Here is a 144179-nt window from a genome sequence, read left to right on the forward strand (position 1 = left end):
TCCCCAAGCCTGGCATAACAAAGTGACCGTGTCCTTGATGTGTGGGAGTGTGTATTTGGATTTGGTCCTATACACACACAGATGTGCTGAAATAATTGCCGTGTCATTTTAGCTACAGGTCAGGGCAGGTTAAAAGAAACGCCTTTGTAAATGTTTTCTATTAAATGTCATGGTAAGCAAATGTGCAATTACCACGGTAAAAGAATTTCAACACTGGGGGAAAAAAAAGAGCAGAAAATAAAGTTTACTTGACACGCTTGTAGTCTGAGAGTGGTTTTTGGGGCAGGCAATAAACCTTTATGTGAAATGTATTTTTGTAGTATGCTTTAAGAAATCATTAAGGCAAAATAGTTCATAAATGAAGCTCTAACGTCAGGAAAATAACAGCATATTGTTACAGGAAAATCATCAACAACAGGGTGGTGTGATGCGTCACCAGCATGTCCCGGAGTCTTGCGAATACCACAGTAATTTCGCCAGTGTTTAATTTATTAAAGAATGATGCATCATACTTAAAAAAAAAAATCTATCTACAGTTACACTGAATGTTGTGGAGTTTCCTCAAAGCAAGTTAGGTCCTGTAGATCACTTACTTTATAGCAGCTATAAAAACAGCCTCTCTTTTTTTTTCCTCTAGCATTTGAAGTTAATTACACACAAAAAAGCAGCTTGTTACAGAGAAACCGCAGAGTGCACACTAGTCCATCCTGAAGATTATCCACGTATTGGAAAACCCAACGGAACAGCGTTACCTTTGAGTGTTACAAAGCTCTGACACTGGAGACTCCTTCCATAAATGAAAACGATTCTATGTGATTTTCCTGTTTTATTCCCAGTGTTGATGTTGGAAAGTTGAATAAAACTCCATAAAATGACTTTTAATGTTCGAGCAGAGCTATTCAGACTAATGCAGGGTTTGTGTAGGCGACTCGTTTTATAAGTGAAACGTTTCCGCACATCAACAATTACTTGTTTTTGTTTTGTTCTGTTCCAGTGGACCATCCACCCTGAGAATGAGCTGTTACTCTAGAAAGCATAACATATGAGAATGAGTGCATTAATACAAACCTGTGCTTTGGTTTGCAGCTGAATCTAATATCGGAGCTGCTGTTATAGCAAGTGAATCAACAACCTTTGGGGTTGGGGGGTTGCCTTGCACTTCTGTGTGTGTGCAGAGTTTGCATGTTCTCCCCATGCTCTGAGGGTTTCCAACTCCAGTCCAAAGACATGCATTGTAGGCTGATTGGCATTTCCAAATTGTTCGTAGTGTGTGAATGGGTGTGTGTATATGTATATGTGTGTGATTGTGCCCCGCGATGGGTTGGCACCCTGTCCAGGGTGTCCCCCGAGTTCCTTGGGATAGGCTCCTTGCTCCCCCCGCGACCCTACATAGGATAAGCAGTATGGAAAATGGATGGATGCATGGAATCAACATCTGAATGAATCTGACGAATCAGGTTCCTGCCTTCAACAGTGCAGTGGTATCAGTGGCATAGCCAAGAATTAATTTCAGGGGTCGACGTGAGGACTATATGTATGCTAAATAAAATCAGAGTGTGGTCTGTGCTAAGTGTGACACGCTCATACATTTCAGGTGAATGCCATACAGCAATCGATGCATGATTTACCATCAACCAATCTTACCATACCAATAACGACAAGACTTAGAATAGACGTCAAAAATAAAATACCTTTATGAGAGTTCTGCATCGAAAATGCTAGTAATACTTTACCTTACCTTGTAAAACAAGGTCTGCATGTAAAAAGACATGATTCTCTTTGATCTGATTCTGTCTCTTACCATAAAATGTGATTATACTAAGTAAAGGAAGCTTTCATTTGCTGTTGGCCTTTTATGAACATCATTATTACACAATTACTGCGCAAAAATGTGCACATCTGACATGTGTATAATCATCTGCGCTGTAAGTTTGTTATGTAAACCACCTGAATAAACATTTGGAACTGCCATAAAATATTTCAGGGAGATCCAGATCCTGAAAATCCATCCCCCTAGTTATACCTCTGGTCTGCATAATTCATGCTCGGTTATAGATCACAAACATAGTTTAAAGTAAATATGGAAGTACCCTAGTTGTTGACTCCACAAAACCCTTTGAGAAATTCTAAAATACCCAGAACTGATTTTACTTTTTGTTATGATGTTGGAAACTCCATAAATGTATTTTTTTATTTTTAATGTTAGAGCAGAGCTATTCAAACTATGGGAGGGTTTGTGCAGATAAGGGCTGAGATGGAAAATACCAAAAATCAAGATTTATAAAAGACTGTGTTTGATCTTCTTGCATTTTGCGTAAGAGGTCCACATTTTAACTTGAGAGTACGCTGGAGCGTGCTCCACAATACGCCAAAAGACCTTTCTTCATTCATGATTTAACCGGCAGACGAGCAAATCGACATTCACGGAGGTGTTTTGAACTCTATATTAACTGACCTTCTCTGGAAGCCCCGCCCCCTTCCCCATCTCACATTAGGAATGTTTTGGCCTGTGTTTTTGCTGTACTTGAAAGATCAACAATCTCGCTTTCTGTGAGAGTATGAATATGTCTGCGTTATGGTGTAATACCCTGGGGTACAGTTCTAAATTCATGTTATATAGTCACACATTTGAAAAAATGTGATGGGATTTAACAATTGCCCTTAGACGTACAATATCTTGGAAAAGGCTTACACTTTAAAAACGGATAGTTCATCCATCCATCCATATTCTATACTGCTTATCTTTTCAGGATCACGGGGAAACCTGGAGCCTATCCCAGGGAGCATCGGACACACACTCACACACCCATTCATACACTATGGACACTTTGGACATGCCAGTCAACCTACCATGCATGTCTTTGGACTGGGGGAGGAAACCGGAATACCCGGAGGAAACCCCCGCAGCACGGGGAGAACATGCAAACAACCACACACACAGAGCCGCGGGAATCAAACCCCCGACCCTGGCGGTGTGAGGCGAACGTGCTAAACCACTATGCCATCGTGTGCATGGATAGTTCATTTAACTCAAAAAATTACCTCAAAATTTGTAAGTTGATAAATCAATTTCTTTAAGCCAAATACACAAATATAACAAAAATTTAACTCAAACTTTGTAATTTAAAATTAATTTTTGATATATTTAAGTGTATTTGGTTTAAAGAAGTTGGTTTATCAACTTAAAAATTGAGGTAATAATTTCCTCAAATTGTTTGAGTTAAATGAACTTATCCGGTTTTATAGTGTAGGCACATGCCTACACTGTAAAAAATGATGTAAAAAAAAAAATGTTGTAGAGCAAAGATGCCTTCCAAAATAATGAAATTAAATGTTTCTACATTTTAAGAAATACAGTAAAGAGCATTAAACAGTACTACATGAAACAAAGTCGATATTTGGTGTGACGACCCTTTGCTTTAAATAAAATTAGTAGTAGCCTCGGGTACGATTAGTGCAGTTTTATAAGGAAATGAGCTGTAAGTTTTATTGAGCATCTTGCAGAACCAGACATGGTTCTTCTCAAGACTTTGACTGTTGCACTTGCTTCTTATTTTTGCAACAAAACCCAGCAGCCTTCACAGCCTTCATTGTGTTTTTTTTTTTTTTGTCTGAAAAGTGGTCTGTTACATAATACACCGCTTTCTTTACTGACATTCAAATAAACATTTTTCTGTAGCATTTAATTTTGTGCTGGAAAACTAATGTTTGGAAAACCTAAAATGTATTTGTACTGAAGTCATAAAAAAATAGGGTGGCTAAAACGTTTGCACAGTACTGTACATGAATAAACATGTTTTTGGTTCTTCTTCCACTACAGGGAAAGGTGTTGAAATTCTTTTAAGTGTTAATCACATGTACACCACAGAGGTGATGGTTATTAGGTAGCTGTTAAGGATTTGGTTCAGAGAAAAAAAACTCTGGAGTATCACTTTAATCAGAGACAAGCACCTCTCAATCTGCTCTTTCCAACGATCTTGGGTGCTTGCCCACACAGAAGAGAAATATCTCAAGAATCATCAACAGCACTGTTCAGTTTTCACTATTAATCTTTCCACAGTGGTATAAATGACACTTTTGTGATATTCCCAGAAGCAAGCAGGCTCATTAAACACACATGGCCTCATTTGTCTTCCATCTTCGGTGTTGTTCTTTAAAGTCATTAAAAATCCAGCTGTCGACTTTGCCCTTTGAAAGCCAGACGCCGCATCAAGTCTCTGTCTATGTTTGAACGTCTTGCGCTTTTTTTTTGTTGTTGTTTTTTTTAAAAAATTTTTTTTTAAAGGCTGCACGAGATACATTCCCAACCAATCAAAGTGCCACGCATGACTTTGAAGTATGAAATCCACTTTTCTCTCCGGCTGCTGCGCATGGGCTTTATGTCGGTCTGTGTGGTGCATGTGTCTGCGTCTGGGCGACAGCGAGACAGAACCATCCACAGCATTTCGTGCTAAAGCCAGAGGGGGCCACCTACTGATCATCCGAGCAGCTCGAGTGCTCACATGCTCTCGTATAGAGCAAGCAAGTTATGAATCTGCAGTTCCATGATTTCAGTACACTCTTGGAAAGGTGTGTAACGGAGAGATCACGCTCTCAGTCAGAAATTCCTTGTGAAACCTCATACTATAGAATAAAAGCGCTTCCATTTACAGTATAAACAATCATGCACTAAGATCTTCCATTCTAAAGAGATTATTGTGTGTGAGTCAGGCTGTAAGTCAGCGAAGGTTTTCTCTGAAAGTAAACGGTTTGTTTTGTGCCGGCCTGTGGGTTCAAAGTCTCGCACAAGCCGCAGCAGTGGTTTCCCACCCCTTCTTTGTGGAAAGAGAAAAAGGATGTAAACAACCCACTGCACGACTCACGTCACCACACACCTGTTTGCGGTCCCGTGGCTCAGGAGAGTCACTGACTGTGTCGATGTTTGCTACATGACTGATTGATTGACACTCCTATCACAGACTACACATGTATTCAGCCTGTAGCGAGGACCAAAAAAAGATATGTGGAAAAAAAAAAAAAAAAAAAAAAAAATATATATATATATATATATATATATATATATATATATATGGCTTTTTACAGCTTTTACTTGAAATAATTAATTAAATAAATAAAATCTTATTTGTGTTAGGATTTGAGAATCCGTGTCTATCTTTGTGTTAGGATTTGGGAATCCGTGTCTATCTTTGTGTTAGGATTTGAGAATCCGTGTATATCTTTGTGTTAGGATTTGGGAATCTGTGTCTATCTTTGTGTTAGGATTTGAGAATCCGTATATATCTTTGTGTTAGTTGTGTTTGAGAATCCGTGTATATCTTTGTGTTAGGATTTGAGAATCCGTATATATCTTTGTGTTAGTTGTGTTTGAGAATCTGTGTATATCTTTGTGTTAGGATTTGGGAATCCGTGTCTATCTTTGTGTTAGGATTTGAGAATCCGTATATATCTTTGTGTTAGTTGTGTTTGAGAATCCGTGTATATCTTTGTGTTAGTTGTGTTTGAGAATCCGTGTATACCTTTGTGTTAGGATTTGAGAATCCGTGTATATCTTTGTGTTAGTTGTGTTTGAGAATCCGTGTATATCTTTGTGTTAGGATTTGAGAATCCGTGTATATCTTTGTGTTAGTTGTGTTTGAGAATCCATGTATATCTTTGTGTTAGGATTTGAGAATCCGTGTATATCTTTGTGTTAGAATTTGAGAATCTGTATAAATCTTTGTGTTAGGATTTGGGAATCCGTGTCTATCTTTGTGTTAGGATTTGAGAATCCGTATATATCTTTGTGTTAGGATTTGGGAATCTGTATAAATCTTTGTGTTAGGATTTGAGAATCCGTGTATATCTTTGTGTTAGAATTTGAGAATCTGTATAAATCTTTGTGTTAGGATTTGGGAATCCGTGTCTATCTTTGTGTTAGGATTTGAGAATCCGTATATATCTTTGTGTTAGGATTTGGGAATCTGTATAAATCTTTGTGTTAGGATTTGAGAATCCGTATATATCTTTGTGTTAGGATTTGGGAATCCGTGTCTATCTTTGTGTTAGGGTTTGAGAATCTGTGTCTATCTTTGTGTTAGGATTTGAGAATCCGTATATATATCTTTGTGGTAGGATTAGAGAATCCATATATATCTTTGTGTTAGGATTTGAGAATCCGTATAAATCTTTGTGTTAGGATTTGAGAATCCGTATATATATCTTTGTGGTAGGATTAGAGAATCCATATATATCTTTGTGTTAGGATTTGAGAATCCGTATAAATCTTTGTGTTAGGATTTGAGAATCCGTATATATATCTTTGTGGTAGGATTTAAGAATCCGTATATATCTTTGTGTTAGGATTTGAGAATCCGTATAAATCTTTGTGTTAGGATTTGAGAATCCGTATATATATCTTTGTGGTAGGATTTAAGAATCCGAAAATATCTTTGTGTTAGGATTTGAGAATCCGTGTCTATATTTGTGTTAGGATTTGAGAATCCATGTCTATATTTGTGTTAGGATTTGAGAATCCGTGTATATCTTTGTGTTAGGATTTGAGAATCTGTATATGTCTTTGTGTTAGGATTAGAGAATCTGTGTATATCCGTGTGGGGACCAAATATTCTCACAAGATTATGAATATCTGACGATTTTGACTTTGTGGGGACGTCTGTGGGTATGTTGTGTGGTCCGCAAAACACTGCAGCTTGAAAGTAAAAAAAAAAAAAAGATAAAACCTAAAAGAGTAGTTACTGAGCTTAAACTTAGTGTTAGGTTGAGGTGTACGTATAGAATTAATTACATGCATTAAAAATTACGTCAACAGAATGTCCAAACAAGGAGAGACAAACGTGTGTGTTTGTATGTGTGTGTGTGTGTTTGTGAAAGGTGTGGTTAGTCTGACGCTCCTAACTGATTCCAGACGCTGACTCAATCAGACCTCGTTAGATTTAAGGCTCCATATCAAATGACAAACGTCACTGAGGTGCATAAGTTACTCCTACAGTAATGGATTACATCACTGTCCTTCTATTGCAACTTAATTATAGATTTCAGCCTTTCTTTGTTGAAGTCAGTGTGGGAGGTGGTATTACATAAAAGCTATGTCTGTCAGTCCCTTTGCCCTATCTACTGGTATAAGGTATGAGGCCATGTATACATGTGTGTACTCAAGACAGCAGAGTATATATTTGAATGTTTGGGATGGGCTACATGACAATATAATACCCATGTCAGGATGCACAATATTCCATTATATACATTTATAGTGCTATAGAATTCTTGAATCTGATTGGTCAGAATGTGTTGATTCATTCATTTGTAACAGTTCTAACTTGTTCATGGATGTTCTACAATATTAAATGTAACTGTAAACGGTTGAAAAGCATGACATGCTGTCAATTTAAAAAAATTTAAGCTAGTCATTGACAGATTGCTATGGTATAAGAGGAAAAAAACACTTCAGGACTATTGGAAAATATTCTATTCACGGTGGTAACAGTAACTCCGGGCCGCATCACACCACACTGCCGTTGATTATTTTCCCATAACAGCACTTCCTGTCATGTTTTATTAAACAGATGATTTTTGTTCAGAGTATAGCAGGTGTCATTGGTACTTGTATAATTCTGAGGAGCTTTATTATTCCAGTAACAAATAATCGAATGTTGAAATCTGTTTTGCACAAATTACTTCATCTGTTCCTCATTTCCGTTGGTAAGTTTTGTTTTTTTGAAGACGTGGAACAAAAATAGCATTGAAACCATTTTGTCCCTGTTGACACAAAAGGCATATAAATATAAAAATCAGATTATTGAGCAAGATTAGCATGTGATTTCTTCAGTACATTTTCTTTAGTACTCAATACAGAAGCTTTAAAAAAAAAAAAAAACCCCTGTTGAGTGCAAACGTTTGCATATCCTTGGGACAAAATAAGGAAGACAGCAAAATTGAATTTGTCTGGGGTCCTTCATTATCATGTTAAAAAATGTATAAATAGTTGTAAGAAATTACAGACTGCCACTAAACAGATTCCACTGCAAGGTAGTTAATGGAAAAGCTCATCCCTGATAAAGTCTTAATTATCAAATACACCTTAGTCTCAGCAATATGTGTGTAACACCACCTAAAGTGACATTCAATCAGTTATAGCATGGGAGTGGCAGTGGGATATTAAGAACCATCCCTGAACAAAGGGATATGTGACAGTAATTATCATCCAGAAAGGCATTTCTCTAGACAATCCTATCACCTGACCATTTGGGGTCTTACTTACTTACAGTTGCATTTATATAGCGCTTTTCTAGAGCGATTTACATAGTATGGGGGAGGGTGGGGTACGGGGGACTCTTTTCAACCACCACTAGTGTGTAGCATCGACCTGGATGATGCGACGGCAGCCATAGTGCACCAGGATGCCCACCAGACACCAGCTATTCCATTTGAGGGTCACACCTGTAACGACATCAGTACTGCGAGAACGGAAAGTGATCACATCAACTGCTATCCTTAATTTACGTTTCTTATGTAGTGTATTAATAGTGATGTAAGGGTGACAAATTAAAAAGTAGTGTAAAGTTTCTTAGTAAGGTGTTGGACAACTTGGCACATGTCTCTGAAATTGTACTGAGGAGTTCTTCTGAAGATATTCCAACAATTGGTGTTTTGATGATGATGGTGGTGGAGAGCTCTGTTAACACACCGCTGCATAATCTCCCAGACTGTTCAGTTCAGTTGGGTTGAGATCTGGTGATTGTGCGTAAGTCCACAGCATATGATTTACAACATTTTCATCCTCATTAAAGCATTCGTTGAGCTCTCATGTCCTGTGGATGTGGGCGGAGTCATCCAGCAAGCGACCACACTCATCAGGATAAAAATTGTTACATGCAGGATAAAGGTAATCAGCCAGAATCGGTCCATGCAGGATTTCGCTGAGTTTTTTGTGATTGTTGTAGTTAAAAATTTATTTATTTATTTATTTATTTATTTTTTAAATTGCAACGCAACTTATGGAGTTTTTTGTGCTTTTTTTTTTTTTTTTTTTGAGGAACTCTGCTTGAATTGGCAAAATTGCAATTTCACAAAATTGTTTTCGCAGCGATGTTTGTTGGAAAGTGAGAGTTTTTAGCTGTACTCATCTTGGCCAAAATTGACCTAAAATCTGTGTTAATTTTGGAAAAAATTGCATGCTCTTCAGAATATTGCGAAGTTTGCTTGATTGCACGTTCATTTCTGCAATCGCAAAATCGTGAAACCCTGGAGGGACTGCAAAATATTTTTGTATTGATTTGCAGTGATGCTTGGACCCAGAACTTGCCCGTTAAATCACAGAGGCACCATTTTTGGTTTTACTTTAATTTGTTAGACGTCTGTATTATGTAGTGAAAAAATCAAAATGGCATTACTGCAAAAAATATCTGGCATATCTGTTTGGAAAGTTTTTGAAGAAAAAAAATTTCCTTTGTTTCCAGCCCAGCCCTAAAACCCAACTTTTTATTTTCTGTTGGTTTTGTAGTTTTTGGTTTTTATGATTTGTAACTGCTTGGAATTCAATTTGATTAAGATAAAATATATATATATATATATATATATTCTTTTCTTTTTTTCTTTTCTTTTTTTCGTACCCACAAAACAAGACAAATGCAAACTTTTCCACTCAACCGTTGCAACCTGTTACACCAGTCAAGGCATGTCCACCTCTCACCTTTGGCATTGTTTGAGAACCTTTATAAACTTTTTTGATATTAAATTCAAGTGACAGCACTTGAATTTACAGCATGTTCACATAGTCATGTGTTTTTGTTTGCTTCCACCAACATTGTACAAACCAAGCAACTTCCTTTGGCTTGCCACCAGGCTCATTAACATTACTGTCCAAAACAAGATCCTCCAGATTACTGGAAACCGGGTAAACCGTAGCTTTTTTTCATGTAAATAATATTACTGTAAAAGCCCCTCTTTAAACATCACAAGCCAAGCAGAAAAAAACAAAGTTTATCTGCACCCTCTTCCACCATCAAAAACACACGCTCACCGGGACTTGGACCTGAGCCAGGCCATAACTTTCTTTGGTTAAGTGGTTTTGTTTTCTTCTTCTTCTTCAATAGACTGAGTAATGGCTGCTCGTTCTGCTTGGGTGAGAAACACACAGACCTTGTTCTATAATGTCACGCATTGCAGCAATTACCTTTTTCTGGAGTTCAGAGATGTAGCCTTATATTTAGGAGGTTTGGGGATGGCAGAGCGTGATGTTTTCACTCATAAACAGCACTTATAAAGCATTTATTCCAGTAAATGCTCACCCTCCGGTCTCCCCCACCTCATTTCAGCATGTTGCTGGTAAATCAGTGAACTTTAAAGAGCAAGAAATCTGTATGCATTTTAGTACATGAATCACATTACATACATTACTCAACCAGCTGCAGTGAATCATCAGATTCAAATACATGGATACGAAGATGTCCCGTCTGATGAATCAACATACAGATTAAATGTAGTGATCCTAACTGAAAAAATCTCTTAATCACTTCGGCATGCGCTTGTTTTTGTGAACAAACAGATGTTCTTGGCATATTACACCCTGACAAGAGTTAGACTGTTCATTATTTGAGTGATTTGATTGGTTTCTTATAACATTACATCCCAAATGGGTTTATTCCTTTTATATCACAAGTTAATAAGGCACAAAAAAGCTCATCATGATAGTGAGAAACTTTAAAGCCTTCTATCCTGAAGACTTTCCTGTGTCGGAAAATCTGACTGTTACAAAGCACTGACACTGGAGACTCCTTCCACAAATGCCAAATAATCAGTCCGTACAGCAGGTTTTTTTTTGTTTTTTTTGTGATTGTTGCTTTTAGCTGTACTCATGTTCGACACACCTGAATCGAAGAGGGCATTGGCTGAATGCACGTTGTGATGACGTCACGTGACGTGTCTCGGCCCAAATCTGCGGTAATTTTGAAACATTGCAAGCTCCTCCGGATAGTGCGGAGTTCGCTTGATTTTGCGTTCATTTCTGCGATCGCAAAAACACCAAATCCTGGAGGGACTGAATAAATATCACCACACAGAAAAGTTCATCATATCAACAAATTTACCAACAAAGGTTTTTTTTTTTTGGTAATTTTTTTAAAATCCATTTATGTGGCGCATCCGGCATACACGTACGTTTTTGTGTTAACTATTACTATAGAAACAATAATGCATTCAAACATGTGCACTAATATAGACAGTGTAAAACCACTTTACTAGGATGTTCTATACTGTTTCCTTTTTCTTTTCTGACATTGAAGGTTCTGTCTTAAATGTAACAAAATAACAAGAACACAGTGTTGTTTTGACTCTAAACCACATCTGACCACACACTTTTTTCTTGCTTTAAACTCCCTTGTGTATGTATTTTATTAGCCAGACACCTCGACTGCCCAAAGCTGGAGAGACAATACATGGCCACAAGTTCTTTATCGGCTTCGGCGGCAAAGGAGCAAACCAGTGTGTCCAGGCTGCTCGGCTCGGAGCCAAGACTGCGATGGTGTGCAAGGTACAAATCAAGAGATTCATTTCCTGCTGCCAGCATGTCTCAGCCTGAGCCTTTCTGTACCTGCAGAGCCATTTATTTCAGACCCATTTAATTAGATTCACACCACTGAGCTGCTGTTCCCTTTATTGTTCGCTTGTACCTGCCATACCAAGAAGTAATAAAGAAGTGTATTTGTTCGTACAAAGAGCCCGATCGATATTGAAATATGCACGGTACAAAAATAGCCTCCCGTGCTTTCAGAAGCCCTGAAACAGGAGTTGCACTTCAAAGACAGGGGCGTCAGGTACAGAAGAGCCACGGCCTTGGCGTGTCTTTAACAGCGTGGGATAAAAGGAGCCCCGGTGGGCAGAAAGGGACCCCTCCACCCTTTGGAGCACTAAACATCTCTGATAGAGAGAGAGAGAGAGAGAGAGAGAGAGAGAGAGAAAGAGAGAGAGGTGCGGTGGTTTAGAAGTCAACTGGTAGCAAGGTAGGCGTTTGGGTGGGGTGCCTATGTCTGGAAGGCTTGGCTGAATTTAGTAATGCACAGGGAGGAAAGTATTGTTTCAAGTTCCTTGTATTCATCAAACTTATCTGTTCTTGTGTCTAATCCCATATGTCTTCTATTACGATTAGGATTTGCTCCACTATCTTTGCAGACGTTACAGAATAATAAATGCAGTCAAGATGTGGTTTGGGCTTATAGTTCGTGTCCGATTTTGAACTGGAACTTCAAGGCTAAAAATGTAAGGGGAATTCATAGCTTCTAGTTTAGCATCATGCAAAATGCATGCTTAATGAATGCTTAACTCCAAAGGCATCAGGATGCTCTGTGTTACACACTTCTACCTTTAAAAATGGATTTTGCATAGATTATAATAGCCGAAGCAACTGCTTTTGAATCACTTTCTGTGCACACATTAGAAAGATTTTAGATAATGCAACACTACTTAAAAACCACGAAGATGGCTGTGGACAATTGCTATGATAGCTTTAGGACTGCAATTGCCATGAACAGTTTTGCCCTCAAGTCTCCATCAGTGAACAGTTCATAACTTCAACAAAATAGAATTCATGTGAAAACTATAATGGAGTTCCTATTTACACAACTGCACTTTTGGCCATGTAGTACACAGTTATAGATGGGAATTATTTATAATCGTACGATCCAGAGCCACCCAGATGAGTCTGGTTCTTCTCAAGGTTTCTTCCTCATATCGTCTCAGGGGTTTTTTTCTTACCTCTGGCTTGCTTGGGGGTGGGGCTACATTACTGTGTATTTTATATTTGTGAAGAGTTCAGTTCAACTCACCATTATACAGGCTTTTAATCCTCACTCATAGCTACAGGTGCATCTCAAAAAATTAGAATATCGTGGAAAAGCATAAATTAACATACGTTTCAGAAGGTCGACATTTCTGTATTATAAATTCTTTATTCTAATATTTTGATACTGGATTTTTGATTTCCATGAGCCTTAAGCTGTAATCATCAAGATTAAAACAAAAAAGGCTTGAAATATTTCACTTTATGTGTAATGAATCTAGAATATATGAAAGTTCCACTTTTTGAATTAAATTATGGAAAAAAGCTAACTTTTACATGATATTCAAATTTTTTGAGATGCACCCGTACTGTACATACATTTCCGGTCAGTTTCAATGTAGTTACTGAATATTGCTTTAACATGAATAACTGAATACTACGCTTTGAGTTCAGAGGTTATTTCTCTGCCTGTAAGTACAGATTGTGATGTACAGTATGCTGCCACTTTATACATATAGGCACATTTATCACAGGATTAGGAGTCCACGTTGAGGTGAAAACGTCAGATGTGGATTTGTGCAAAAGCTCAGGCCTTAATAACCAACTTTGTCTTCCTCATCAGGTTGGAAAAGATTTTTTCGGGAGCAACTATATTCAGAATTTCAAAGACAACGCCGTATGCACAGGTAATAAATTTTCCGACCTCATACTGTACCTGGCTTTAACCGAGCACTGTGTCACCCTGACATGCACTGTAGACTCATGCATTCTGCACTGTGTTTAGTGTGCTTGCTGATTTCAATTTTTTTCTCCACCCCATTCTATCCCTGTGCAGCTTTTGTGACTCAGACTGCTGAAGCCATGACCGGAGCTGCCTCCATCATCGTAAACGATGCAGGTAGTGTGAAGTTGCTGAGTATGTGGCACCCTGTTGCACCCGCAGCTTCTAAAATAACACAAAGTGCACTTGTGAATGAAGCATAGATGATTGCGCTCCTCTCCACCTGGGGGTGGTTCAGGTCGTCACCCACACCGCATAGTTTATAGCCGCTTGGCTTTATTTAGCACTGCTGGAGGTGGGGTGGCTGACATAACCAGCCTGGTGCTAAATGCACAGCCTGTTGTGCTGTAAATGTCACTAATCACAGCTTTAACAGAGACTCTGACTCTGGTGGAGATCCACAAGCCTCTCAAGGGGGCTTACAAATAACGTCATCGCCATCACCATAACAACCTGCGGGTACCATAGTGTCCCAGCTTCCTGCACTAAAGTCAAAGTGACTCAAGAACAATTATCTTGTAAACTGCTGCTTTTGAAATGCAAAAAAAAACAAAACACACACACACAGACACACACACACTTAGTGAACCTGGACTCTGTAAATTCTTTCATGGATTGTGTGTGCAGGTGAGAACGCCATAGTGATTGTAGCAGGTGCCAACATGCTGCTGGGGGAAGAGGAGCTGGAGCAGGCACGCTCTGCCCTGGCTAAAGCCAAAGTGTTGCTCTGCCAGCTGGAGATCAGCTCACACATCTCGCTACAGGCCCTGCGAATAGCTCGACAAAGCAATGGTCAGTGTGTGTGTGTGTGTGTGTGTGTGCGTGCACTGTAGAAAATAACATCTACACTGCAAAATGACATCTTAGCAAGTTAGGAAATATCTTGAATAATGTCAAATTTATCTAGTATTTCCTTTAATAAGATTACAATAAACCACATATAAGATTATTAATCCTATTTCTAGCCTTTTTAAATACTAATTTCAAGTTTGAAATAGTCTTGTTCTATTGGCAGATAATTTTGCTTATTTTAAGCATTTATTTCTAGAAAGAAGCTAAATTATTTGCCAATAGAATAATAAATAAATAAATAAATAAATAAATAAATAAATCTTTATATATACCTTTTATTTATTTATTTATTTATTTATTTATTTATTTCCAGGCATCATCCAGGAAGTAAAAAAAAAAATCTGGGTGTATCCTGCAAAAAGATAACAAATAGAATCATAGGGTAAAATAACAGAAAAAAGATTTGTCAGCACTCTCTCCATCTACTGACCTGATCTGAAGGAAACAGGGAAAAACTGGCAGAGTTTGAAAAGAAATCTCAAGAAGAATGTGCCGAGAAATCTGCCAGAGACAGAAGAGATATAGCAGAAATAATTGTGATGTGGGATCAGAAAGCTGCTCAGAGGAAACATGAAATATTTTTGAGGCAGTTATAAAAGCCGAAGTTGGAATATGAGTAGAATACATGGCATCCCCAAATACACAGGAGAAATGAACACTTTTTACCCAAATGTCTTCCAAAATTTCTCATACTTAGTTTATATTAATTTATTATTTTATCAGACAGCCTTTAAGAAAGCCTTTGACAAACGAAGAACGTATTAAAATCATTCTCACGGCTGGATCGGGACGCTGTCGCAAGTTTGCGATGAACTTTAACAGGAAACGGGGCGAGCAGATCACACACCACACTGTTGTCAAACTTATTAACAAATTCAGAAAGACTGGCAGTGTTGCGGACCAACCGAGAAGTAGACGTCCACAAACACCCGCTGGTGAATCCACAACTGACGGGGTGCTAGCAAACATAATCCTCTATGTATGGAGACTTTTGAGACACTCTGTATAATATCAATCACATTCCGAAAGGGGGATGCAAACGTTTGAACTGATATTTTGATGTTATTTACTACAAATATTGTAATTGTGACCATTTTACTTACTTCTGACCTAATAAACGTCATGTCATGGTCCTGTTAACCAAGTTCTGCTTACGGATTTTCCCACAGCATGACTGCCATTGATGTAGATGGATAAGATTAGAACAAAATAAAAGAGGAAACAGGAAATCCTACTTAACATGTGCAGACGTTATTAACACCTTATCTAATCAGGTACCTGCTGATTAGAAAACGCCCTCGTCTCGGGTTTTTGGAGATGCACCATGGCATGGCTCGTGCGCAGATGGGCACCGCAGATGGTCTCCCACATCCCCCCGCCATCACACTCCAATAGTCGTCACCTCAGAACCACCCAGAAACGCGCCAATGACAGCGCTGTCGTCTTAGCAGATCATATCAAGTGTTGCGAAATGGGCTATTAGCCTAGATTATGTGAATATCACTTGGGATGAGTTTGTCAGGCAGTGACGTGTGTGAATAGCACTTCTCAAGGCTCGGATTACGCACATGCCACCTCCACAAGCTTGCTCGAGTAAAATTGGTCTTTGTTCTGTTTAAGCACTTGTCATTAATTCATAATGTGGAGTTTTGTGACGATGTAGGATAAAGGATTTAGCACCGATGTTTCTTTCTTTCTCATACGTCTGAAACCCAGAGCAAAAGCTTCTTTTCTCATTCACCGGTTTCCAGCGATGTCATATTAATGAGAAATTCAACGTAGCAGTAACGGAGACAGCAAACGCTGGACTTGGAGTTCCATTAGCATGAACGTCAATGCTTTCGAAGCTGATCTGTTTGAGCAGAGTGGACAGAAGAGGAGCTGAGAGAGCTGGACAGACTACCGGACTAAAGCACTGCTGCATCGCTCCGTTTAGGTAGAGATGAAGCAAGGGATAATTCCTGCTTCGCCTCTATCAAGAGAGTCGAACAGCATTGTGGGAAACCATGTGAAAGTGAAAATACACCATGTCCAAAAAAAAAAAAAAGTCAGGATTTCATTGCCAATAAATCTTGGATGTCATTGAAGATCATACGGTAATTATAAATATTAATATGCAAGTCATTCAGGGTGGATTTTTCCTTTATTTAGAACCACTTAATCTTCACCTAAGTATGTTGTCCTGTTTTGTTTTGTTTAGTTTTTTTCTCCTCATACACACTTCATTCCACATATCGACTTTTCCTTTATTGGTCTCACTTTGTCTCAGTGGGTTGTCTTCATTTCTTGTGACTAAATCATTGTGCCTCTAAGGTGTAGGGAATAAAGGTCTCATAATGAAACCTAACAACAAGGGGAAGTTTATTGATCAAGGAATGTGTGTTAGACTCTGAGCAATTTCAGATCTTAGACATGACTCATTCGCTAAGGTAACTGCCCCCCCACCCCACCACCATCATCACCACCACCAATAATTGTCCCATGCACGTCAGAAACCCAGATGTGTGTACTAACCGTGTGAGGGAAAGATATCAGAGTTGACTTCTGCTCTTTGTGCGCTTTTGTAAGAGATATGTATATTTTTTTTCAAAGCCTCTGTGGTTTTGCTATGTGCAGTGTATCATGCAGCCAAGCCGTGTATGACCTCAGAAAGAGATATGACACGACTGCATTCGAGCTCTGGCGTGAAAAGCTTAAAGGATGACTATGATATGACGCATGCACTTAGATTGAAGTAAAAAGTTTTCAGGCAGTGATAGCTAAGAGATTATATGCATAAGATGAGTGCGATTTACAGGATAAGGAGAACTCTACATTGGCACAGTCATCAATATGTCGATATCTTGACGCATTGTTGATGTGCATCAGGTTTCAGTTTAGAAATGAGACATCCTCTGGTCCATGGGAAGGGTTATGATGTTTTGGTTGGTATCTGGTTCACGAAGCACCGTTAAGTCACAAGGAAGTTATTACTTGGTATTTACATCATTCTGAAACTAGTATTTGCTAAGGGAAGGATCAAGTGAAATCTTATGCGAGTTTCACACTGAGTGCAGTGTGACGTGAATGGGAAGGCTTTGTCTTTGTGTGACCCGCTGTTTCCTCATAAGTCATATCAGTATTAGAGCAGTATCACAGCTAGAGCAGGTCTTTCCTGAAATGAATAAGCAGCAGGACCTTGAATGACCTATTACACACTTTTTCTGTATCATTTACAGTGAAGACCATCTTTAACCCAGCCCCTGCTATTCCAGACCTCCACACTGACTTCTACAGGGAATCCGACATTTTCTGCTGTAATGAGTCTGAGGTGAAAGTACACACACACACACACACACACACACACAGACACACACACTAAAAAGATTACTTTAACTTCTCTCCTCCAGCAGACCTTGTGCAGTCCGGTTCATACACTTCATAGATAGATAGATAGTTTATTTGTCCTCGAAGAGGAAATTTGTTTCCACCATTGGTGCGTAGGAAAAAAACATAAACACAGCAACACCGTACATATTAACCATCAAAAACAATCACAGACATAGAAGGGAGAAGGGGACAAAAAGAAAACATCAGGATCATACAACAAATGCCAGAGCATAAGATGGCATCACAGTGGCTGAGTACCTATGTGTTTAATCCTCGTATAGCCGTAGGAACAAAGCTCCTACCATAACTGGCCTTTCTGCACATGGGTAGTCTATACCTGTGGCCAGAAGGAAGGGGGTTGAAATATTGTTAAAGTGGGTGGTCTGGATCATTTAAAATTTTATGTGCCTTCCGGAGCGTATATGAAATGACACAGTCAGATAAATTAGGGGTGGGAATACCTATCATTTTTCTCGCTAAATTAGTTTTCTTTAAGAGTTTGTTCTTATTGGTAACTGTTAGCATATGGAATAAACAAATGGCACCATACATAAGAACCGGCTCAGTGATACTTCGATACAGAAGAAGAAGAAGACTAGGCTGAACAAACAGATATTTAAGTTTACGATTAACTGTCAGTCTCTGATGACAGCACTTGTAAATACCTAGAGTGTGCTGATTGAAGTTGAGATGTTTATCTAATATAATGCCCAGATATCTGAAATGCTCCACCCTTTCAACCATCTCTCCGTTAATGATAATACTGGAAGGATGGGTCAGTGTTTTGGAAGAGCTAAAAACTAGTTCTTAGTCTTTGCGATATTAAACTGGAGAAAGTTATCATCACACCATGTACTAAAATGTGCTATGGAGCGTTGATAGTCCAAAAAAGAATCATTGTCTTTAGTAAGCAATGCAAGAATGGGTCCTCCTAACTGGGAATCTTGTGAGAAAGATTCACAGGTTATTTAGGTTGAGATTGGAGGTGAACATTAGGCTTGGGATCCCATGGGACACAACAAAAAAGTTGCACAAACTAGAGGTTTTTACTTTAATGTGGGAAGTGAGTGAGCAGTAAAACCCTTCAGCTTTAGGCCACGCCCACTTCTGGTTCTGGTTACTGATATTTGGAGCACTAAATAGATACAGATAGTGCCAGTGTTACACCTCTAATATTTATATGTATGAAATAATAATTTGATCAATGCATTTACATGCCATAATATAATATTTTAATGAATTAATATGATAAGCTCTTTCTCTACATGAGTCATGAGCAATTTTTTATTTAGATACCTGAGTCCTTTTATAGCCATACTGCTATAGATTTATTTGGGATTTTGCAATCATTTACTGCCAACAGGTTTGCTTTTCATCATCTGATTGCAAAATTCAAAAATGAATCTTATAAAATTAAGACAATTTAATTACAAATTAAGACAGGGTTTTAAGCCCTCTTTTTATTGTCTGCATTGACACAGCGTACCTAATGCATATCACCTAATGCATATGTTTTCCCTTTTCATGATACAATTAATGACTTACAGGTTTTTAATATACTGTTTACATGACCACTGGGGGGGGGCGGGGGGGGCACAATGGCTAAGTGATTAGCAGGTTAGCCCAACACCTCCGGGCCTGGGGGTTCAAATCCCGCCTCCGCCCTGTGTGCATGGAGATTGCATTGTCTCCCCGTGCTTTGGGGGTTTCCTCCATGTACTCCAGGTCCCTCCCCCAATACAAAAACATTCATTGTAGGCTGATTGGCATTTGCAAGTTCTCTGGAGTGTGTGAATGTGTGTACGATTGTGCCCTGAGATGTACTGACCCGCCTTGTGCCCAGAGTTCCCTGGGATAGACACAGACTCCCTGCGACCTGTGTAGGATACACTCCCTGTGTAGGATAAGAGGTACAGAAAATGGATGGATGGACATAACTACTTGAATAATTTTAAAGATAAACGCTTACCATAAGTTTTTTATGGTAATGTTTTACTGTACTTTGTAACGTTTGAGAATTTTGAGAAAAGTATATAGAGATTAAGTGAGGAATAAAACTTGGGCGTGTGCTATTATAGAAAAACAATCAATGACAGGCTGGTGTGATGTAGTCTGACAAAATTGCAGTCACTGTTACCGTGCCAAAGCTGATTTTTCTTTATTTATTTATGAATTGATAATTAATATAATCGACACTGAATCTCATTATGGATTAGTTGGGTCTGTGATGTCACTGTGGATACAAACCCCCCGTCATTGATATCACTTCACAATGGTGAAAAACGCATTTCTATGAATAAAACACATCTGAGAAACAGCGGAGGTCACAGAGTGAGCTGCTGCGGGAAAAGTGCACAATCCAGATCGTCCAAAACATGAGAATGTTTTATATTAAGCACTTCAAACAAACTCGTAAGTGTATTAACGTGGCTTGTTGTGTCGGATGCTGCGACAGATGCGTGTGCGGTTTAATGTGTTCCAGACATGTTTTCTTCAGCGCAGAAATTGCATTTTTACCTTTATATCCTTATCTGTAAATGTTATAAATTCACACCAGTATTTCCATTTTACATAAAGACTCGTCCTGACACCGAATGAGTCTTCGTTAAACTTCACTGAAAGAGCTCGAGTCCATGCATACGCACCAATCAAACAGCGCGCAATAGAAAGGAAGCACAATAACTCTGACTAAAATATTCATTTTGATCAAATATGTTGTTTAATGCTATATTTAGCTATATATAGATGTAATGGGGTTATAACATGTAATTGTATATAAATGTAAGAAGTGTCGTACATTTACCGAATGAAGTAACATGTTACTATGTTCAAATGAGTGAATGTGTGTGTTACTGCAGAACATTCAAGAACATTAACACTTAGTTTGTGCTTTTGTTTGTCTTTTGTGGCATTTTTAATATAGTGATTTAACTTCTGCTTGTGGACAATCAGTTGTTGTTTTTTTTGTTTTCAAAATATAATGTTAATATATTTTTTAAATCCTTTGCACAATGTATGGCATAGCCCACATAGATACACTTAATACCTTTTTCATAGTCTTCAATTTGCACAGTGTTTGAAGGACAGCATTGAGCTGAATGTGAAATAGCATTTTTTTTTTTTCGGGAAAAAAATACAGAAAATAAAAATAGGCCTTTTAATCCAACTAATCGATTAATCGAAGAAATAATTGACAGATTAATATATTCTCAAAATAATCGTTAGTTGCAGGACTACACTTGAATACGTGGAGTGGAGACCAGTGAATTAGTTGTTACTATTGATACGATAATGCATTTGAACGTGTTAGAATGATTCTGACAAATCAAAATCGAGAATGTAGTATAAACTTAAAAACTGAATAATTACTATTGCTATAAATGAAGTAAATAAAGTAAATACAACAAGTAGAAGATGATATGACTGTCTATTATAATTTACCTTCAAAGCTTCAAACCATATGTTGAAAGGGACAAGTATAAACACCACGCTCTGCTACCAGGTCATGACCTGCACAGTGGTAACAAATCAAGATGCTGAACAGTTATTTTATTGTCGTCTGAGTGAGAAATGCTTGGGGGGGGGGGTCATTTTCTCCCACTTACAGTAAATCGTGTGTTTGGAGACACCCTCTCTCACACCTTGGCTGGATGAGCTGACAGATGAGGGCATGTATTGATGGGAAACAGTTAAAGAAAAAAAAAAAACACTAGGGAAGACAGATGCGTGGCTTGTGAGTCACACTGTCCTGGGGCTAAAGAGCTGCCACTGCGACCAAGAGTGCTCTATGAGACCTGCTTTGATGTGGCCGAGAGGCTGGAGAGGGGAAAAATGTACAGGTGGGACATGAAAGTGAGAGCTCAGAGTACACTGGCCTCAGTCTCAGCCTTCTTGCTTTCAGTCATGCTTTCATCCGATGCCTATAGTTGGGGTAGTGAAAGATAAATAATTGAGAACACACCGAAGCAGGTAGATCAGCCTAGAAAGACGAGTAATCCGAGTGCTGCTCTGTTCTGGCAGGTGGCCATGGAAGAGTAAGGGCAAGATAAGTAAAATGCACAAATATGAAAGGGTTACTTTCTGCACTCATTTAAACATCTCTGTGGTGCATCTAAAGACATTTAAGAGGTGCTATGGAGAGTCCAGCTGCATAAAAGTGCATGCATCCACAGAAAAGTGAGCATTAATAACTTTGAGCTATTGAGTCCAAATTTCACAAATGCCAGAATGCCACCACTGGGTGCATGACTAAGGGACTTAACCCTTATCTGGGCAAGGCAGTAGTATAATGGTTCCTTTGCAGTTGCACAGATTTATCCCCCCCCCCCCCCCCAATATATGTGCAAAAACTTGTCACATGTCGCTGTGGCTAAAATCTGGAAAACAGCCAAAAATGAAAATAAATCTGCTTTTGACCAACATTTAGTTTTTCTGAAAATAATATACTTTGGCATCTGTAACCTTAAAAAGGACAGATATCAACATCTGAACATAAACAGAACTGAACATAAATATTTTCCAAACCGGCATGGATATGTTTTTATTTAGTCTACATTCTGACCTTGTTTTGACTGTCATCCTGCAAAGTTCATGAGCCAGATTAACCAACACAGCGGTAGTTGCAGTCAGTCCGATTAAAAAATGTCTAAAACCTTGCTAGCTATGTAAGCTACATTCACTGCCTTTCCTCAGGCAGTGAATATCATGATTTGATTCATTTGTGGCATAGCTACGTGAAATAGCGGAATGCACAATAAGCCTAATCAGTTTCATTTGTAATCACATTTCCAGCTGTCAGAATGTCTCCTGTGCCAATAGATCATCATCAAAACACAGAAGAGCGCTTACACACTCAGTAATGATTACATTATAAAACTGTTTGAATGACCTAACAAAAAGTATTAATAAAAAGAAATTTAGCCATCGGAAAATAAATGACTGAAATAATCGTTGATTATTTCCCCACCAATGTTAACGTGAACTGAGATCAATCGAGTGAAGAGACGGCGACGAGGCTCGTGTTTAAATTTCTAGAATGGCTTTTACCTGGTGATGAGACAGAGACTGATGTGGAAGATGCTGATAATCATATTCAAAACTCATTTCCCACTGTAAACCTATAATTCCTTAATTTAGCACTAATGTTGTTGTTCTATAAGTAGATTAGGTTACAAATGGAGAGGTATGTGGGGCGTCTTTCAGTGGAATGAAAGCTTTAAATGCCATTTTCTCCCTTTTAAATCATACTATATACTATATACGAACTATATAGTAGGAAATGTAAAAAAATGAACTATTTGAAGGTTTCCCAGGTCAGACATACTTACATTCATATTGGCGTGTGTGTGTGTGTGTGTTCCTTGCCTTACCTTGAATTGGAGAACTGCTTTTTCTTAGCGTGTTCAATACTTTTTTCCTGTCATTCCACTTTATTACACATAACTTTATTTATGGACTTTAATGTTATGAATTCTTTATATTTCCAGATTTCTTGAGTTATTACTAATGTGAAAATATTTGAATGTATGTATGAAATATTTGATGAATGTATGAACACACACTAAGTGCGCTCCACTAATATTGGCACCCTTGGAAAATATGAGCAAAGAAGGCTGTGAAAAATTGTATATATTGTTGAACCTTTTGATCTTCACAAAAATACTCTGCTCTCATGGATATCAAACAATTGCAAACACAACACAGGTTTCTCCAAAATATATATGATAAATATAGATGTGCAACAATTATAGGCTATGAATTCACGTAAGAAAAATATATTTGAAGTATATTCCCATTGATATTTTACATTTATATCGTCTATAAATCCTCTTTCTCTATTTTTTTTTTTATGTTCACATGCTTGCTTAATATTAGTTATGTGATTTTCCCACATGCATTCTAGCTGACGCAGCACTGTTTTTGCCCCCAGGCTGAGTTGCTAACGGGGACTCGTGTGGCGTCAGTGGATGACGCAGGACATGCAGGTCTGGAGCTGCTGAAACGCGGTTGTGCTGCAGTCATCGTCACTCTGGGTCCACAAGGCTGTGTGGTGCTACAGGCCTCAAACCCAAATCCCAAACATATCCCTACAACTAAGGTCACCCCAGTCGACACTACAGTAAGACTACAATTCCCTATATACATACACTACGGCTTGGCTATAATTAGCATATCATTAGCAGACTGATCAAGACTCATTTATGACACTGACAATGTAGTGGAACTACTAAAACATCAGCAACATCATGCAAGCTGGTGGAAATATAAATGTTACATGAGCCAGCTGAGGTCGTCATGCCCTGTCATGCCCATTCATGCTGAATGATGTCAGATAACATGATGAAGCTGAGAAATATGCTCTAATGGGTTATCAATTATGGCAAATATAGTGCTTGCGGAACATGTTGGGTTAATTATAAGTGAAAAATATCTTTGAGAGGGACTGTTAAGTGTTTACTCACAATCTAAGTAACGCAACGGGACTACAATTGTCTGTAATCAAGTGTTGGTTCCTGAAAAATCATTTAAAACCAAAATCTTACTAATCCAAAATATTACTCAAATGGATTCGTATTTAGCATTTAATTTAATTTTGCATGTGGTTTTCTGGCTTGTCCTTCAATAATTCCTATAAAGAGGCTGACTCATTTCACAGTGTGCTTTGCTGGCTTTGGCGTCACAACAGCTCACATTTCCTGTTCTTCCAGCTTACTACTGATTCTAAACAAAGTTAATAGTGTAAAATAACAATTATAGTAAAACACTAAGAGGTAGCACACTCCAACTAATGCAAATCTGGAGTTTCTTTTGGTGGAATGGGAAAAAAAAATAGATTTGATTTGAATTGATGGTGGGAAGAAACAACTACTCTAGGAGTAAAGGAAAAGTACTTTTGATATAATTTATGAGCTATGAGTAAATGTGGTTTCATCCATAGTGTCAGAATTTGTCATAAATTGCTTAATCCCTGAAGCTGAGATCCATGAAGGTTCACCATGAACCATTCAGAACGCGGAAATTCTTCTAGGAATAGTGGGTATGACTCAATGAAAGCACATTAAATGGTAGTAGAAAGTCTCATGGATGTGTGCTGCGAATTATTTAGAGTTGTACACAGGCAGAAATTTGTGTAAATGGAAGTTAAAGAATAAAAGAAAAAAGGAAGTGTTTAGTCCAGCTGTGTTGTATAGTGAGCATGAAAAATTAGAGGTGTTTGATTTTAAGGTAGCTCCTGGAAGTGCTTGGTGTGGTAAATACAGTTATAAGCCAGTATCTCATATTTAACAATTAATGAAATGAAAACTATGAAAATGTCCTACAACAGTAAATGGTTAGGTGAATTTTAGAGAAATTATAGATATTTCTCCAAGGATCAATTTTGGAGGTTTGAGGATAATGGCAGCATTTTGGGTTCACCAAGTCTTTAAATATACAATTGGATGCCACCTCCATGGCTACAAATTACTTGGAAGGCAAGCCAGAAAAAAAGCTTTTTCTTGGAGTTTGTAAGACACAACTGGAGCTGAAACAAAACTGGAGCTCTGTGGCAAGAAACACTCAAGGTATGTTTGGCATAAATATAGGGATGGTTATACAGAAAAGAACCTAATCCCTATTGTTAAGTATGATGGAGGATCTGTGATGTTGTGGGAACCTTGTTAGAATACATGGCATCATGGACTCTATGTAGTACCAGGAGATTAAATGAAAATCTGGCTACCTCTGCCAAGAAGTTACAACTGGGTCAAGGTTGGATCTTCCAACAGGACATTGATCCACACAGAAAAATGGTTCAATGACCACAGAAGCCAGCTTTTGACATGGCCATCACAGTCCCTTGTCCTAAAGTCCATTGAAAACCTGTGGGGTGAGCTGACAAAGTTCTGGAGGATATGAGGATTCTTTGCTCTTCTCACATCAAGCATTATAAATAGGAGAAGACTAGATGTTGGCAAAAATGACCAATACATGGTTTTGTAAAAAAAAAAAAAAAATAGATTTTGATAAGGGTTTTTAAAAATTGTACTGAATAAATTTACATCAGTTAGATTTCTCTCATATTTTAGAGAAAGCTAATTAAACACAGACATTTTTTTTCAGAACCCTTTTTACTCATCATTATACCCAGGGTGCCAATAATTCTGGAGTTGACGGTCTATACTCATTAATCTGTCTGAACTGCTCTCATCCATATAACCATTCAAACACCCTGTGTTTCTTGTTTCTGTGTGTTTGACTCACGTCTCGGCACTCAGTGGTTTCCACACAATTGCAGCTTTGCTCCTGCACACGTTTATTACTCATAAATCCTGACTTGTTTAACTCTTTTGGATGCCCTGATCCCTCTTCCAGTAAGTCCTCTTTCCCCGCAGCTGTTAAAAAAAACAAAAAAAACAAGTAGGCGAATACCAGATTTTATCTGAATGACGAAACAAGACCGGGGCATGTTTCTATCTGTTTATTTTTAAGACTTTATGACAGAGTGAATTTTTTTTTAGAGAAAATATGGGGGATGTCTGCTTTCCCTCCTCTGTCTTGATAGGTTTTTTTTTTTTTGTTTTGTTTTTTCTTTTTTAAAGAAGAGCTGACTGGAGCTATCATCAGCATTCAGCTATTCTGTTTGTGTTATGTGCTCTGTGTGGGACAGTGTAAAAAAAAAAAAAAAAAAAAAAAAACAATTTAATACGTTAAAGTTTCTCCAGAGTTTCTCAAAGCATTGAGTCACGATCCACTCCGCCGCTCTCCATGCCTTATCCCCCGTCCAGTACCTTTTGCCACGTCAGTAAAGAATGCTACGTGTTCAAATCTCCGAATGCCATACTTCACTGCTGATCTCATCGTTGGTGTTGGTATCGCTTGGACAGCAATATGAACACAATGTATGACTCAGGTTGTGGTGTACTGCAGCACAGCTATTTCTCATCATGGATCCTGAAATATTATCTGTTCACATCACACTAGATTAATCACCGGTCTGCTATTCTCTGCTAACCGTCATGGAATCTGTGTACTGGACACCGAGCAGTCTCAAGTTTAAAAGCATCAGCTGCTTCTCACTTGCTTGACAGCCAAGCTCCCACTGTGCAATCAAAAGCCTTGTGGCATGGCACTAGATGAGAAAAGTAGAACGTGTAAAAGCCCACGCATCTTTTTTACATACAGTGAAAAGTTCAGCGGCCTGTGGAGCACATCAAATATCCTGAACTACATCCAGGATGATGTTTCATTGTATCACCATGAGAACAGACATTATGGACACCTTTTATGTCGTGGCTGGCTGTTAACACTTAATTTTATTTTAAAGCATGCACTCTTGGAATAAAAAGGCTCCACAAAGCTTTCTAAAGGGCTTTGTATTGGAACCTTTTCTGAAAGGGGAACCCTCTGTTTTAGGGGTGTACAAAGAGATTCCCAAAGGCACAAACTGAAGAAAGCTTTGCGATGCTAGATTAAACCCATTTCCCCGAAAGTGTTGCTTAAGTAATGATTAAAACAGGGCATGCATGTTATATCTATATCTATATGTATCTATCTATATATATATATATATATATATATATATATATATATATACACACACATACATATAATCAACAACGGGATGCTGTGATGTCACCCCCCTGAAGTGTTTGCGTTTTATTTCTCTTATACGACAGCAATTTACCAACAATTACCTTTTTCTTATTCATTAAAGGAAGACACGTCATACTTTTTATCCGTTTATAGTTACTTTAAAGTTGTGGAACATCCAAAAAACAAGTTAGTTCCTGTTATCGCTGATGTTACAGCAGTTGCTCCGTCACTTTTTTCTCTCTTGAAGTTAATAAGACACAAAAACGCAGCTTGCCGTGGTACCAAGAAATCGTAACATGCAAAGTGTAAAGTTCTCATCTGAGAAACCTTAAATAACAGTATTACCTCACTTTTACAAAGCGCTGGGACTGGAGACTCCTTCCAAAAGAATCCTAACAGAAAGTTTTCAAAACCTGTTTATGTGGAGCTTCTGATATAATATTAGAACGAGTGCATTACTATAAACATTGCCGCCGGAACTACTGGCCAAGACACATTTTGGCCAAGACGCATCATATCACGTCATCACAACACGCCATGTGACATCATCACAACGCGTATTCTTCAATTCGCATGCGTCGAACATGAGTACCGTTAAAAGGTCTCATTTACCAACAAATATCTACGAAAGACCGTGCCAAACTATTTAGTTTAGAAACAATTCAGCAAAATCAAGCATTTTTGGCCAGAACAATCACAAAAAAACTCTACGAAATCCTGAAAAGACTGATTATTAGACACGGAAGAAAGGAAAAAATACAAAGAGGAAAAAAAAATGTATAAATGATTGCAGATACAAATACAATAATGGATAATACTGGTAAAGCAGTAGTAATATTAATAGTAATAACAATAACAAGCTACTGCACCATCATTTGGTTTGTGTGTGTGCATGTGTGTGTACTGTATGCATATAATTTGTGTATAATGTGCGCGTGTGAATGTTTTAACGAGTCTACAGGTCTGTGGTTGTGGCTATGTGGTGTGGCTGTAGGAGAACAGTCTTGCTGTTGTTGCTTGTTCAAAAGTCTGAGAGCATATTGAAAATCTGAGTTTTAGAATTTTGAAAAAAAGGAGTATTCAGTATTCAAGATTTATCACAATTTCTAGGTCAATATTAAAATTTTAGCAAATTGTGATATTGAACATGTTAACTCCTTTGTACAAAAGGCAGATTTTCCCCAAGTCGTATCCCTTCCATTGAAGCGTGTGTTCAGACGACACACTCAGATGGATTTGATCTAACATGGATCATCAGGTTTTATACAAACTAGTGGAGTCTGTGTCAGCTTGAGTGCACACTGTCATTAAAGCAAAAATGAGACACTAAGTACTAAGAAACTCTGAAATTTATATAAAAAATATATATATTCCTAAGATTCTACTTTTCACTCAGGTTATTGCTGATATTATTATTTCTAATGAAACCCTTTGTGTTCAGTTGAAAAAGAATGTCAAACAGAAGCATTTTCACTAGTGGATCTTACTGTGTAGATGATGAGTGATGTCCAAACAGAGTCAAATTTGGCAGTTTTCTTTTTGATTGTTTTTTCCATTTCTTTGTAGGAGATTATTCTTTTTTTTCCCCGTGGGTGGATAGAGATTGAGTTTCTTGATTTCCAATTAATCCGAATGGCAATCTGTGGTACAATTAATGCATTCATATATTCGGTTTTGGCTGCTTCATGCACCACAATAATGCTCTGGCACATTTGGTCCTGCACAACAATAATACATTTGAAGTGCATTAGTGTCTTCAGGCCCCCTGTGAGCCAATAAAACAGCCTTTTTACTAGAATACAAGGTGCCACTCAGTCCTGAAAATGTTTTGATCTGCGTCCGCACTACAGTCCACCATTTCAACATCTCTTCCTCCAACTTTTATTTACAGTCTCAAATTAAACCCAGGCCTGCATTCATCATTCTACCACCCTGTGGGTGTGAGAGAAAATCATCTGATGTGTATAAACGTCTGCAGACTAAACGTGCCTCTCGTATCCACTGTACACACACACCCAGTTGGACAGTGGGTGGGCTGACCTAGACAGCACAGCTCAAAGTGGGTCCAGACAATCCAAATCAGAAAGGCCTGAGCTCAATGAGGGGGACAGGAGAAGGACCCACCACAGAGCTCCCTACAGGGTCGGGGTTTACTGGAAAAAAAAACAAAAAAAAGCCCGCTCACCTCCTGCTTGTGCGGGGAGAGTGATGTCATCATATAGACAGACGGATTAGACACACAGACCACCAGTGGACATTGGACATCATAAGATTGTCTAGCTACGTGTCACAGCAGTGCACTCAAACTATTTGGGGAGGAGAGGATTTTCCCATTGCTCACTTTCTCTCTTTTTTCCATTTAGTACTGCCCTTCAGAAGCTACATAAGATATTTGCATGTCTCCCAGAAGACAAAATAATATCAATTCACACCAACCATTCTATTCAAAAGTTTACATCCCCCTGGCTCTTAATGTGTCGTGTTGCCTTCTTGAGCATCAGTGAATGTTTGCACCTTATGTAATAGTTGTGTACGAGTCCCTTAATTGTCCTCAGTGTGAAAAGATAGATCTCAAAATCATATAGCCACTGCTGAAAAGAGGTCAAATATGCAGAAGATGCTGGAAAACCATAGAATGTGCAGGACCTGGAGGATTTTTCTGAAGAACAGTGGGCAGTTTAACTACTCATGACAAACAAGGGACTCATGAACAACTCTCACAAAACATAAAAACAGTTGATAATCATCCAGGTAACAACACACAGTATTAAGAATCAAGCATAGGTAAACTTTTTAACTGGTTAATTTGTGGAAATTGTCATTATAGTGTCTTGTGGACTATATGTAAAGATCTGTTATGTGAAACAGTTTATTCAGGGCAGTACTAAATAAAAAGAAAAATGCAGTTTTAAAGATAACTAAACATCTATATATGATCCCCACTGATCCATATTGAGCACTATATATACAGTGCTGTCAAAAAGTATTTCTTCTGGTTTTGTGTACATATTTTTTTTTCAGAATTGGGTCCAGAATTGTTTCAGAAATTAAAACAAAATCTAAGATAAAGCAAAGGCAACCTGAGTAAACACACAATACAGTTTTAAAATAATAATGTTATTTATTGAAGCAAAAAAGTTATCCAATACCAACTGGGCCTGTGTGAAAAAGTATTTCAGTATCAGAATCACCTTTATTGACAAGTACCATGGGTTTACATGTACAAGGAATTTGTCTTGGTGTACTGGTGCTTAACAATAACAGTAAAATACAATAAATACAAATATATTTTTTAAAATAAACATTTGCAAGGTAACATTTGCCCCTGTAGTTACTAATTCTCCAAATCTATGAAAATGCATTTATAATGGGGTTCAGCGGGACTAGACACAACCAGGCCTGATTACTGCAAACCCTGTTCAATCAAATCAACACTTAAATAGAACTTTTTCAACAGCATGAAGTTAGTTACCCAGTACACACAAAATTGAAAGTCCAGAAATGATGAGGAAGAAGGTGATTGAAACACATCAGTCTGGGAAGGGTTACAAAGCTATTTCAAAAGCTCTGGTACTCCAAAGGACCACAGTGAGAGCCGTTATCTCCCAATGGAAAAACTCTGCACAGTAGTGAACCTTCCCAGAAGTGGCCGACCTTCCAAAATTCCTCCAAGAGCACAGCAACGACTCATCCAGGAAGTTACAAAAGAGCCAAGGACAACATCAAAGGACCTACAGGTCTCTCTTACATCAATAAGGCTCACTGTTCATGTCTCCACTATCAGAAAGGCACTGGGCAAAAAAAAAGTGGCGAGACAAAAACCACTGCTAACCCAGAAGAACATTAACCCAGAAGAACATTAAGGTTCGTCTGAATTTTACCAAAACACACCTTGATGATCCTTAAACCATTTGGGAGAATGTTCTGTGAACTAGTGAGTCAAAAGTGTTTGGAAGACAGGGGTCCTGTTACATCTGGCATAAACCAAAAACACAGAATTCCACAAAAAGAACATCATACCTACGGTCAAGCATGGTGGTGGAAGTGTGATGGTGTGGGGATGCTGTGCTGCTTCAGGGCCTGGGCAACTTGCAATAATTGAGGGAAACATGAATTCTGCTCTCTACCAGAAAATCCTAAAGTAGAATGTCCGGTCTTCATTCCGTAAGTTGAAACTCAAGCGTAACTGGATTATTGCATTAAAAATAATTACTCCAAAAGCATTGGTGTAATTTCTAGTCCTAGAAGTAAGTGAAAGACTGATCTCCAGTTATTGCTGCTAAAGGTGGCACAACCAGATTTTAAGTTTAAGGTGGCACTTAGTTTTTCGCATGAGTGATGGGTGTTGGATAACTTCTTTTTTTTTTTTTTTTTTTTTTTTGGCTTCAGTAAAAAAAATTTTTAAATAAATAAAAACTGTATTGTGTGTTTACTCAGGTTGTCTTTGTTTTATGTTGTATTTCATTTGAAGAGCTAACATTATTTAGTATGAGATATACGCAAAACCAGAAGAAATCAGGATGAGGCAAATACTTTTTCACAGCACTGTACTTGTCTTAAAAGGGGACAAGTAAATCAAGCTAACACCTGTTAAAAAAAAGAAAACAAACACTACCAGTCAATGAAAAAAAATATTTTTAGACATTTTGATAATGGCTCATAAATGAAATTTGTTTCTAAAACAAATGTAAATAATGAGGTTAATGCTTATGTGTAAATTTAGTCCAGGATAAATAAATGAATTTATTAATTAGTAGTTAATTAATTCGTGGTTTTTACTACTAAATTGCCTTCTCACCCAAATAGGTTTCATGTAGGGAAAGCAGACGGCAAATGCTTGGTGTCTTTGGGAATTTTAAGAAAGCTCTCAGAGTGAAGCGCCCTTATGGAGCTTAGGGAAAGCTGCCAAGAGTGTGCAAATGTTCAAATCTTCATCAGTATTTCTATTAGTAATTTAAAATGTAAAATAGTTTTGATTTCTTTAACACTACATACAGTAAGTCCATATGTCATAATATCTGCCAATGTTAATGCCATTTCATAATGTTAAAGCTTCATTATTATTCTAACATAGTCAAAAAAAAAAAAAAGCTGTGGGTGGCACAGTGGTGTCAGTGTTAACAGGCTGGATCGGAAGGGTCGTGATGGATCCTGGAGCCTATCCCGGGAATGCAAATTGGTGTATATTAGTAATTGCCATAATTTGTACAGATTGTTTCATTGTTTTCTCAAGCCAGCTTAAACAGCCACTTTGTCTGATATCAGTTATTGATATATTGTAGCTTTTATGTGTTAAGGAATTGCATGACCTTCCACATACTGTGGAAAAGCTTTCTTCATCATTGACCTGTGTGACCCATTCATAGTGACTCATACTGTAGAAAAGCATGACAGTGGAATGTGTCATTCCACTGAATGCATCACATGCCTTACATCTTTCCTCATACCGTATACACACACATCTGTAGCTGAGTTTCCACTCAGGAGGTAGAGGTGGGAAATGAACCATTTTGATGGGATAATACTTTTGTTAGTTGGTGGACAGGTAAATCAATCTAACAATCTGTGCTTTGTGTGTGGGAGGCTAGGAAGGGTCCTGTTATCACACACCAGTCCCAATGTTAATCAGTCTGAAAAGACCATCAGTGTATGTTTATTACAGAAAGAAGGTCATCATGGAACGCTATCATTATCCACCCAAACAACATTGCTGTCAGAGTTTCCTGTGATCTCAAGTGTATAAAAACAATATGATTTATTTGGGATATGTTGGTTTATTTTATTTTGGAGGAGAAATAATTAATATAGTGGGTGGAGGCTGTGAACTACTTCAGTTATTCTGGGTGGAGTAATTACCAGACGAGTGAGAAATTTTCCAGAGCTGTTCCATGACCACAACATAGTTTAGAAGCCAAATGGCTGCTCAACCAAACAGCTTGACGTGAGATTTACAGTAATCTGAAAGACAAGAATTTGAAGTCATGATGTGACTCCGTTTAGCAGTGAATAGCTGATTCCATGATTGGGGTGTCATTTGTGTCCTTTGTGTCCCACAGATATTACATTTCAAGTAAAGTATCCTTCACAGCAACCTACAGTATGTGCATGTTTCAGATAAATAACTTAAAACATTAATAACAAACCTGCCTACAATATTTTTGTCTGTCCAATTCCACTATAACTATACTTTACCATGGCATACTGTATAAATATGAAAATATTCCAAAAAATCTTTTTTTTTTCTTTTTTTCTTTGCATTAATGTGTAAATCCATTTAACATCTCATGCTTGAAACATTCTTTTCCATGAGTCCTCCATTATACATTCTTCATTATAGGTTATATATTTCAGAACATGCCAGAACATGTACTCAACCCTGTTACATGAACCTATTCACCTCCATATTCCAGAAATGTCTGGAATATTCCACAGGACACATTTTTAACAGGAAGTTGCATCATTCAAATTTCCGTAAGACCACAGGAAGAATGTTTTATTTTTTTGCCCATCATTATTTTTAGCTTATTTTCAGTAATATGGTGATATTATCTGAATAGTGAGAAATATATGAACTTCGCCTGAAAATCTCTTTTTACTTACAAAGTGGCATCGTTGGTCAAGAAGATATGCTAAAAGCCACTAAATACTATAACTTCAGGCCTAGAGCAATCATGTCCTCGACCCTCACTAAACACAGAGGGGGGCTGAGGACTGACCCCTCTCCAGTTCAGCCTTGTTCTTTTACTCACGTTGCCCAACAGTGAGCCAGATGAGAAAATATGACTCAACACAATGACATCCAGTCATCATCATGTACTGCCATTCACAGATGGTAATGCTAATTTGCTAATTTTCTTTCACATCCTGTCGTTTAAAAAAAAAAACTGTTTGTTAGGATTAACTTTTAATTGAACAAAACTTTTGTAAGTACAGTTGCAATCAAAATTATTCAACCCCCATTGCAAATCAGGTTTATTGTGAAAATTTACAGACTTTCAACTGTTTGCAGTGAACAAATCAAACAAAAGCAATTGAAATAGTTCAACACAACGAATGCTTCAAGTGGTTTCCCCAAATTCAACTGAAAATGCAATTTATAATGACTTCTTCAGTTTCAAAGTTATTCAACCCCCTGAATAGAATCCCTCTAAACAGCACACATATGCAAAACAGGTGTTGTCTCAAACAGCCATGTTTCTCAAATTATAGATCGAAAGAAACTGAATAATATATCAAATGGATGCTAGTTAAACACAATTTGTGGATTTGTTCATTCTATGCTAATTATGAGGGGGACTCAAATGAAAACATTATTATTATTATTATTATTATTATTATTATTATTACTTTCTTAATTTTGCATTGTTTTATTGAAAATAGGTGTCATGGAGGTTGCCCATCCCCCCCCCCCAACTAAACTCCAGGTGTTCGAGTGTTTGATGAGCGTCTGGACAAAAAAATTTAATTCCAATTTATGTTGCACTTTTGATATTTTCATTTGACTGACACTCATATTTAACTGCAAAATGCAGAAAGAAAGAATGTCAAAATAATATTGTTTTCATAGATGAACTGATTATCCCAGTTTTAATGGATCAATGCATGTTTTCTTAAACGGCACTGCAATGATGGGAAGAGTTTAAGCAGCTATGACTGTGGTGTCACTGCAGTCACATGTCAAGGACGGAGGCGGTGGTAGATGATGCAAGTGTTGAAGGTGTGCAGTAACGCTAGGGGTCTAGGGTAGGCCATTAGTATGAATAATCAGATGAGCTTCTGAGAACTGGTGGTGGAGTCATCTGTGGTTAAAGCTCAGTAAATTACAACATTCCTCATCGCTTTCCCATCTGTACTCCTCCCAATCCATCCCCCATCTGAGTCCTCCAGGCAGAGTTCTATACACAACAGTACACTACTATATTTGATATATTTATAATGAAAGGGCTTGGGTTCGGCTTTTATTGCTTAGTGAATGATAAATAGTTTGACTGTACAGTGCAGCTAATAAATGCCACCTACTGCATTTCTAATGCAAAATAACAAAAGGAGAAGAATGTATGACTGAGATGAGCTGGTGTCCTATCTACGATATATTTCCTGCCTCATGCCCAGTGTTCCTGGGACAGGCTCTGGATCCACCACGATCCTGACCAGAATGAAGCGCTTACTGAAAGTCAATGAGAAATATAAAAACTTTACCTGGAAATCGCTTTCTCCTTACAAAGTGGCATTGTTGGTCAAGAAGATAAGCTAAAATTCACTAAATATTAAAACTTCAGATCTAGAGCAATCATGTCCTCGACCCTCATTAAACACAGAGGGGCTGAACACTGACCTGCGTGACCCCTCTCCTGTTCAGCCTTGTTGTTCTCTTACTCACGTTGCCCAACACTGAGCCAGATGAGAACATATGACTCAACACAATGACATCCAGTCATCATCATGTACTGCCATTCACAGATGGTAATGCTAATTTGCTAATTTTCTTTCACATCATGTCTGTTTAAAAAAAAAAAAAACTGTTGGTCAGGATTAACTTTTGATTGAACAAAACTTTTGTAAGTACATATTTGCTTTTATCAGGTTTGAATATAATACATCCAGTTAAGCCATGTTTATCCAACTTCAGTTTAAATGAAAAAAGTGGACAGTTAACCTGAGATTTTAGTTTAAAGGAAAGCTCAGCAGAAATGTTCAGCAGAAATGTACAGCAGAAATGTTCAATAAAAATGAAACGGAAAAAAAAAGGAAAGCTTTACACACATTAAATACGTTTATATTGAAGTAAATGTGAAGTGTGTTCTGAAGCGATTCTGGTGCTAAGGTTGTTGGTTGATACTGTATTTTTGGCTCTGGTGTCACAGGGGGACATTGCTAGCACAGTTACAATGGTGTTTATTAAGAGAAAACTATCTTTAAGTGATAATTGTCAGGTTTTGCTCCCAGCTCCAAAAAAAACACAAAAGAGCTTCTTTTTTCAAACACCGTTGTCCAGTGACATTCGATGTCATATTAATGAGAAATCCAACAGAGAAGTAGTGCAGACAGTAAACATTGCACTCAAAGCAGCTATATAATGCTGAGTTGTGCTGAGTTATGAGAGAGACTCAGCTCAGCTAATTAGCGATGTACGAGTTGATGAGCGAGTGTACAGATGAGGAAGTGAGAGAGCATTAAGGCACTGCTGCATCGCTATCTTTAAGTAGAGATGGAGCTAAGGACTAAACCCCACTGGCACCGCTATCAGTAGGGAGTCAAATGGTATTCTGGGTAATGCAGGAAACATCCATCCATTTTCTGTACCACTTATCCTACACAGGGTCACGGGGAGCATGGAACCTCCCCCAGGGAATCAACAGGGTGCCAACTCATCGTAGTGCACAACTGCACTACAGACAATTAGAGATGTTAATCAGCCTACAACACATGTCTTTGGACTGGAGGAGGAAACTCGAGTACCTGGAGGAAACCCCCGAAGCACGGAGAGGACATGCAAGTTCCCCGCACCAAGGGCAGAGGCAGGATTCGAACCCCCAACCCCAGAGGTGTGAGGCCACTAAGCCACCGTGCCCCCCATGCAGGAAACAATTAAACAATAATTGTATTATAATTGGGCGCACGTTCGCCTAACACCTCCAGGGTTGGGGGTTCGATTCCCACCGCAGCCCTGCGTGTACGGAGTTTTCGTGTCCTCCCCGTGCTGCGGGGGTTTCCTCCGGGTACTCCGGTTTCCTCCCCCAGTCCAAAGACATCCATTGTAGGCTGATTGGCATGTCCAAAGTGTCCGTAGTGTATGAATGGGTGTGTGAGTGTGTATGTGATTGTGCCCTCTGGCAGCCTGTCCAGGGTGTACCTCGCCTTGTGCCCCATGCTCCCTGGGATTCCAGGTTCCCCGTAACCCTGTAGGATAAACGGTATAGAAAATGGATGGATGGATGGATGTATTATGATTAAATCCTAAAATCATACAATTTTCCTAACAATTGAAATCATCCTAACAATGGATTGTTGCAGTCTGGGAAGCTCTTCCTCTCTCTGAAGTCCAACACAGAGAGAACGAGGAGGAGTTTCTTCCTGTAGGCCATTCGGGCCCTCACACCTTGGACTATTAATACATAAGACATATAAATACAGGCCTTCGATTTCTCTGCATTTCTCTGCGATTTCTCAACACCCACACACCCAACATTCCTGTCAATACAACTTTTATTTGCTGTCTATATTTTAAATCGTTTATATTTTTCTTTTTCTATTTCTATGTAAGTAAACTCTGTTTTATGTTACCAGACAGACATGAAATGCATTTCACTGCACGTCGTACTGTGTATGGTTGTGTGCGTGACCAATAAAATTTGATTTGATTTGATGCTAAAATAAGTCTAAATGCCGGTAAAGATCACATTAATTATGCAGATTGACATGCAAGTTGTTCAGAGTGGATTTTTTGCTTTATTACCAATGACATTAAACTAAATAAACTACTTGTTCAAATGAACATGATGGGTTAGAGCTCACCACGTCTCACTTTTGTGCAGGGTGCTGGTGACAGTTTCATGGGTGCGCTGGCCTTCTACATGGCCCACTATCCGTCGATGCCTCTGGAGGAAATGAGCAGGAGAGCAAACCTGGTAGCTGCAGTGTCTGTGCAGAGCATCGGCACTCAAACATCTTATCCGTTCAAGAAGGACCTGGCAGCAGAACTGTTTTAACCCACCCTTAATATCGTATCTTCTTTCTATAGGAATAAAATCTTACCTCAACCACTGCACTGGCAGAATTGTGTGTCTGATATGTTACAGAATGTTTTTTAGAATGTTAAATACTGCATATAAATTTATACCACAGTGCTGGTGGTGCATTATTTCTGCATGGACAGTAGTTTTAGCTGTAAGATGAATGATAGGACAGGGGAGTTTCCTGATGTTTCCTGTCTCTCAGAGAGAGAGAGAGAGAGACTGACTGGTTAGGGAACGACTGCTTATCACGCCTATAATAATAAGTAATTAACAGGGACTCTTGGGTGTTCCATAACATTACATCTAACTATTAGAGCTGCAACAATTATTCGATAAAAATAGACAATAATCGATTATGAAAATTGTTGTCAACGAATCTCATTATCGATTAGTTGGTCTGTGCGCTGCACGGGGGAGATTTACTCCATTATGTTACTTCTGTTCCGAAAACACGCTTCGGAGAGTAAATACTAAAGTTGTGTCCCAAATGAAGTACTCTACACTTACACTATGCACTATGTACTCTACCATCTAGTGTGTGAATTTTAGAAAGGTAAAATCATCTAAAATGGAACACTAGCGGGTTTTTTTTACTAACCGGAAGTATATGCCGCTTCCTACATGACGTCATAGCACGTAATGTGACGGCGCTAGCTTTAGCCTAATACCCAGAATTACATGACAGACTTTACATGACAGAATTACACTGTACATGACTTTCTTTTCTCCCAATGACCATCAGACGGAGGCAAAATCGTCAAGTGACTGAGGAAGAAAATGTGTGACCTCCAAGTCCTCTAAGGCAGTGGATCATTTTATATTAAACACCGCGGAGAAGATTTATAAACTTTATAAAGCAGAGTTTGTGTAGCACGAGCACGACAGTGATGCTGTCGCGAGTTGCTTAAAAGGTTTAGTTTAATTTAAGTTTGTTGTCATTATATGCTGTATCAGTGTAACTTATGTTCTTTATTATAACGGAAGTGATGTGTTAGTAACGAGGCCGCGTTGCTCCTCACGTGCTGTGTAGACGCGCTGATAGAGGGAGCGTAAGTAAGATCTGTAATGTCTAATTAAGACATTATGATCAAAAGTAAACACAAGTAAAATAATATGTCTAAAGGCCGTGAGTAACAGAAACCACAAGGTGCAGTGAAAGAATTTTTATTATTAATTTAGGACTGTAGTTAAATTCAGTGCTTTTTGTACATCCATTAAAAGTAATGCATATATACTATTATGCTATATATTTTATATATATATATATATATATATATATATATATATATATATATATATATATAAGTATTTACGCATTTTTTATGGCACTGAATTAAACTACAGTCCTAAATGAATAATATATATTCTGGTGTGTGTCTGTGTGTATTGGGTTCTTTTCAGTCTTATATAATCAGACAAACAGTTGTGTAAAGTTTTAGTCTGAAGTTTATATTTGTAACACTCAGTTTGTGGATTTAATTTTAAATAAACGAAAAAAATGGTACCGAAGGTGTGCCCCGTCCCATACAATTAATCGAAAAAATAATTGGCCAACTAATCGATTATGAATATAATCGTTAGTTGCAGCCCTACTAACTATAAACTGGTAAAATGTGTGATGTGTCATTCATTAATATACGCAATATTATAATCTTTGGAAAATCACTGTGGTATAAGTGGAATAACTCTCCAGCTTGATACCACCCGGCGTGGATTATTTTCATATAACTGCACAGTCTGCCTTGTGTTATTCCTTATATATGTGTTAGACCTACAGGTGTTCATATAAGATGAGAAATGGTGACTGTGAAGGCCATAGTATACGATTTACATCAAGCCATTCAGTAAGCCCTCACACACTGCTGACGGGGGCAGAGTCATCCTGGAAGAGACCACTCCCATCCCAATGTTTTATTATAAGATAAAGGTGAGTAGTCAGAACTCTAGCAGTGCATTTACAGTACTCTGAAAAACTCTTGTTTTTTAGTACAAACTTTGTTATAGATTTTTATAATATGACTTACTTTATGACATTATCGAGTCAGTACAAAAACAATTTAGATTTCCAGCACAAAACTAAATGTTACAGTTTTTTTTTGTTGTTGTTGTTTTGTTTTGTTTTTTTACATATCAGTAAAGAAAGCAGCAAATTATATGAGACCACTTTTCAAAAAACAAAAAAAAAATCAACAACAAAAAAACAAACCATAATGAAGGCTGCTGGGTTTTTCTGCAAAAATAAGTGCGAGTGCGACAGTCAAAGTCTCCAGAAGAACCGTGTCTGGTTCTGCAAGATGCTCAATAAAACTTACAGCTCATTTCCTTATAAATCTGCACTAATTGTACCAGAGACTATTTTTAAATGTAAAAACATTTAATTTCATTATTTTTAAAGGCATCATTGTTCTATAGCGTTTCTTTACACGTGCCTACGACTTTTGCACAATGCAGTATATACACCGACTGTTCCCGCTACGGGGTAAAATAAATGACTCCTCCGTGTAACCAGTGTTTTTTTCTACCTTTAATTTGTTGCCCATGAAGTGTTTAGAAAATCATTTAGGAATGTACAAAATCTCAAATCTATTATCTGAAAGTTACTGAGCTGCATATTCAGTGTATAAACTGAATTCATTTTATTTAGGATCTTTAACATAATTTCAAAATGTAATGTTTGCAAACTATGTTTACAGACTAACCACTTATTTAAATAATAAAAAAAAAAGGTCAACCTATTTAACTGTGCGTATGTGTGTAGGCATGTATTTGTCCCAAAATAACAGGAACACATGACTGAAAAATTCACCAAGTCCTATTTATGTGCTTCGCAACCATAAAACAAGCAGTTTGATGGTATTCTGACAACAACATGACGTGTCCACTTCCATATGCTCTCATTTTAACAAGGTCAGCACCTTATTGAGCCTAGTTACAACACAGATCATCTTGGAATTTTCCTGTGATAAATAAACTCTTCACTTAACGTGTAACTAATGAAAGTTATATTACCTTCTGCAATTCCTTATCAGAAGCAAAATACAGTAAATCAGAATGAGGTAATATCAGATAGAAAACTACAATTGACATTTTATAGCTTTTAGAAATGAGGGTTAAATGACCCTTTAAAATATATTTTTGTAAATATATATACATTCATATTTCTAATTATCAACTAAAGTCTATAAGAATGTAATGGGTGTAAACTACACAGTGTCCCAAAAGTCCATACCACACGTTTTAGCCAAATGTAACTTTATTTACAAAACCTCCTCTATATGATTGCCTATTTTTTTTTTTTAAACACACACAGAGTTGTTTCTCCCACTCACGAGGAACCCGTTAACACGCCTGGTGTTATGCACGTAACGCATGTCCATCACAATGTTGCGACAACTTCCCAATCCAGCCATGAGAATAATTTCAATACGGTCTTCTTTTGTCAAAGGCTTTCTTAAAGGCTATCTGGAAAATATATATATATAATATAAACTATGTATGAAACATTTTGGAAAACATTTTGCTAAAAAGTGTTAATATCCCACATGGAGACTAACATGGAGACTTTTGGGACACCCTTACTTGGTACCATGCTGTATTTGATGGGTGACATTTTGAACACTTTGGGCTTAGAGGTCTAGAGCTGACTTTTTAATTTTATTTATTTATTTATTGTTAACACAACCTACTAACAAAAATGACTCACTTGACTAAATTAATAAAAAAAAAAATGTGATGCAGATTGTATAATTTGGAACAAACTGTTCCTTCTTGAGGTGTTAAATACATAACTATCATTCAGACGTAAAGTGCACCATTTTACAATAAACACTATAGTTACAACACACTCCTCTTTGCCATTTCCTGCCTATTACAGGGAAGGTTTGAATGTGTTGAAAGCAGGGCTTTTCATAAAATCAGACTGATAAACAAGGTTTTAAGTGATAACCATCTTATTTTCGGGCAGAATTGTTGTTGCTTACAATATGTAATCGGGTTATTTGGTAGAATATGTTTACGTATTAGGATATTTTATGAAAACATGTTAAGCAAACAAAAACCACCTATAGTTTTCTTTAGCTGTCTTTGAGATAGATTTTTGTTTGTTTGTTTGTTTTTAAATCTTAGATTGATTAAACAGTAAATTATAGACTCTCGTTTTCATTTTAAATACAGTGTGGTACTGTTTCAAGTGTAGTAGCATACGCTCTCTTTTTCAGATTTATTTCTCAGATGCATGCTATTATGTGAATTATGTTACTCCTATCACAATGCACTTAATAAGTAATTTATCCACACACAGGAAATAAAATTAATTGAGCCTTGGAGTGTTCCAGTTAGTAAAAACAACTAGTGGATATATTCATTTAGAATTTGTCTGGTCAGACACACACAGTTTTTAAAAAAAAAAAAAGAAAAAGAAAAAAACCCTGTGCGAAAAGTACACAGTACAAAATACTTTCAGCATCAGCTTATGTTAAGTTTGGGCGTCTCATTTCGTCAACATAAGCACTTGATAATAATCTTGTGTTATTGAGAATGTTATGTTACTAATTATCTGAGAAATGTCAGTAATGTTGTATTACAGTTTTTGGTATTTCATATATTTTTTAAATCATCCAGCTAGTTTAATTTTCAATTTTTTAAAAATCACCCTACTAATTTTATTGATTTTTTTTTTTTGAATCAAAAAAATAATCAATAGATCATTTGATAATCAATTATCAAATATAACTGTTAGGGGCAGCCGTAGTGAATCATTTATAAACTGATTTTAAAATGTATTAATAAGTCATATAAAGTGTCATATCTACAGAACATCACACTAATATCTCATCTGCATTGTTCCTAAACACTGTATCAGTGCCTTTTACACGAAAATTATAATCAATGCTTATGTAATAAATTATATTTAGACTGATGTGATTTTTTTCTCAAGAGTATAAGATCATGAATACAAAATATGAATTTATTAAGAATTACTTGTAATATATTAAGAATCTTTCAATTTTACTGAGATAAAACAATACTGTAAATAGTCACTAATTTTATTTGTTTATATATATTTTTTTTTTCTTTTGAGAATGGAGAATAAAGATAATCCTTCTCAATCAGTTGAAGCTGAGAACTCGAACAGTATTATGTGATTTTATTGTTTTTAATGTCTTTAAACAAAAAAACGAAAATGAATGTTTAATACAACTCTGTGTTGTAATTCAGCCATTTCACCATTAAGATTTTATCTTCAGAAAAAGATATCCAACACTGGCAAACGTATCTAAATGATTAGTCACTGCACTATTGCTTCTCAGTGCATTTCTCAATCCGTCATGTTGTGGAATGATCTCAGGACGTCTGGATGCACTGTGGCATGTCATCATGCTTCATATTATCGTGATCTTTCGGTTAAGCTCGGTGTAGTTGAGTGCTCTTACTCATAGCTGCTTCTTAGCTACGATTTGAAACAGTGCATGCTTAAATACACAAGCCTGAAATTCTTCAAGTGAAATCTCGTGTTTGGTCCATGTTTAAAGAGAGCGGATCTTCTTCTTCTCGATGAACAAGACGTGCTGGTTCACTGTGAATGAAAATGTAATAAATAAATAAATACATTTTTTTATCAAATTACATGAAAGCGATTACATAGAATTAACTATTTATTTTTAAACCATAAACACGTTTTAGATTTGATTCAAGAAAGTGTCGCTGAAAACAAACTCGTTTATCTAAAGCTGAGACGCTGAAACTATACTGAACATCTCAACTTTGCCACAGGTTTTACATTAAAAAAAAGTACAGAAAGCCAAGAAGATCAATCACGTGAGAGGATTTCACATGGGAAAAAAAAAAAAAAAAAACATCAAACAGCATCTTAATATGTCTCACATGTGAAAGAGTTATAAGGTATGAATGAATTTAAGTATTTAAATCACAACTACAAAATGGCCATGCTTATATATTAAAGACACATTTAAGATACTGGGAGCAGATCTGACATAACTAATGAAGACTGATGAAACTTTTATAAAATTATGCAAAAAGAAAAGAAGCACAGTGAAATGATTTCAAATGGTTTGTGTCGTTTGCTTTTTGAACATATGGCGATGATTCACTCAAAAGTACTAATAACTAGACAGGCATTTTCTGCTCAGTATTAACTCCACAAAACAAGTGTAATAAAATACATGAATTTTCACAAGCTACTTCATGCAATCTATATGAGTAATTGTTTTCTTGTGAATCATACAAAAAAAAAATGTTCAAACGGTTCTTAATTAAGAATGTTCTTTTTTATTATTATTTAAAAGCACAGATTTATTTTTAAAATAAAAATAAATGTTTAATCTCAAGTTGCATTTCAGCTACTGCACCATTATTTTTTTAAAAAAGAAAAACAAAAGCAATAGAAAGCTAAATATGCAGTAACAATATAAATCCTTTCCTGATAATATTTACTTGTTTCTCTTTCAGTTACACTACCAGTCAAAAGTTCCTGAACACCCTATATTTTAACAGTTTTTGTTTAAATAACCATCATATTAAAAATACTCTCAAATTTGGCCTAGAAGTCAATTGAAAAAGTATTATTATTAAAGGTTTGGTGAAATGAGAACTGTTACATATGACCATATTTTATTGGAAGTGTATTTATAGTGCAGTGCAAAAGTCTTAGGCACATACAAAGAAATGCTGTAGGGCAAAGATGCCTTCAAAAATAATTAAATTAAATGTTTCTATATTGTTTTATATATATATATATATATATATATATATATATATATATATATATATATATATATACACACACACACACACACACACACACACACACACACTATAAAGAGCGACAAATGATAAACGAACAAAGACAATATTTGGTATGATGACGCTTTGCTTAAAAAAAATTAGCAGTCTCAGGTAGTACTAATTAGTGCAGTTTTATAAGGAAATTAACTGGTAAGTTTTACTGAGCATCTTGCAGAACCAGCCACAGTTCTTCTGGAGACTTTTTTTTTTTAAGTACAATGTTTTACAAAGTGATATTTAGAAAAAATTAGCATTCAAATGATATTAAAATTTAAGAATCTGTATATGTTTTTAAATGATTTATGGATTAAATGTGGCTTGTCTGAATGTGACTTGCAGTAACATTTCAGAATATTAGCACACGAAATCCATCTTCGTTATTTCTAATATTGATTTTAAAAAAAAGAAAGAAAAAAAAAGAAACAAAAACAAGGACATTGTGAGTTACTCTCACAGACCCATTTGTAAAACAAGTGGGTTGAGTTTTACTATCTACAGCCTAGATTAAGCTTTTTTCCCCTCTATGTATGATTACTCATTCCTCTCTTAAAACATCCTTTTCATCTGTAATGGAAAATGTTGCCTTCCATTTTTTATCAGAAATATTTGACATACAAATACAGACTGACTGTTGACATAGTTCAGTTAAAAATCAATAACTAAATGCAGTGTTGTGCAAAGAAATACTGTAAAGCAAAGATGCCTTAAAAATTATTAAATTAAATGTTTCTACATAAAAAATAAAAAATACTATAAAGAGCAGTGAACTGTAATAAACTAAACAAATTCAATATTTGGTGTGACGACCCTTTACTTTTTAAAAAAAAAAATGCATCACTAGTCTGAGGTACTGGACAGTCTGAGATGGGGGTTTTTCCCAGGTGAAAAGCAGTCTCAAACGTAGTATGTTATTTTCTTGACTGACATAAAACCATTTTCCTGGAATGTTTAATTTTTTTGTTCGAAAAGTAATGTTTGGAAATCTAAAATGTCTTTGTACAGACTCACTAATGCAGAAGTCATTAAATACACATCTATAACAAACAGGGTGCCTAAGACAGTTGGACCGTACTGTATAGAAGTTGTTAATAATAATAATAATAATAATAATGTAGAAATAATTAATTATATTTCATTCCTAATATCTCAAATGTATAAACTGCAAACAGCAAAACTTGTGATGTCCACGAAACAATTCTTGCCAAAGTTAACCAGTAAACACATGCAAATATGAAGTTACTAAAAGAAAGTTCTGGCAAAATCTTTATTCTGGTTCCTCGCACAAATGCATAGTGGTCACAGAGTTTCTCGTCACTTTTGTACACTTTTCTGGCAACAAGCTTCAGAATGTTGAAGGCTGCACTCTGACTGGCTCCCTGAGCTTCCATTTATCTACAATGTCACTCACTAGTTTCCAGCTGAGAACCTCATTTTTGAATACGGTGACACAATGAGCGTTTCAGAGCAAGATATATAGTTAAAATTCATAGGATTGTGGCTTTTGGTTTAAATCAGTAAAAAAAATAAACGTTGTCATTTGTAATAGCAGTCAAAAGGCCACTTACTGTGAAGTGATTGCCATGTTTAGTGACAAAAGAGTACCATAGTCTCTAATAAAAAATACTATTACACTAAATTTGTTCACTAAACACAGACCATTTAAAGGAAAAAACAACCCACCTTGAACTACTTCGATGTAATAATAATAATAATAGTAATAATAACAGTTGTCAACAGTTGAATTTGCTGACGTTTTTTGTCATCCTATTAAACGCTATTTTAACCGCGCTAGTAATGTCCCCCTGTGACGTCAGAGCCACCAACAACCGGTAACTTCTCACAGGAATAACAAAAATACTACACCAACCAACAAATCAGCCCCAGAAGCACTAAACACCTCACAAACACTTCAATATAAACATAATGAATGTGTTTCAGGGTGGAGTTTTCCTTTCAATACCTATTATTTGTATCATATCTTTTGTAAAGGTACCTATAGGGTCGTGTTTGCGCAACACCAGTTTTTCTCGGAGTCGTCCTCTCTTGGTGTTGAAACAGTAACCTGTCCCTGCAGCACTCATCATCTGTACCAACACAGTTCTGAAATACAAACACGTCCATAAAATTCAGAGGTTTATATATATATATATATATATATATATATATATATATACACACACACACACACACATATATATATATATATATATATATATATATATATATATATATATATATATATATATACACATATACATACACACACACATACAAAGACACACAGTACTTGCAAAAGTCTTAGGCACATGCAATGAAATGCTGTAGAGCAAAGATGCGTTCAAAAATAATGAAATTAAATGTTTCTCCATTTTAAAAAAATACTATAAAGAGCAGTAAACTGTAATAATTGCAACAAAGGCAACATTTAGTGTAACGACCCTTTGCTTACAAAAAAATAGTAGTCTCGAGTACAATTAGTGCAGTTTTATAAGGAAATAAGCTTGCAGAACCAGACACGATTCTTCTCGAGACTTTGTCTGTCACACTCGCTTATTTTTGCAGCAAAACCCAGCAGCCTTCATTGTGTTTTGTGTCTGAAAAGTGTCTCTTACATAATACGCTGCTTTCTTCACTGACATACAAACACTTTTCTGTAACGTTTAATTCTGTGCTGGAAAACTAATGTTTGGGAATTGAATGTTTTTTGTACTGACTCGATAACGTAGAAGTCATAACATAAAAAAATATATAACAAAGTTTGTACTAAAAAGAACAGGATGCCTAAAACTTTTGCCCAGTACTGTGTGTGTAGATACAATAACCCTGTCTGTCTGTAGCACCATGATGCATAATAGGAAGTCAATAGAACTACATGACAGACACAAGCAGCATTATTGTTGCTTAAGTGTTGGAATTTGTAAAGGAGTGATATGACTTACTTAGATTTGCTCTTGGCGACTAAAAGATTCAGGAAACAAAATAAAAGAGTATCTGTTATTATAACTGGCATCACAATACATCACATCTAGATATTTCATGCACATGAGCAACGTGAGCATATACAAATATAAAGCGGGGCTTAATAGTATATTTAGTTGAGAAGTGGTGACATTCAGAGTGAAATCTCATTATGAATTTTACATTAGAAGAAATATTTATTTTATTGATAATGATATTTTAAAATGAAGCACACTCTGCTCGTCTAGCTTGCTAATCAACTCTGTAACTAGATAACGTACGACTTACATCGCCACATTTATTTATTTTTAAACTTAAGCCATATATTAGCGGCGGTTACATTTCTTTTTACTCACGGTTAACTGCGGTGAGAAACATTTTAACGCAAGGTTTTTCAGTATTGTTTCGATAAAGTCACATTGAGTTCATGTGGAACAACTTCCGCGAGAATTATGTTTGAACTTCCGGGGTATACAGCCCACCCGTATTGTGACGCCTGTTAATGAGTAAATACGGATCTGTGTTTTTCCCCCCCTTACTACCCGTATTGTAAAATCACTTCCTGCTACGCTAGGCGCGGCTAAAGCGTGCACACTGATTGGTCAGTTTGACAGACTGTCAGAATTCTGTTGGCCAATAATTGAGAGGCGGGATTCGGATGATTGATGTAAAAAAAAGAAAAAAAAGAAAAGAAAAAACGAATAAAATTAACGCAATAAGTAGTATTTTACGTTAAACACATGGTTGTAAAATGATCATTATTTTAACGTATTATTTAAATGCTTTTTTTCTGAACATACTACTTTGTTTGATGATGGATAGTAGGATTTCACATTAAGAGTGATTTTATTCCACCCCCCCCCCCCCCAAAAAAAAACCACACACATACACACACACACACACACACACACACACACACACACAAAAAAAAAACGCGCTTTTTTTTTTGGCATTTTAGCATTTTTGCCTTGAACCTCCCTGGTTGGGGGTTCAAATCCTGCTTCCACCTTGTGTGTGCTGAGCTTGCATGTTCTCCCCGTTTTTCAGGGGTTTCCTCCGGGTACTCAGGTTTCCTCCCCAATCCAAAGACATGCATGTAGGTTGATTGGCAGCCTATTGTCATTTTATTTTTTTCCCCCCAAATGTTAATTAGTCTTTATCCAATGAAAAAAATTGTGTGTCTGGCACAAATACCTCACATGAATTTTATGTTTGCTTCCTTCTGAAATTTTATAAAACACCCAAGGAAGTACAGTGCTGTGAAAAGGTATTTGCCCTATCCTGATTTCTTCTGGTTTTGTGTATATCTCATACTAAATAATTTTAGATCTTCAAACGAAATACAACATAAAACAAAGGCCACCTGAGTAAACACACAACACAGTTTTTATTTATTTAATTTTTTATTGAAGCAAAAAAAGTTAGCCAATACCTATCATGCATGTGAAAAACCTAAATTTAAAATCTGGTTGTGCCACCTTTAGCAGCAATAACTGCAACCAAACGCTTCCAATAACTGGAGATCAGTCTTTCACTTACTTCTAGGACTAGGATTTACTCCTATGCTATGGATCATTGTCTTAACGCAATAATCCAGTTACGCTTGAGTGTCAATTTACGGACTGAAGACCAGATATTCTCCTTTAGAATTTTCTGGTAGAGAACAGAATTCATGTTTCTCTCAATAGTTGCAAGTTGCCCAGGCCCTGAAGCAGTAAAGCATCCCCACACCATCACACTTCCACCACCATGCTTGACCATAGGTATTATGTTCTTTTTGTGGAATTCTGTGTTTGGTTAAAGCCAGATGTAACGGGACCCCTGTCTTCCAGACAGTTCCACTTTCGACTCATCAGTCCACAGAACCTTCTCCCAAAAGGTTTGAGGATCATCAAGGTGTGTTTTGGTAAAATTCAGACGAGCCTTAATGTTCTTCTAGGTTAGCAGTGGTTTTCACCTCGCCTCTCTTCCATGGATGCCATTTTTGCCCAGTGTCTTTCTGATAGTGGAGTTATGAACAGTGACCTTTATTGATGCAAGAGAGGCCTGTAGGTCCTTTGATGTTGTCCTTGGCTCTTTTGTGATTTCCTGGATAAGTCGTTGCTGTGCTCTTGGAGGAATTTTGGAAGGTCGGTCACTTCTGGGAAAGTTCACTACTGTGCCGAGTTTTTCCATTTGGAGATAATAGCTCTCACTGTGGTTCTTTGGAGTCCCAGAGCCTTTGAAATAGCTTTGTAACCCTTCCCAGTCTGATGTATTTCAATCACCTTCTTCTTCATGATTTCTGGAATTTCTTTCAATTTCAGCATAGTGTGTTACTGAGTAAGACCTTTTAACCAGATTCATGCTGTTGAAAAAGTTCTATTTAAGTGTTGATTTGATTGAACAGTGTTTGCAGTAATCAGGCCTGGTTGTGTCTAGTCCAGCTGAACCCCATTATCAATGCAGTTTCATAGATTTGGGGAATTAGTAACAATGGGGGCAAATACATTTCACACAGGCCCACTTAGTATTGGATAAGCTTTTTGCTTCAATAAATAACTATCATTTAAAAACTGGATTGTGTGTTTATTCAGGTTGCCTTTGTTTTATCTTAGATTTTGTTTTAATTTCTGAAACCATTTAGTACGAGATACAGTATACACAAAAACAGCACAGTAGATGTATAGTAAACGCACTATGACACAAATATGCATCATCATCATCATCATCATCATCATCATTTTCTTCTTCAGTAACTGCTTTATCCTGGTCAGGGTCATGCTGCATTCCAGTAACACTGTGTGTGAGATGAGAACACACTCTTGATGGAACACCAGTCCATTACAGGGTGCCATGAGCACATGCATTCACACCTAGGGGCAATTTCAAGTCACCAATCCACCTACCAGCATGTTTTTTGGAAGTGGGAGGAAACCCAAATACCCGGAGGAATCCCACGTGCACATGGGGAGAACATACTCCATACAGACCGGGGGCTTGTGGAGATGTGAAGCAGCAACGCTCCCTGATGTGCCAACATGCCATCAAAATGCATTATAGAAGAGGAACGTTTACTCAAACATTTGCCCTCTATTATTATCTATAGATTATTTGTTATTATGAAAGATGTAGTACTGATGTAGACCCTGACTCATAAATAAATTAATAAAGAAAGAAAGAAAGCCTACTCCATTAATATTGGACAAGAAGGAGGTTGGGGAAGAGAGAGGGGAAGTGATACTGCAGAAACATGCACAGCGTGTTCGGGAAATGAATTTGTTGGACGGTGCGCAAGGTGCCACCAGCTGGCAGGAAGTGTGTGAAATAGCCTGCGTCACTGAGGCCGAGACACAACACCCACGGCCTGCACTCTCCCATTCACACTGCTAAATTAGGCCATGTTCACCCTGCCTCTTTCTCTCTGCCACTGACATCAGCAGCACGTCATCAGGACTTGGTGTGATGGAAACCAAAGTGCTGAAAAAGGTCCAAGTATCTGCAAGCAGAATAATTTGTGCAATATCAAATATTCCCTGTCTAGCTTAAAAATAGACAAAAGGAGAAATGGAAAAAAAAACTCACTTTAGTATCCATAATGAGTTTGACATTTTTTTTTTTCTGGAAAGCTATTAAGAAATAAAAACAGGGGAATAAAACCTAGCAAGTTCCTGTTGGTCTTAACTGTCTTAATTTATTTATATGTAATTATATATTTTTTAAAACAAGACAATGGGTGAATAATGGATAAATAGATGTGTTTTTATACTGTTGTCTTGAATAGCTCCAGAACCCTAAGGTCTGTTCTTAATATCAGCTAAATAGAAATGTGTATGAGGAGGCAGGCATCTCTCACACACTTGGTTCTGTAATCCCACTCAGGCTGTTTGTGTGCTCGAGCTGGCCGTGATGTCATATCAAAGTGCATCATGTTGCCATGGAGATGGTAATTCAGAGGGCCAGATGATGATGGTGTCACGGCCTCTCGTTGAGCCCTACACGTGCAACAGGTTTTTAAATTAGAGCTCATTAAATTAGAGCTTATTAAAGACAACTTGACTGCACGATTAGGCCATATTTCAGATACAGTTGACTCAGTCATGACTGCAGTGGCTCTGCTGGTTAAGTCAGGCCAAGTTTACAACAGATGAAATGCAATATTGGGAAATACGACACTACATCATGAATCAGTTCAACTCTATTGCATTTTCTCTCCTCTAGAGTATCCGCACAAGCCAGCCTTCTCCAGTGTGTCAGAAAACCATGGACGTCCTGTTGTTCTCAGGTCTTAAGTGAACATTCATCCATGTGTTTTTGCACAGAAGCGCCTGAATTACAGGCTGTACGAACCCGTGTTTGTCAGTGGCAAATAAAGGAGTGACGCCGCCGCTTGCCCATCTGGCCTCCACTTTGGGAAGCATTTCTGTTCCGTGACGCAAGAAGGAGTGGGAGTGGATTGCCTTGTGTTCCCACAGAGAGGTGAGGAAAGAAAAACGTGTGTGTGTGTGTGTGTGTGTGTGTGAGAGAGAGAGAGAGAGAGAGAGAGAGAGAGAGAGAGAGAGAGAGAGAGAGTGTAAGTGCACTGATCTCTGACATCCACCATGTTGAGGAGGAAAGGAAGGAGAGACATAGAAAAAAAAGGAGTGGAAGAAGAGGAATGGTCAATAGACCTTAAAATGTAGGAGTGCTAGATAAACAAAGCAAGAAAGCAAGGGAAAGGTGAGATTAGCTTAGCTGGATCTAGGCATAGCACACTACTCATCTGCCTATGCTCAAATGATCTTCAAGGGTTCTTTGGATAGTTGAGGGGTCTAAGATTTCTCAAGGTGTTGTATTCTAGGGTTCTCTATAAGACTTCTTTGGTTCCTCCCAGATGGACAAACAGAACCTTTAAAGGTGTTAGCTGGAAGAGAGCCACAAGAGGGCACACAAAATATGAATGGACTTACCACACCTACTAGTATTACTATTAATACTAATGTAATACTACTATGAATACTGCTACTATTACTACAGTGAGGGAAAAAAGTATTTGATCCCCTGCTGATTTTGTACGTTTGCCCACTGACAAAGAAATGATCAGTCTATAATTTTAATGGTAGTTGTATTTGAACAGTGAGAGACAGAATAACAACAAAAAAATCCAGAAAAACGCATGTCAAAAATTTTATAAATTAATTTGCATTTTAATGAGGGAAAAAAGTATTTGACCCCCTCTCAATCAGAAAGATTTCTGGCTCCCAGGTGTCTTTTATACAGGTAACGAGCTGAGATTAGGAGCACACTCTTAAAAGGAGTGCTCCTAATATCAGTTTGTTACCTGTATAAAAGACACCTGTCCACAGAAGCAATCAATCAGTCATATTCCAAACTCTCCACCATGGCCAAGACCAAAGAGCTCTCCAAGGATGTCAGGGACAAGACTGTAGACCTACACAAGTCTGGAATGGGCTACAAGACCATTGCCAAGCATACTGGTGAGAAGGGGACAACAGTTGGTGCGATTATTCGCAAATGGAAGAAGCACAAAAGAACTGTCAATCTCCCTCGGCCTGGGGCTCCATGCAAGATCTCACCTCGTGGAGTTGCATTGATCATGAGAACAGTGAGGAATCAGCCCAGAACTACACGGGAGGATCTTGTCAATGATCTCAAGGCAGCTGGGACCATAGTCACCAAGAAAACAATTGGTAACACACTACGCCGTGAAGGACTGAAATCCTGCAGCGCGCGCAAGGTCCGCTGCTCAAGAAAACACATATACATGCCCGTCTGAAGTTTGCCAATGAACATCTGAATGATTCTGAGGACAACTGGGTGAAAGCGTTGAGGTCAGATGAGACCAAAATGGAGCTCTTTGGCATCAACTCAACTCGCCGTGTTTGGAGGAGGAGGAATGCTGCCTATGACCCCTGGAACACCATCCCCACCGTCAAACATGGAGGTGGAAACATTATGCTTTGGGGTTTTTTTTCTGCTAAGGGGACAGGACAACTTCACCGCATCAAAGGGACGATGGACGGGGCCATGTACCGTCAAATCTTGGGTGAAAACCTCCTTCCCTCAGCCAGGGCATTGAAAATGGGTCGTGGATGGATATTCCAGCATGACAATGACCCAAAACACATGGCCAAGGCAACAAAGGAGTGGCTCGGGAAGAAGCACATTAAGGTCCTGGAGTGACCTAGGCAGTCTCCAGACCTTAATCCCATAGAAAATCTGTGGAGAGAGCTGAAGGTTCGAGTTGCCAAACGTCAGCCTCGAAACCTTAATGATTTGGAGAAGATCTGCAAAGACGAGTGGGACAAAATCCCTCCTGAGATGTGTGCAAACCTGGTGGCCAACTACAAGAAACGTCTGACCTCTGTGATTGCCAACAAGGGTTTTTAAACCAAGTACTAAGTCATGTTTTGCAGAGGGGTCAAATACTTATTTCCCTCATTAAAATGCAAATCAATTTATAACATTTTTGATGTGCGTTTTTCTGGATTTTTTTGTTGTTATTCTGTCTCTCACTGTTCAAATAAATCTACCATTAAAGTTATAGACTGATCATTTCTTTGTCAGTGGGTAAACATACAAAATCAGCAGGGGATCAAATACTTTTTTCCCTCACTGTATGAATAATACTAGTACTATGACTAAAATAAATAAATAAATAAATACAAACTGTATTGTGTGTTTACTCAGGTGGCCTTTGTTTTATGTTGTATTTCGTTTGAAGCTCTAAAACTATTTAGCATGAGATATACACAAAAACCAGGAAGAAATCAGGATGGGGCAAATACTTTTTCACAGCACTGTATCAGTCTATAGAATATATTGTTTCCAATCTGTTGAAATGTAGCTTATAATGGAGACACAAATGAGTAAACAAGCAGCTGAAAGCAGTCTGCCTAGTGTGTGGTGTGTTTTGACCAATTAGCCTGAGCTTTGATGTTAGAAAAAAAGAGAGAAGGAACTACTATTCTGTTTTTAGTGAATATGACTAATTCAGTACATCTCTCTCTCCTCTGTAGTCCTGCCCTCCTTCCATCCCCAATATCTCTCTCTCTCTCTCTCTCTCTCTCTCTCTTTCTCTGTGCTTGACATCCAGTGCTGTCTTTAGAAAGCCCACACTCTCTCCTGATTCAAATCTGTAAATCTGGTGGTAAGGTAACTGGTCACTTCAGTTTGCATCGTGCTGCTTGGTTACCTAGCAGCGGCAGTGGCAGTGTTTTGCAGGAAATTGCACCCCCCCTGCACAATTATCCTCCATTACACCACGTATACATGGTATACATATACGAAAGCAGCTCCATGTCTCTGTTTCTCTGTCATTCTGGCATGAAACAGCTCACAGTAGCATTAGGACCATTTGTAGAAATGAAGTCAGGACATTATTATATTACAGTATATAGTATATTCCTGTTTCTTTTCTACACACTGACACTAACTGTCATACACAATGTAAGTCAGTTTAACTCACAGGATGATACACACCTGTAATTTTGATTGTTTTAAATCACTTACAATAACTCACTCGAGCTTGGCCACGTAAACCCGTGTAAAGTTGGATCCTGAGCTCAGGTTTCTGTCCAGGTGGAGTTTCCGCATGGGTTTCCTCCGGGTTCCTTCAACGGATGGTGAATGGTGAAATGGTGTATGTGAAGATATTAACAGTGATTTTGGATTCGATGTGCATGTCTTCTTTTTAGCAGAAGAGTTTTGTGTGAGGTGTAGGAACAGAAATGATTGAGGTGGAGTTGATTGCTGATTGTTCTGTGTGTGAGCGTTGTTCCTGCTGCTTTCAGGTCGTCCTGCAACTCTTTTCGTGTGACTGCTGGCTTCTCTCTTACCTTCCTTATCGTTATGTTGTAAAATATCTTGCGTGGAGAACCCCTCCAGGGATGATTAGTCGTGGTTCATAAACCTTCCACTTGCATATTAATGAACCAATAGGAAAGTACTGACAGGGATGATTAACTCTTTTTACCAGAGACCAAAAAATGGAATTTCCGTCTGTTTTGGTGGTGCCCATGTTCAGCATTTAATGTATTTGGGATGTCATACTCTACAGTAGTGGCTAATGACTCGTATGAAAGTAGACACTCAGGGCTTTAAGTATAATTTTATTGTGGCAGTTGTATATGGTGTTTGACTATCAAAAACACTTTCGTTGTGTTGTCCATTTTATCTCTGTACCAATGTTATTGTGGAGAGGTGTGAATTGTTTGCCCAGCAGGGGGCTCACACCCCTCCCCTTTCCCATCACCCTGCTCACCAGCAGCTAAGCACAGAGGTTGAGATGAAAATAATCACAGAGTCACGATGCTCTAGACCAGGGGTGTCCAGTCTTATCCGGAAAGGGCCAGCGTGGGTGCACGTTTTCATTCCAACCAAGCAGAAGCCACACCTAAGTCTATTGAAAGCCAAGATCAACTGATTAAATAGGTGGAATCAGGTGTGGCTCCTGCTTGGTTGGAATGAAAACCTGCACCCAAACCGGCCATTTCCGGATAAGATTGGACACACCTGCTCTACAAACAGAAACCCAACAAGGTCCTGAGAAATCTTACAACAGACTTGCTGTGATAATTCCTTTGTTTATACTGATTAAAAATGTCCGATAAGTCGATTTCCATTCCAGTGACGGGAGCATGTATTGCTAGAAAGATCTTAACTCTTTGCTATGGCTCTGTTTGAGTTTTGTTTAACATATCTTCATTTATGCGTACGAATACATACTTTTTTTTTCCCCGTTCGTGTATATAAGTAGAAAGTGAAAAGACGTTATCTGTGTAAACCTGAAGTATGTGTTCGAACTAATGTGTATTAAATAACAAAAACAAAAGTGTCTGATTATTTATTTCCCATCACTTTTTATGGAGTGCAACTCTGTTAAACAGTCAATTTACAGAATTAGTCAGGGAAGGATAAACATGGTCTGTCCTCTGTCTTTCCGTACTACAGTCAAACCCGCTTCCAAGCCGTATAATTGCGACATTTGATATTAAGACTGCTGTTTAAAGTGTGACCAAAATAAAACAGACATTATCAAGTTCCTCAGTGAGTGATATCATGTTATTCTCTCTTTTCTTCCATTACTGCATCAGCATTATGGTTGACCTCTCAAGGTCAAAATGACGTCATCTGTGTTTTATTGCAGCTCCATTGCTACTAAAGACAGCACATACACCAAAGCGTTACAAAGTTCACACCAGATATTTGTGCAATTCATGCTGCCAAATGTGTTTACAATTCTGTAAGTGTGTGTCATACTGGAGCATAATGTCTTATATAAAATATATAGACTGTAAAATATTATATATATATATATATATATATATATATATATATATATATATATATATATATATATATATATTTATTTATTTATATAATATATAAAAATTTATTAAAAATTTATTATATATATATTTATATAATATATATATTTATATATATATATAAATATATATATATATATATATATATATATATATATATATATATATATATATAAATATAAATATCCATAAATATATATAAATATTATATATATATATATATATATATATATATATATATATATATATATATATATATATATATATATAAAATATAGATTGTCCTTGAAATATTTCAATTTTTCATTAAAACACTATTTATACCCACAAGCTATTTACAACCAGGTGATAAATCTGTGGTGAAAGACGAAATACGTTTTTCCACATATTTCTCACATTTAATGAAAGTTCCTCCTTTTAATGTCTTGAGAGTCTGAAACAAAATTCAAATCAACTTCTGATACTAAAATTAGCTTTCTTTGGTTTCCTGTTCGCTAACCCAAGCGTTATATCCTGTACAGTTCTCAGATCATGGTTTATGTAAGCTGATGCTCTTTTTAGAGTGTTTGGGGGAAAAAATAGCCATCTGGCACTCTAAAAGAGGCGTCTGTAACGCTCAGTGCCCACGCTTTCCACCAGTGGGTCAGTGGGTGAGAGAGGGAGGGAGTCTACAGGGAGGAGCGAGAGTGAACCGGCAGTGGAGGAGGTAGGTGGCGTGGGCTCTGATCACCTGGAGGGCCATCGGCCGCCAGGACAAGTACAGTAAGCTGAGGAAAGTTTTCCGCTCGCACAAAGGGCACCAAGGTCACACTTTATATTATGTCATCAGTTTATTTTTGCCCACTTTGGAACTAAGGTGGCCTGGAGCAAAAACATTCATATGGACTCCACAGATAGTGTGATATTTCTGTCTCTCTCCACACCGCTTACTGACTGAGCAACTTTATTTGGATGAAAGAGGTGTTGTGCCACTTTTTGTGCTAAAAAGCTCCCACCTACTTGCCATGAAACAAGCTGATACTTGTGAAAAAGATTTCTGATCTTACAGAGGAAGATGGCTTTTGGTGTGTGGAATAACAGAATAAGAATTTGCGAGATATAGATTCTTGTAAGAACCTTAGAGTACTTGTACAACTCATAACTTGCAGAGAAAATAATTACATTGTGGGATTTTGGGTTATATCTGCTGTGTATGCAGAGGTTGGTCTACCATCTAGCATGGTGTTTGCCAATCTAACTGCCACCCCACTTGCTCAGCCCTTATAATCTGATACATTTTTATTGAGCACAGTGTCACTACATGTACCAAATGTACTGAAAAGGACAGAAATGGTTAAATAAATAATAAATAAATAAATAACACCCCAAATAAATAAATACAAAAAATTCATGGATCACCGTGTGAATTCATGGATCGCCTTCCAGCTCGGAACATAGACCACATAACGCAACATCTGATTTAATATTGCAGTTGAATTGCAAATCCATACAGGCTGAGGATGGAAATAGACGATGGCTTCTTCTGTGTAAGTTTCAACCCCCCAAAAAATTGAGTATTAGACTGAATTCTGTAATAATAGTGTGATCATTATTTAACAGCCATTAAACCAAATGTTAAATCTTTTTTTTTTTTTTTTGATTTTTTTTTTTTTTTTTTTTTTTTTTTTATAGTTCAGAGTCAGGACTGTACAGAATAATTGCCACTGAATACACAAATCAGCCACAGTGTGAACCGAGTCATCACTTAAGCTGTGCATAAACAAATATGTACAGACGTTTATGTTTTCTAATTTGGAAATTGTGGTTAAAGTGAACCCTTTATTGGTTACGGGTAGTTCACAGTGTAATTGAAAGTCACACAGCGCCATCTGGTGGTAGTTCATGCTTGGGATCAAAACTGTTGAAATGAGGTCTGTTGTGACTTCGTATTAAGGTTCTACCTGTTATTCATACTTAACACAGATAGAAACTTATAATATTAAGCTCAAATTAAGCTTGTTGAGATGTTGTAAAATGTAGAGTATGGGGGGCACAGTGGCTTTGGGTTGGGGGTTCGAATCCTGACTCCACCCTGTGTGCATGGAGTTTGCATGTTCTCCCCGTGCTTTGGGGGTACGCCGGTTTCCTCCCCCAGAGCAAAGACATGTGTTGTAGGCTGATTGGTATTTCCAAATTTGTTCATAGTGTGTGAATGGGTGTGCGATTGCACCCTAAGATGGATTGGCACCCTGTCCAGGATGTCCCCTGCCTTGTGCCCCGAGTTCCCTGGAATAGGCTCCAGGCTCCCCTCTGACTCTGTGTAGGATAAGTGGTACAGAAAATGGATGGATGGATATTTGCTTATATAAAAGGTCATTATGTAAACGTTTTGGCTTTTTTGCCATTATAGAACGTTTTATTGCTTTCCACCGACACAAAACTTCAGATTCAAGTTAACATTACATGTAGGCTAACTTGATTTTGAGTTGATGTTTGCATTCAGTCCATTCAAATCTAATTACCAGTTAAACAGCAATAAACATAATAACTTTGATAATGGTGTAGGAGTTTTCACTAGTGTTGTACAACTCCAATTCCAAAAAAGTTGGGACGCTGTGTAAAATGTAAATGCAAACAGAATGCAGTGATTTGCAAATTTCATAAACCCATATGTTATTCACAATAGAACATAGAAAACATATCAAATGTTTAAACTGAGGAAATATACCATTTTAAGAAAAAATAAGGTAATTTTGAATTTGATGGCCACAACACATCTCATAAAAGTTGGGACGGGGCAACAAAAGGCTGGGAAAGTAAGTGTTACTAAAAATAAACAGCTTGAGGAATATTTTGCAACTAATAAAGTTAACTGGCAACAGGTCAGTAACATGACCTGCCAGTAAGATCATTATCATCATGAACCCTTGGTGGTCCCCAGACTACAATTTGAGAACTATTGCTTTAGTGTGTATAATTATTTGGACCCACACCGCCCTCTAGTGGAGATGTTAGTACATTTTCGCTGCACAATTCCTTTTACATCAGATTCACCCAAGTTTCTCAGTTTCACCACAGTTGAGATTAAACTGACATAGAATCTGTTGAAAATCACCAAACCTATGGAGCTAATTAGTAGGTCAGGATCTGTAGAAAAGAATTTTATCTTCCACACATTTTTTGTTTAAGTGCTATTTCTCTATATCTTCCAATACACTATTGACATTCGACATTGAATGCAAAGCCCTTACATTCTTCATAAGGGTAAATATGTTAAGATAATTAATGCACAATTTATTATTCAACCTAATTCATTTTTAATAGTTTAAAATGGCAGCTTCAGAGATACTATTTCCTCACTAAGAAGACAGATGGAGATAAAGCGATGCCAACCATTTTGCTTTCCATAAATAACCTTTTGGTTCACAATGATGTCATGGTTTTCATATGGCTTCATTCTAAATAACCCATTGGCACCAAGTGTACCATATAGGTACTAACTTTAGCTGGGTGATTCCACAATCGGTGTGCCATTTGTGTCCCACTGAGATTTGATTTACAGACATGTATGTAAAATAAAGGTTAAAGACATTTTAAACATCCTTAAACAGTAACTTTCACAACATCCTATGTATTGCCTCAGATAAATAACTCATAACATTATTACAACCTACCTATGGCTAAATACGACAGGCACAGTATTTTGCCTGTCCCAGTCCACTGCACTCTACTTTGAAATATAATCATTAAAGTACTTCAATCAAGCATAGTATTTTTACACTAAGGTGTGGAATTATTTAACATCTCACACTTGAATCAATCACTCAATTTCCATGTGTCATCCATTACACGTTTATGAACTCTACCTTGCTACCAGAACACATTCACCCCCATGAAATGTCACAAGTCACAGTTCAAAAGGATATCCATCTCCTGAATTTCCTAAAGGTCATGGAAAGTTCTCTGACTTGTTACCCAGATTGAAAGTAAATGATTAATTTCAAAAATATTAATTTCATTAGAATGTTCTTAATGTCCTAATGCCATTAGCATGCTAAAAATGCAAACCTGTTACTAATTTAAGAGCAAAATGCAACCCTTGTCATCAAAGAAACATAGAAAAATGAGATATTGATGCCTGGCTTGGGTTAAGACATTTTTTTGTAATTTTTTTTGTGCACAAAATCCACATGGATCAGTTGTGTTCAATCTTATCTGCAAACGACTGGTGTGGCTGCAGGTTTTCATTACCACCAAGCAGGAGCCACACCTAATTCTGATCTGTTTAATTGGTTGATCTTGGTCTTCAGTCTACTATCAGGTGTGGCTCTTGCTTTGTTGGAATGAAAACTTGCAGCCACACCAGCCCTGTTCGTATAAGAATGGATACACCTGACCTACAGTATGTAGTAGGTACGTATTCATAATAAAGTGGCCACTGGAGGTAAAAGCACCTGTATTATACACACCCCAACATACACGTGTCAGCCATCATTTCTGTACTTTTAAAGGAAAACTCCACAAGGAACTACTTGCTTTATGTTTTTAATCTTTATAATTAACATAATTAATTTTGTAAGGAAATTCTGAGATGACTTTTTGTTAAACCTCATGCATCATTGACATGTTGGGCTATTTTCACTGTAGTTAACAGTTTCCTACATTACCCACGATATCACAATATCACTAGTGGTTCTAATGGGAAATATGCTGCAATCCAAGTACCCCAAGTCAATTTTCCAGAGTTTTGCATTCCAGTGTTTCCACTTGGAAAAACATGGATGCCCAAAGCAAGGTCATATTTGCATTGCCAGTCTCAGAAGATCTACCTGAATTATTTCTGTTCAATTACTGATTAGAAACAATGTATAAAATAAGTCAACTGCTGTGTCTTGTTCATCTTCGTCACAATGGTCTAATCATGTTAGTGAAATTGGGCTGAAATCAATGGAATTATGTTAAAAATCTACCCTTACAAAGCTGTTAAAACACCTTTTCACAAGACAAAAGATACATATCAAATCAAATCAAGTTTTATTGAGTATTAAATGATGCAAAGGGAAATGTTCACCACCCTATTGTTTTGACAACAGAAAAAGACGTTCACAACTTGGAATTCTGAGATGAATGTTCATTCCATTGCACTTTTCCCTATTGAATGTTGGGTTTTACCCAAGTACAATGGATTGCAGCATTAGCCCTCGCTTCAAGAGTGATGCAGTTGCTCTAGTTCTTTAATCTGTCCAGCTCTCTCACCTCCTCATATGTACACTCTGCTGAAATAGATCAGATTCCAAAGATTCAAAATTTCATGGTAATACCGCCAAGTCATGTTGTAGTTCACAAACCGATTTGCTAGCCGAGTCGCTGCCATTTCTCAGCACAACTCCATCATAGAGCATTGAATTTTTGAAATTGGAATCCAGCATTTACTGTCTACTAGATTTCTATGTTGGATTTCTCAGTAACATGACATTTGATGTCACTGGAAAATGGTCAGTGAGAAAAGAAGCTGTTGTTGTTTTGTGTTCAGGAGCTAACAGTGAAATCGGACTGTTACGGGGCAGTGGTGGCTTGATGGTTAAGGCTCCGGGTGACTGATTGGAAGGTCGGGGGTTCAAGCCCCAGCACTGCCAAGCTGCCGCTGTTGGGCCCTTGAGCAAGGCTCTTAACCCTCTCTGCTCCAGGGGCGCTGTATCATGGCTGACCCTCTGCACTCTGACCCAGGCACTGATGGTTTGGCGAGGAGGCCTGGTGTGCACTCAGTGTTTCAAAGGTGTTCATCAGTGGGGTTGAGGTCAGGGCTCTGTGCAGGCCACTCGAGTTCTTCCATACCAACCTTCTCAAACAATATCTTCATGGACCTCATGTTGTCATGCTGGAACATGTTTGAGCTTTAGCTCCAGTGAAGGGAAATCATAAAGCTACAGCATACAAAGACATCCTATACCAGTGGTCATCATCTCTGTTCCTGCAGATCTACCTTCCTGACGTTTTTAGCTCTAAACAATAATCGTGCCCACCTGACCACATAATCATTGCCTTAAGAATTTCTCGATCAACTACAACAGGTGTGTTAGATTTTGGTTGGCGATGAAACCTGCAGGAAAGTATATCTCAAGGAAGAGTGTTGGTGCCCACTAGGTCTGGGCGATATGACAAATATATCATATCATATCACGATACTTCTGTATACCGATATATATTACCCAGCCCTAGTGACCACTGTCCTGTACAACCGTGTTCTTCCAACTTTTTCCGGAAGACCCACATGGTCAGGTGTCCACATACTTTTGGCCGTATAGTGTAAATACAGCCACCAACAAATTAGCACCAGAATTATTAAACACGTCACAAATACTGTAGTCCAGGTTGCACTTTTCCTTTAAGAAGCCTCCCCATTATACTATCCGGGTTGGGAAGTTCTTATGAGCCCTTTAAGAAAACAACACGGTTACGTCACTGCGCCAGGAACCAATAGGAACGCAGGAACGGATGAGCTGGAGAAAAGTAGCGTGTGTGGATGTGTAGTTCTCCCGTAAGCGCTTCTGTGTGTGCGTGCGCGCGCGCGCGTGTGTGTGTATATGCGTGTATGCATGCATGCATGCGCGCGTGCGTGAGGGAGTGTGTGAGGCGGGACGTATGGACTGCGTGTGGGATCAGAGCAAAAACGGATCGCAGCATTGAACTTTTCGGAAGTAGTTTTGTTTTGAGTTTGCGTTTTAGCCATCTGGAAAGGTTGTTGAAAGGATCTTGTGTCTTCCTGCATTAACACACACACACACGCACGCGCACGCACGCACGCACACTAAGCCAGACAAGATCTCCAGCAAAAGTTTCAGATCAGATCTGATCTGATCTGATCTCGGGGTGAAGATGTCCTGCTGAACGGAGTTTCCAGCTCATTTCTCTGGGCTGCTGCTGAAGGCCATAAACAGGAAGAACAATCCGGCTTGATGTGCTCCACCGGCTCTGCTCTGCTTTCTCTTTGGGGGTTGTTTTCTATCTCTGCTGCAAACCTGCAGATGAAAACCTGGAGCACTGGTGATCATCTGACTTCATAGATGATCCAGGAGCTGACTGTCTACTCCATACTCCAAGCATGGAAGTGTGAAGAGAGAAGTTTAAATCAAAAAAGAAAAGAAATCAGGATCGCCAGCATGCTGAAGACTCTAACCAAAAAGCTCAGAAGACATTCCCTTAATGAAATCCACCCTTTCCAGCTTAAGGTAAGTAAAGAAAGAAAGAAGATATGATCAGTTAGGATGCACGAATGCTTAGAGCAAACTTTCTGCAGCCTTTAACTGTATAAAAAAACAACAACACACAAATGTTACCCCTCATGAATATAATCCATCTATTTCATTATTAGGCACATTTACTGATACTGTACACTCTTAGACATAAAGGTACCAAATTGTACTTTTCCTTGGCTTTGTAGTGGTCCCATCAAGGCTAGACCTTTTGTACAGTATGTGTATAAAGGATTCCTATATATATATATATATATATATATATATATATATATATATATATATATATACACACATATATATATATATATAAAAAGTGGGCATAAATTAATTGTTGCCATATGGCAACACAATGCACAAACACAAAGGGTTAAAAAATAATATAAGATACATAATTAGACCACTTACTTTAAAACCTAATTGAAGGTCCAGCACATGCACCTTCCCAGGTAAAAGATACAACCCCATAGACAAAGACATGTACAGTTTCGTACCTTTATATCTGAGAGAACTTAGTCAGTTGATTCCATTTGACTATATTTATTTGCATAATCATTTTGATAGCTGTAGGTTGTGATTTCTGCACAGACCTGCTTCAGACCCCACTTTTAACAGCCATAGGTCACCAGTTAGTAACAATACAGCACAACCAATTAGGGAAAAGTGCTTTTCTTATTGTTTTGTAATTGTTTAATAATAATAATGTTGTAGCCTTGGTCTAGCACCTGAAATGGGTGTTTGGACCCCTTAAATGTTTCACGCATACAAATAACCATCCACAAGGACCCTGGTGAACACCCCCCCCCCCCCCCGCCTCATTGTGCTTGCCTACACGCATAACATTGTTTGAAATGGTTTGTCTATTTATATCAAGCAATTCTAAATCCACCGGTTTTGTGTAGAGAGCAAGCTCTGAGTGGGTTGTACTTCCTTCGAAAGGTTTTGTTTTATTTAAACTTTCCTCCTTCTCTGCAAGCTAATTCTGGCATTGCATAGGAACGGAAATCTTTACGTCGACCCTCTTTCAGTGAGAACACTAGTGCACAAGGGAAACAGACCTTGTGATGCTTCTAAAGAAAATGGCTGGCCTGTGGTTGATACATTCTCCCTTTTCCAAAATGAAAGCCATGTCTCGGTTTCACCAAAAAAAAAAAAAAAAGAGGGCAGTGTTGTTATTTTTTGCAAAGCTTTGCAGCTTTTTTTTTACTCTTAGCCTGCCATTCCACCCCCTGAGTGATAAATGTCCTTCCAGGTAGATGTGGGTCTCTGTGGCGTGTTTGATATAGCTGGAAAAGTGAAACTGTCTGTACACATGCACTTCATGGCCGATTAGTTATGCGTGCCATCCTGATGGAAAGTGCTAGGATGCAGCTGCTCAGGGCCTCTTCGGCCCATTGTAGGATGTGTTTGCACTCTTCGTGCCATCGTGAGGGTGAGAAACATTGGCTAGCATTGTCACGTTCAAGTCTGCTTTGTCCATAAACCTCAGCTGCGTCATGTTTGTGGGTCATAGCTGTGACTGTGCTGTGAATGTGTTTTTAACCACTAAAGGGAGAAAGCATCCATTTTCGAGAAATTAGCAGTTGTCGGCTTCAGTATGTGAACACGTTATGATGTTAGTATGGGAAAACATGATTTTCTCATTCCTGCAAAGTCGATTACTGTTCTGCTTTCCTATACAGATGCACATGATCCACATGCTTCATCACTGATCAAGAACTCAGACAATAGCAAATCTTCTTTGGAAATACAAAGTAAATATAATCCTATAAGAAATAATAATGAATACATGGGACAAAAAACAACAACACCCTCCCACTCGCAGAATTAAACTGATGCTAGTGCCATTGGCTTGTGCTAAGAAATTTACAACATTATTAATAATTGTAGAGTAATGTTTTAATGGCTGTGTTGTCACCTTTGGTAATAAAAAAGTTATTTGTTGAGTAATTGAGATATGCGTATTTTTCCATGTTGTTTTTGTAAGAACAGGTTCTGGTTTAGACTTTTTATGGGTGTGCCGTGTGTACTGGATTCGTCTAGAATTCTGCTAGTGTTGACCTATAGCATTGAGAATTTTTCTTACCTTGCCTGAACACACCCAAACTAACTCAGGGCGTGTTTGGTCATTAGGCGATGATTGTTAAAAGATGGAAAATGCGTGGAGGTTGCTTTCAGTGTCGATTTGGAGGCAAAATATCCTTTTTTTGTAGCTTTTATGTAGCATTAGTTGAAGTGGCACATCACAATAAAGTTCAGCTGAATGTCTCAGATATAGCCAAATTGTTATTTTCAGTCATATTGCAATGTTGAAAATGAAATACTTTCCATTCACCATGTCATAATTCTCTGTATACCCGCTAAGTAACACCTCCTGTTTTGTTTTTGCTTGATTTAACTTAGAAAGTGATGGACTACACTCAGCGGCTCGGTCATTAGGTGATGATGATTGTTAAATCATGGAAAGTACTAAGCTAACCCTCCTGATCTACACTATTTTCAGTCTGTGCATAATGATATTTATTATAATGTTCATGAAAGAGCCAAGCATCACTGTATAACTGAACATGTTATAATTTCTGTATGTTTGTGTATCTAATACGCTTATCAGGTCACATATAGAGCCTATGTTTTCCTGGCTTTGTTGGTTTTTAGACTACAAGGACACATGTGACATCTGTACTTTGTGCAGTTTCTTCAGTTCAGCAGTGACACAAATTTTACATATTTTTACATGCTATTCAAAATCACACACTTCACACAAAAGGTTTATTTGAATAACTCACATAGTGCATCACAGACTGCGTACTATCATTGTAAATAGTAGATTATTCCATTTTATACCACAGCACTAATTCTAATATGTTGTTTTTATACTGGATTTTTAGACAGGGACTTGTATGGTGGATGCTCCACATAAACAAACACAATGTATGTAATGGTTGATATGGTGAAGTTTTCTGTAAGGAGACATTTCGTTAGCATTTTTGGAAGGAGTCTCCAGAATCAGTGCTTTGTAACAGCCAGAAGTAAAACTATAACTGAGTTTTCAGACACAGGAAAGTCTTCAGAGTGAAGTGCTTTGTGGTTTCTCTGCAACATGACAAGCTGCTTCTGTTTTCTTATTAACATCAATAATTTTTTTTTTTTTTTTTAAACACAGAAGAAGTGGTAGCTGTAGCAAATCAAATTTTTTTGCTCATGTGGAAAAAAAAAAACCACACTCCATAACAACACTCTTAGCTAGTACTAGATACCAGCCTAGCTTGCAATCTAGATTCGGTATATTATTATTCAGTTATAAAGATTATAAACACTGACTACATTTACATGGACAGCAGTAATCTAATTATTGACCTTATTCTGAATAAGACAATACTGTGATTAAGGTGTTTACATGAGTCGCTTTTAGAATATTCCATTCATGTTCCTGTTTTACATGTTCTAGAACATGAGCGATTAACAGCACACGTCATTACGTCAGCGTGCCACACCGTCCGACCTTCCCTCCAGAATTTCATGTATCGACATACAGTTGGTCTTCGTTATGGTACTGTATACAGTTTTGGGTGTTTCATTTTTAATTTTACGAAAGATTCAAGTACAGTTAATTATTTGTCATGCTATACGTGCAAAGAGACGACTGCTTGAAGCCATGAGCTGTGTCTGAAACCGTGTACTTGCCTACTATATGGTAGCTGAAATACATGCATCTCGCCTACTATATAGTAGGTAAGTACGCGGTTTCAGACAGTGTGCTACCTTGTTTGCTGTCAAACGGTTGAGTACTGCTGTGTGTGTACGTGTCCTGTCACAAAATGTGGTGAAAACTCCCACACGACGTTAATAGTGTGATTAAGGTGTGTACATGTCTGTAATGCACGTCGATAACGTGACTAAAACAGGAATACTCCACATGTCTTAATTCGATTTGTGTTTACTTCAAGTATGACTTTAATCGGATTAAGGTCATCAATAATCTCTGTTTACATGGTAGTTTCTTAATCAGAGTATCGTCTTAATCGGGTTAATATTGGATTATTGTTGTCTAAGTAAACCTACTGAATGATTGGTTTAATTCTGCCGATGAGGAGGTTGTTTTCAATGTTGATTTGGAGGCAAAATATTCAGAGAATATGAGCTCCTTGTTTGTAGCTTTAGTTGAAGAAGCTTTATTTTTTTTGGGGGGTGGGTGGGTGTTGAACTATTTTCAAATTGGTAAGCACTCCACTCCAGAGGCAGGAAAATGCCCTATATAACTCATTAACATACATAATTCATTAAAATACATAGATATGATTTTCAGGATAAAAATCACTTTTATGTGTTTTATAAACTCACCACCCACTTTATTAGGAACACTTCTACACTGGCACAGGCTCACCCAAACTCAATCAGTCTTTTTCCAGTCTTCAACTGTCCAGTTTCGATGAGTTTGTGAACTTGATAGCTTCGGATTCCTGTTCTTGGCTGACTGGAGTGGAACCTGATGTCTTCCACTGTTGAAGCTCATCCGCCTCAAGGTTTGATGTTTTGTGCATGCTGAGATGCTTTTCTGCTCACCATGGTTGTAAAGAGTGATTATTTGAATGACTATATCCTTCCTGGCAGCTCGATCCAATCTGGCCAGTTTCCTCTGACCTTGCTTATCAACGAGGAGATTCCACCCACAGAACTGTCGCTCTCTCTATGTTTTTTGTTTTTTGCACTATTCTGTGTAAATGCTAGAGACTGTTGTGTGTTAAAATCCCAGGAGATCAGCAGTTTTCTAAATACTTAAACCAGCCCATCTGGTACCAACATCCATGCCACGGATAAAGTCACAGAGATCATATGTTTTCTTCATTCTTATGTTTGATGTGAACAATAACTGAAGCTCTTAACCTGTATCTGCATGATTTGTGCATGAATGTACACGTGTACAGGTGTTCCTAATAAAGTGGATGGTGAGTGTAGACTCCCACTAAAAAAAATAACATTTTGGAACCTTGTTTAGCTTTGGCTTTCACACTGATATGGGAATGTCAATAATATTAGCTCTTGCTTTGGAATTCCCATAATTCTGTTTATATGTTGGAAATGTTGCTGATTTATTTGTGAAGGTTATAGAACAAAAACTAATGGGTGCTTGCCCTGCTTCAAGCTTGACCACTTGGCTTACACTAATAAATACAATTATGTTAATTGGAGTCCAGAGTCATGCCAAGAATGGCTTTGGTGCTGCAAGAGGAGAGCTGACTGAGGCCACACTTCGCTGTGTGTGTATTGGATATGGCCCAGTGGACATGAATGAAGTCCTTGCCAGTGACTAGCTCTGTGATCATAATTTGTGGGAGTGTATCACGCACATAACACATGCACTGCTGTGATCCCACATGCCAACATTTACCGATGGCACCAAATCGGAAAATGCCGAGAGCATGAGCGTGTGAAATGGATTAAACATGTTCAAACATAGACACGATTTCTCATACTAATATTAATACTTACTTGCTTTCTCCTTCTCGCTCTCACTTTTCCTTTGCAAAGCAGACGTGCTCAGATCCGTGTTTATCATCTACCTTCCTGTGTTTGTGAGGGTCAATGCACTCCAGTCATTACTGAGAAACCCATTTATAATGGGTTTGTGACTCATTTGCTAGCAAGAGGACTGAGAATATAAATTCCAGATTCTCAAATTTCCTCCGGGGTTGACCTGACAAACATTAAACCTTCCCATGGACCTTGCAGAGAAAGAAAGGACAGTTTATAATAGTCACATTCAGAGCAAATGCTCTCTATAATGTCGAAATGAACAATGATAAACTATAATAAGAATGTTCGAGACAATGTCAAGCTGGTGTATGATATTTTAGACGTTGCTGGGAAACTGGTTAAAGTGTGATGAAGCTTGCGAATAACTGGCAGCGCTTCCCACTCAAAATGAGTGTGTTCATTGTACTGTGAATCACAGGCCTAAATCCTACTGGCATGCAACTTGTAATTTATGAAATGTTTGCTTTTACACAGACCAGGAGGAAAAGGATGGGGCTTTCTAGCTAGTGATCATTTCCATGTCGGTTAAGGACTGGTTCTAAAAGTGAATCAAAGTATGAAGAGTCTAATCTTCATGTCTAGTCGCGGAGGGAAAATGTTATTAGTAAAGATCGAGAAGGAAATGTTGAGATTATGTTGTGTTTAAGGTAAATTTGGAGATGAGTGATTAACCCTGTATTAATAATGAAAACTCAGTCCCTCCAGGATTTTGTGATCGCAGAAATGAACGCAAAATCAAGCAAACTTTGTAATAATTGGAGGAGCTTGCAATTTTTCAAAATTGCCACAGATTTTCTTCAAATTTGGGCCAAGACATATCATGTGATGTCATCATAATGCGCAATCAGCCAAAGCCCTCTTCGATTCACGTACTTCAAACATGAGTACAGCTAAAAGGTCTCATTTACCACCAAACATTACTGCAAAAGACTAAAAAAACTATTTCATCCAATTGCAATTTCACCAATTCAAGTAATTTTCAAAAGTTTTGATTTTTTTTAAAAAAGCTGCAGAAAAATCAAGCATTTTTGGCTGCAACAATCACAATAAAAGTTCACAGTTCGTAATAGATATCCATTCATTGTTTTATTACTGTATTTACAGTAAGGACTTTTCAGAAAGGGATAAAACACAATAAGACATTGATGTTATAGGAAAATAACCAATGACAAGGTGGTGTGATCCCATTACCACTGTGAAGTTCCATCCATCCATTTTCCATACCATTGATCCTACACAGGGTCATGGGGGAGCCTGGAACCTGCACCAGGGAACTCGGGGCACAAGGGAGGGGACACCCTGGACAGGGTACCAACCCATCGTAGGGCACAATCGCACATACATTCACAAACTACAGACAATTTTTATATTCCAGTCAGCCTACAACGCATGTCTTTGTACTGGGGGAGGAAACCGGAGTACACGGAGGAAACCCCCGAAGCACGGGGAGAACATGAAAACTCCGCACACACAGGGCGGACACGGGATTCGAACCCCTAACCCTTCAGGTGTGAGGAAACATTCTAACCACTAAGGACTGACTCCCCCCCAAGTGTTTTTTATTTCTCTTTATCCCACAGCAGTTTGTCAATGCTCAATTTTTTCTTTCTTTCTTTATGCACATCACATCACACTTTCTATCTGTTTATAGTTACATATAATGTTGTGGAATGTCTGTGAAACAAAATATTCCTGTTATCGCTTATGTTATAGGAGATATAATCAGTTGTTCCTACACCAGCCTCCTTTTTTCCTCTCCCTCCTAAAGATAATAAGACAAAAACATCCTCAGTCTTTAGACTTTCACGCATTGGAACAGCTTGACCTCTGAAAGCACTGACACGGTCCGGAGACTCTTTTCATAAACATAAAATAAAGGTCTCCTTTTCTTTGTGAAATAACAACACATATTAAATAGCTGTTGATTATGTGGCACATCCGCTATACAAGTCCCTGAGAATTTATAAGTCCCTGTTACTATAGAAACAACAACATATTAGAACTGCTGTCTTAATGTAAACCTGGGATTTGAATTCCAGCTTACAGTATTGTCAGAGCTGCTGTTATAGAAAATGAATCAACAACTTCTGACAAATCACATTGTGGATTCAGCAGGGATTTTTGAGTTGTGGCAGATATGAAAATATGAACAACATATGACTAACTGGGTGTGAGGCATTTTTTTGTGCAGAGGGAGTGTTAATTTTGAGATTGTAGTGATCAACATCTTGACTGATGGACTGCTGATTTTAGACCGGAGATGCTGCATGCCAGCACACACCTTTTCACATGCACTCTAACCATCGTACCTATTTCTAGAGAACTCCTAAACGCCATATCATTTGATTAACTGTTAGCAACTTGTCAAACTTGCTGTTTTAAGAAAGGTGTAAAAAGAAATGGCATGTATTATATCAGCAAACTTCCGACAATTGGATGTTTCCTTATTTCTCAGAATGTGAGCTTAAAATCAAAATTTGAAAGTAGTTTATCAGATCTTTCATAAATATTACTTATATCACTGCACTGCTGAATTCTGTATTCTGATTGGTCAGAAATTGTTGATGGATTATCTATAACAGCTGTTCCAGCTCTGACAGTCGTGTTGGCTGTGAGCAGATCACAGTTTTATGTTACTGTGCTTGTGCTAATACTTTCCATTTTTATGAACCACGGTTAATTCACAGGGACTTGTATGGCAAACACCTAATGTACAGAATTAAAAAAAAAATGTTTTCTGTGAAGAGACATTTATTTAAGATTTATGGAAGGAGTCTCCATTGTCTGCCCTTGAAACTGAAATAGTAAGTGGAAAACTATTGCGGGTGTATGCATTTGTGTGCATTTTTTGTGTGCGCTCTTGTGTGCATTCTTGTGCTAATACTTTCCATTTTTATGAACAACGGTTAATTCACAGGGACTTGTATGGCAAACACCTAACGTACAGAATTAAAAAAAAAATGTTTTCTGTGAAGAGACATTTATTTAAGATTTATGGAAGGAGTCTCCAGTGTCTGCCCTTGAAACTGAAATAGTAAGTGAAAAACTATTGCGGGTGTATGCATTTGTGTGCATTTTTTGTAACTTTATTCATTCCTGTTGATATGATCACACCTAGTCATCCACTTTTGCAGATACACACACAATGGCCTTGATGGCAGAAACACCATCGATTGTAAACTGTTAGCAGATGACTTAGTAGTGCTCATGTCTCGGACACACATGCTCAGACAGAGGTATATAACTCTCACTCTCTCTGGCTTGCAAAATCTTTTTACAGTATACTGCACTGAAGTCATCAGAATATTTGTGTGTGTCACATGAGAAGAACTACTTTAAAATTCCAAACATAGCATCTGTATATCTGCCCTCATCTTACTTTAAACACAGCTGGGCTCTACTGTATACACAATACTGTAAAGCTCTTGAACACACTTTACACACATGAAGTGTGAGTTCTTTAATTCAGTACACAGACTGAGGGGGAAAAAAAAAATGCAACTATGTATGTGTGCGTGTGTGTGTAAACTGTGTAAAATCCTTTATTAATTGCTATATGTCCTGAAAATGTACACACCGTCAGATTTTCTGAGTGTATTAAAGATCAAAAGGCTACAGAAGAATACAAACAGATTATTAATATCATGATATCGATTTTTATTCTCAAAATATAAACACGACATAAAAAATACATGAGTAACAAAAAGAGAGAGCATTCACCTTTCCATTTAGCATCCAGCACATTTAACCATCTTAAGTAAACAAAAAGAAAAGGAAAGTATATCGATGACATATAGTAAACACTGCCAAGAAGTCATTCAATATTGAGCTTGTAAACAAAGATTAGCCTTTCTGTTTGCTCCTGCAGGGTTTTCTGTCCACTGTCTCTGTCAAACATTGTAGCTTTGCCTAACATCAAATGTAGGAAGACCAAACCTACTTCAGAGAAAAAAAACAGACCTTTTTTCCACAATAATCTTTTCTTGTTCTTAGGTAATTTTGTTATGGTGGCTAGCTAGTGCTAATTTGCTTAGGAGTTCCTAGCTAAGTTTCCCCTTTTCTCTCAGTCTGTAAAGCAGAAAGCCCAAAAAGAAAATTAAAATGTAAGATTTGTTCCTGCACTGAAATAAAGGTCAGAACTGTATAAGTATTTTATCAAATAACATAAATGAGAATAATCACTGTTTAGTCAAACTATTTGAATCATGTTTGCTAACATCATATTGTGTGTGTGCTTAGTAATGTGGGCCAGACCAATGTTAGCTAGTTAGCTTGCTCTTAAAACATATTTGATTGTGGATTACTGCTGTAAATGTCCTTTAAAAACGGGGGGAAAAAATAGTTTGAGGATTTAGTATTCAAAAGCATGATACTTTGATGTGCCATGTAAACAGTGACAATTTCACATAAAAATAGTTGTCTTAATTTTTAATATCTCACTTTGGTTTTAATTTATTTCTTCACAGCGTTATTTCTTGTTACTGTTAATTAGCTCATTTTGCATTTCTCAGGTTTATATAGTTAGGATGAGCCCCAAATGGCTTTCTGTTCACTCTGTATCCTCACTACATAGGGTACCCAGTAGAACTTCATTTGCAATTCAGCCTCAAAAAAAGATCCTGTTGTTATTCCCTGCTAGTAAGAACATGGAGAGCTCAGCTAAACCTGGATGCTTGATCCCAGTTATATGATGCACATCTTTACTAAACAGTGCATGACACTACAATAATAATTTCATCTTTATTTGATACCAGGCAACTTATCCCACATAAAATACGCTTTTGGATTTCGTCCTTTCGCACATTAAAGTGTGATATGTGCATGTGTTTTTACTGTAGATGTGTTGTTTTAGAATTGGCAGGCTGCATAGTGTAGACATTTTCACTTACAAAAGTAGGTTTATAAAATGTACCTCACACTCTGCAGAGCAAAGACTAATCCGATGGAAAAAGCTTGTATTATATTGTAAAGTTCAACTTGCAGAGCGTTTCGAAGTTTATACCAAAGCACTGTTGAATTCTCAAATGTGAATGAGATTGAAGGTATTGATTAATTTCCTATAACACCAGCTCTGACCGTAGTTTTGCCTGCAACGTTTATATTAATGTGCTCGTTCTAACGTTATCACTTCTGTAGTACAACTTACACAAGGACTTACAGTCCCCTCTGAAAGTATTGGAACAGCAAAGCCAGTTCTTGTTTTGTTTTGTTTTGTTTTTGTTGTTTTTGCTATACGCCAAAGGCATTTAGGTTTGAGATCAAAAGATATATGAGACAATAGATCAGAATTTCAGCTTTCATTTCCTCATATTTACATCTAGACATGTTAAACAACTTCGAAAATGGCAGCTTTTGTTTCAACCCAACCATTTTTCAAGGTGATCAAAAATATTGGAGCATGTAACTGATAGGTGTTTCTTGCTGCCCGTGTGTGTGTATAGAAAAAAAAACAAAAGAATCGGCCTTGCTGTTCCAATACTTATGGAGGGGACTGTATATGGGAGACGTTCCACATAAACAGATAAATAAACATTTGTGATTGTTTATATGGTGAAGTTTTGTGTGACGAGATCTTTATTTGGCATTTTTGGAAATAGTCTCCAGTGTGAGTGCTTTGTAACAATCAGAAGCAAAGCTGTAACTTTAAGTTTTCTGGACTTGCTTTATGCTTTGTGCCTTGTTAGTAACTTGACAAGCTGTGTTTTATTTGTCTTATTAACTATAAGAGAGAGGGGGAAAAAAGGAGGCCTGTGAAGGAACGACTGTTTATTGGGACTGATTTATTTTGCAGATGTTTCACAACCTTAAACATAACTAGTAACAGATTAAAAAGTACGACATCTCATTATTTAATAAATAAAAAATTCTTAGGATTGTCGAACAGCACATGTATTCATACTCAGTTTTATTGTTACAGTGCATTTTTAACCAATTTTACAATAATTAAATTGTCCAGGTTTTTTTTTTCTTTGTCTGTCTGCCACAAACAACCCTTTGGAACAGACTAAAAAAGTTCTCAGTTGAACTCTAAGGAAAGCTATGGAAAAGGAAATTGGAAAAATCCAGTATGAGCTTAAACGAGTTAAGGATTGCCATGTGAGAGACACCATGAGGTTGAGAACAGCCTTCCTAAATTTCAACACCAAATGTTAAGCTTAGCACAAGGCCAGTGCTTGCGGAAAGAAGCATTTGTAGAAAAACATGTTGCACTTATTACTCCCTCCACCTCCTTCCTGGATGTTTACGAAGACAAAATGAGTGTCTCTGAGATTTATGTTATTCCCAGTGTGTGGAACAGAGGTCTGTGGTTGGCGTGATGCACTGCAATGTAGAGCAACAGATGTTTTACCAGATTTTTTACTTCAGTGCTAGCATATGTAGCAGTGCCTCACATAATGCACACAATGCATTATGCTAAATAATCTGACTATGCTTGTCAACAGTTGCATGATTGCCATCATAGCAGATCAGCCCTCAGGGCAGTGATCTGGCTCACAGGCACGTACACACCGTGACCTTGTGCAGAGTGCTTTTCACTGTGGGAAACCTTACACCCCCCCTCTCCTGTATCTTCTGGCAGTGCTGCAGCACTCTTTTTCCACAGGCTGGAGATGAAATGTAGACAGTGGAGATGTGGAGAGATTGGAAGAGCTCTCCTTAAAGTCATCACCTTTGATTGACCACTGAATAAATGTGAATAAAATGGATGTTTGTGTTAATATGCAGGTGAGTTTTACACTGTGAAAAAGATAATTAAAGTCCTCGTAAAGTGCCTTGAAATGTGTAGCATTATTCAGTGTGTTGACGTAATTTCCACTGAAACAGGAAGTCAATTGTTGATCCGTATTGGTGGTAGAGAGAGACTTCATATATCTTCTAAATGCGAATTTTGTTATTGTTTTGGAGCACATTAGCTTATCGATAACCTTAAGGCTAACATATTCACATGAAAAGTCACAAAACTTCAAATAGTGGGTGGTGTAAAGCTAACTAAGGATGCAGAGCAAACTCAAAGGTTAATGCAAGTATGTTATCCAATGTGTGCTCTGCTAAAGTGGTGTACCTAAGTAACCAAAGTGGTGCAACTAAGTAACCAAAGTGGTGTATATTCAGTACCACTGCAAAAATTGTTTAGCTAAATACCCTGGGGGTTTTTTTTGTTTGTTTTTTTGCAGTGCATTGGTTAGTTTAATGAGAAACATTAGCTTCATGTTCAGTCTCTATTTAACCTTTAGTGCACTTTTTGGGGTGAAGCGATTTTATAAGGTTATCAGTGTTCTTATTGGACTAATCATATTGTCCAGATAGTTCAGTATATGAACATGACCTTCACACTAAGCACACTTACTGCAAAGTAATTTCTTTCAGTTTGAATGTTACTCATCAGAATGAATAAATGGCAAACCTTGTATATAAATCTAAACAAAAAACGTTGTTTAACAACTGCTAAAGCCTGAGTACTCCTTAGTCGTGTATTTAATACAGACGATCACGTTTAGTACTTCTGTATTTTTGTGGGTTTCAGTTCACAAGGAAATTGTAACATTGGAATTGTTTGTGACAGTAGGTCAAGTAAATTCAGGTCGAAGTCTCTGCTACTGCTAACTTATATAATACTCGATGTAGAACAGGCTATGTATATGTAAGGAATAAATCATGACTGGGCATGCAGTTATAGGAAAATAATCAACCAAGAGGGTGGTTTTATGCGACCTGATGTGAAGCAGAGTTACTGTTATACTCCAATAACAACATGTTCTGAAGTGTTGTATTGCTCTTATACCATGATAGTTTGCCAATGCTAACAATTTTACTTTATTAATTAATGCAACATCAAGCGTAGTGGTTAGCATATTTACCTCGCACCTTCAGGGTTTGGGGTGTAAATCCTGCCTCTGAGTGGAATTTCCAAATTGTCTGTAGTGTGTGAATGGGTGTGCGATTGTGTCCTTCGATGAGTTGGCACCCCATCCAGGGTGTCCCCTGCGTTGTGCCCCAAGTTACCTAGGATAGGCTCCAGGCTCCTCCGCAACCCTGTGTAGGATAAGCGGTATGGAACATGGATGGATGGAGGGATGGATGATATGTCGTATGTTGTATCGTTTTATAGTTATGTTTAATGTTGTCGAATATCCACAGTACATCCATTTACATTATAGTAGCTATATACAGTTGTTCCGCCACTGGCCTTTGAGTTAATATGACAAAAAAAGTTTCAGCTTTACCTCTGACTGTTATAAAGTGCTGACACTGGAGACTCCTTCCAGAAAATGCTATATAAACATTTCCTATCACAATATCAACAATTACTTATGTTTATTTTTAATCCTTTTTTTTTTTTTTTTGGAGCGCCTATCATACAAAACCCTGTAGAAGCAATAATGTATTAGAATGAGCACATTCCATGCAAACCATGCAGCTGACACTATTGTCAAAGCTGCTGTTCTAGAAAATTAATCATCTTCTGACCAATCAGAATTGCGAATTCAACAGCACTATGGTATAAAGTAAATTAGTGAATGAGTGAGTGAGTTAGATAAAGCAAGAGATTAATGGCACAGAATACCATTGCTAGGAAGCTACATGAAATATTGTAAGTACAATGTGGCAAGCAGTTGTTTCATCTCACTTCCAACACTTTCAAGTCTTTATTTAACCCAACACTAACAAACCAACTCTAACAGCTCAGACATTTTTGAGAATAATGGATTTAGGAATGGTAATAATGTTAATATATTGGATTTAGTAGGGAAAGTTGCCGTTTACAAGCTCAAACGTAGTCGTGACTTGTTTTCTCCCATCTGGGGAGTGTTTCCTGGGAAGCAGGCTCTCATGGGTTGGAGAGTATTTGGTTGTCAGTGGGTTGGGAATGTGTGTGACATAGTGTTTCATTCTTTACCTGAATGATGGGTTGAGGCCTTTTACAGCTGAATGAAATTGTGAAATTCCTAGTCATTAGGATTTTTACGTTTTATTATTATTTTCTTTCTGTAGCAGTAGGTCAGCAGAAATGTTGGGGAGTTTTTCTTCTGTTCAAGAACCTGTATTTCTTATTTTTTTTAAAGAGCATGGTCCAATGCGTGCACAGTTTTTCATTTGATAACCCACTTGGAGGTTTGAGGCTTTAACTTGTAAGAATGCACGATGTATAGTGTGACAATAGTGTTTCTTGTACAAGCAATTACTCCAACCCTCATGGCTCTCAGTTCTTTCTCACACTTGTTTCTCATCACTTGGTGGAAACTTGGAAACTCTTGCAGCACTTCACCTCTTTTAACAGCTTGGATCGGCTTGGATCAAATTCTGCCTCACTTGCCAGTTGCTTTTGATAAAAGTGTCCGTCAAATATTTGAATGTAATTTTTGTGCTTCATCAAGAGTTTGGTCAGCATCTATACACAGTATTTGCTCACAATTATTTTCTTCTCTGAGTTTCTGTACGTTCTGTACATCTGCAGTCGTTTTTACGAGGTGGAAATGGGAATATTGTGGAAGTGTTTTAAAGTTGCAGGTTTTAATTGCCAAATAGTGGGTGGCTTGGGTGGCAACTTACCTCCTTCATGTCATGGGATCTGGTCTGTCACAAAATGCCACAGAATACTACTACTACTACTACCACTACAGTATAAGTAAGTAAAATAACATGACTGAGAAAATAATCAACAGCCATAATCAGTCATTTCATCACAAACCTTTCTTCTCTCTCTCTCTCTCTCTCTCTCTCTCTCTCTCTCTCTCTCTCAGTTAAAAAGACAAAAATAACTGCACTGAAACCTGAAAGTGCAAAGTTCTCTGTCCTGAAGACCTCCCTGTGGAGGGAAACTTACAACTCACCATTACAAAGCACTGACACTAGACACTCCTTCTATAAAAAATGTTAAATAAATGTCTACTTACAGAAAGCTTTCCCAATTATACCTTGTTCTTTGTTTAATGCTAGTCTTCAATCAGGTGGAACGTTTGCCATACAAATCCCTGTGAATGCGAATGAGTTGTTACTATAGAAACAATAACATATTAGAACAAAAACATTCAAATAAACCTGTGAATTGAAAAATGCAGTCACAGTAAAGAATGCAAAGTAAAACATTGCTCTTAAAATACACTATCATAGTTACACTCATGCTATGCTTCCACTCACTGGTGACTTTAATGGGAACACCTTTACCCCTACTCATGCAGTTATCCAATCAGCCGATCATGTTGCAGCAGCACAATGCATAATATCATGCAGATACACATCAATAGCTTGTGTTAATGTTCAAATCAAACATCAGAAAGGGGGAAAAATGTGATCTCTGTCATTTTGACCCTGGGATGTTTGTTGTTGCCATACAGGCTGGTTTGAGTATTTCATTAACTGCTGATCTCAGGGTATACAGTCTCTAAAGTTTACATAGATTGCTGTGAAAAACAAAAAAAACAACCACTTAGAGGCAGATCTATGGTGGAAACACCTTGTTGGTGAGAGGAACTTCAGAGGAGAATGGCCAGACCGGTTCAAGCTGACAGGTAGTCTATAGTAACTCAACTAACCACTCTTTACAACCACGGTGAGCAGAAAAGTATCTCAGAACATGCAGCGTTTCAAAGGTTGAGGTAGATGTGCTACAAAAACAGAAGATCATGTGATTTGAACTACAGCTGTAACTACTACCAGAGCTGCTGTTATGGACATAAACACTATCTGACCAATCAGATTTCAGAATTTAAGAGTGCTGTGGTATAATATAGACTGGTGATCTGTCATTGTCTACCCAGTGTACGTAAGGTGTGGTTTCATTGGAAGAGTAGTAAGTGGTCAGGTCTTAAGACTAAGACTTTCACTATTGGAGCAGACTCTCATTAGGTCCGTGGACTTTACTGGTTTGCTTACAATCCTTCTTCAACCACAAGAAAGAGCCATTTATCTCATTCAGACTTTCTCTGCTTTTTGCTCTCCCCCTCTTCTTCATCTTTCTGGGTTTCTTTCTTTCCTATGTTTTCACTGGTTTTATGCTCAGCAAGAGGTTAGAGAGAGAGAGAGAGAGAGAGACACATGTGTGTGTGTGTACTTGAGAACAGATGGCAGCTGGTTGGCCTGGCCAAGCAAGGCAAGGTAATTACTCTGCACTGGGTTTCTTAACTCTTTAGGAGTAGTCTGTTGTTTTTCTTGCCCCCCCCCCCCCCCCCATCATTCTCTTTCACTCTCTCTAAGGTGGTTTTCACACTTAAAGAAGTGGCTTTGGCTGAGAGCAACCTAGCTTGCAACACATGTTTTTACAGCAGTTCTGCTGGGTGGGACTCTCAATCATTGCAAGACTTCCTCATTTTGAATTTGTTCTTCTTGTTTTGGATCCAACATTCAGCAGGCAAATTTGTGCAGCATTTAAAAAAAAAAAAGAAAAAACAATTATTTTGCAGATTGAATGTGACCCAACACCCAACACTTAGTAGCTACTGTTTGTACCCATGCACTGCAATAATTTAGACTCGCACTGTCTTTCTTGCTTTAGTGTATAATATAAAGTGCACATACAAAATATTTTTTCAGCACACTTAGTACTGTTTGTCCTTACTCTTTTACAACTGTGTACTTTAAAGATTTACAATCCTGCTATCCGGTATCACCTGGAAGAGGGTGGTGGTTTCATGCTGTCACAGGGAGGTGTCCCCCACCACCACCACCACTTGCCACTGTTGCATTGGGCTTGCTCTCAAATCTAAACCTAAATCTAGATTTCAGTAAAGTTGCTTTGTGACACCTTTAAATGCGATATACAAATACAATTGAATTGAATTAGTCAAAGTAAGCACATTTTTGTCAATGTTTTTAGGACCGATTTTGTTTTTGGATCACGCACACATCTCTCTCTGGGAACTTGTTCGTTTGTGTCCTGCCTGGAAAAGCATTCCAAATATAAAAATGTAGGCATTTTTGTGTCAAAAACAAACAAGAAAATCTGGATAATTTCCTACTAGGTTCCTAAAGTCGTTTATGATGTTTTCATGAATGGCTGTGCTATGTTTTCATGCTGCAGAGTGGAAAAACAGATGTAAGACTCTAAGAGGAATGACTCTTCACCCACACACTCTTTTTGTATTACGATTGCATTATCATAACTCTGGTATGAGACGAGTCATGAGATCTGTGTGTTGCTTTCCAAACATAGATTTCCTACCACGGCAGTGAGGAAGGTGGAGAGAGCGAAGATTCTGAAGGAGAGAACCAAGAGCTGGCACAGATTGACCGAGGTGTGTGTCTTCATTTTATCCCTTCTTAACCACAATCTTTTTTTTTGGGCTCACTTTCTTTTTTTTTTTTTTCATCTAAATTTGGACCTCAGGTTATAGAAATATAAGGATGTGCTAAAGTGTGTGGCATCCAGACTTATTTAGAATTAATCTCACTTCGACCTGAGGTGTAATTCTAGACCTGGTCCATACACAATTTTGTATAGTATCATTCTTTTGTATAGATGTACTGTACACAGCAATACATTAAGTACAAAACACACAAAGAATGTAAAGTGAAACATCGCTCTTAATATATACTACCATAGTTAGTCATGCCATGCTTACACTCACTGGCCACTTTAATAGGAACACCTGTACCCCTACTCATGTAGTTATCCAATCAGCCGCTCATGTGGCAGCAGCACAATGCATAATATCATGCAGATAGACATCAAGAGCTTCAGTTAATGTTCAAATCAAACATCAGAAAGGGGAAAAATGTGGTCTTTTTGATTTTGATCCTGGAATGTTGTTGCCATACTGGCTGGTTTGAGTATTTCAGGAACTGCTGATCTCCTGGTGATCTCCTGCTGAACTCACAAACAACAGCCTCTAGAGTTTACACAGAATGGTGCGAACGCAAAGAAACAACCACTGAGAGGCAGATCTATGCTGGAAATGCCTTGTTGGTGAGAGAAACTTCAGAGGAGAATGGCCAGAATGGTTCAAGCTGACAGGAAGTCTATAGTAACTCAACTAACCATTCTTTGCAACCGTGGTGAGCAGAACAGTATCTCAGAACATACAGTATGTCAGACTTTGAGGTAGATGTGCAACAACAACAGCAGAAGATCACATCAGGTTTCACTCCTGTCCACCAAGAACAGGAATCTGAGGTTACAGTGGGCATGCGTTCACTAAGTTGAAGATTTGTAAGAGACCAGATGATTGGACCACTTGGCTAATTGGATAATAGTATTGATGAGCAGGGATACAGGTGTTTCAAATAAAGTGGCTAATGCATGTAACTTTTTCTGTAAGTCCAGCAGTGACTGTTAGCTGTTGGCTAGCCCCTGTAGTTATATAGCTAGGTTAGAAGCAGGGTAACAAACTAACACTAATGTTATCTGTCTATCTGTCTCTCTAGCTACATAGCAATGTTGAAGTAACTTGGGTGTATGCTGATATTTATGTAGCCAATTTATTCTTCATCCATTTTTGACAAGGTACTACAAAGTTACAATAACGTAGTAATCCGCGAGAACAGGTTTTGACATTATGACTATTATTTCCACATCTCTGGTGCTGATGAAATCCATTAAAAGCAATAGAATAACAAAGCCACCTTGGATGTGTTGTGGTGGATTCATGTCTGTTTGGCCAACAGTCTCATGCATCCTCTTTCTGGCAAATTATAAACCATTCCACTATTCAAAACCGTTTTATCATGACCCCAGCTGATTAGATTGATTAATCCCTGACCCAGTTGATTAGAAAATTGATGCATAATTGAAAGCATGTGAAAGCAAAATAAACCATAAATGACATCATAAGGGTCATCTTGGTATGTATTGTGAAATTTGTTCATGCTGACAATAAATATTGAAGTAATTGAAGCTTGTTTTGTCCTTCAGAGCGCCGCAGGAACTGTGTTTTAACCCCCCTGGCTACCAGTCAGCAGCCTAATCAGGGCCTGCTTTCCCCAGGCCGTGTCCGCCGTGTGCGGTTGCTACTGGAGCCTGCCATGGAGCGCCATAGCTCTGAAGAGGAGCTTGAGCGTATTGCGGGAATTGCTAGCACCGCAGGTGCTGAGGGTGGATGCAGGTGGCACAGACACGGCGAGCTCAGCAGTGCCTCCAGTGACGAGGAGGTGAAGGACCTGTGTGAGCCAGGTGCTTCCCCCAGCCCTGTGCTGTTCAGCTCGTCACCACCTCGAGGCCTCAAACCCACACACACCTCCACACGACTACACACCAGACCCATAATCCTCAGCCACTTCGAACAGCCCGCCGTGCCATACTGGATACACCGGAGAGAGCCCGGTCGGCCGAGTCTGGACCTGGAGAAGATGCAGCAGGTTTGGAGCTCACTTTTATAATTTACAGGTTGACTTTATATCATTTTTATGCATTGTTTATGCAGGAATTTCATAAAGCCATTGTTTATAGTTAGTATTAGTATTGAGGGATTAATAGTAAATGCCTGTTTAAATCTGCAAGGACTTCATGATGCATATTGAAGGTTTATTGTTCTTGTATGTACAGTATGCATATGTCACAGTTTCCATTAATGCTTATTACTGTGTGGGGAAAAAACACTTTCAGACTATAGCTCTTTGTTGCCTGGATTTGAAAAGGCTGTCACGCACACACACCCGCACACGCACGCACACACATCAACATTCTCACATAAGGCCCTTGTGCCAACCACCTCCAGAGAGAGGAACGGATGACAGATGTCACTTCACCCCTCCCTGTTCTGTTTCTGTCCCGGTGAAGCCAAGCTTGTGTATGTGTGTGTGCGCATGTGTGTTTGTGTGTGTGTGTGTGTGTGTGTGTGTGTGTTTGGAGGATTAAAAAAGGACGGAGAAAGAAGGAGCAGACATGTTTAATATTATTTGGACAGACTGTCAGAGTTCTCCTAAGATGAAGAGCAGGCTATATGGAGAAGACAGTTGAGGGTTTTGAAGGAGGGAGGAATAGAGAGTGGTATCATACTGAGGGCCTCCATATGTCCATAGTTTTCTGTGGTGAGGGTAGATTATAAGAGACAGCGGGGGCTGAGTGTGAGTTCATGAACGCCTGCTCAAGTGGAATAGGTGGTGTTGGATAGTTGCTGCTGAAGTAGCTGTCAAAAACTTCTCGTTTTAACCCTTTGAAATCAGTTGAACTTTTTTTGTTGTTGTTGACCTTTGACAACTTCATTTAATCTCTATGCTGAGACCAAGTCTTGATTTAACTGCCGTGTTTAAATTCATATTATTGCTGAGCTTTGTATTTCACTACAGGAACAGCTGTTGTGTATTAGGATAGTATTCCACATTTGGTCATTCCAATTTCTCTATGTTACAATAATCCATACAGACCAATCCTGAGACATATGCAGCTGGTCATGTGCAGCAGACATGGCTGAGGTGGGTGTGTTTGAGCTTCATGAATGGTTGAGATGACAGATGATGAAACCAGATTGGACGGTTGAGTGAGCTTTTCGCATTTATTACTGTGAAAGGCTAATCTTTTATCCAGAGTGACTTACAACTGAGACACGGTCCAAGGAGAAATCTGAGCAGGGCTTTGCTTATGGGACTAACGGTGGTTCTCTCTCATATGTGGGATTCATATTCTTCATTGCACTAGCGCAGACCCTTATTCACCAAGCAATTACTATTGATATGACGATAAAAGCTATAAAAAGATATCCCAGTACCCATGACGGCTCAGAAAAGTGTGACACATTTCAGTGTCTGAAACTCTAACACATTTTTAGCGACATTTTCAAACAGTAAAACATATTTTCTTGTTTTTATTTGTTAGATTGCTCAGGTGTACATTGGTATTGTGTGCATAGGCTCAGCAAGATCAGTTTACACTGTACTATTAGCAAAGCTTTAGGCAAATATTTCCCAATCCTGCTCGCTATACAATTTCATGCATTAATTAGTGAGTAATGCGCTTTGACATTTTCTTTTGGAAATTCTCACGATATGCTGGGTATTGCATTTATTAGCTTTGACACCACAGTGCTCCAAGCTCACAAAGGTTCTCCACCAAAGCAGCAGGAAAAAAAAACACTAAATGTTTATTATATACCCTGCTGAAAATACAATAGAAACCATCACAGAAATTCTAATGGTTTCCACTACAAATACTGCTACAAACCACCAGCTAAACATTAAAATCATTACTGTTACCATTATTACCATTGTAATGTTATCCACTAGGCATAACATGCCACCAATAGAAGGCAATAAATTACCTGTATAGACCCACAGGGACCATTAGGGTTTCTATTAAAACCAATACAATTCCCATTATAACCATTAAAACCATGACTCTATTCTGTGAGGGTCTCAGTTCTATGAGGGTTTCTATTGGGTTTTTTTTCAGCAGGGAAGTCAGAGCTCTGCTGAGGGCTATGACTGGTGTGGTGAAGGAGAATATAGGACAGTCAACACGGGAATGATGTAAGCCTGGATCTTATCAGTGTCAATATTTCTGCCTTGGTTTTGCGTTTCAGAAAATGCTCCTGAAAAAGAACTGTGGCGGAAAAACAAGGACAATCAAGATCCGGGTAAGTGTGCGATCTGAATCATGAAAAATGAATGCATGTGTGAACTAGCTTAGAGAGTACTAATGATATAAACGTGGGTATGCTTTAGCTGTGTGTAATAACATACTATAATACTGTATGACATCATGCTGTTGAGAGTGCTGGTTTGGAAAATGGGTTCTGAAATATTCTGTTTTGTTGGCTTAGGTTAACCATCTAGCTAGCATTAGCAGTGAAGGATATGAAGATTTCTCTCAGAAATCCTGTCAGGTTTTCTCATGTTAGCTGACTGGATAACAATAGCAGTGAAAATTATGAGTATTTCAGGTGAAATTTCAACTTTCAACTGATTAAAACCTCCAAAAACACCCTCTCAACTTGAAATTTCAACTTTGCTGGCTAGCCTGTTGCTAAAGTACTAGCTATTGTCCACTGGCTAGCTTCTTGCTAAGCCACTTGCTGTTGTTTCTGTACTGCAATTTCAGTCCAAAATATTGCATGAATGCTTGATGTTCATAGCACTAGTAGCTTCTCAGGTACCTGCAACTGAAAAATTGCAGTTAAAGTAGCTTTTCATCAGCTTAATGTGCTCTAACAGAGCAAACAAAACACATGCTTTCGAGGAGGCATCCATGTTTATATTTTCCCACGTCACACTTTGAATGTGCTGAGGTGAGAAATGACGTTATTACAGCTTACAAATGACCACTTACAAGGCGCCACAAACACAGCATAAATATAACATCTCCACAGGAACACTGTCAAGTTAGCTCACATTAACTTGCTGGATAACATTAGCAAGGACGATTATGGAAATTTATGAATATGACTTAAAAATATCCTCAGGAATCCTGTCAGAACCTATCACTTATGTTAACTAGCTGGAGAATGTTAGAAGTGAAGATTTCTGTAGTACCATTTCTAAATATGACTTAAAAATCCCCTCATAAATCCTGTCAGGTTTACTATAGCTAGCTGGATAGCAGTTGCAGTGAAAATTATAAACATTTAAAAATATAACCAGAAATCTTCTCAGAAATCCTGACAATCTTGCTTTTGTTAGCTATCTACCTAGAACTAGCAGTGATGACTAAAAAATGTATAAATATGACCAAAAGGCAGTGCCTTACATAACTATTTACCCCCTTGAACTTTTCCACATTGTGTTGTGTTATAGCCTGGAATTGAAATGGACTTAATTGGGATTTTTACCATTTGATTTCCACAATGTGTGTAACATTTGAAGGTGCTGAATATATATATATATTTTTAATTGTGACACAAAAGTTATTTAAACAAATATGCAGTCATTTGTGGTTGCATATGTATTCACCCCACTGCGTCAATAAATGGTAAAATCACCTTCACCGCTGCATGTCTTCTGGGATGTATATCAGTCATCTTTGCACATCTGGATCTTGATATTTTTGCAGATTTTTCTTTGGAACCTCCATGCAAAACAGTAACCTGAACTCAGTATTGAACCGGAGGCCCTGGAGCTGTAAGGTGGCAAGTTCCAGGTTGTAACACTACAAAATGTTGAAAAGTTTTAGGGGTGGATACTTATGCAAGGCACTATATAGGAATGACAGTGACTTCTTTATTTATATTAATACATTAAAAAAAAAACTTAGTGACACGCACACTCTGAGCCACTGTCATTTCTATATGGACACCCACATTTCCATTTCAATGCAATCCAGTCTGTACATGGATCTTATTCCTGGAGTCTTTCTTTAAAAAAAAAATAATAAATGAAAAAAAAAAAAAAGCAAAAAAAAAAATAATGTCATGATTAATGTAATGCACGCCCAGGCCTTGTGTATGAATGACTGTTTTTTTCCCAGCGTGTTTCTTCTGTAACTAAGAGCCGTTATGTTTCTGCTAATTAGCTTAAAACATAATTGTTGCGTAATAGCTTTTCTCCTCTGCGCAGTCAAGAACCTCCAATCTGTCTACAAGGGATTGAATGTCCCTTTTATTTGATTAAGGTAAAGAGGAGAAGAGGAGTGAGGCATGGCGAGTGCCCTGGTGTGTGTGTGTGTGTGTGTGTGTGTGTGTGTGTTGGGATGAAGTCATTTTCCTTTTATAGAGTACCTTCTGTTGCAGGATCTCCATGATCTGGAGAGAATCATAGAGAAGGGGATAGATGTGGGTCCCCCCCCCCGTCTTACTTCCTTGCCTTCTTGTTTTCAGCCAATACTCTTTTTATATCTTGTCCTTTACCCCTCTCTGCAGTGTAGATTGCCCTAGCATCTGTATCTTTCATTCTCAGTCTCTTTCCTCCTCCTTTACTCACTATTTAATCGATGTCTTTCTTTCTCTTCACACACTCAAGCTTCTTCTGTCTTTCTTTTTTACGGGCTGTCTTCCAGCTAAAAGTTGATAGAGGGGGGTGTAGTGGTTACCAAGGGGCCCATTAGGAGAAATTGTCATTATCATGAGGGCTGAATGTATGTCTCTGGAGTTGTAAGATGGAGGTCTGGGGAACATGAGGGAGACAAGGAAAGAAAAGAGTCATCTGTGGCTGAAACCAGAGCAGATAAACACTCTCTGCTGAGGACAATACTCAGCTTGGGCAGATGTGAAGGGTAATGGGGGTTAGCATTTTCCCATAGACTATTTTCTTGTTATAGAATAGGATGTTACTGTGAAGGTAGAAGGAAGCATAATTTTGAAAGCTTAATCTGGCAATAGGTTGCCACATTTCTCTCTGTCTACAGTTGTGATCTTCAGGTCCAGCAGTAAATGCAAACACAGTTTGAATACAATCTGTTATAAGGTACATTTGCTTCCTCAAAAAAAAAAAAAGGCCTACATTTGGTTCCTCATAGATTTTATGATTAAATGCCAAACTGGTCCTATGGCACTGACAGTGGTTATGTGAAAGGAAAAGAGTTTGGCTCTGTGCTATGCATGCTCTCGTCATTTCTCTCCCTGCTAGTGGTATAAGCAGGGGCCATGTTTAGGCACTCATATGCAAAACACGTTAACTTTTACTTTCATTCCTCTTCACTGGAACCTGATCCTCCCACATCTCTTCTCTTAAGCCCTGTAATGTTTCAGTAAGACCCATGAAGGCTATTTCAGGCAAGACATGATTTGACCTTGCATAGGTGTGTATATGTGTTATATACAGGTGCATCTCAAAAAATTAGAATATTGTGGGAAAAGTTCAATTTTTTCCCCTAATTTAATTCAAAAAGTGGAACTTTCATATATTCTAGATTCATCACACATAAAGTGAAACATTTCAAGCCTTTTTGTCTTAATCTTGATGATTACGGCTTACAGCTCATGGAAATCGAAAATCCAGTATCTACTCGGTGGCAAAAACAGTCAGTCTGGCTAAAGGTGTGTAAAACCTTGCTTAAGCATGATTTCCTCACACATTGAATTTCAAGCTTTGACGAAGTTGTTGGATAGATATGTGCTGTAGTGAAATGGACATAAGCCTAATTAATTCCATTTGTATTCAGATAACGACCATTAAAATATCCGCAATGCTCCTGCTCTGTGACTTTCTTGTTTTCACTTCTGTCAGCATCCAGATTTTAAAATGCTGTAACTTTACTTACAGTATGTTTCTGTTTACCATGTACATTAAGCATATTCCAGTTTCAGTTCAGCCTAGATCTCAAAATTTGTGTAATATGTTAAATGTCAGAATTTCACCATGTGAAGGGATTTCCCAGACTGAAGAATAATATACAGAATAATATCCCAGAATAATAAACAAAACATGTATATTATTAGATTATGCATGACTGTTGAGAAGGGGAAAGAAGAAAATAGATCTAATCCTTGAAGTATAGATCATTAATCTGAAGTTTGACTCAGTACTATAATGATGTTGGACCTTGGCTCTGAATCCAGCCATTAAATAGCTTATAATTTAACTTTGATGCAGTTTTGCCTTATAGAGGTTCGTTTGGATCCCTGGTGCAAATTTACTGCCTTGTGGCCAGAGACTTTATCCATAGGGGACTGCTCCTGATTACAGAGAAGGAGCAAACATAACCCATGATCTCCCACACCAAAAATGGCTGGAGCGAGTGTTGTATCGGTGCCAACTCACATAAACCCGTTTCCTCTAAGGGAGGGAAGTAAGTGAGAGTTGCTAATACCAGAAACAGGCTCTTGGCCATGGAAAGAAGAAGCAGGAGTTTTGTACTGGACTGCAATACTCAAATGAAAACATTTAATTCAGAAAGCATTTTTCCAATTACTGACTTTGCTGGTCAAAAGTACATTTTAATTGAAATAACTGATTGTTTTCAATTTCTGTATGATGGGGTATAGATTTAATTTGAGCTTATTTGCTTACTTTGGCTCAGCAATGGCGATTGACATAAAATTTGTAATCCCTACTCAACTGTACTAAGGTTCTTGGTTCTTAAATTTCCTGATTGAAAAAGAAGTTTGAAGTGGTTATATATTTAATCTAATAAAGTAATAAGCAGTGTTAAGTCCATGGAGGACTCCTTAACAGTTTATAGTAAATTCTGTCCCAACACACTTGATTCAACTCATGAATGCTTTGTTGATACATGGTGCTCAAATTTTTTTTTTCATTTAGCTACCCCATGGAAACTGCCCCCTACTAGGCTTGCTGCGATAGACGGTGTTCCCGGTGTTACTGGTGTTGGGGCTGTACACCGATTACATCACTTGCTCACTGCGGCACCGCCCCCACTGTCGTGTTGATTTTTTATAGTAATAAAAATCATTTAGTTCAGTTAGAGAAGGGACGCTACAATTCAAAACTGAATGCGTCAGCTCATTTCAGCATGGGCTGAATGAGTCAGAGTCGTAGCACAGATCAGCAGGAGTCGGACTTCATTTATCACGTGACGAGAGTGAGGCGAGCTGACTGAGACGATGACGGAAGATTTGGTTTCAAAAGTTCTATGTTTAATATAAGCGAGTTTGTCATTGTACTGTTTTGTAGTGGTGTTTTTCATTAAGAATAATAACGAACCCACCATTCAAGCAATTGCTGCTAATTCGAAAGCGAAAATGAAATGCAAACGGGCGCACGGGCATTCATAAGCAATGGGGGAAGACGCCCCCACTCATGCCCCCCAGGTGATGGCGGTATCAGTGTTTTCACACGTCGATTAACTGGTGGGAAAATTTCCTCAACGTCACATACCCCCTACTAAATGTGATATGCTTTAGTGAGCTAAGTAATAATCTCAGTGATGTAGGGATGTGTACCTGTATGTGGGTTTGTTTTCCTTAGTCTAGTTAGGCATGTTTATGCAGGTGGTGTGGAAAAAAAATACAAGCGAAATTTTTAAGGAAATATTGAGCTGGCTGAACATTACTATAATTGAACTTGTTGATAAATAAATCTATAGAGCATGAAGGAACGAAACTCAAACATGCATAGCATTACTGATATTTTCCACATGCAAATCCAGCTGCTACAAATTATGTAGCTAGTATTTAAAAATGCCAAGACATTTATAATGTCTGTATAAAAAAAATAAGTACACCCCATAGAAATTGTTGACTTTTTTTGACTTATTTGGGCAAGCGAACATTTGATCATCTTTGAAACAGTGCCTATTAATAAATATATCAATACTTGAACAAAACCACAAGGAAAATTAGCTTTTTCAATCATTTATTCAACAGAAATATCAATAGATGTGATATTCTTCTGTGGAAAAAGTAAGTACACCCTTGGCCTCAGAAGTTAGTATTGCCCCCTTTAGCAAAAATAACTTTTTGTAGGCATTTTGCATAATCGTCCACAAGACTCTGACATCGGCTTGCTAGAATTTTTGACCACTGTTCCAAGCGATATTCTCTTAGTTGCAAGATGTTTGAAGGTTTTCTTGCATGTACTGCCCGTTTCAAATCCCCCCACACCATTTCAATGGGATTCAAATCCGGGCTTTTACTAGGCCATTTCATAACCCTTCATTTCCTCTTTTTCAGCCATTCCTTGGTGGATTTGCTAGTGTGTTTGCTAGTGTCTACCTGTTGAAGGGTCCACTTTCGGTTCAACTTAAACTTTCGGACAGATGACCTTACATTATCTTCAAGCACTCTTTGATAAGATGCAGAATTCATAATTGAATCAATGATTGCAAGCTCTCCAGTCCCTGAGGCAACGAAGCAACCTCAAACCATAACATTTCCACCACCGTGCTTCACAGTTGGTATGAGGTGCTTCTCCTGAAAAGCTCTCTTTGGTCAGCGTCAAATATGTCTGCTGTTACTGTAGCCAAACAACTCTATCTTTGATAAGTCTGTCCAGAGCACATTATTCCAAAAGGCCTGGTCTTTGCCTATATGGTCATTGGCAAACACTAGTCTTGCAAAGACTTTTCCTGGCACGCCTCCCATGCAGGTTAAATTTGTGCAATCTCTTTCTGATTGTAAAAGCATGCAATTTGACATCAACAGTTGCAAGACTTACTAGCAGATCCTGTGATGTAATTTTGGGGTTCTTGGAGACTTCTTTTTTTCATCAGATGATCTGCTCTTGTGCTGAATTTGCTGGAACGGTCAGTCCTGGACAAATTGGCAGTCATTTGAAATCTGTGCCACTTGTAGATGATGATTTTCCTTACAGTGGAAGGATGTATTTCAAATAATTTGGAGAGCTTTTTAAATCTCTTGCCAGACTCATAGACATCCACAATGTTTTTTCTGAAGGCCTTACAGAACTCTTTAGATCTTGGCAAGATTACACCAGACACTAGATTTGAGAGGGGTATAAATAAGACAAGTTCCACCTGCACTCTCTAAGCAGGTTCTAATCACTGGTACCCAATCTTGAACACCTGATTCTAATGTTATGAATTTGTTGTGATAAATGATGGAGTGTACTTACTTTTTCCATGTGACTGATCTGTTTTTTTGTGGTTAATTTAAATAGTGAAAATTACTACAGAATATCAATTCTATTTGTCATTTAAAAAAGTATATCACATTTTATTAATAGGCACTGTTTCAAAGACGATCTTTGTTTGTCTGAATATGGGCAAGCTTTTTTCTGTTTTTATGTGTGTTAATCTATTTGCTGCTATGCTTTTTCAAGTTTTGCTCACATTACACTCAGCTCTTGTTAGCTAGCTGGCTAGTGTTAGCAGTGGTTATTAACAAATAAACTTAAAATTTCTTTCAGAAATCTTGTCCTTATGTCATGTAGCTTATTTTAGCTAGCTGATCTTACCAGTGAAGATAATGAACATTCATATGACTTACTAATCTTTTTCAGAAATCTGGTCAGGTTAGTTTATGTTTGCTAGCTGGCTTTACTGGTGAAGATAATGAACATTAAATATGACTTAATACTCCTGTCAGAAATCCTGTTGTTAGCTTATGTTTCCTGTCTGGCAGTCAAGATAATGAACATTAATAAATATGTCTTAATTATCTTTTTCAGAAATCCTGTGGTTAGCTTATGCTTGCTAGATGATCTTAGCATTGAAGATAATGAGCATTTATAAATATGACTTGAATTAATTAATACTTTCCAAAAATCCTGTTAGCTTATGTTAACTATCTCACTTTAGCTGTAAAGATAATGAACATTTATAAATGACAGACTTTAAACTGTTTTTCAGAAATTCGGTCAGGTTTCTGCTGAAACCAACAATAGAAACTCTCATAGAATTTGTAATGGTTTTAATGATTATAATGATAATTGTATTTGTTTTAATGGGAAATGTAATGGTCTCTGTGGGTCTCTACTGTAATTTGTTGCTTTCTACTGGTGGCATGTTATGCCTAGTGGATACTTTTAAGGACCAATAATGGTAATGGTTTTAATGGTTAGTTGATGGTTTGTAATGGTATTTGTAGTAGAAACCATTAGAATTTCTGTGATGGTTTCTATTGGGTTTTTTTCCCAGCAGGGCTGCCATAGCTGTGGAAATCTGTGAAAATACATGTGTATATTAACACCAGTGACCTCCTTCTTACTTGAGAACTTCCTTTATATGACTCAGTCATTCTCATATTCCCAATAACATTGAGTGAAGAATAAACATTAGACTAGTAGTAGTATATTGACTTGACTTCCTTAAGTCTGTTACGGAAGCTAACACACATCTGGATCTGGAAGGATAGTCCAGCCATTACCTCAGTGCAAGGTGGTTTCATTTTCACTGCTGCTTGTTGTTACCAGTTTAGCTTTACTGTATCATTCATTTCTTCTTTCCTTTACAGAACCTGACCGGCAGTCGTCACCCTCCCAGATACTCTTATGATCCCTCCATCTTTGCCTTCCGCTCTCTGAGCACTGCCCCTCCGTGCAGTCCCCTGCTCTCCAACGAGGAGCCTCCTTGTGCTTGAGGGAAGCCACTGGACTTTGAGATGAAACAGCACGTCTTGTTGGATCAACCTTTTCCTCACCTTAGGACAGGGACCGTTGTATTATCCTGTCATTTAGCAGGGTTTTAACCCAAACAAAGTGCCCAAGTTGACAAAACGGCAAATCCCAGGATGTAGAGGAGCATCAGGGAATTGGGTAATGGTGTCTTATGTTGTTTTACCCTTTTCGGCTGTCTGACCATATCTCAGGAAAAATCCTTTTAACATATTTCTACAAAGACGAGGTCAAGGCCACTGAACTATTACAGAGCCACAACAGAAAGCTGCATTCTGCTGAAATTGGCATTTTGAATCATTTCGTGGTTCTTGAATAACTCCGCACATCTGGCCATTTCCTGATGTTCAGGTCTAGTTATTCAATTGCCATTGTACTATGTGCATTTTGGCTATTTGTAGATCATGTGGAAAGTCTACACCGAGAGCTTTGGGCTGAGAAGGAAACGCGATGCGGTGTGATTTGTAATGTGAGGATGGACTTTATGGAAAGAGTGGGGGTGTGCTACACTTCCTTGCAGTCTTAATAATCAAAGATGAACGAAATTCATGCTTTTAGGCTTGACCAACAATCGAAATATAAACTCAATATTATTTGGTTACCTCCGTCTGCCGTAGTGCTTGCCTAAGGTATATTCTTTGACCACAATTATTAAATAAACAAGGTAATAAAAAAGAACCCTGGTACTAGTCCAGCATTAGACTAAAGCCAGTTTTACACTGTGTGATTACAGCCGTCTTTTTATTACTTCTCACACTGTATTAGATGATCCCAATAAACTCTTGGCTGAATTCTATACCAGACTGTGCAATAATGTGTTCTCCATGTGAGATTATATGTTCTGCTTACATTATCAATCAGTGTGAAAAGGTCTCATGCAGTAAATGGGGTCATGAATATGGAAACATTATTCAAAGTACGCTAGATGTAATAAGGATATTTTTTCTGTCCATAGTTCATTTATGTTTCACCATTGCCACTAACGTATTTGTAGCCATCCTGTGAGTTTTGTATCATGCTATGCCGTCCTCCTATTGGTGGACTTTAGCTGAGCGTCATAGCAGCCACACTCTGAGATTTTAATGCAAATATCTGACATTGCCACAACTTGTCAGCCATCTTTGGTTGCGATTTTTGTCTGCAACAGCAAAATAGGGCCAAAATTGTGCAGTGTAAAGCCGGCTTAAGCATATGAATCTGTCTGACCCATCACAGGTTTAGGAAAGACAGCGTACTCCGTGTTATGTGCCTAATGTACTGGAGCTGCAGTATAGAAGCTCCTTTGCCATGTTTGAATGTTTTTGGACCAAGTATCAAAGTCAATAATTAATACTTATATTATCATATTTCATTGTAACCCCCTTTCTGGGTTAAGTCTAAGTTAAGCTTCTCTATTTTTGACTGCACTCTTTCAATCTTGAATTATTTTGGTAAAGAACAAACACAATGTTGAATATAAAACATGCGAAACGTTTTGTTTCAAGTATTTTGCATATGTAATTGTGTAGGTTTTAACCATGTACTGTATTGATTTGTACCTAGCTTTTCAATGAGTAGCCTTCTCTTGTAGGGGTCAACATGTTTTTGCAAAAAGTGGGAGCGCTACAAGGAACGTTTTGTTACTGGTTCCACAAGTTTAATCTAGTTACCCATTCAATTATATCCACGCGGAATAAATATATACACCTACCGGTCGGACAGTACCTACATGTTTGTAACATGTTCTAGTTATTTTTTCTTTTTTTGGCCATGTTCCAGCGAGATGAATAAATGTCTCTTGGCTCCAGTGATGTGGACTTTGTCATACTTCTTTTGTTCATCAACATCGCATTTTTTGCCTCTATCACAGTTCATGGAATGCTTTTCAAAACACATTCTCCCTTCCCCATATCTGATAACTCTTTACCCTCATTTTGTAATATGAGTGCTATCTTTCTGGCAGTGGAATGTGGAGTTCATGCACCATTTAATTTCCATGAGCTGAAGCAGTGGTCTATGTAACCATCAGTGCTCGAGAACTGGTACCAAAGGGAGCAGACATCCAGGATTTGGTACTACCAGATGCTTCCTCATTGGTCTCAATGGCTAATGCTAATTCAAAGTCTGAGTTTATGTATCTCATTATGTGATGAGAGCATATTTTGGTTTCCTTTCTGTGTCCTTATCTCTAGTTCACTAGTATAAGTGTGTACAATGTCGTCATGTGTATGGTTTTGTTTTTTCATTGCACAGGGTCCAAAAGTCTGAAGCCAATACCAAGAACTGGTTTGTTTAGTCAGTTATGTGAAACTAATGCAACTGGGTCAAATGATTTCTTCAACAAATCACTCTTAGTAAGACATTTTCGTTCTTACTGACAAGGAGGATAGGGTATAATTCATTAGTTAATAATTAGTTAACCTTTGAATGAAACAAAGGGCTAGATTAATAAGTATCATCTGAGTAAAATGTAGCATGGTAATGAATTCATATTTTTGGATCCTGCTCTCTGGAGTGTAACCTGCATAAGCCTGGCATCAATATAAGGTCCAAACCCACCCTCGAGCTGCACACTGGGTCCAGCATGGGCCGATTCCACCAGTCTACTCTTGCCAGATCCCAAGCAGAGCGATAAGCTGTGTGTTTGTGTATGCGAGCGTGGAAGCTGACGTCAATACACAGCAGTATTACAAAGCCAGAGGAAACCAGTCGGGAGTGGCACAATTATAGTAGATGGATGATGCATGATTGAAAGATACACGTGAAGAATGCGGCTAGACGAGCCATCTTTCTCTGTTTCAAGTGAGACGTGTTTAAAATCAGTGGACTATTTTAGTGACGGGATCCTAACACTCATTCACTCCCAGCATGTCCTTCACTTATCACTACAGTTCCAATTACTGTAATTATAGCTCATTAAGTGCATTCCAACCACTAAGAGACATTTTCATTATGTGTGAGATGAGGAGGAACAGCATCACAGCAATGGGAATATACTTCAAATATATTTTCCTCATATGAATTCATAGGGGTGCCAATAATTGTTGCACATCTATATTTAATAAAGATTTTTGCAATTGTTTGATATCCATGAGAGCAGAGTATTTTTGTGAATTTTTTAAGCAAAACATCAAAAGGTTCAACAATCAAGACAATTCTTCACAGCCTTCTTTGCTCATATTTAACAAGGGGGCCAATATTAGTGGAGGGCACTGTATGACAACGTGCAAACATGTATTGCACTTTAATCAAGGATAGTTGTTTTCAATGTAGTTTGCTTACAGATTCCTCTTTTTGGATAATGGTAGTGTCTATAAGAATGTTTACTGACTCCAAAACCATGAAGGATCACAGTCACAGTGATTTTCAAGATGCCACAGTAAATTGGGCTGATGAACCAGGTTGAAGCAACTTGACACCTGATGGTATTTTAAGCCACGTTCTAAACAGTTGGCTGCCTGTTTTACTCCCACAGTTATATTATAAAGATGCCACTTTCTCAGGCTCTAAGCCTACTGTGTCGCAGTGCTCAAATCGGTTTTCCCACTGAACATGCCATGTGGAGGTGTGGAAAGCCAATCAGATTGCAACCTTCAAAATCCTGAGGCTTATAGCCAGAAAAGTGTACAAAAGATATCAGAAGCTCAGTGGTCTGTGGGTGGAGCAAAGAAGGCTGAGAATACTGGATCACTGGGAACAACCAGTGATCATGTTTGACCCTTATAGATTGTTGTTACGCCACATATTAATTTTTTTTTCTTTTTACCTAGGTTTATCTGACATTTGCAACTTTTTACCCCATAATTACGAGTTAATATTATACAATTGCGACTTTTTAATATGCTTTTCATATGGTTTTTCTGTGAATTAATTATTGGAAATGGTAGCAATGTTGCAAATTATGTTGTTTCAATGTTGTTTCATTAACAAGTAATTGGGAGATATAAAGTTGCAATTGTGTAATATTCCTTTGCTATTGTAAGATATAAAAGTAGCAAGAAAAAAGTATTGTAAGATAGAAAAGTGACAATTGTGCAATAATAACTCGCAAGTCAGAGATAAATCTGGGTAATATTTTCTCATACATGGTGGAAACAAGCTTCCATGGACCTCATATATAGTTTTGAATGATGTAACAAAACCATGAGGAAAAGAGAAATTATTGAAAAATTAATAAGAGCTGTCTTTAATTTAAAAAGGAAACCGAGTAATGAGTCATTGGAAAATGTCCTGTCCAGAAAAGAAAACCCTTTTTTGAAATAAAGCCAGAATTCGGCATTAAATTGCTGAATTATTTTTTCATAATTGGAATAATGGACTAGAGTATTGAAAGTTAAAATAATTAAATTGTATTGAATTGCATTGAATTCATAAAATATGAATAAAATCTGGCCATCATGGGTGACCTAGCAGTCCCTTTTCAGTGATGTACAGGATAAAGGGTGGGAAAGACCTGTATTTGGGTGTTTCCCCAAATGGATGCTGCATGTAGATTAGGGTGTATAGCAAAAAATTAGCTGCTAGATATAATTTTAAAAAAGTAAAAATTACGCTAACAATAAATAAATAAATAATAAAAAAAACCCCACAGTATACATTGAACAATTTATTTTACAAAAAGAATAGTAATAAAAATACATATTGTCCTTTACGTCCAGGACTACAGAACAATGAAATAAAGGGCTTAAAAAAGAAAAGAAAGAAAGAAAAAAGTATTACTGAAGTATTGTGAAGTCTGTGGGAGGGCCTAATCTTTCCTTGGACAAAACACCACACATTCTTGCCAACACGCCTCCTTAACACTGAGTCATGCTTCATTAATATCAAATAGAGGGAACAAATACACATAGCACACTACCCCACGCCCCCAGTCATGTACGTCAAACTTACACACATAGTCCTGTCAGAGCAAGCATCCAGATGGCTGGTGAATACACTCGCCCTCTCTCGGCTAAGGTAACACCAGTCGAACACAGATCCAGCCTGAACACTTGCTGTTCCTGGCTTAATAACCTCACCCAGTATGGTCTAATATCTCACCCAGGACGGCTAGTGTTACACCTAGAGTAACCAGTATGGTGGATTGAGTCAGCACTGGACCTCTATAACCATGTTAAACTGAGTGAGGCGTAGGAGATATGCGTAGGGTTAAAGTACCTACAGAAACACACTAAGCCACTCAGTCATCTTTTAAATGAAACTTCATCTGAAACAGATGAAATATATTTATATGAAAATATTTGTGATAGGTTTAGTGATTCTGGGGGTAATTAATTTGACAAGTTGACGGATATTTGCCACGCTGATGTCACAGGAGGAAATCGCTAGTGCGTATACAAAGGTGTTCAATGATCTCTGGCACCACCAGTGACATTGTGGATAATGTAGGAAGCCATTACTTAAAGTGAAAAATGGACCAATGTGTCGATAAAAGAAGTTTAAACAAAATAATTTAACTCGGATGCTAATGAAGGTCACGTTAATTATAAAGCTGTGGGATTAATTATAAATCCTAGCTGTGGGAGAACATATCAGGATTCAAAATGCAGAAGATCCAAGTGTTTACCTGACCACAGTCACTGACGGCTCCATTAAATCTTTCATTTAATATCTGACTTAGAAAATCCTTGCAGTGTTTACAATTCTCCATCCTTCTCCCTGACCCATTTGCACAGTGCACTAAGAACACACACAATGTAAGTGCGAACACAGATGGTAAGCCAAAGAATGCATGAAAATGCCCAAGTGCTCAAGTCTCCATAACCATCCGTAACCCATAAACCAACCCACTAATTGAGGGAATTGTGTATTTTGTCAGCTGGACCTGCCCTTAACACCCTTCACACTGACACAAATAAAAACTTCGGTCATGCTCTCAGTAGCCATATTTGTCGTTAAGATGAGTCCGACCATCTCCAGACTGACCTGTTCGAAGAAAGCAGAGAAATGCATTTCACACAACACAGCAGTATTCACAGACATTGTCTCACATTAATGCCTTAATTGCAGGCAAATAAAAAATGTTCAATGAAAAGTTCTTAAAGCATAACAGTCAATAGGCCTCATTTATCAATCTTTTAGTAAAGTTATGTCCTGTTTTTGTAGGCCAAATCAAACCAAAAATTCCTCGCAGATTAACAAAATCTTCACAGATTTTCTTCATATTGACATGTTGAACAAATACCCATCAAAACACATTCAAGGCATAGCTGATCTGCATTTAGTGACACCCACAATACTCCTTAAAAGGCAAAGCTCACAGTGAGCTGAAAGAGCAAAATGACACCAAAACAGCATAAGAGTGCCTCCTAGGCACAGAGTCTGAAACGACTGTGACATAATTTAAATAAATAGGCTATTTAAATTTGACGACATAATCCGTACATAAAATTCGCAGTAACTCACGCCAATTAAACATAAACGCGTATCCATATATGTACATTTACACAGACTCAGGAGCGTTCACAGGAATTTTTTTTGTCCTGAACTCAATGGATTTTTATAAATACCACATTTCTTACATTTCCTGCGAACAATTTACAAAAATATTCATTCATATCCAGATTGATAAGAGAGGCCCAATGTTCCTGATCTCATTTCCCAAGCAGACTTTCTGCCTAAAAAAAAAAAAACCAAAACAAAAAAACTAACATCAAACGTTAATGCTTATCTTACTGTGAGCTCATATGGCGCATACAACAGTGCAGTGGAGGCTATAATTTTCTGTATTAGGACAGCATTCATGTCAACAAGATCAAGGCCCAAACTTTCATACCAAGTAAAAAGCTTCAGGCGGACTTCAGAAACAAGACTTTATCTTATCATAACGCAATAGCTTTGTTGTAAGTGGTTTGACCAAAAATGCATTGTGATTACTTGATTTCCCATAATTACTAATTGCTGTGGGTTGCAGCTGTGTTATACATTCGCTTCCCTCTTTTTACTCTCTTCCAGACAGACTTTGGTTCAGGTACTTACCCATTCTGAAAGAATGTGTGTTAAATCAGCATGTTAAGAACTTGGCTGATCAAAGAACAGAAAACCCTAACCACTGCACTGAGTATGAATATTGCACTTGCTGAATGAAAACTGGAGCATCAGCATAAATAAAAGAAATGGTCCTGGCTAGAATGAATGGATGCATTTGTTTTCCTGATTAGCAAAACCTTTAAGCAGGTGGCTGCTACAGTACCTGCTGGAGGCACCCACACACAGTAATCAGGGTCATCCTCTGGGTACTGTTTGGACACAGTGCTTGGAGGCTGGAGGAATACACACATATATCATTATATGCACATAGTATACACTGTTGTACAGTCGGCTCTAGAATTACTGGCACTTTTGGTAAAGCAAAGTAAAAAATGATATAAAAATAGATTTTACTTTATCTAAACCCTTATCTAAAAATATATCTTTTTAACGAAACCACAAAAATGTGTCACAATTATTGGCACCCCTGCATACTTTCTATGACCTCCCGACCTACATACAGTAACAGAGTCTTCTGCAATAATCTAAATCTCAGAGGACTCCTTAAAGCAGACTCTCTCCAGACCCTTCAGGGTCCTCTCTTGTGCATTCTCCTCTTCAGCTCATCCCAGATTTTCAGTGGGGTTGAGGTCAGGGAACTGTCATGGCCATGTCAAAAGCTCAATCTGTGGATCATTTTTGTGTGGATTTAGATGCATGTTTTGGATCACCGTCCTGCTAGAAAATCTAACCTCATCATTAAATCCTCTGCTACTTCATGGAGGGAATGATGTTATGTATCCCGACAAGGTTCTCAGGACCTTTGGAGGAAACACAGCCCCATAACAACATCACAGATCCTCCATCATAAGTATACCTGACAGTCAGGATTAGTGAGTGTTTGTTGCCTCATCTGACCATAGAACCCAGCTCCAGTATCATTTAGTAAACTCCAGGTGCTTACATACATGGTTATATGAAAGAAAAGGCTTCTTTACAAATAGTTGGCATTAAGGTGGTGTATAATTGTAGTTGTGGAGACTTCGTGACCACAACATGTTGCACTCTTCCTCATCTGTGATCCCTGGAGAAATTATTGCTTCACTCTCTAACCATCCTCCTTATTGTGCTCTTCCATTCAGGTTCATTACAACTCCGGTTGTTTTAAACTTCTTAAATATTAACACGTCATTTCTAGGCGTGTGAATAGTTTTATGGTCATTACCTCATTTATGAACACACTTTTGTCTCATTCACTTTGTGTATTCTCTTCCCCATGCTGATGAATAATCAAGGAATTATAGCCTCAGGCACACCTCATAATTATACGCCAGTGAAGCAGGAAGCTGAACACTTCAGAGTTCCTGAACACAGGTGAACTTCAAGTAAAATATAAAATAGGAACATGCTTTGGTTACATTTTATACACAAGAATTTCCAGGGATGCCAGTAGCTGTCACATTTTTGGTTTTGTTGAAGAAATTTGTGGTTTGCATTGTATGAAATTGTATTTTTTCTTGGAACAAATTAAGAATTAAGTAATCATGAAGAAATATTTTCATAACCTTTTTACTCATCTTTACTAAAGGGGCAAATAAATCTGGAGATGGCTGAAGGCTCATCAGTGAAAATAACACTTCAAATGTGCGTCATGAAAATAAAATGCACTTTGAGATTTTTATTTGTGAGTCATCCTAAAGCAAACATTGCACCAACGCACTCATACACTCACAGCATACACTCATGAGTAGGCACAAGCCTCTGGGGAATCTGTCAATCTGAGTTGTATAAAATATTAAAATGTCTCCTGCCATAAACATAAAGGGGAAAAAAACCCCAAACAAACAAACAAAAAACACTACATACCCTACTGGGACCAATCATCTTCCCACTCTTCTTCAGAGGAGGTTGGTCTTTCCCTGGAAAGTTTAAAAAGTTCAAGATTTTGTGTTGCTCAAAAATACATTCCCTTTATAACGCAATTTCACCTTGGAGTCATCTTTAGTAGGAACTGATTTAGCTTTCTGTTTACTGTTTGTCTCTCTGAGTCATGGGATTTCTCTTTAAAACACAAAATAAACACATTTGTCACTATTGGTTGATGTTTTCCAAAGGCTCGAGCAGTCATTAGAAAAAAGCCTAACAGTGCAGACTTGTGGTCAAATTCTGTTACAGCATCTCAAGCACTTTATGCAGCTTTGGGTGGTCAAATAATTGATTTACTAGCCCACCAGGCAGGTAAACGCTCAAATGTTTGCCCAGTCCCATGTTAGGGTACACACTGTCTTGCAACGGCAAAGCAACCGGAGTCCATTAATTTTGAATGAGAGTTGGTGACTTCTGGTGACATGAGCGACAGTGACCATTGGCGAATAGATATGGGCGTGTCCAGTGATGCGACAAAGTTGAGAAAAGCTTAACTTTATGCAAATTTGGCGAAACTTGCTGCAGTGAGTACCAATGGGTGTGAAGACAGTAGGCAAGTTGCACCACACACTGATAAATGTTACTATGGCAACCAGTAGTTGGAACGCTTTCTGGCGACTTCATAGTACAGCGACTGGAAGCAATAAAATCACTGGGTGTGTGTGAACGTACCTTTATACTTGCCCGGATGTCTAATTAACTATGCTAAAAAGTGACAACTAACAAAAATAGGGTGCGCTAATGAAATGTATTATCACAGACTTTGGAAAATACTGGAAGCGAGTACTTGAATTCCTGACAGAGGATGACTTTATACAGCCACAGTCTTTATTCTATTAAAAATAAATAAATAAATAAATAAATCTTTGCTGAAGAGATATCACATTCGAAAAGAAAGAAAGAAAGCCGTTACCATTTCAGCTGTGTGCTGTGGTGCGCTTTGTCGTTCATGATTTTTCATCTAAACTGACTGAGATACTTCACTTAAAATGGGTTATTTAGAGTCATAGCATATGAAAATGTTTCGGGGGAAAAAAAGAACTATTTAGAAATTATTTAAATGTAGAAAATTATTGTGTATTTATTGTGAATGTAAAAATACATTCTGTTGAATACTGGGTCAAGATTTTTAAATTTTGATCTAAAATAAAATAAAATAAATGACCAGGTTTGACGAATGCCTGTGTTTCTGGCATGCATTTAGTAATTTTATATTTATGTATTTACTTTTAGATTTATGTATTTATTTATGTGCTTTAGTTGCACACTGACCTTTAGGGCTCCGTGAACAGGTTTCTTCTGCGCGTTTGCCAGCACTGGAGACCTCGACGTGTTCCATCTCATCAGCCGGCGCTGGCTCCAGATCAACCTCTGAAGCAGCTATGCTCTCCTTCTCCTCAACGTTGCACTCTTTGTCCATTTCAGATGCTTTTTCCCCTTGCTCATCCTCCTCTTCTTCTTCTTCCTCTCCTTCAGGCGGTAGTTCTTTCATGTTGAAGAGCTCTGGAGGCAGGTTGGGCCTTTTTGGAGGCAACTTCTGTTTGTGTGCAGGAGAAGGTTTTCAGTTAAACACTTAGCAAAGCTAATAAGGAGTACTATTTGACTGACAGGGTTGAGCATTGCAGATATATTCATAATGATTCGTGATGATAATTAGGAGAGGAGAAACAAGCATGGCCTCACCCCTATGGCCCCTGTCTTCAGTTTAAATTTCCTGCCACCTTTCATAGCACCAAACAATGGCAGGGTTAACTTCTTGGGCTTGTCGGACTCAGATTGATTACCAGGCCTGAGAGAGATGACAGAGGAACACAGTTATGTACATATCTTTCTCTTTCATGCATTCATCTTCAGTAAGAGCTTTATCCTAGTCATGGTTACAGTGGCTCAGAAGTTTATCCCGGGCACGAGGCGGGAATACACCTTGTATAGGACGCCAATGCCATGCACATGTGCACCATAACATTAAATCCACCGGCCTAATATTGTGTAGGTCCCCCTTGTGCCATTAAAACAGCTCTGACCCATCAAGGCATGGACGCCACAAGACCTCTGAAGATGTGTTGTGGTATCTGGCACCAAGATGCTCTGACCCAGTTGTCTAGCCAACACAATTTGGCCTTGGTCGAAGTTGCTCAGATCCTTACGCTTGCCCATTTTTCCTTCTTCCAACACATCAACTTCGAGAACTTACTGTTCACCTGCTGCCTAATAAATCCCACCCCTTATCAGGAGCCAGCTCACCTGTCAGTGTTTTTTAATGTTATGGCTGATCCGTGTACATTCACACATTAATTTCCTCTTTTTTTAATGACAATAAATTCCATATGTAAATCTCACTGGCTCTGCAACGAGGGCAGCTGTGTGGGTCTGGTTAAGTCGATGAGCTTCTGCAATCGCTGCGCTTCCTTCTTCAGCTCAGCCACATGCAGATGCAGCTTCTTCCTCTGCACCACATCAACAGCAGCCTGACTGCGCACACCGCTCATAAACGCATCCAGAGGGTCCTCTGTAGCTGAGCTCGAGCCCCCTAGTGACATATTTAAATACATAAACCATATAAAATTGCATCGGCATGACATACAGTATACAAAGAGGAGTTACATACATATACGGTATGAGTGAGTGAGTGAGTGAGTGAGTGAAAAAGAAAATCAAAAGAGACAGACAGGGAGAAAGAAAGAATGTGAAATGTAAATAATGGATGAAAGTTAGGACAGAAGGTAAGGCAGAAAAAAAACCAACCCAAATAAGCTAGAGGAAGAAAATAAAAGAATGGAATTTTATTTATATATATATATATATATATATATATATATATATATATATATATATATATATTTATATATATATATATATATATATATATATATAGAGAGAGAGAGAGAGAGAGAGAACAAATGAGCCAAAAAGTGAGAAATAAGAAAAGAAAGAAAGAAAAAAATCAAAAGAGACAATCAGGGAGAAAGAAAGAAAGTGAAATATAAATGATGGATGAAAGTAAGGACAGAAGGTAAGGCAGAAAAAAACAACCCAAATAAGCAAAGAAAGAGAGTGAGAGAGAGAGACAGAACAAATGAGACAAGTAGAGAGAGAAGCAAAAAAGAAAGAAAGACAGAATGACAGAAAGAAAGAAAGACAGCCATCATACAGTCAATCATCATCATCTCACCTTTCTCAGAAGAACTGAGCGTGTTCTCAGTTTTAGCTAGCTCTTTCTCCACTTCAGCGAGCTTAGCAACCTTAAAAATAACGAATTTGAAGAAGACGAAATACAAGTATTAGTTACTCACTAGTTACTAACTAACTACAGTAATTGTAATAGTTAAAAACAGAACCTTTCGTGCTATAACCTGAGAGAGCTGCAGCATGAGCAGGGAATGTAAAACAGATTATTTACCAGAGAGTCATACGTCTCAGGTCTCTCCTGGATCTTGCCAGCTTTCTTCATGCGTTCTTTCCTCTTCCTCTCAACAGTACCCGTCCGGTCCAGGAAGGAGTCATCGTCGCTGTCGTAATAATCGTCTTCCTCCCAGTTTTTCTTTTTACGCTTGCGGGAGACTGGGGGCAAGACACAGCAGCAGCAATCTCATTAATTCATGCACTTTTCCAATATGGCTGTGTGTGTGTGTCTGCGCGCGTGTGCGCGCTTAGTGTAACAGTGATGACCAAATACTCTGATATACCTTCTATCTTCCTGACATTATAAGTCATGTAAATTTGTTAGCTTAATCGTTTCTGTCATGGTACTTTGAGCAGTGTCATGGGGTAGCTAATGGATTTTTTACATCAATAAACCCTTAAAAGTCGTTACACTCAAACAAACCTTATACAGAAGGTCAAATAAAGTTAAAAATTGCTAACGTAAGTAATCATTTAAGAGCTACAACAATAATAACAAACTACATTTGTAGACAAAATTGGCTGAGAGTTCGTAGCAATTTTTTTATTTTTTCAAGCTGAAAGGTTTCAGAAAATATGATGTCATTTCCAGTAAGGGAACATATTGAGCATCGATGCTCCCTGGTTTTTGAGGTGCACTGTGGGATTTTTTTATGAAGCAAACGTTCCAGTGCAGTGGAAGGATTTTGCAATTGAGACAGCCCTTAAAATGGCCGACTCCCTGATCAGTGCCCTAACTACTGGACTAGGGAGATGATTGAGACGTACCTGATGATCTCTTCTGGGTGACACTGGATAGTGGGCTTATACATCATTACTCTTCTACAATTGTATACTAGAAAGCCAAACAGTACTAAGTGTGTTGTGAGTACATTTCCTGTGATACGCACGGAGTTGCTGCTTCTAGCAACTAACCTGCCTCCTGCCTCAGTAGACCTCGAGCCTCCAGCATGCGGCACGCCTCCAAACAGCACTGTACAGCCGCCTCCTTCTTTCTACCCGAGTGTGTGACTTCAGCAACCAGCTGCTTACCCATAGCGTCATCCACCGGCAACCTGCAGAAAAAAAAGGAACATCAGTTTTACAGTCTTGAAATGAGATACACAAAAATATTATGTTGTTATCGTTATTTTCCTATAACAGCATGTGCTGAAGTGTTTTATCCCTCTTATATCATAGCAATTTGCCAAAGCTACCAATTTTCGGTTTTTTAAAAGGTAATAGGTTAATTTAATAGGTTCAGATAATGTTTATAGGTACATTTAATGTTTCTTCAGTCTCTTAAATTCAATATAACCAAACCAATGCAGCATGCCATGTTACCGAAAAACCACAGCGTCCGCCATAATCCTTGTGTATGTAATTAGAAACAATAAAGTATTACAATGAGCTCCTTAAAATGAACCTGTGATTTATCTTGTTAAAGAATCTCTTAGTTACAGAAAAGCAATCAACACATTCCGACTAATCAGAATCCATAATTCAACAGCTGTGTGTTATCAGTATCAGGGTCAGTACTGTATCAGTATTGTATCAGTATCAGGATCAGTATTTTATCAGTATTGTATTTGTTGTACTTGATTCTGCAGAGCCAGGTGCCATGTCCTTTATCATCATATTCAAATTCCAGTTCTTCTCCTGAAATCATAAAGAATGATTATATTCATATTCAGCCAGAACTGTTTGCTAAACTACAACAAGATTTTAACAGAGGTCTACCTTCTCGATCATAGAACCCTTGCAGAGCCTTTTTAGGATCTTTCAGATAGGCTGCTTCCTGGTCCTCTTGAAACTCTGTCGCAAATGGATTCTCCTCATTCTCATCCTCCTCTGGGGCTGAGTCTTCTCCTGTTCATTCAACAATATACAAAAAATAAAAATAAAAATCACACACACACACCTATCTATATCTAACTAATATATATCTAATATATTATATATATATATACACATACACATACACACACACACACACACACACAGATGCTCGATCGGATTGAGAACTGGGGAATTTGGAGGCCAATTCAACACCTTGAGCTCTTTGTAATGTTCCTCAAAACATTCCTGAACAATTTTTGCAGTGTGTCAGGGAGCATTATCCTGCTGAAAGAGGCCACTGCTATTAGGGAATGCTGTTGCCATGAATGCGTATTCTTGGTCTGCAACAATGGTTAGGTGGTACATGTCAAAATAACATCCACATGAACGCCAGGACCCAAGGTTTCGTTTCCCAACAAAACATTGCCCAGAGCATCACACTGCCTCCACCGGCATGCTTTCTTTCCATAGTACATCCTGGTGCCACCTCTTCCCCAGGTAAGCGACGCACACGCACCCGGCCGTCCACATGACGTAAAAGAAAATGTGATTCATCAGACCAGGCCAACTTCTGCCATTGCTCCATGGTCCAGTTCTGATGCTCACCTGCCCATTGTAGGTGCTTTCGGTGGTGGACCGGGGTCAGCATGACCAGTCTGTTCCAACACCTTTCTATCATAGAAAGTTATCATATCATCACGAGAAGTTCATCTTAGTGAAATATGCAGGTCTGCCATTCGTGGGACAGGCTCGTCAGGTGATGAGATTGAGCTTCCTGCAGCAGTTAGGGACAGTTGGCCCCATCCTGCTGACATAATTTTTTACTACATGACTGATCTGCTCAAAATGATCTCAGAGCCAGAGCTTCTTAATTCACGGCACACACGGCTACCTCATGCAGACTGGGACTGCTTTAGAATGCACACCTGAAATGGGATATTAGCCCTCTACAAGTGCTGAACTAACATTTCTAAATGTTTTTGAAATATTTTGTCAAACATTACATTATTGTTAAATCACAATCCATTTTTATGTTTAGTATGAAGTTATTAGATAGTGTTGCATTCCAGTTGCTATGCATTTAATGTTTTAAAATCTTTTAGGTGGCACAACTGATAATCGTCAGGTGGTGCAACCATCTAAGATATTCATTTAAACCAACAAATAATAGGTTAAAGTGAACAAATGGCTGAAAACTAGATTGTGAATAGTTAGTGTATGGAATGCATTAATTTGTATACTTGTATAATTATTTTTCTGTCTTTAAATGTAAAATCGGATGCTAAATATACCAAATACCTGGCCACTAGAATGCAATAATGTAAATATAATACACAAATATATATATATATATATATATATATATATATATATATATATATATATATATATATATATATATATATATGTATATATATATACATACACACACACATACATACACACGCATACATACACACACCACCTGACATTTTCTGGGTAGTAAAGTTAAAAATAATCAAAAATGAATTTAAATGTTTTGAAATGTTATTTAACAAATGAGACTTGTTTAAACACACTGTTCCAGACTCAAATATATGCAATACATCCATTATGAAAAGATTTTTTAAAAATACCTTTTTAGACGCTTGACCCATTAACTTTTTCAGCAATTTGTGCTACAGTAGTTCATCTGTGGAATCCGACCAAATGTGCTAGCCTTCTCTCCCCACATACATCAATGAGCCCATGACCCTGTCGCCGGTACACCGGACTTCCTTGGACCACTTTTGTTAGGTATTATCCTCTGCATGCTGGTCATCTAGCAACCCAAATCTTTATGCTTGCCCATTTTTCCTGCTTCCAACACATCAACTTCGAGAACTGACTGCTCACTTGGTAAATGGGCTGCACTTATATAGCGCTTTTATCCACACCAATGGTAGCAGAGCTGCCACGCAAGGCGCTAACTTGCCGTCTGGAGCAACTTGCCCAAGGACACTTCAGCATGTGGGGTCATGTGGGTCGGGAATCGAACCTCCAACCCTACGATTAGTGGAAACCCGCTCTACCACCTGAACCACAGTCACCCACTTGCCGCCTAATATATCCCACCCCTTGACAGACGCCATTGTTAAAAGATATTCAATGTTATTCACTTCACCTCTTTGTGGTTTTAATGTTATGGCCGATCGGTGTATACATACGTTACATCTAGACTGTTTCTATGGCGACTGCCTTAACTACTCACTCATCATTGTTGAGTGTCCAGTTTATCAGCCACCAAACAGGCTTATAGATGGGACAGATGTTTAATACACTCTTTAAAAAACCCCTACAACCTTTCTTCAACTTGTCCTTCTGGGGAGACCCTTATAAATTCTAGATAAAACCCTACGACAGAGTAAATTACTTGGGGTTAGTAGGAATGTGTGTAGCAACTAACAATTTTTCTTAGTAACACAGGCTAGACTTAAACCTAATGCCGGTCAAGTCGTCTCTAAAATCTAGGTTAAGATCTATTTATCAGTTAATACCAAGACTTCTTGCAACATTAGAGCAACATCAAACGTAATAATGATTAGATAGTACTGTTACCCATTCCCCACGAGCAGCCACTGTCATTTGCAGCACTTCTTCCATGAGCAACGCTCTCTTCATTCTTCTCCTCCTTGTCATCATCATCATCGATATCATCATCAGAACCATCTCCCATCATCTTCTTCTCTAGCTCTTCTCGATGCTTCCTGGCCCGCTCTCTCAGTTCTGTAACCGTCAGCTCCGACTCATCCTCTTCATCCGATTCGGGACCCTGTATAGAGAGCAAACAAGAGGCATAAGAAACAACAATTATCCTTTTATGCCGATGTAATCTCTAAAACATGACATTCCTAACCTGGAGGATAAAGAGCCGAGTGCTTCCTCCAAACTTAAGGACATGGCCGACATGCAATCTAATATACGTTTTAGGGGGGATCTTGTTCTTGTTCACAAAGGTGCCATGAGTACTGCCCAGATCATAGATGTAGAATCCAAGCGCCTCTCCTACGGTGTCTCCTGCATTTCCACGATACTGCACAATGGCATGATAACGTGATATGGAGGGATGCTCCAGAGAGATGTCACACACAGGTATGCGTCCGACTACAAAGTAACTCTGCTGACTGAGAGGCACTGTGTCCAGTATGGAACCATTTTTAAGCAGCTCAAAGGTGTAAGGGACACCTGGTATCCCAGCCCATGGAGGCTGTATGTATGGAAGAGGAGGAAATTTAGCACTTGGTGGCACTTTGGCTCTTTTCTGGGGTTTGATATTTGGTTTTGGTGTTGCAGTGATCTGCTTTTCTTTTGTAAGAAGCTTCTCAGTCACAGGAATTTGATTCCGACTTTCTGTATCATGTTTAAAAGACTGATCATCATTTACTGTGGATTCTTTCGAAGGTTCTTTCCGATCTGATGTTTCAGGTTCCGGCTGATCTTTAGTGATTACACCGCTGTCAGCCTCAGGTTTGATCTTCTGCACACTTTTGCTCTTCTTCAATGCTACAGACGGCGCCGCGAAAATGGCCGGTTTCTTGAAAGGATCCTCGCTGATATTTGTACCCTCCTGTTTAGTTTCGCTGTTTTCATCCCCTGATGAATTTGGTGTCTCCATCTCGGATTTGTTTTCTGGATTTAAACAGCCATCCGATTCTGACGCTGCTTGCGCGGTATCCGCCATTTCTGTTTGGTGTCTCACTGAAAGTCTTCCGTGTTTGTTTATTCCCGGATGAAAAGAGGTCGTGATATATATTCTCAACTTTTCCTGTAAGTAAGTATGCTTATTTTCTAAGAAAAACGCAAAACCATATTTACTAAACATTCAACATTCGAACTTATCCGTCGTATTATGGAGAACTAAAGCGTTTTTCAACATTAGCGGAACTAAACCCATAGCTCCACGGAGCGACACGGAAGCGTTTATATGCGTACGCATAGCCTGCGTTTGTTCAGTGTTATGAAGTATCATTAAACAGGTATTTTTTTTCTCGTTTCCGAGGTGTAGATAGTGATTTTTTTTAACTAATCCCCAAATCATATTGTATTTATAAAACTAAATGGTTATCTCTGGGAATTGAGCTAAGTAGCAAGTACCCTTAAACCGCGAGCATCTGTATGATAGATGTTGACGTAAGTATGATTGAGAGATTATATATTCATCTGGGGATCAACTCTAGTAATTTATATCAGGAGATTTTATTTAAGTTTGGTGATTTCCGTGCTCAAACACACCTCGTACATCTAGACAGCATAAGATCAATTGGATTATTGTGTTAGAAAGAGAAATCTAAAACTTGCTACACCCCAAGTACCAGAATAGAACACCTGTGGTTTCCAGATGTTTAATGTATGTGATATATATAAAGATCAATTAGTTAGGCTTCACATGTTGGATTTGTTTCTGCCAAGTATATCGGTCATAAAACGTTGCAAATTAAATGCATTACCAATTGCTTTTCAGATAATTTACTCAGGAAGTACTGGCACCAGTTATCTCCAGTTAGAAGGGATCTCGTAAAGATGATGCGCTACTGGGGTGAGCTCCCGGTGGCCTCTGTTCCACCAGGCCGCAGCTCCTTTGATCTCTTGCAGCGTGAATTTCGTCAGGTCGAGATGCAAGACCCTCCTCTGCACCAGCCGTCCGCACGGCGTCCTCGGCCCACCACCATGCTGGACGTTCCCTCTGAGCCCTGCAGCCTCACAATCCACACGGTGCAGCTGTGTCAGCATACCCGACGACTCCGCAGCCTAATCACGGCAGCACAGCTGGGCCAGCAACCACCAGGCACAGGGTCTGAGACTCAGGGAATTCTCAAATCAGAAGATGTGGATTCATTACCACCACGTCCGGTTACACCGGCAGCACCAGATGATCTTCTGCCTTTGGACAGCAAACCTCCTCGTGAACTGTTCCAGCTACGGCACAGTGACCCAGAGAGTGACTTCTACAAGTAAATACAGTTTAGGGCCTGCCACATGTATTGTGTGTCATGGTTTAGCATATATACGTGTGCACGAGCACATTTGCTACCTCAGAGAATCCACATAATCGGAACAATCAAGCAGTTTTAATCATGTTATGGTTTCTCTTTGCATGCTTCTTTATTCTTTGTTCTCTTGCTTTCTTGTACAGGGGTGAAGGAGAGCCCGTGACTGAGTTGAGCTGGCTCTCATGCCGCCAGCTCCTATACCAGTCGGTTGCCACAGTTTTGGCGCACGCAGGTTTCGAGTCGGCGATGGAGAGCGTGTTGGAGACCCTGACTGACCTGGTGCATGAGCATTACCTGCGTCTGACACGGCTGCTGCGCGTGGCTGTTGACCGCGAGGCCCACCTCGGCTCTACTCCTTTTCCGGACGTGGTGGAGCAGGTCTTCCATGAGGTGGGCATCGGCAGTGTGTTGGCTCTGCAGCACTTCTGGCAGGTCCGCATTAAAGACTACCACAGCTACATGCTTCAGGTAAGCCACACTGACTGTTATGGCTTTAACCCATTCTAGCAGTACACCGTTGGAATGGAAATCAACTTATCAGACATTTTCAATCAGTATAAACAAATGAATTATTTTATTGCCACAAGTCTGTTATAAGATTAGTCAGGGCACTGTTAGGTTTCTGTGTGTAGAGTATCATGACAAAGGGAAAGGGGAGGGGTGTGAACCCCTTGCTGGGCAAACAATTCACACTTCTCCACAAAACTATTGGTACAGAGATACAACGGACAGCACAACTAAAGCTTTTTTTTTGTAGATATGATATATTAAAACACTGTATAAATGAACACACAATAAAATGATAACATTTAATCCTAGTATGCTAGATAAAAATTTAATAAATACTTATTTAAAAAAAAACGGCAAATTCTTAAAGCCCTGAGTGTCTACTGATATATGTGGAGTGTGAAATCACAAATAAATTCAATGCTGATCACGGGCACCTCCAAAAAAAAAATGACCTCTGATAAAAAGAGTTAAGGTAGGGCTGTCATGGTAACTGACTTTTTACAAAATCAGAATCAGTTTTATTGGCCAGATACACACAGCACATAAATTAACTATGTAAACAACAAACATCATGGATAACAGTAAATTAGTAGCAGTAAAGTAATTCCTTCTTGTGTAACTAATATGTCAGAATGAGCGCACATCGAGAAACACAATAAAATAAATAAATGTACAAGATTGTTAAGGCATGTTGTTCAGTCTAGCTACTGTATATAGGTAATTGCATTGCACAGGAGCTGATACAGCAGACGTATCACAATTATTAATACCCAAACTCTTCAGGATTTAGTGATTTTGCGATCGTGGAAATTAAAGTAAAATCAAGGAAACTCTTCAATATTCGGAGAAGCTTGCAATATTTAAAAATTACCGCAGATGTTCTGCAGATTTGGGCCGAGATGCGTCATGTGACGTCATCACAACGTGCGTTCAGCCAAAGCCCTCTTCGATTCATGTGCGTCAAACATGAGTACAGCTAAAAGGCCTAGTTTACCAACAAACAGCACTGTGAAAGACCGTGCAAAACAATTATGTGCAATTCCAGTGTTGCCAATTCAGTGGTCTGCAAAAATGCACAAAAATCTCTAGAAAAAAAATTTTAGAAAAAAAAAAAAAAAAAACTGCAGCAAAATCCAGTGTTTTTGGCCACAACAAACACACACAAAAAAAACTCCTGTAAAATCCTGTATGGGACTGCCCAAACCTATTTCTTGGCCAAGAACAAATAAATAAATAAAATATTCATTTATAAATCAAACACACATTGAAGTATTTTAACATCCCAAAGCGAGCTTGCTAGAGTTAACTAATATGTTCCTCAAAATTGACTTCATTTATGTTCTGAAATCATGTGTTAAGTGATTTGTAGCGCTGACCCAGTAAAACAAGTAAACAGATTTAAGATGCATGAATGGAAGATTGGTAAATGAGGTCAGTTTGTGGTCCTGAATGGCTGTTGTATGTGTCATGGTTTTCAAACTTTTCACAAAACTTTGGTTTGATGATCAGAATTGGGGTATAGCTGGTCTTAATGCGCTAAATAACACAGTATGTTGTATAAACAATGATCAAGACATGCATAAATGAAATGAAGATATATATGGCCTGTGGGCTGTGTATTATTGGAAGTTGATGTTTTGTGCATGATCCGTTTATTGAATTTCTCTATTTTTGGTGTGTAGGTCAGCAAAGAGCTCTCAGACGAGTACGAGAGATTGGTCAACCCAGAGAAGGCCCTGGAGGATTCCAATCCCCTTAAAGTGAAGGAGGAACCTATTAGTGATCTTGCCTTCACTCTGAATGAGGAAGCCGAAGGGGAGTTGACTTCAGCAGAGCAGCAGAACAGTATGCCCACTGGAGTACTGGGAATCAGTGATAGACTGGCTGGAGGACTGGAGGATGGACACTCGCCTCACACCTCAGGTACTAAAGTCAAAGCAGAGAATATAGGTGTCACTTATTTATATATGATTTAAGTAATAAAATATTTTCAGTTCTCTTCTATGATAACAAAAAAAAAATCTTTCATCTGGACTTATTTTCTTATAAACCTTGATGTTTGTGAGTTTAAAGTGTAGTTTATACCACCCAGTAATTAGCGCATTATATACACTACAGCGGATAAAGGCTTAATGTTTTGTGCAATACATGTCTTTTTTCAGTAATATTATTTTGCGTAAAATTGAAATGCGTATCCCTATATCTTCCATTATTCAATCTGTCACCAAAGACTTCTAAATGGAGCGAGTACCAGCTATCAGAACTTTTTTCCCTTAATGTAAGAGGCAAAAAGTCATCTCGGCTCAAAAATAGAGATGTGTATACAGGCAGGATTAAAATTGGCACCACAGCTGGATTCGTTAAAAAAAAAAAAAAAAATCAGTAAGTAATTTGGGCTGGAATTGTCTCAGGGGAGGAACTAAGAATAACACTAACATTGGAGATCTCACTCATCTGAAAATAAAATCTCAGAGTAGTACCTGTAAAAAAAATAACAGTTTAGACAGGATTAAAGTAACATGGAGATTTAAGATAATTACACAATTTCTAGGTGCTACTCTGTGAGTTTTTTTCCTTCCAGATCAGCGTATCGTCGTTTTTCTCCCTCATCTCTGGGGAAAATTACAAACCAAATGACCCATTGATTTTTTTTTTGTTGTTATTTTATTCACAGACACCTCGGTGATTGATTGATTGATTGATTGATTGATTTTAGGCAGATGCTGCTGCTTGTATTCATTTTAAACGCTTCCCGAATCAAAGCATGATCTTGGGGGCTGAAAACTTTTAGTTCTGTTTAAATAAATGAACAATTGTATTGCGGTAAGCTCCTTGATAATCTAATGTTGTCTAAGGATGGTGCTAAATGAATAAATCTAAACCTAAAACTAATAATGTCTCTGGTCAAGCCATGAATGTGTATAAAACAACACATACACTCAACAACCACTTTACAGTTGGCACAGTAGGCACAGGCTCACTGAAACTGGACAGTTGACGACTGGAATAACGTTGTCTCAGATTACTGTCCTTGGCTGACAGGAGTGGAACCTGACGTGATGTAAATCTACATCAAGGCTTGATGTGCATTCTGAGATGCTTTTCTGCTCACCACGGTTGTAAAGACTGGCTATTTGAGCGACGCGTAAACGCTTTACACACACAATTTTATACGTATATGTTATAAAATATTGCCAGTATATTACAACAGTATAAACAAAACTATGTGTGCATAATATGGACAAAATACTATATTAATGCTCTATGGCTGTGTATTGTGTGTGCGATATGCCTTACTGTATATAAAAACAAAAAATAGGTGAACCCTTGTTGTGACACGATTGGTCTAGATTCTCACAAGAACACACTAAAATTAGCTAACTGGTCAGAGATGTTGTGTGTCATATAGCATACATATTCATAATTCTGTAATTATGATTAACCTACTGTGCAGGCCTAAATAACGTGATTTTATTTGGTATTTGTTTCTGATTTGATATTTCTATTTGTATCAGGTGCAGCAGGAAATGGCTCCCCCTTGTGGCAGCTGCAGCAGGTAAAGATGGAGCCGCAGGACAGTGAGGAGGGCCAGGTTTCAGGCCATGGCGTTCTCACAAGCGACGTCTTTGAGGAGGGTCCTATGTCTACCATGAGTGACGCTGGAACAGCTCCATCTCCCGGTGGCTCGGATGCCAGCTGTGGCTCTCACTCTCCGGACTCACTGATAGGCACCTCCCCTTTCAACCAGCGGCCAAAGAAACGAATGCGCAAAGTATAACCGTGTATTTAAAGACTTGTTGGGATATAGGGTTTGCTTTTGTGTTTGTTTTTTTTGTATTAGGCCCAGTGAAAATAAATCAAGATTATGTTAAGAAGATTGTGTTGATGTGACTGAAAGAGAGTAGTCTCTAACAAATGGCTCCTGGTCAATGTTTTATCTGCTTACACTGTCACACGGTTATATTGTTCGGCTTATGAAAAACAAGCATCTGTTTATTGTAATGGTGCGACACGGGAATCGCCTCATGGGGAATAATTATAGGTGGTGTTTGCTTCAGAATGTACAGGTACATCAATCAAGGGGTAATGGCAAATTAATTACAGCACACATTAATCTGCATATTAAATAGACAGGTTATTACAGTTCCTGTTCTAGCTCTGAACATTTCCAATTGTCACAGTGGAAGCAGGCCATTGTGTGTGAGCCACCTGCACAAGGAATACAGCTGAGGCTAAACGTCCACCCACATACACCATCAACGATCAATTAGCACAGAAAATTACAGGTGCATTTTTAAAAAATTTATCTGATGTTTGTTTCAGAACTCTCAAGGGCTCATGCTTGAATTTGACTCATGTAAATGTCATTTCTGGTGCAAGCTGTAGATAAATACAGGGACTCGTATTATAAGTAAAATAAATAAATATCAGTCCATGCGAGCCCACTGTCAAAAGTTAAACACTGACATGCTTCCTTTATTCTGGACCGTACTTCTGACCGGTCACCTTTATCCTATGATTAGTCATTTCTATCCTGATCCAAATGGTCTCTTCCAGGATGATCCTACCCCATCCACAGGGCTCACTATATGGTTTAATGAGGAGAAAAAGGATTTAAATCATATTCAATGGCCTTCACACTCACCAGATCTCAACCCAATGAACACCTGTGGGAAATTTTGGAGCGATGTTGATGATCGACCACCATCATCAAAGCACCAACTGAGGAAATATTTTTGGGAATAATGCTGTTCATCTGTCCGGTATAGTTCCAGAATCGAAGCTATTGTGTATTGAAGATCTTTTGATTGCACAACACCTTACCAAGACACGTAATGTTGTTTTTTTCCTTTAATTTCACTATGTTCAACTTCTCTTGGCTATATTAACAGTCTGAAATTAATTTTGTGGGAAAACAGTGTGAGAGACTCTAAGTAACCGCCAGAAATGTATTGTCTGGTTATCGATTTTCTAAAGCAGGAGCAAATCTTGTTATAACAAGTGATATTTCATATTGTTACTAACAACTTGCCAAACAAATTGCCATAATTAGTAGGCTTTCTCTCTGTGTGTTCCAATACTTTTGTATTCTCAGAGCTTAGAAAAGCGGATAAAAGTATACACTTTCACGCCATGATGAAACCCTGATTACAAAATCCTAAAATGGTATCATTTTCCACTTGAACAGGCTGTATAGTTGTACATATGTTACATGGTAGCATTTTATCCCAGGACAAATTTGCACTGCAAATTTCTTATACAGTCTCCTCTGAAAGTGTTGGAACAGGAAGGTTAATTCTATTGTCAGTATACTATATTATATGTATTATATTACATTTTCACTATACATTGAAAACATTTGGGTTTGAGATCAAAAGATGAGTATGAGACGACAGATCAGAATTTCAGCTTTCCTTTCCTCATATTTACATCTAGATGTGTTAAACAACTTAGAACACGGCACCTTTTTTTGATACCACCCTTTTTTTTTTCGAGTGATCAAAAATATTGGAACATGTGACTGATAGGTGTTTCTTGCTGCCCAGGTGTGCTCTGTTAAATGATTGTTTAAAGAATGAATAGCTCTGAATGTCTACCCTTTGTTTGGGCCCTAGGTTTCACCTGTGAAGACTGCATTTGTTGTTAAAAAGGATAAACCAACATGAAGACTAGAGAGTCTTTTGTCTAGGAGAGAAAAGCAAGCCATTTTGAAGCTGAGAAAAGAGGGAAAATGTATCAGAGTCATTGCACAAGCATTGGACATAGTCAATGCAACAATTTGGAATGTCCTGAAAAAGAAAGAAACCACTGGTGTACTAACAACCAGATATGGAACACAAAACAACGGCAGTCGACGACAGAAACATTGTGAGAGCTGTGAAGAAAAACCCCAAAACTACAGTTAGTGACATCACCAACAACTTTCACGGGGCAGGGGTGAAGGTATCACACTCCACCGTTTGAAGAAGACTTCAAGAGCAGAAATGTAGAGGCCATACCACAAGATGCAAACCACTCATCAGCAGTAAGAATCAGAAAGCCAGATTGGAAATACAGAGATGAGCCACAAAAGTTCTGGAACTAAGATTAACCACTACCAAAGTGATGGAAAGGACAAAATGTGGAGAAAGAAAGAATCTGCCCATAATCCAAATCGTAGAAGCTCATTAGTTAAGCATGATGGAGGTAGTGTCATGGCTTCGGCTTGCATGGCTGCTTCTAGAACAGGCTCAATAATCTTTATTGATGACATCATTCATGATGGTCTACAGGAACATTTTGTCTGCCGATTTACAGAGAAATGCATCAGAATTAATTGGGATGAACTTCATCATGCAGCAAGTCAATGATCCAAAACACTGCCAATTTTAAAAAAAATAAAAAAAAAGTGGAAGGTTTTAGACTGGCCAAGTCAATCACCAGACCTTAACCCAGCTGAGCAGCATTTCACCTCCTGAAGAAGAGACTGAAGGGAGAAACCTCCAGAAACAAGCAATAACCGAAAGAGGCTGTGGTGAAAGCCTAGAAAAGCATCACAAAAGAAAAAAAATCAACATTTGGTGATGTCAGTGAGTTGCAGGCTTGATGCAGTTAATGCAAGCACGGGATATGCAACCAAATATTAAGTGTTATTAACTTTAATTTACTTCAAGACTTCTCTGTTCCTATACTTTTGCTCGCCTAAAAATTGTTTTGTCTGATACAAAAGGTTCTATGTTTTATGTTGTTTAACACATCTAGATGTAAATACCAGGAATGAAAGCTGAAATCCCAAACTCTGTCTCATATCCATCTTTTGCTCTCAAACCCAAATGTATTTAGTATATGGCACAAACAAATAAATTGGCCTTGCTGTTCCAATAGTTTTGGAGGGAACTGTATACTCCATGTAGCTTTGCTAGTGCATTCAAAATCCTTCCGGTTTGTGCATTTAGGATGTTACAATACATTGTGTCAGCCATGTGTCCCTGAGAGTTTTGTACTTTGGTACTACAAGCTTGCACCAAATGGCCTTAATGCTCTAGCAGTCTTCATTAAACAAGAATCATTTTTTACTGCTGAATCAAACAGAGGTACAGAGGCAGGATGAGTCAAATATGGGGAAAAATTAATTAACTCCTGAATTATCTCCTAATTGTCTTCTGGCTTTTACTCTACGTTAATACTAGCAAGCAACACATTCCTTGTGTCACCTGTGTCTTTGTTTGTCTCTAATGGCTGTGTTGCAACTGCTGCTGTTGCACTTGATTTACATGTTATACTGTATGCTAGGCTTTGCACTAGCGTTGTGGCAAATTAGTAAAGCAAGCTAACTTTACTGGCTACATACACCAGTCCCTCCAGGAACATCCCTCTGCAATCTTGTGATCACAGCACTTAACGTGAAATCAAGCAAACTCTGCAATATTTGGAGGAGCTTGCATTTTTTTTAATTACCACATTTTTTTCCTCAGATTTGGGCCAAGACGCATCATGTGACATCGTCACATGTCGACTCATGTGCATCGAACGTGAGTACAGCTAAAAGGTCTCATTTACCAACAAACACCACTGCTAAAGACTGTGCAAAACAATTTTGTGCAATTGCAGTTTCACTAATTCAAGCAGTTTTCCGCAAAAAAGCATAAAAATCTCTGCAACTTACATCGCAAATTTTGAACAAAGCCACAGCAAAATCAAACCTTTTTGATCACAACAATCACAAAAAACTCTGAAATCCTGTACGTACTGATACACTGACCAGAAGCAACAATAGTTTCTGTTGCACTTCTTTGCAATCTTTCTTTATAATGTCTCTGTACACATTTAATGATAGATCATATATGACAGGATAAGATAAAACCGTGGTTATAAGTTTCTCCGATTTTTACATCAGTTGCAGGTAGAGAAGTGAGTGATGAGCTAAAGAAACGTCAGACCACATGTGCCATTGGATTGGTCTGAGGAATCATTAGAATCTTTTGGCTCTGACGCTTAATTACGTCATACTCAATTTACATAGAACTGAGAATATCTCAATAAAAATTTTGCTTGCCAGTGTCGTTGAAATCATGGCTCAGTGTTGCACATGTACATAATAAATAAATAGCTGCCTGTCACTTTGGATTTGGAAAGTAATATTCTTCTTGCTGTTGTTTGCCGTCATTTCCCAATCTTAGTAGTGCATGCAGGGTAATTTATATATACAGGCTATTGTAGCATCATGCAAGGTAGTGGAAAAAACTGTTAAAGAAAAGAAAGGTGGATTCTGAATGCCGTGTCCCTGGAGAAAGGCACAATGGCATATCTCTACTGGGAAATAAACCAGAAACACACCAAGTGGCTATGCCCAAAGGCACTATGAAAACAGTCATGGTAAAATGCAACTGTGTTTTAACTACAGTAATAGTTGTGAGATGAGTGATACTGCTGTGATGCTGTGAAAAGGTCAACAAGAGCATACAGCACTGTATAAAACCTGCAGTGTGTATTGGAGTCTTGTAGACAGACACTGACACCAACTTGAACAAGCAATTGATTGGATGTATTAACCAATGCGGTTGAATGACTTTGCAACCCCTGGTGTAGAATGTCATCCCCATTCCCATTAATGTAACAGCAGGGGGCAGTGTTGAGCCACACTGTTTGATTGCAGGTGTTCAGTATTCTTCTTGCTTGTGCCTGGTATTGAACCTACTGCTTTGTGAACAAGCAGTGATTCTGTTTAAACAGGTGGACCGATCCATTCAGCATGTCTGAACTGTCAGTCTTCATTCTGAAGTTACAATCTCTTTGTAGCTTTTTTTTTTCAGATAAAAGGAAGACGTTCAGAGCTTGGTGGGATAATTATCCTCAAGTGGCCTCACAAATAACTGCATCTTTCGGATGGAAAAAAAAAAAATTAAGAAAACAAGACCAATTTTCAGTCTTGTAAGTGACAACACCTGGAGAGAAATATTTCTCTCTCTCTGCCAGCTCACTCTGTGGTTCAAGCAGATAAACAGGGCTTGTCATTCTCGTTTGGTTTTTCACTCCGTCCACCTGGCTTTGGTGAACTAAGTAATTAGTTCACTGGCCAACATCAGGTTTACGTCATTCTGCATCTGGTGAGTGCACAGTGCACTCATGGATCTCATTTACATTCTGTATTCAGCACTATTAGGTAAGATAGCAATGGGAATTACGGCACGGATTTATCATGTGGCTCTGTGTGTGTGTGATTTGATCAAATCTGGGTCATTCACAGTGAGGATTCTTCTCTGCACAAACCAACTGAATTTAAATTTGGAGGTACGGTTAAGCGCACAGGTTTTAATATTTACTGCAAAATAAAACGCATACTTTTCTTGTGGTAGGTTTTAATGTTCATTCGGCATTGCAAGTAACATACACAGTCCAAAAGAATATTTTATGACATACAAAACTATTGAAATTGCATATCAATGTGTCCTTTTTCACATATACTGCTGGATTTTTGGCTATGCTATCATATTGTAACTGAAAAAAAAAAAACATTAAAATTGGACATGGTCTGTAATACTGTAATACCAAAAAGGGCTGCAAAAATTTCTTTTAGTAAATGAAAGCTGAATTATGTAAGGTATGAAATACAGGGTGCATTTCAATATGGGAAAATAATCAACGACAGAGTGATGTGATGCAGCCTGACATTAAAGGAACTACTCTTACTACCCCCAAAGTAGATGTGCTGAAGTGTTTTATTCCTCTCGTACCACAGCAATTTGCAAATGATTACAATTTTTATTTATTAAAGAATGACACATCCTATATTATATCCATTTATCATTATGTTTAATGTTGTTGAATTTCCACAAAACTAGTTCTTGTTATCACTGGTTGTATTTGTCTTTCTCTCTCTGGGGGCATTCACACTGGCAGTTTAATCTGAAACAGAGCATGGTTTGCATGAAAAGTTAGTAATGTGAAAGCTGTCATGCAGACCGAACTCGAGACTACCTGTAGGAGGAGGTCTGAGTTCGTTTGTAATGGAACTGAGCTGCGTTTCCTGTGAATGTGAACGCAACTTGTACTTAGGTCTGCGCTTGTTCAGGAAGTAAAGTAACCTGTGCGTGTGTTTTAGCCGATGATGACATCATTAGTTTCCACAACACACGTGTACCATGAGTGGCAGGGGAACGTTGTGGGATACAGAAGAGGTCCACTGCTGCGCGTAATAGCACCAAAATAATTTAAAAAACAAAAAATATGGTGAGTGGCCTTGTGTTCGCATTTGTGATGATGTAAGATGAATGCAAATGCACCGGAGTTCAATAGAATCAAGTGAGTCTGAAACCAGACCAAAGCTGCGGGAGGCACGGGGAACAATCACACTCAGAGTCGGATCACAGAAAACGTGCCCAGTGAGTAAACCACCTCTCTCAAAGTTAATAAGTGCAGTGTCCTTTCTCCTGAAGACTCTCCCAAAGCACTGACACTGGAGACTCCTTACATACTGTAAATGTTAAAAAAAAATAAATGTCTCGTCACAGAAAACTTCATCGTATTAACAATTGGTTATTATACATATGTTTTTAAAATCTGTATATTACTAGTCTGAGATTTCATGAAGCATGCTCCAAACAAGTCCCTGTGAATTAGTTGTTATCATAGAAACAATAAAGTATGTAGAACGAGTGCATTAATATAAAACCATGATTTGTTTTGCAGCCGAAACTATAGAGCGGCAGTTGCAGAAAAAGAATGAACACCTTCTGAACAATCTGAATTGTGAATTTAACAAATCCAGTAGTGTATATTGTATTGTTATGGCATCATAAACATCCTATCTTCGTTTCTGTCCGTTTGCATACAGATTGAAGAATGATCTTCCTTACACCCTCCAGGCATCTACGGGAATTGATCCAGTGCACATACCGTGGGTTTTTAATGGTAAACAGTGGCAAACAGTGGCACTTTTTAATAGACAAACAGTGGCACTTTTTCCCTCCCTTTTCTAGTAAAAAGGTGCTGTTTTGGATGTGGGATGTTTCCTGTGACAGCTCTGACAGCCCCCTGAAGTTGGAAACGCTTCACCAAAACCTCAAACACAATTGATTCTGCCACTTGTGCAAGTGAGAGTGCGTTGCAAAATAAACTGCTTTGAGGGTTTCATCTCAGCAGACAATTTCACTTTAGGAAGCATTTGTTTTGTTGGGTTGGGCTACTCGGATCTTTTTTTTTTCTAATGGGTTATAAACAAAACAAACTATTCAATCTCCAGGAGGAAAATGATTTTCTGTAGACATCTGAAAGATCTGTGTGTTTTTTTTTTAATAGTCTTGTCAATCTACAGTTTTGGTGTAGATTAGGTGGTTTCTCTTGATGTCAAAGTAAACTGAGCTCATCAGTGAGCTCCAGGCGTTTTGCACTGTGGGCGGCCAATGAAACGAATGCAAACTCAACACGCTGCAATTTAAAATTCCACCCAAAACACTTATTAAGTGCAGAAAACTAAAGCATCCTGCATCCATCACTTGGCAGCAGTAACGCACAGGCACTCGAAGACTCTTGAAACTAATTGGCCAAAAGGCTCTCTTGTGTGCATCCAGTCTGCAGCTTAGTCAGTAACTTAACTACTACTGTCTCTTGGTTTCTTTGTAGACATGACATGATAAAGGACCTTTATCGTGCATTCAGATCACATGAATTTAAATACTACATGAGCACATATAGTATGATGGGAATAAAGCAACAGCATTAACTACCATATTAACAGGGGTATCATAGATATGCAAATTCGCACCCACTATGTGAAGGCACAGTGACACTGCAGTACCAAAAATTTTATGTATATTATCAAGACCCAAAGTAGGCACCCAAAAATTGTTTTACATTAAAATTACTGCATAAAGTATGGAGTTTATATTCTAGGTAGACAGGTACAGTTTGTTCCTGCATTAACAAAATATATTTAATATATATAGGCCTTTTCCTCCAGGTTTGGGGGTTTAAATCCCACCCCAGTCCTGTGTGCTCAGAGTTTTCTCCGTGCTTCAGGGGCTCCCTCCGAGTACTCCGATTTCCTTCCCCAGTCCAAATGCATGCGTTGTAGGCTGATTGGCATTTCCAAATTGTCTGTAGTGTGTGAATGTGTGTGTGATTGTGCCCTGTGATTGGCTGGCACCCCATCCAGGGTGTCCCTCACCTTGTGCCCTGAGTCTCATGGGATACTGTAAGCTCCAGTTTCCCCATGACTCTGTGTAGGATAAGCAGCATAGAAAATGGATGTATGGATGAATATATGGACCATAGTGTTGGGGTATGCAAAACTATTTCTAAAATACTGACAGAACATTGAGGGACATGGTGGTAACACAGCTCTATTGTCCCTGGTTCGATCCTGGGCTCAAGTTATATCTATGTAGAACTTCACGTCTTCTCTGTGTCTGCAAGGGTTTCCGTCTGGTTTCCTCCCTCCTCTGAAAAACATGTCGGTAGATGGATTGGCTTTTCAAAATTGCCCCCAAGTGTGAATGAGTGTGTGAATGTGTGTGCATGGTACTTTGTGATGGTCTGGTGTCCCATCAAGATTGTATTCCCACCTTGCACACAATGTTCCTGGGATAAGCTCTGGATCCACCACTGCCCTGACCAGGATAAAGCAGAAACTGATAAAAAATAGTTTAAATTGCTTCTTCCATTGATAATTATGATATATATTACAATTCAATGTAAAATAATGTCACAAGTCTTTTTTTAGCCTAGTATTATTTAACTCACTCTTTTAGAATGAGTGACATCCATTAGAGTCAAATAACAGTTCATGCACTACTACTGGAAAAAAGCAGTCCACCAGAGAAGAGTTTCTTGTAGATGACTGGGTTCAGCAAGTTTTTCTGTTTTGATTCGCTGCACATAAATTAGGCCAACAGTCTCCCTATTGCGCTGGTAATTGGATTGAAAATTAATACGCTGTAAAAAAGCAAGATTAAAGTTTCTCATGCCTTCAATATAATGGGACAAGTAATGGCTGAATTCTAATAATGCATACTTGCTAATTCTACCTTGAAAGCAAGACTTAATGAATTAGGATTGTTGAAACAAAACTGGGCTGTCAAGCAGAACATTAAAAAAAAAAAAAAGTACTGAATGTTATTGAGTTTAATGACGGACAAGAACATGACACACGGATAGTTATTTCCATCTCATGATCGTCACTTGTTTTAGAAGCATGAGTCATTGAGTCACTGAAAAGAAAAGAAAAGAAAAAACCCAGCATAATTTGTCTATAAGGACTAACATCATGTCTGAAAAAAGGCAATCTGTGATGATCAGAAAATCAGGAAAACATTTGTGAAAGTGAACAGACAGTATTTTGACTAGATGTTACAAAATTGCTTTTAAATGCAGGAAATGCATGGATCCTAACATCCTAAGGACAGATGAAGAAGACTGATATGCTAGCTTTAAGACTGTAAGAAGATAAGCACCGGAGGGCAAAACTGAAATGTGGTGGGTGGCATGCAAGCTTGGCAGTTTCTAAGGCCCTGCAGTATTTCATTTTTCCTTTTTCATTCTCAGTTAAGACCGAAGACCTTTTCAGAAAAGTGTTATGTGCAGGTGGATGGAGCCACAACGGGTGGAAAAAAGTGAAGTAAAATTCTGCTTTTGGTAATGTTACAGAGCACGCAGAGAATTCCAACAAGCAACTTTCTTCTTTGAAAACCAAATGGTCCATTTGTCCAAGTTGTTTTGAAGGCTAAAACAGCCTGTGTCAGCATCTGAGTCACAATCCTGTAATAGCTATTCACATTTAGAGGTGCTCAGCTCCAATTTTGAAGGAGAATTTGGATGAATATGCCATAAGTACTATTCAGATGGATAACAGTATGCCTTTTAATGTTGCTGGAGGACATCTGTAGTAATTATGGTCATTTAGTTATGGCATTGGATATGCATAAATATCACAGAGATAGGAGTGACTTCATGATGTATGCATTGTTCTCACAAATGATCTCAAGCACTTCCTAGATTGTCTTTATACTGAAGTACATGTAAAACATGAATCAAAACAAACAAACAAACAAATAAACCTTTTGAACAGGATGCAACAGAACCTTTACCAACATGTCAATTCAAATAGGACTTTACCTGGGATTATTTCAACTGATAATTTATATATATGTATATGGTTAAATACAGTGTAATCAGACATACTCTCATAAAGTCCATACATGGCAGATTTGGATGGAACTAAAACCCCAGAGACACTGTGGTAATGATTACATTATGCCACCTTCACATGCAAAAGTGGTCCAAATAGGCCTATATGAAGTCACTCCAGGATTTTGCGATTTTACGAGAACAGAAATGAACACAGAATCAAGAAAACTCCACAACGTTTAGCTAATAAACTAATAATATAAGCTTATTTCGCTATAATATAGCTTGCAATTTTACAAAATTGCCCAGATTCTCCACAGCTTTGGGCCAAGATGCATCATGTGACATCATCACAATGTGCATTCAGCCAAAGCACTTTTTGATGTACAAGTATTGAACACGAGTACAGCTAAAAAGTTCTCATTTACCACCAAACGCCACTGTGAAAGACCGCGCAAACCAATATCGGAAAATTGCGATTTCACCAATTCAAATACTTTTCTGCAAAAAAAGCATTAAAACTCCAAGTTGCAACGCAAATTTTGAAAAAAAGCCACAGCAAAATCAAGCATTTTTGACCACAAAGATCACAAAATAAGCTCTGCAAAATCCTGTACGGGCTGTATATACCTTTAAAAAGTAGTGCAGCCTCAGAAAACAAAATAAGCAGAGAATGCAGACATCGTAAGTGACCAGGTGTGATAGTTTAGCTCTATATACTGTCTACAGTAGCTCGCTAGCTGCTACCATCAGCCTCAAAGTTGCAGGAAACCCCATGAAGAGGAAATGCACTCTTTCCCCTTCATCACAAGCTTGTGTTTTAGCTAGCTTGCTAGTGTAGCTCCTGAAAAATCTATTAAATTCAATAATAATCATTAAAAAAATTATATAGCACTTTTAACAGTGTATATTGACACAAAGCATCTTTACTGATATCTGGATATACAGTAGATATAGATTTAGATTTATCCCTAATGAGTAAGCCAGAGGTGACGGCGGCAAGGAAAAGCTCCCTGAGATGACATGAAGAAACCATGAAAGGAACCAGACTTAAAAGGGAACTCATCCTCTTCTGGATGACACTGGATAGTGAGACAAGAGTACAATATTACTTTACGCCACTCACAACCATCAGATTCATTAACGCGTTGGAGAAGAAGGCAGCATAACACATTGTACAAAATGTTTTTCTACAAATAACTTATGATTCTTTTTTTTCTACTAAAGATGGTGAAATTTTCCAGACCTCCAAATCTTACATACAGTACATCAGCTTCAAAACCTTACTAACATAAAGTTATATTTTATGTAAGATGTTGAAAATGTGAGTTGAGGATCATTCATATTTTTAATTGTTTTTGTTTTATTATATAGTCTATGTGCTGGTCCCCATGTCCACATGGGTTTCCTCAGGGTTGTCCAGTTTCTTCACACATCGGTGGATTGGTTATGTTAATTTTCTGCTAGATGTGAATGAGTGTGTGTATGTGTGTGTACATGTGATGGAGTGGCTTCCCATCCAGGGCATAGTCCTCCTTATGCCTCCAGTTACTGAAGATATTATAAATAAATGAATGAACCTGCTATAACCGCATGGTAATATCTGAATAAGCATGATTTCAAACAAAAGAAACATCTTCCCCTCACACAGACTATTTATGGAAAGACTGCCTCTCTCCTGATTACATATTTATTCCTGTTAAATATGCAATCATTTTCTATATATTGATTTTTTTTTTTGGAAATTCAGTGTACTGAATTCTTTTAAGAATGAACAGCCTCGCTTTGGCTGTCCTGCTCTTTCTGCTTCATTATTGGACACTTTATTTATCACCTGAGAGTTTAATGGTGTCCACGGGAAATTAAGTAACAAACACTTCAAGATTGAGGAAAGTCATTAGCCTATCTCACTTTAGACTCTCAGGAGTCACACTGAAAAAAGAGAAATAAATAAATAAAACCACTCATTATGCATGGTTAATTAAGAACGAACTAGTCTCTGAGGAGGACTGGGCTGCATTTCCTTTATGATAAGGCTCTCATCTTGCTGAAAGAACAGCAAGAGTGTTTTTTTTTTTTTTTCTTTTAACCAAGGGGATGGAGAATCAGACAGCAGGCGACTTAAGGAACGCCTGCGCTCTCCTGTCGCCATGGTGACTGCATCACTCTCTTTCAGATATACAGAAGTGCACTGAGAGCAAAGACGCACAACCTCTTTGGAAAGAATGAGGATAATAGAGTACATGAGTAGCACTGATCACAGCCAAATGGATACTAAGACCATTTATGATATCTGGAGAAGTTTATTTGTGCTGTGCCTTCAATCTATTTTTTTTCTCAATGGGATGATTTGCATTAAAAGAGTTGAACACATCTATTTTTATGTGCACTGCTATGCAAATGCTGTTGTGCTAATTAGCGTATTTACCCACATTGGAAGATGTGTCTGTTTTGATCAGATATCATGGTTGCAGTTTCTAATGAGATGTAATATACTGTGTATATATAGCACACAATAAAGGTGACCTTGTGATAACTACTTAAGCTCTTTGCAGCTTCTGTAACAGTATAAGAGGCTCAAGATGTGTCACCATGGATCGATTTTCTTTCAGTCCAGAAACTATGCATTTCTGCTCTTTTATTAAACACTATTCTGGTGATAAATGTTTGGCAGTTAACCATTAAAAAAATGCACAATATTTGCACAGCACCTGTTTTGGACACTCTTGGCTTTAAGAATTTGCAGTTTTTCAAAAGTATTAAATTTTTTTTTTTTTTTTACCTAGCCTACTAGGTTTACATTTTACCATTTTATTGTGACAGTTGTTATGGTGTTTTACTATATATATATATATATATATATATATATATATATATATATATATATATATATATATATATATATATATATATATCTTTAGCTGTGCTGTCCGTTTTATCTCTGTACCAGTGTTTATTTTGGAGAGGTGTGAACTGTTTGCCCAGCAGGGGGCTCACACCCCTCCCCTTTCCCATCGCTCTGATAACCAGCAGCTAAAGATACTCTACACACATAAACCAAACAGTGTCCTTACCAATCTTATAACAGACCTGCAGCAATAACATAATTCATTTGTTTATACTGATTGTCCGGTAAGTCAATTTACATTGTGTGTACTGTGAGAAAGAGTGTTTTCACATCAGTGAAACATGTTCCTGTTACTTAGAGCAGCAATAAACAGTTGTTTATCTTTGTTAAATAACAACAAAAAAGTTTGCTAACCCATTTATTATTAGACCATGCAGAGCATACACCATACAAGTCCCTTTGAATGAGTTACTATAGAAATGATAATGTATTAGAATGAGCCGATTAATATAAACCTGTCATCTGAATTGGTTTTATCAAAAATGAATCAACACCTTCTAAACAATCCGTTGGTTATGAGGATTCAATGATGATGGACTGAGCTGTCGACACAACGGATTTTGTCCCAGATGAGTCTTACGTTGCACACATTTGTCCTGAAGGGTACACACACGTTTAAACTCAAATGTGTGCACACAATCTTTGCACACTTCAAGACATGAAGATCTATTGGCTGGAAGCTTCTCGAGGTCCTTTGGAGCCATGCCACTCGCCTTCATATTTGCTTTCATCACATCTTTATATCGCTTGCACTGAGCGCTGAGAGATCGAGCACCGTGTTCCAGCTGATTGGAACTACATGCCCGGTCCAGCAGAAGATTATCAAAAAAGCTTCAATGCTGGTCGTGTCACATATTCAGAGGATTCAGAGGATTCAGTAGTGCTGTGTATAAAGCCTTTTAAGTAATCTGTACTGGAGTACAAAGACTAAAACAGTGGGAAACTCTACCATGTTTTTACTTACAGATCTCATCACAAGATTTATGGCAAGAGAATGACACTACATGCACTATGAAATGCCCTTCAGCTCTTGGTATTTTGGGAAAGGAGCCATACTGCTGGTATAGAGGTGAGGTGTCTCTAAATGGAGCATTCCCCTGGGCCATCCACAGAAGCAGCTCAGGTAGAGGTTGAACATCATGCAAAGATAAGACTAATTACATAGACCTGCAGGCTGCATCAGACACAAATCACACCAGCTGGAGGACCGACCCCTCTGACTAATGCAGTTTTTTTAATTAAGTCATTTATGCCAAGAGGGAACAGCCCTGGAGTTACAATGAAACCAAACACTTATAAATAAATGTGCTGACATTTGAACTCTTGTACTTTGTTACAAAAAAGGCTACACTAGTTTAAGATTTACAAAAGAAGAAGTCAGTTGCAAGACGGAAAAACATTATGAATGCATAATTTTGTACAAAGATTATAACTGAAATTAGTATGGACTAATCATTATTATAATAATAATTTAACACTATATTTAGACAACGATTTCTCAAACATGAATGAATATACATAATTATTGTTAAGGTATCTCTAATGTTATTTTGTAAGGTGGAATTTCGATGATAAAACAGAATGGTCAAATGGATATACTATATCGTGGCACAGAGAAATACACCAGGAAAATTAAAAATGCCCCCCCCTTCCCCCTTTTTTTTTCATATTACAGTGAAATAGATGTATAGTCATGTCCTCACTGTTTAATGATTGTACAGAATTTGAGAGTGTCTAAACCAGGGGTGTCAAACTCAATCAACTTAGGGGCCATAATAAATAAATAAATAAATAAATAAATAAACCAATCCGCATGCCAGGCATGGCTTACATTTATCTTTTGTTGAAAAAAATATGATGCTGCTGTGACTAAAACTAGTCATTGCTTCATACAAATATGAACTTCATAGAATAGGTATAGGAATATATGTAATTACTGTTAAGATATCTCTAATGTTATTTTGTAATGTGGAATTTCGATGATAAAACTGAATGGTCAAATGGAAATACTATATAGTGGCACAGAGAAATGCACAAGGAAAATTTTAAATACCCCCCCTTTTCATATTACAGTGAAATATATGTATGTATGTATGTATGTATGTATGTATGTATGTATATATATATATATATATATATATATATATATATATATAGTCATGACCAATTTGAGACTGTCTAAACCAGCGGTGTCAAACTCAAATCAAAAATCTTTTGTTGAGAAAAATATGATGCTGCTGTGACTCAAACTAGTCATTGCATCACACAAATATAAACTTCATAGAATAGGTAATGCGACTTTAAGCATCAAATAACTAAAAGCAAACATAACTTAATCATGAATAACACTTAAATTAACTGCATAAACTATTTAAGTGTTTATCAGGTTTTCAGGATTATTTTGGTATCTCTTTGCTGCTACTTGAAACCTGGCTTCAATTTTTTATTTGATCAATATTTGGGGTCAACTCCTGAGACACTGAACCCCAAGTTGCTCCTGATGGTAAGTTAGAGCCTTGCATGGCAGCTCTGCTACCATTGGTGTGTGAGTGTGCGTGTGAATGGGTGAATGATACACAGTGTAAAGCGCTTTGGATAAAAGTGCTATGTAAGTGCAGACCATTTACCATCAACTGTCTTGTGCATTTGTGAGGAGGAGGGGTGGCAGTAACCCGATGTTTTTAGAGTGCAGCATGTTGGAAAGGCTTGCTGGGACTTGTTGTTCGGTATGGATGCGGTATGGATGCAGGACAGGATCAATTTAAAACTCAATCAACGCATGGGCCAGATAGAAATGCGCAGTGGGCCTAGTTTGGCCTGTGGGCCTTGTGTTTGACATATGTGGTCTAAACCATCATGTTCTCTCTGCATCTTTCTGACCTTTAACCCTCATGCTCTACTAAACTAGACCTAATTGCAAATATTCTTTCACTGCCATGTTTATTCTCTCTCTCCCTTTCTCTCTCTCTCTCTCTCACACTCACACACAAACACACACACACACACACACACAGATTTGTATTAACATGCGTAAACAGTACACTGAAGGCTAAAAACAGAATGACCTACTTTATCACTTCCACTGTAAAAAAGAAATAAGTGCCACGAAGCAGAAGCAGATACAAGTCCAGGTAAACAGCAGCTTTATTGATGACACAGGCAGACAATTCCAAAACATAAGGCAGGAGCGTGGGGGGCACGGTGTCTTAGTGGTTAGCACTCCGATTCCTAAATAAAGTTTGATTTTGATCATCGATTCTTCAGTCAGTTTATATCCAAGTGCCGTCAGGTATCTGAGCTACTCAGGTCAGTTTGCATCTCTTTTTGTTAACAAACACAGAAGGTGTCTATAGATTATTTTACACCTTGAATATATTTCTTAAAGTATACTTAGAGATGCTAGTGTATTCAAAGAAAACTAAGATAACCTTATGAAAAGTGCAACCCCAATTCCGAAAAGTTGAGACGCTCTGTAAAATGTAAATAAATGTAAATAAAAACAGAATACAATGATTTGCAAATCTCATAAAACTATATATTTGTACCATCTTGCTCCTCTGGATCACAACCTGTAAGTATGATTAATTATTTATGTATATATTTCTACCTAGTGTTCAAAATGCATAGTTTTGTGTTGTATACGTGTACAGCCAATGTACGGCTATTAGCCTATTAGCTATTAGCCTCTGCTAACCAGCTAACTCATGTTATTACCAAATTACATATAAACTTACCACTGAGAAACGTCTTGTTCTCGATGGTGGTTCAGATTGATCTTAAAATGTATCACTATCGGACTCAGGCTCAAATTGATAAGGTAAAACGGACGACATTATTACCGAGCTGAAATTCAGATATGATAATAGATGTTTCCTTTTTTTTCGACACACGCTGTAAGCGGTAGACGACAGACTGGGGCATCTGACTAATCAGAGCAGAGTAGGCTCTCTGAAAGGAGGAGTTCAGAGTGAACGGATCCTTGAGTAGTCGTTTGTGACTCTGAGAAAAAGAGGAAATATAAATTATGAGTAAATTAGTGCTTTTTGACCTTGGATGCATGTAAACCTATTGTCTGAGACCTCTAAAACAAAATCAGGCACGTTTATATAGCATTATAGGTGCACTTTAAAGTATACTTATACATGCTACGTTGCATCATTTCATTAACATCTATGGCACTAAAACAACAAAATGTCAGTTCTCACCTCCACTCACACGTCTGTCTTTTTTATATTGAGGACATTAAACATCTGTTGCAAACATTTCAGCACAGATTACAATGTAAAGATTCAGAACAATGTTTTGGATTCTTATCATGTCATGCAAATTCTGGTCATTGGCAGGCTGGTTAGTTTTAACTGGGCTTAACATGCAGTCCTGTCTACAACTGTTCTTTGTGAAATGGTCTAGTGCTTATTTGTGCAAAACTGTGTGGAATAGTTTCAGATTGTCCTGTCTAGACAGCAACTGAAAAAAATGTGGAGAGTAGAAAAAAAGATCCATCATTAGAAATGGCTGACAGTGAATGGTGTCAGCAGGAGTTCCTCACTTGGGTTCACCAAGAAAGAGAAGGAAAATAACAGATATTGACTACAGTAAAGTTGAAACAGATGATAGAGCACTTAGGATTTCAGTCCAGTCTCATCCAAAGTTATCATCTGAATTGAAAACTTTCCTACAATTGTTTTTTTTTTTGAATAACTTCACAATTACTTCTCACAACTCACCACTCTAATCCATCTTTTTTTAAATCCATCAATCATTATACATCTATGCATCTATGCATTATCTGTAGATAATATTGTATACATAACTATTACACTGTATAGAACTGCAACACAATATACTTCCTGCACCTTAGTACTTGATACATAATATATAGGTTTACTGTTTATATTATATCTATGCTATGCATAGATTTTCATATTTTAACCATTACATTTTATTTTATTTTTAAATGTTTATTTTACTTTCTGATTTTATCTTTATTTTATTCTTACTTTATTTCTCATGTGTATTGTGCCTTGTCTATTATGTATGCTGCCTGAACAATCTAATTTCCCCTTGGGATCAATAAAGTGTTATCTTATCTTAATTCCAGGTGGTAATATAACACTCTTTTAATCTAGTTATTGTCTATGGTGCAGACACGACATGACATTAAACACAATATTTTAACTTTTTCACTCGATAATACCCACTATTTTTTAAATACAAATCCAATAGCATGGTGTCATCTCTTTCTTGCAAATATACACATTTCCATTGATGTGTATTTAATCGTCTGATTGGGGTTAGTCAGTGTACATTTGTGAGGTTATACATATCCATTTAGTTAATCTTCATTTTATTTTTTATCTTGTTATACTGTATCTTATCTTGTATTAATTGAAACCTGACCACATTTATTAATTTAGATATTGTTAAGCAGAGCAACCCCACTGAGACAGCACTGGGAAGTTAACAGTTTTAGGAACTAACCTAGGAACCATTTAGGGTGCTAGATGGAGTCCTGCTAGTTGGAGTCCTGCACATTAGCAATAAGTAATAAAAACTATATGAGATATCTCATATCTAAGATATGAGAAACATCAAACAGGGAAATGCTAATTAATTGATTTGAATTGATTGGATTTCCCCCCCAATTTTCATGCTAATTTAGTCTTGGTCTATTCCCACCCACCAACCAGCTCTCCCCATCACATGACCAGGGTGAGTAAAGGCTAACATGCTTCCTTTGAGGCAGGGGCAGCCAGCAAACAACATCTTTTCGAATTACTGCTCATGCAATATCAGCAAGCGATGCAACTTACTTGTAGGAAAGTGCTATCTGCTCTCTCTTTCTTTTTAAATCACAATGCTAGCTAATCATGGGCATCTGTGAGCTCATGTATGCGGATACTTGAGCTCACAGATGCCTATGATTAGCTGGTGTCATTGTGATTTAAAGGAGAGAGAGTATGCAATCTCTCCCACCCAGTGAGCATGGTCATTGCTCTTTTGGACTCCTGGCCATGGATAGCTTTGGCAAGGCTGGTGATATGAGGCTCAGCGCATGGTGTGTGTAGAAACACAGTATAGAACTTGTTTGTCCCCAAGAGGACAATATATATTGTTTAAGGGAACCAAGTGTGAGAGCAGGATGGATGCCAAACAACTCTACCAAAATCCAACACCTTAGCCATGGTGCGAACCGAGTGGCTTTGGTATGCCACTCCATAGTGCTAGCTACTAAGCTGATTCTGGGGGTAATGTATTTGAGGGTAATAGTGCTTGTGTGATAGGGTGGGGGTCAGAAATGTGGGAGCTTCAGAGTATTCGGCTTAACACAAAAAGTACTGAGGAAAGGCTGGAAATATCAACTTAAAATGACCTTCTCCCTGATTGAAATTAAAGGCACTAAATGATAAAATCGCCCTTAACATAAAGAACTCAAATATTTATCTCAAATCAGATTTCCTCTATAGTCTTCTTTTCTCTGTATCTCTGTAAACCGATTTTACCCAAAATTCTGAGCAACCTTTCTTTCTTTTCCTCAGTGTTTCCTCTTTAATTCTGCACTCATTTCCCTTAATGTGTCCTCTTTAATTCTAAGCTCCTTTTCTTTCTATTCCTCAAATTTCAACTCAAAGTAGCACAACTATACTCTATTACCTGACACAGCTCTATGTCTGCACACAGAGTGAGGCATTCAGAGAGTTTATAAAGAGGCATGGCCAGGTACAGCAAATTTAGGCTGATTACAAGCATGAGGGATAAAAGCTCATGCAGGAGACTGTGGATTTGCCTGAGAGGCCACGCTTAGCGATTTAGCTGGGATTTGAATGCTAGACAGTAGGAAGATTAGAAATTTAATAAAGCATCAATTAAAATGCACATCCAAATGTACCAGTGAGCTAGCCAGTTATCTGACCAGCCTACTAATACAAGAGCTAAATTAATATGACATAGCATAGCATAATGTATCAGTAATTAACATCTGAAGTGATATCACATTACACCATTTATGTATATGGTATAAAAAAAAAAAGGATGGCATTTTTTTTTTCTTTTCGAATGTATTCTTCAGAGAATATTCTGCTGCTATGGTCTTCTACAGTGAGCTAAAGAACATCAATGATAAATAAAACCTGTTGAACAGATTCAGACCACTATCCAAGGTGAATACGTGGATGTGTCAAAGACTAGCACAAAGATAAAAATTCACTGCTAACATAACATCACTGCTGTTTATGAAAATAAGAAAGCCCAGGCTAAAGAAATGAAAGATAAGCTATAGATATTGAAGTCTAAAGTTTGTACCAGGGTATTGAATAATGGAATAAGAAATACGGTATAAGGCAGAATAAAAGAACAGATATATGGCCCAAGGAATACAACTTATCTGGATGTTAGTGGCAGGAGGCAACAAAACAACACATGGCTGAAACTCTTTACTTTTACTTAATTTTGTAGCAGAACAATGAACCAAAGCATATGACCGAAGCAATGTAGATGCATTTTATTTACTGAAGAAGAGATCGAAGGCAGAAAGCACCAACAAGCAGGAACTGAAAATTACAGGCCTGGGAAAAAGGAAAGGAAAACCCCAGCTATCAGGCGATTTCTCTGATATAACAGACTTCAGGCAGTCATGGCCTGCTAGGGATTAGCAAAGCAGTAGCACGTGTCAATTTTATTCAATATTTTATATTCAATAAATTATTCCCTAATAAGTGTTTTAAAAAATCCAGATTGTCAATAACCATAACATCATCATTGTAACTGTGCAGTTGGACAGTTCTAATGTTAAATACTGTATAGTTTAACTCATCATGTTTAAATATATTATAACAGTTCCCTTTTCGTTCAAACACATTAACTGTCAATTGACTAGGTATCATTAGCAGTGCTTTACTCATTCTTTTAAGCTTAGCTTTCACATAACACTGAATCATGTTTCCTCGGTTTTGCCTCGACACTATTATTAGCAAATTTATGAACATGAGGGGATTAAAAGCTCCAGTTAAATTTCTGCTCCTGATTCACTTTTTTTTTATTACCATTTTGGTGTAACTGTGTTCATTAAATTGAATTTCTGGCCCCCAGGGAATTGAAAGCCAGCAAAAGAAGTGCTAGGGAATTTCAGCCACTTTACCTATTAATGCTCTGCTACCTGCAGAATAAATCACTGCTCTGATTTTAGTTCTGCTCAATGGATTGTTGACCACACATCAAACACTAAGGTTTCAATTGGATTCAATTAGATAGGCATACACACACACACACACACACACACACACACACACACACACACACACACACAAAGTCTTTGCTATTACAGTGTTATCTGTAATATTGGATTCTTTTGGAGTCTTTTAAAGCTTTATATAACAGGCATACATGACTTATTATTAATACAATTAATATTCCATCTTAGATTGTATTATCATCAAATGAATTTTCAGAATCACTGAATGCACCACATGACATTCCTTTGAACTACTAATATGATAACATGGGTGATTATTTGGATGATTGGGGTTTCATTTGTATTCCTCTGATATTACACTATACTACACTACACTATGTTTATCAGGTAAAGCAAAGGTAAAAAAGAAAAAAAATAACAACCCAAAAACGAATAGGTCAGGTGTCAGCTCCTGTCTCCGTCCACTATAACTACTCTTTACCTTAAAATATAATTTTATATATATATTATAATTATAATATATAATTATAATATTTTTGTGTTAATATGTGAATCTAATGCTTGAAACATTATTTTCCGTCCAGGAGTCATCCACTATAGATCATTAAGGAAAATGTATATTTAAATCCCACAACATTTACCCAACCCTGTTACCTGAACACATTCAACCCTTTGAAATATCTGGAACATTCCACAAGTCATATGCTCATCAGAAATCATCAGGACTTCCTCAAGACCATTCACTGTATAGCAAAAGGTTTGTGGACATTTGACCATCACATCCATATGTACTTGTTGAACATACCGTTCCTAATTTAGTCTCCCTTTGCTGTTACAATAACCTCCACTCTTCTGGGAAGGCTTTCCACTAGATTTTGAAATGTTCCCATTTAGCCACAAGAGCATTAGTAAGGTCAGGCACTGATGTTGGGTTAGGAGGCCTGGGGCACAATCAGTGTTTGGTGTTCAGTGGGGTTAAGGTCAGGGCTCTGTGTAGGCGACTCAAGTTCTTCCTCACCAAACTTGGTAAATCATGTCTTTGTGGATCTTGATTTGTGCACATGGGGCGTGGTCATGCTGGAACATATTTGGCCCCCTTAGTTCCAGTGAAAGGAAATCTTAATAATACAGCATACAAAGACATCTTAATCAAGTGTGTGTCCAACTTTGTGGCAACAGTTTGAGGAACAACCACATATAGGTATTATGGTCAGGTGTGCACATACTTTGGCCATATAATGTGTGTTGAGATGTTGACTGATGAGGTACATAGAAAGTACAATCTTGTTACCTAAATTACAGATTCAAAGTAATTAAAAAAATTATAATTTTAAATAAATCAAAAGAATTCCCTTATTGACTTCATGCGATTAACATGGATGTTAGTGAACTAGTTTTTGGATATTTGATAATTCTATGCTTTAACTATTACTCATTTGCAAGCAAAGTGACATCTTGTTGCCTGAGATTTTTACACAGGCTACATCACTACCACAGAGAGCACAAATGTCTCACGAAGTTTAACAACATAAGAAAGGTTTGTGCATATAGGACAATCCAGGTCAGCCAGATGTTTATTTTTTGTGTGAAAAGGACACATTTTGTATGAAGACAAAGCACAGTACTGTTATCCATCAGAAATTAGATTAAATACATAAACTGGGTTTGTAACAATACATTTTAAATTAAAATAAATAATGAATAGCAATTGATAAGTTCCAAAATCAGTTAAAGCTATATTAGTTAACTTGCTTAATGTTATATCACAGCAAACCAGTGACTACATTTCCCATCCTGCACTGCGGTCTACAAACATGGCCGCCATGGACTACAATTCTCAGAACACTCGGTTATTCTAATCATGCACACCTGTAGCCAATCTCACATACAATCACACCACAGTATAAAAGAACTTTCTAGGCATTCACTCTTTGTGAAGTCTTAGTGTTATCACTGTACCAAGCGATGATACGCTGTTCCTCGGTTTGGTTCTTGCTCTTGTTCACGATTCTAGTCTTGCCCAGTTTATGCCTGTTTGTCAATCGCCTGACTCTTTGCCTGTTTCTTGACCTTGCTATTGTCTCGTGTTTTGGATTTGTCTGCCTATCTCTCTCTCTCATTAAACTCTTATCTGCATTAGCATCCATCCTAACCTCCATTACGAGGAATATGTGACACTTAATAAAATGAGAAAATACTATTACTCAAATAAAATTATTAATTTACATACAGAATAGTTGACAATATTACTGCTCTCATTATATCAATACCTTTTTGAGTGATGTAAACGAAAAAGATTTGAATTCAGTGGTGAGGCTTGTGTGTTGCATATTACACTTGGCTTCCACCCACTGTTAGTACAAACATCAATTATTTTTCAAAAGACTTTGACAAAGCTGACTTTGCCATAACCATGAAATGCTTCCTGTGGCTAGGCAATCGGCCTGCATCAATGCCATGGTTGTGCAGTTTTATCTCTGGCCTTAAGCAGAGAGTACACTATTGAGACTACTATTCCAACTATCAACAATGGTACCACAGTGTGGCGAGGTGGAGAGAGAAGCCAGGTTGTGGGGATGCACACCTGGCACTGATTTGGCTAGTCAGTGGGAGAGAGGGAGAGAGAGAGAGAGAGAGAGAGAGAGAGAGATATGCACACGTGCTTTATGATTCTGTTATGTTTACGTTCTGTTCATTATTAAACATTATGTTTGTGTTCAGCTGGTTCCCGTCCTCCTCCTTGCCCGACTTTAAAGTTAGTTATGCACAGTTTAAAAAAAAAAAAATGCTGTAAGCAGGTGGTTGATCTAAATCTCATCCATGTGTGCCATGGTAACAGCTCCCTAGACGGTTTTGGATAAGCTACATAGCTGGTTTCTTCACAGTAAAATGGCATTAAATTTGATTAAATGTATTACCATGACAATTATATTTATGAGAAATGCTCCCCCTCTTATGTCTCTTCACCTGTATGGACAACAGATAATGTCTCATAATACTGTCAATGTGCTATGAATCAGGATCTAATCTGACCTAGTGGGAGTACCATACTGCAGCAAAAGTAAAAAGAAACTAATATATATATATATATATATATATATATATATATATATATATATATATATATATATATATATATATATATACCCAACTACATTTCCTGAGGCATCTGAGAAGAGCAGGAGTGACTACTTCAGGCCTGACAACAATTTGCACTGGATATATTTGTCCCACTCTAGAGTATGCCTGCCCAGCAGGCCATTGGAATCTGAAAAAAGCTCTGTCAAACGAGACTGAGCATGTTCAGGAACATGCCTGCCAAAACCAGAAAGTGTAATCATTTACAATCAATCTCCAAAACGAGGATTGAGAGATACATAAATTCACCTATCTCATCCCTGTTAATAATTTTAAATGCATACCCCCCCCCCCCATTTTATTGTGTTTATCTTAGCTCTATGTATTTATATAAAATTATGCTGTTTTCATCATTTTGTATTCTTAAATGGATACCTAAATGCTCACATAATTCTTTTTTTTTTTGTTAATGTGTAATAAATTAAAACTTCAAAGACATCACCTCTCCTGAGATTATTAGGAACACCAACTTACTATACTAATAGTGGGTAGGACCCTTGCTTTGGAGGGGCATGGTGGTTTCATGGTTAGCATGTTTGCCTCATACCTCCAGGGGTAGGGGTTCCATTCCCAGCTCCACCCTGTGTGTGCAGAGTTTGCAGATTCGCCGGTACTCCCGTTTCCTCTCCCAGTCCAAAGACATGCATTGCAGGCTGATTGGCATTTCCATATTGTCTGTAGTGCGTGTGTGTGTGTGTGTGTGTGTGTGTGTGTCTGTGATTGTGTCCTGCGTGGGCTGGCATCCTGTCCAGGGTGTCCCCTGCCTCATGCCCAGAGTTCCCTGGGATAGGCTCCAGGCTCCCTGTGACACTGTGTAGGATAAGAAAATGGATGGATGGATGGACCCCTGCTTTACTCTCAGAACAGCCTCAATTCTTCATGTCATGGTTTCCACAAAGTGCTGGAAGATTTCCTTTGATACTCTTGTCCTTTTTAACATGATAGCACCACATAATTTCTACAGATTTGTCAGCTGCACATTCATGCTGTGAATCCCTTGATCTACCACATCCCAATGGTGCTCTAGTGGATTCAGATCTGGTCACTGGAGAGGCCATTTGCATTTGAGTACACTAAACTTATTGGCATGTTCATAGTTTACATTTTATATAGTTTAGGGTAACTGTGGCCATAAAGATGCACATGGTCAGCAACAACACTCAGATAGGGTGTGGCAGTCATACAATGCTTGATTGGTAGTAAAGGGGCTGCATTTGTACCCAAGTAATAATTTCCCACACCATTACACTTCCACCACCACCAGCCTGAACTGATGACACAAGGCAGGTTGAATCCATGGATAAATGCTTTTGACACCAAATTCTGACCATCTACATTTTACAGCAAAAAGGATGATTCATTAGACCATACAATGTTTTTTTTTTTTCAATCGTTAACTCAGTTTCAGTGAGCCTGTGCCCAATGTAGCCTCAGATTCCTGTTCTTGACTGACAATGTGGTCTTCTGCTCTT

The 144179-nt window shown here is 38.0% G+C and overlaps 5 protein-coding genes across 12 annotated transcripts in view; 3 read left to right on the top strand and 2 right to left on the bottom strand.

Annotated features, from left to right (window-relative positions):
- The window catches only part of rbks (ribokinase), a 45934-nt gene extending 7819 nt beyond the window's left edge, over positions 1 to 38115 (top strand). For all 3 annotated transcript variants that reach the window (XM_053633283.1, XM_053633282.1, XM_053633284.1), the window contains exons 3-9: positions 11395 to 11527; positions 13395 to 13458; positions 13608 to 13670; positions 14181 to 14345; positions 17624 to 17715; positions 23704 to 23892; positions 37883 to 38115. In XM_053633283.1, coding sequence (XP_053489258.1) covers positions 11395 to 11527; positions 13395 to 13458; positions 13608 to 13670; positions 14181 to 14345; positions 17624 to 17715; positions 23704 to 23892; positions 37883 to 38056 — 880 coding nt within the window. In that variant the 3' untranslated portion in view covers positions 38057 to 38115. The remainder of the gene's footprint in view (positions 1 to 11394; positions 11528 to 13394; positions 13459 to 13607; positions 13671 to 14180; positions 14346 to 17623; positions 17716 to 23703; positions 23893 to 37882) is intronic.
- Positions 38116 to 43214: 5099 nt separating this feature from the next.
- On the bottom strand, positions 43215 to 48688 carry mrpl33 (mitochondrial ribosomal protein L33). The gene is made up of 4 exons (XM_053633589.1): positions 48202 to 48688; positions 47827 to 47845; positions 46881 to 46987; positions 43215 to 43658 (listed from the first exon to the last, which is right to left on the bottom strand). Exons 1-4 carry the CDS (start codon positions 48221 to 48223, stop codon positions 43609 to 43611), a joined length of 198 nt encoding a protein of 65 aa, XP_053489564.1. The 5' UTR covers positions 48224 to 48688; the 3' UTR covers positions 43215 to 43608.
- Positions 48689 to 63624: 14936 nt separating this feature from the next.
- On the top strand, positions 63625 to 96544 carry si:dkey-16j16.4 (uncharacterized). 3 transcript variants are annotated; one of them, XM_053632246.1, is made up of 5 exons: positions 63625 to 64361; positions 82072 to 82913; positions 83770 to 84212; positions 86372 to 86425; positions 94595 to 96544. In XM_053632246.1, the coding sequence occupies exons 2-5, from the start codon at positions 82847 to 82849 to the stop codon at positions 94718 to 94720; spliced, it is 690 nt and encodes a 229-aa protein (XP_053488221.1). In that variant the 5' UTR covers positions 63625 to 64361; positions 82072 to 82846; the 3' UTR covers positions 94721 to 96544. The 3 variants fall into 3 exon arrangements, with proteins under 3 accessions (XP_053488221.1, XP_053488219.1, XP_053488220.1); XM_053632244.1 differs by having other exon boundaries at positions 63630 to 64361; positions 82072 to 82153; XM_053632245.1 differs by lacking the exon at positions 63625 to 64361 and adding an exon at positions 66454 to 67935 and having other exon boundaries at positions 82072 to 82153.
- A 2782-nt stretch (positions 96545 to 99326) lies between these two features.
- slc4a1ap (solute carrier family 4 member 1 adaptor protein) lies at positions 99327 to 112578 on the bottom strand. 2 transcript variants are annotated; one of them, XM_053632238.1, is made up of 13 exons: positions 111724 to 112578; positions 111426 to 111639; positions 108750 to 108878; positions 108608 to 108668; positions 107946 to 108085; positions 107029 to 107189; positions 106801 to 106870; positions 105969 to 106158; positions 105312 to 105417; positions 104901 to 105165; positions 103569 to 103621; positions 101926 to 101995; positions 99327 to 100658 (listed from the first exon to the last, which is right to left on the bottom strand). In XM_053632238.1, the coding sequence occupies exons 1-13, from the start codon at positions 112546 to 112548 to the stop codon at positions 100609 to 100611; spliced, it is 2334 nt and encodes a 777-aa protein (XP_053488213.1). In that variant the 5' UTR covers positions 112549 to 112578; the 3' UTR covers positions 99327 to 100608. The 2 variants fall into 2 exon arrangements, with proteins under 2 accessions (XP_053488213.1, XP_053488214.1); XM_053632239.1 differs by having other exon boundaries at positions 112252 to 112577.
- On the top strand, positions 112533 to 118798 carry supt7l (SPT7 like, STAGA complex subunit gamma). 3 transcript variants are annotated; one of them, XM_053632243.1, is made up of 5 exons: positions 112533 to 112638; positions 113329 to 113818; positions 114001 to 114325; positions 116050 to 116290; positions 117883 to 118798. In XM_053632243.1, the coding sequence occupies exons 2-5, from the start codon at positions 113388 to 113390 to the stop codon at positions 118143 to 118145; spliced, it is 1260 nt and encodes a 419-aa protein (XP_053488218.1). In that variant the 5' UTR covers positions 112533 to 112638; positions 113329 to 113387; the 3' UTR covers positions 118146 to 118798. The 3 variants fall into 3 exon arrangements, with proteins under 3 accessions (XP_053488218.1, XP_053488217.1, XP_053488216.1); XM_053632242.1 differs by lacking the exon at positions 112533 to 112638 and adding an exon at positions 112746 to 112843; XM_053632241.1 differs by lacking the exon at positions 112533 to 112638 and adding an exon at positions 112747 to 112997.
- Positions 118799 to 144179: the final 25381 nt, after the last annotated feature.

The sequence above is a fragment of the Ictalurus furcatus genome, chromosome 9 (assembly GCF_023375685.1).
Source record: "Ictalurus furcatus strain D&B chromosome 9, Billie_1.0, whole genome shotgun sequence".
Lineage (NCBI taxonomy): Eukaryota > Metazoa > Chordata > Actinopteri > Siluriformes > Ictaluridae > Ictalurus > Ictalurus furcatus.

Coding starts and splice junctions, on each gene's coding strand:
- mrpl33 (XM_053633589.1), bottom strand. CDS start 48,223: ATGTTTCTCACCGCAGTTAACC. Junction 43,659..46,880: donor GCGCAAACACGACCCTATAG/GTACCTTTACAA, acceptor TTTCATTCACAG/TGAACCAGCACGTCTTGTTC.
- si:dkey-16j16.4 (XM_053632244.1), top strand. CDS start 64,197: ATGATCCAGGAGCTGACTGTCTACTCCATACTCCAAGCATGGAAGTGT. Junction 84,213..86,371: donor ACCTGGAGAAGATGCAGCAG/GTTTGGAGCTCA, acceptor TTTGCGTTTCAG/AAAATGCTCCTGAAAAAGAA. Junction 86,426..94,594: donor CAAGGACAATCAAGATCCGG/GTAAGTGTGCGA, acceptor TTTCCTTTACAG/AACCTGACCGGCAGTCGTCA.
- slc4a1ap (XM_053632238.1), bottom strand. CDS start 112,548: ATGGCGGATACCGCGCAAGCAGCGTCAGAATCGGATGGCTGTTTAAAT. Junction 108,879..111,425: donor TGGCTGCTCGTGGGGAATGG/GTAACAGTACTA, acceptor TTGAATGAACAG/GAGAAGACTCAGCCCCAGAG. Junction 101,996..103,568: donor AGATGATTGGTCCCAGTAGG/GTATGTAGTGTT, acceptor GTATTCCTCCAG/CCTCCAAGCACTGTGTCCAA.
- supt7l (XM_053632243.1), top strand. CDS start 113,388: ATGATGCGCTACTGGGGTGAGCTCCCGGTGGCCTCTGTTCCACCAGGC. Junction 114,326..116,049: donor ACCACAGCTACATGCTTCAG/GTAAGCCACACT, acceptor TTTGGTGTGTAG/GTCAGCAAAGAGCTCTCAGA. Junction 116,291..117,882: donor ACACTCGCCTCACACCTCAG/GTACTAAAGTCA, acceptor TATTTGTATCAG/GTGCAGCAGGAAATGGCTCC.